This window comes from Lissotriton vulgaris, unplaced genomic scaffold (assembly GCF_964263255.1).
Source record: "Lissotriton vulgaris unplaced genomic scaffold, aLisVul1.2 SCAFFOLD_764, whole genome shotgun sequence".
NCBI lineage: Eukaryota > Metazoa > Chordata > Amphibia > Caudata > Salamandridae > Lissotriton > Lissotriton vulgaris.
Window position 1 is genome coordinate 712,267 of NW_028241255.1, and position 144,179 is coordinate 856,445.

General features: G+C 46.8%; 2 protein-coding genes across 3 annotated transcripts; both read left to right on the top strand.

Annotated features, from left to right (window-relative positions):
* Positions 1-45,268: 45,268 nt before the first annotated feature.
* On the top strand, positions 45,269-111,615 carry LOC147672005 (nmrA-like family domain-containing protein 1). Of its 2 annotated transcripts, none has more exons than XM_086948063.1 (5): positions 45,269-45,393; positions 71,929-72,167; positions 72,415-72,664; positions 73,057-73,247; positions 111,242-111,615. In XM_086948063.1, exons 1-5 carry the CDS (start codon positions 45,357-45,359, stop codon positions 111,419-111,421), a joined length of 897 nt encoding a protein of 298 aa, XP_086804189.1. In that variant the 5' UTR covers positions 45,269-45,356; the 3' UTR covers positions 111,422-111,615. The 2 variants fall into 2 exon arrangements, with proteins under 2 accessions (XP_086804189.1, XP_086804190.1); XM_086948064.1 differs by lacking the exon at positions 45,269-45,393 and adding an exon at positions 57,277-57,740.
* Positions 111,616-137,565: 25,950 nt separating this feature from the next.
* Positions 137,566-142,204, top strand: LOC147672006 (nmrA-like family domain-containing protein 1; the record flags this gene model as incomplete). Its single annotated transcript, XM_086948059.1, has 3 exons — positions 137,566-137,626; positions 141,476-141,717; positions 141,955-142,204. Coding segments are annotated over exons 1-3 (553 nt in total), but the record flags the coding sequence as incomplete, so codon positions are not given.
* Positions 142,205-144,179: the final 1,975 nt, after the last annotated feature.

A 144,179-nucleotide genomic window follows, 5' to 3' on the forward strand; every position in this document is an offset into this window, starting at 1 on the left:
TTCCATTCTTTAAGAAGGAAGACTGTAACCTACAAGAAAATGATTGCCAGATCGCTCTTCTTGATGCAGTGAGTAAGGTCTTTGCTAAATGCCTGTTGTGCCAGATTAGTGAATGGGCAAAAGTCCATAAAATTATACCTGTGGCGCAAACTGGTTTCAGGATGAAGCATGATATGATTGATAACATGACTGCCTTTCAGGTAAAAAATAAAAAATACATTAAAGTTAGAGGGGGAATGTCATACACAGATTTTTGGTTCAGAAGTTTTTATTGGTTGTTTTCCAACAATGAATACACGGAACATACATAATATAATGTAAGGCACACTACTACTAATACACTACACAAATTGGGCACATCAATCTAAAATATACAAATTAGGCACATTCATCTAAACTATATAGTAAAGCAAAATAAAAATGCACATCTAACAACCCTGCAGGAAGACTTCTACTTAGTTATTGCAATGACATAGTACATATGGTTCCCTGAGGAAGGAAATAGATAGCAGTCATGTGTCGGTACGGCTATGAAGCGCCCCTGAGTCTCCCTTCCTTCAAGGGTTTCAGCTCACGGTGGTTTGTGCGATTCAAAATATGTATCAAGGCTATCCCACATGTGCCTGAAGGGGGGTTTCCATGGTGAGTTTTGAAGGGCGATTGTATCAGCGCCCCTAAGGTTGGAGACCCAATTCAACCAGTTTGTAAGACTTTTTATTTGTGTCCTTCCAGTTATTTAGGATGACTTTAGCTGCTGTCATCAAAAGAAGATCCAGAAGGGCCCTGTCATTATCACTCAGGGATTGGAAGCTGAGGAAGCCAAATACCAACATAGAGGCTTCTCTCTTAAGGGAGTATGAAAATAGTTTAGAGGCAAAATTTAAAATCCTATCCCAGAATGTTGTTACGCACTTGCAGTAAATCAACAAATGTGCAAGGTCCCCTGTTTTCTCTCCACAATTCCAGCAAGTGGAATCCTCCCTGATCTTATGTAGATGTAGGCGAGCTGGTGTCCAGTATACCTTGTGAAGTAGCCAGAATTTTTTCTGCGATAGGGCTGGCAAAATGTTATCCCTAGTGACTGAGTTCTAAGTTTTAGACCAGATCTCTTTGGGAATCGGAGAGGAGGAAAGCAATTCCCAGTAGTCTGTGACCATCTTGTTTTAAAAAAATATATATTTTCAAAATACAAACATAAGAAGAAGACAATACAATGAAAGACAATACAAAACGGTAGAGTTGGTAACTGGACCGGATGCCAACACTACATTGTTGTGGAATGCACCTTAGGATATTACAGGCCAGAAAACAAGTGGAGAGTGTCCAAAGCAGAGTATTACCAAGGGAAAAAAATCCAAATACAAATTATACATACATACTGATTGAACCAAAGAAGAAGGATGTAACTCGCGGCCTAATAGGTGGTGTGGACTGAGCACAATAACCTACCCAGAGCAATAGTCCAATACCAGTATGGGCGCCATTGGCATGCATGTTGTAATCATTCCAGAGCCACCGGGGGCTCAACCAAGAGAGGCAGCAATATGTGGGGCATAGCTGGAGGGCCAACCACTGCCCGCTCAGTCTGTGGGGCAGTCCGATGAATAAGGAGCGGCCTGTGAAGTATGCAGTGTCTGTTGTAGAAATGTGCGGTATATGCACCAGATGTCACAAGGTCTGGAGGATGGAGGCTGGAGCGAGGCGTAAATCTCAGATTGGACATTACAATACGCCATGCTCCTAAGCCAAGCCACCTTGGCTGGACGAACCCTGGCTCCCCAGAGAGAGGCCATCTCGCGCTTCACAAGTAATAGGGCAATTGCTGTAAAGCGTCTATAGCATAATTTGAGGCTATGGACCACCCCCAGCAGTCCCAATTCAGGAGAAGGAGCCAAGGACGTTTCCATTACTTGAGATATCACACCAAATATCTCCTCCCAGTAGAGGAGGACATAGGTGCAGGACCAGGACATGTGGGCGAAGTCAGCGTCCAGGGCGTTGCACTTGGGGCAATTTGTAGGTTTAGAAAGGTCAAATTTGGCCTGTTGGGCAGGAGTGAGGTAAATTCTGTGGATGAATTTAAAATGGAGTAACTTGTGCCTATGGTTGGGGGATACCTTGTGTGTTTGCTCCAAGCATTAAGCCCATTCTTTGTCTGTTAAGGGACGTCCAAGATCAGATTCCCATCTTTGATGTGCCCCACTGGCCCGCCCCGGTCAGAGGGCCATACATGCTTTGTATAATTTTGTGACCAAGTTCGTTCCGGTAATATCAGCTACAAGGAGGGTGAGCAGGGGGAAGTCGTCGGAGGGGCAGGGTAGGTAGAAAATGCGGCACGAAGTGTCCCATGGAGTCGAGCCACGTTGAGTGTATCCACCCCAGTGAGTCTAGGAAGTTGTGTCAATTCGGACAACCTACGTGCCAGACCGTCCGGGAACAAGGACCCAAAGGTTTCGAGTCCCAGTTTGGCAAAAGTTATCAACAGCCCTCTATCAGTTGTTAATGGCAAAAAGGGGTTATTGGCTAGCGGAAGTGCAGGCGAGTAGAGGGGACCAGACCCGTATAGCCGATACAGCTTACGCCAAGCCCAGCACGTGGTGGCCAGAGGCTGGGTGTCATGGGCATCAAGGGGAATTCCCTTGGGGAGCAGGGATGCTAAAGGCTTTGGGGCAGCTAGCTCCTTGTCTGTGTTTGTGTAGGGTATTCTGACATCTGCGGTGACCTTCTTGTTAAGACCAGATTGCTTGGGGTGAAGGGCTTTGTATTTCCAGGAGACCTGGTGGCCCAATTTATTGATTTTCTCTATGGATTGTGGTAGAGATGTGGAAAGGTGTTGTAGGTTTGCTTTTGTAATTGCAACCTTTATTTTTAAGAAGTTATAGAACTCCAGATGGTCTAGGTTGAATTCAGTATGTAGGTCCTTGAAGGTAAAGGGGGATGTTGTGTCTACAAATTGGTGAGGGAAGAAGATACCTTTGACGATCCATGTACTGAAGTAAATAGACCTTCCCTTGTAACGGATCCTGTTGTTGTCCCACAATGACTCCATGCTCGAATGCTTTATGCTAACCTCTAATTCTTAGGTCTTGGGCCTAGTGTTGCAGTGTGCAGCATTGCTCGTGCAGTGAGAGACCTCATGTAGGGGGTTTGAAGATGGACCTAGGAATCGCACACGCTTGTGCGTGTGTTTTTCCTTTTGGCCCATGCAATTGGCCTTTGCGTGCATCTTTTTATGAAAGACAGCATATAATTGGCCAAAGGCGGGCGCATTGCTCCGCCCATGGCCTATTGAGATCTATTACGCGCAAAGCTGCCATGTGGTTTCCATTATCGTGCCCAGACACGGGCGCGATAATTGAAACCAAATGTCTCGCTGTGGAGCACGCACTACTCGTGGGCTTGATCTTTTTTTTGGGATCCATTTCACAGGGAAGCAACTAAATGAAAGAAGGATGACTTCCTATTTCAGCCTCTCTTTTGCGAAGGGTCAGAGAAGGGGGCTGCAGAAAGAGCCCCACAGCGGCAGACCGGGCAGCTTCCTATTTCAGCCTCTCTTTTGTGAAGGGTCAGAGATGGGGGCTGCGGCGTGTGAGGCTCTCTGTCCGTTTTAAGGCCAGGTGGGTGGTTTTTACTATTGTTTTCCCCAACATTGCCAATTTTTTGAACTATATGCTTCGCTAATGTTGTGTTACGCCTATTGTTTGCCCCAGTCCGACCTTGACCACACGCACAATCAGTGGAGGTTCCATGCACATTTTTCTCAGCCTGGCCTTCTCGTTAATAAAAGTAACGTGCCAGGGCTCCCCACCGAAAAGTGAGAGCCCTCTTGCGCAGCAGGAACCTAGCTAAGGCCCCACAGAAAGGTTCCAGGGTGTTACTGGTATTACGATTCAGATTTCAGTGTTCCTTAATGGTGCGGTTTCTTGTGGGGAAATGGTTATCGATTTCAGGGTGGACAGGCAATGATCCTTGTCAGCACCATTGATCATAACATGGTACAAAAACATAACTCACATTTCACTTCAGTATGAAAATCAGAGCTAGCAACACACATCTGAAAGTAATTCACATATACGGAGAACCGGGTAATATAGCAAGGTGGGTTAATGCATCTGGCGATACACGTCTGTGCAAACTAATTCACAGAAACAAGCATCAGGGTGTTTTATCCTTACGAGGTCAGTAAACAAATAAAAGCTATTTGGTAATACTTTCATATTTGGTTTACTCTCTAGCAGGGCTACAGGCATGCAGAACATCTAAAAGTATTATTGCCTGCTGATCTGCAAAACTGCAGGAGCCACCAAAGATTGTTGTGTGATTGAAAAGTCACACCAGTAGGTTTATCTTCAGCGCATCTATGCATTCCGACCCAAAAGTACAGGCTCTTGAACTGGACGACAACCCAGACAACAGATACCGCTACAAGACATTATTTATATCAGACTGGGGAAATTCCATACGAAACGCAGAATACGAGTGCATTTTAAGGACAAGGAAACCACTTTCAAGAAAGTTCATGCACCAAAACATCCAGAGAAACCCCCTAATCAACTAAAATAAGTTAGGCCATCACTGCAACCACAGAAACCCGTCAGCAATTCCAGGGAGTCAGTATCTGGGAAAGATATCCACCTGTGTCACTCCAATAGAAATGGTCAAGATGTTCATCAATGACAGACACGTTTCATCTGCTTTATTAGTTGAAAACCCTGAGAGCTGTTCGCCCTTTGAATTTCTGACCTGCTGTATAGGTGGAGAAGCCTGGCCAATATTAAAGGGGCCTGTAAGTAAATGGTGGGGATATGGCAATTTAGCTTACATTTCTAAAGCTATGTCCACGAGGCTGATGTGGCAGCGATTGGTAGAAGATGTTCTCAGTCAGATGTGGTACTGAAGGTGCTAGGTGCACGGACTTGGCCCCTTACAGTGCGAGTAGGAATAGAGGTGCCCTAGCAGAGGTATCTGTGCTGAGTGACCCTTGCAATGGAAGTGCATGGAGTGCTTCCTACCAGACCAGAGTTACCTTAAAAGAGTGGCACGTGGCTGTGGAGGAGTTGTGGTCGACATTGCAAGTCGGTATAATTGAGGTACATCGGCCGAGCTTCCAATGCCTGGAGCACTCTTTGCTGAGTATGGGCAGGTTTTTTAAAGCAGGTTAGAGACGCAATCACAGGTGTTTAAGTGGGGTCATGCACTGAATTCTTAGGGTTAGTCTGGCACAGCTACTCATAGGGCGAGCGACCCCTGCAGATGGGGCTGAAGAGCAGGATTCAAGCTGTACATGTGTGGATGGAGGTGCATCGGCTGAGCTGTTTCGCTTCCCAGCAAGAGCAGATGTGGTGGGAATACTCGAGGCCACCACAGAAAGGCAGTGGGAATACCCTGCGTGCTGTTCAGACCTCCACATCTATGGAGGTCACCGCTTTTTACTGGGCAGGTTCCTTCAATGCACATCTAGGCCTCTCACCCACCAGCGCTGCCCCCGCCACCCCTGCCAAGTCTGCATGCAGCTCCAGGTGCACCACGACAGACACTGGGCTCCAGACATGATGTCTGAGCCCCGACACAAGAAAGATGGGCGAGAGCGGGCGAGGACGGAGCTGGCGGCCGCCAGGGTAAGTTAGAGCTGTTGGCGTTAAAAATTACAATGCTTTTACTTTCACTATTTTATACCAATGGCAATAAAGCTATGCATATGTAAATACTCCACTGCAAATAAAAAAACACAAGTAAAAAACATTTTCATTTTCAACTCCAACAGCTCTAACTTTAACAAATGCGAGACCTATTGCATTGCAAATGCTTGTTTATCTAGTGTCAGTAGAGCATGTTTTGTGTATTTGAATATAGATTTTTTGCAGCGAATGTTTGTGAGTTTGGAGGTAGGTCAGGCAGCTGAGGCCAGGTTGCTGAGTAGCGCTTTTTCAATTTCTAGCCAGACTGGAGTGTATCCCACTGGAGGAACGAACAAATAGGAGCCCTGTTTGGCTAAGAACGCTGTTTGGTAGAGTTTAAAGTCTGTCAGGTTTACTCCTCCAAGGGATTTATCCAGCCTGAGTTTTTTCAGGCTTATTCTGGCCTTTTTGCCTTGCAATATGAACTTGGAAATGAGGATGTCCATCTTCCTATGGAACTCCTCTATCAATGTGAGGGGGAGCATGGTTATTAGGTATTTCACAAGAGGTGTGACCATCATCTTGATGGTTTCAATTCTACCCCACCAGGTTATAAATCTGGGGACCACGCGTCTAAAAGTTTTAACATTTTCTCTAAGGTGATGGCTTTGTTCCTTTGTAAGGATTCTAGCAAATTACTGCCAAATTCTATCCCTAGATACTTAATAAAGCCCGGTTGCCAGGCGAGGCCAGAGTCTTCTATTATCTCTCTAGCACAGTAGATATTAAGGGGCTTGACTTCTGACTTGTCTCTATTCAGCTTATAGACAGACTGGGATGAGTAGGTTTCTATGGTTTGCATCAAGGCTGTAACAGAGGAGCATGGGTCCTCGGTGACAATGAGAATGTCGTCCACGTAGGCGGCCAGTTTCACCTGAACGTCTTTAAAGGGTACTCCCTTTATGTCAGGGTTCTGTCTAATATCTTGGAGTAGTGGTTCGAGCTCTAGGAGAAAGAGAGAAGGGGATAAGGGGCATCCTTGTCTAGTACCTTGCTCTAGAGTAAAGGCATCTGATAGGGATCCATTATTCGCGATACACGCGGTGGGTTCTGAGTACATTGCCATGGCCATATTAGTGAATGAGCTTTCAAGGTTAAAAGTCAACATGCACTGTCATAGAAATGACCATGAAACTCTGTTGAATGCCTTTTTGGCGTCTAAGGTAATGTCAATCGACGGGACAGTTTTCTGCTTTGCTTGTTCCAAAATATGGCTAAGCAAGTGGGTGTTGTCGTTAGACATTCTACTTTTAAGGAAGCCAACTTGGGAATTGCTAATATTTTTAGGGAGGACCATATTCAATCGTGTTGCTAATATTTTGGCGTAGATCTTGCAATCCACCTTAATTAGTGAAATTGGCCTATAGTTCTTGGGTAAGAGTGAGTCTTTCCCCTCCTTTGGTATGACAATGATCGTGGCTTCTTTCATTGATTTGGGTGTATGTCCTACCCTGGCTTTGGAGTTCAAAACTTTCAGCAGGGTTGGTTGTAGAGAGTCGCTAAAGGATTTGTAAAAGGTTGCCGAGGAGCCAAACGGACCCGGAGCCTTATTGTGTTTCAGGGCTCCAATAAAATTAGCTAATTCTGTTTCTGAGAAGGGTTTACCCAGAGAATCACCACCCGCCTTTGATAGGCGTGGGAGATTTAGAGTTTCTAGGTTCTGGTGCACTCTTCCGAGTCGATTGCTTGTTTATTTTTATAAAGATCCTCATAAAAAAGGTTTGAAAGCACTCAGAATCTCCTTTTGTTTAGTGTGGGTAGTGTTAGTAGAGTCTTTTATCAAGGGGATAGTAAATTGTCCCTGCTTGTGCTTATGGTAGGAGGCTAGCAGCTTCCCTGCACTGTTTCCATCGTATAGTTTTAAAGCCTTACATTTTTTTACCACACCCCCGCTCTTTTACTTATAATCTTGTTATATAGATATTTTTTCTTTACGAGTTGGTCAAATATATCTTTATTGTCTATTGCATTGGCATGTTCTGATTCCAGGGCTTTAATCTCTTTTTCTAAGGTGGTGAGTTCTGAGTTTAATTTCTTATTAATTCTTGCTTTAATTCCAATGAGTACCTCCCTGATGGTTGCCTTAAGGGCATCCCACAGTGTGAAAAGATCTGTATCTGTAAGGTCATTGTGAATAATGTAGTCATGGATCGCGGTCTCTATCTGGTTTTTGTCGGTTGGATCAGAAAGTACCTCCTCATTAAAATGCCGGCGTTTGGGTGGGAGAGTGGGGTGTGTACCTGCCAGTTTTATACTAATACAGGAGTGGTCCAAGACCAGTATAGGAGCAATGTCGGTTTGGTCAATGAGGTGGGTAAAGGAGGCTGGTATTAAAATATGATCGATCCTAGTGTAGGAGTTGTGTTGGGGTGAGTAGAATGTATATTCGCACGTGTCTGGATGTTGGAGCCGCCAGGTATCCTTGAGGTTGAATTTTGAACAGATTTTGCTAAGGGCCTCATAGGAACGGGTAGATTGGTACTTACATTTTGATTGTCAGTCGATTATGGAGTCTAGAGGTAGATTGAAATCACCTCCTACAATGACAAGCTCGTCTTGGGGCATGGTGTCTATCATATCTGACACCTTTTCCCAGAAGCTAGGTTCATGCGCGTTAGGGCCATAAATATTGATGACGTGTATGTTATCCTCCCCTTTTTTTAGATGAGTGATTAGCAGTCTCCCTTCATCATCATGTGTGCGCGAAATATTGGAGATATTGGATTTTCTGGCTATAAGAGTGATTGCCCCATTTTTCTTATGTAAAGCAGGTGAACAGAAAGTATGGGAGGTCCAATTGTGTTTAATAATGCTAAAAACCTCCTCTGAGAGTTTTGTTTCCTGGAGGAGGAGGATAATGTCTCCTTTTGTATTGGCTATGTAGTCGAAGATTTTCCTGCGTTTGACAGGGTGATTGAGCCCCTTTACTTTTAGTGATGCTATTTTGATGTCTTCAATTATGTTTCTGTTTTGAGCCATCTTTTTGTCTTTTGTTGGCTGTTAGGATGAGCATATGAATTAACATATCCTTAAGGCTAAAGTACGCCCCCATCGGTGGAAACCGCAATATTTCACCAATCCTATTATTAGTATGAGTAGATACACATTGGTAACAACTGGTTGTGTGGGCCATAAGGATCTTTGCCAAGGCTTCACTTGTCATTGCAACGTGTTTAAAAGTAAAAGGTAATGAGAAAAATACATGAAATACATAAAATACACAAAATACAAAAATTACATGGAAGACAACCACATTTACCCCCCTTAAACCTGTCCCTCCTCCCCCACCCCCTCCCCCTTCTCCCCCATCCCCCTCCCTCCCCTCCTACCTGGAACACTCGAAAGTAGGAGCTGCGACGGCAGGTCCGTCAACTTGCAGTTAGGAGGATATAAACTAGGTGTAGTCGATCTGGATGAGCCCTAACTAAGGGCTTTCTGGCTTTTACTAACTGCTCATTAAAAGATGAGTTGAAATTAACATGGCGAACTACGTTTATTGCCCGGGTTACTTGATTATCCCAAACTAACCCTAATCATATATCTAACTTGTAACCAAACCATTTTAGTACTATTTGGCTCTATTGAGTGGAGCAACCTTTATATCACTGAGAAGTTACCCGCTACCCGTTACTCAATCGTTTGTGTCTCATGACCAATAGGGCTGAGCGGAGCTTCTAGGGAGCATGTCCTCTTCTAGTGACCTCTATTTGGGGCTCGTGCGTACAATGGTATTAACAAAGCATAACGTGGATAACCCATGTTGTAGAAACTCCAAGAGCCCAGTATTATTAACCTTAACTTATACTTATGGCAGAGGCATAATAATAATATATCTGCGAATGACATTAAGACCTAATGGAATCAAAGAACAAACAGCAAGATATCATATATCTGAGTTTCATGGCTTCCGTTTGTTTGAATGCCCAGCAGCGGTTTCCATATCTTGTACCAGTGGTGTCTCCAGATGTATTACTAGATCCCTGGGATTTGTGAAGTAGTGAGTCTTGCCATACTCGAAGATTCTAAACTTTGCTGGGCCAGCGAAGGAGAATTGGATGTTTTTGTCTCCCAGTTTGTCTCTGAGGTGAAGAAACCCCTTTCTCGTGTCCACCGTCTGCTTTGAGTAATCTTACGAGAAATTTATCTGGTGGCCTTCCCAGGTAACTTTGTGGTTCTTCCTTACAAAGTTCAGGATTAGCTCTGTATGTTGGAAGCGTAAGGGTTTGCAAATTATTGGCCGAGACACTTTCCTGTTCAGTGAGGTAAACGTCGGAATTCTGTGTGCCCTGTCCATTTCCAAAGATTGAGGGAATTTAATGCATGTTATCATGGGTATCCAGGATTCTAGAAATGCTCCGCATGATTCTGCACCATCTTCTGAGCCCTCTGGTTTAGCGAAAATGCATATATTTCCCCTTCAGTTGCGGTCTTCCAATTCAGCTGTGTGCATTTTAAGCTCGGATGTGGTGGCTCTGAGATCATGTATTTCTTTACTGGTCTGGGAGGTGATATTCTCCACGTCGCTTATTCTCTGCTCTGCGTCTGTGAGTTTAGAGTTTATCGTATGCATGTCTGCTCTGATGGCAGTGAGCTCCAATTGCAGAGTCAGTGTTTTGCTTAGTGGACTTTGCCAGGTCATGGACATCCGCTAGCTTCCTGAGGATCATGTCCATAGTGCTGTGTATATCCGCTTTAGCTTTGACTGGAGAGTCTGAGATCGCCGGGTCAGCTTTTGATTTTTTGTTCAGGCCTCTGGGTTCATAGCCTGCCATTTTGCATCTGGAACTGGGTTCCGTGAATGCATGTATTGGCGTGGAGCTTGTGGAGATCTGTTGCTCCTTCAGGCAGATGAATAGGATTAGGTGTAGTAGACTGTTAGCGAGAGGAAAGTGCTGGGTAGCCCTGGTAGCCCTGGATATCTCCAAACACGCTTGCTTACATAGGCTCAGTCAGGCAGACGAGGTTGGCCTGTATCTAAATAGGTCAGGATAGGGCAGAGTGGCCCCCACAGAGCAGCAGGCAGCAATGTAAACCTTCAGTAGAGTCCCCGTCAGTATCGGCAATGTCAGGCAATTTCACGTAGCCGCAGAGTGCTGAGCTGTGGCGCTGTACTGACCTTATTCAGCCGCCATGTCTCGGACAACAGGTATCGTGCAGACTGTACAGACAATATATTGGGCTAAATCGTCAGTTTTTTGTTGGCTCTATATTGGCAATATGAGGATATTTCCTTTGTAGAGTTGGCTATGCATGTGTAGGTGTATTTAGAGTCGTAGTTAGAGATGGCAGCAGGATGTGAGGGCTGAGCTAGGTATGTTCCCCTTTACACGTGGAGAACGGCCAACTGCAGCATATGAGGCACTGACATTGGGCTGACCTTGAGGTGTAAAATGTAGGTCTTCTTTGTAGCCAGGGATTTAGGGCATTACAGCCTCAGCTTCAGCCCAGCGTCATATGGGATTTCTTCTATCAGACTCTGTAATGTTGGCCGATACGGGCCGATTCGGTAATTAGGCGCCATTTTGAGGTCATGCTCCGTCTTATAAGCCAACTAATTTATGCTTAGAGACAGTTATTTAGTAAGTATTTGCCACACACAATGCAGCGCTTGAGCAGAATCCGCTTCCGGATTCAGGGGGTGCCGCCATACAGATGGGATTGATGGCACAAATTGTGAAAGTTAACTCAAGCGGCTTGAGTTAGTAGTAAGCGCCATTACTGGGCCAGGCATAGCACGGTTGATCGCAGCGGGGGCGATACACAGCTTCAATACGATCCTCAGCGCATCACCTTCTTGTGCACCCACCTTCGGTATGTCATGAGATAAGAGATTGTCACAGCACCACTGTGTAACTGACCGTTATCTCGCTGCCTCGTTTCCTTTGTAACTGCTCGTTACTCAGACGTCGCCATTTTGAACTCCACACATCAGTTAAGTGCAGCAGCTTCTGTTAGGGAATTGTGGCACAAGGTATCAAAGACCACTGATCTTGTGATGGCCACACACTCCCCCCTCGTTCCGGTGTCAGGATCTGGTCACCGCAGCCAAATCCGAGCAGTTTAACTCCAGATCCGCGTATGAACACGCTCCTCCGTGCTCCGTGCGACAAGATCAGGCAGCCATCCCCACTGCCGTCCAAGCCACGCCCCCATACACAGCTTTTATCGACTTCTCCACAGCATTTGATAAAGTAGATTTTTTTTTCGGTGGAGTAAGCTTTTAAATTTGGGTATGCCGGATACCCTTTTAGAGTTAGTTTGCGCCCTTCATACTGATACTTGGTGTAGTGTTTCATTGGGTCGGGATAGGGGTTAATCACAAGCTATACCTATCCCACACAGGCTACAACAAGGGTTCTTGCTCCCTTGCTCTACTCCCTATATATGTCAGACCTGCCCGATAATTTGGCACTAAGTGAGGGTATTGCCCCAATAGTTGGGGAAGGCCTATTGTGTGCCCAACAATATGGCAATGATACACAACTCTCCTTGTAAGTCTTCTTTGCTGCAGACATCCAATGCTTCAGACTTTCTGCCTGCGCATCATCCAGACCTGGCTGTCCAACACCTAACTTAAGGTTAACCCAACCAAGACTGAATTTCTGCTATTTGCTAAGAAAAACAAACCAGAAACATTACAAACTGGCTCAATTGCATAAACTTTGAAATCTTCAAACCCCAACATTCAGTGAAAGGCAAGTCACTTAGCTTCACCCTGGACACCAACCTCACACTGAAGGAAAACATTGCTATTAAACCAAAGATGACAGCATTGGCTCGCTCTTAAAAAAAGTGAAATTGTTTCTTCCAGAAAATACTGTTCAAACTCTCATACTCATGAATTAGGATGGTGGTAACGCTTAGGCATGGGCGGAAAATCCGTTACGCTCGCGGATTTTGCGGATTTTTGGTAAATTCGCAATCCGCTAGATTCGCGAATTTCCCGCAAAATCCGCAAATCTGCGCGCTGCGGATTTTTTGCTTGTGTTCGCACTGCTCGCGGCCCGCGGCGCGGGCAGCAACAATCTCACACTCGCGAAATTACAAAAATTACAATTGGGAAGGGGTGAAGGAAGTGGCCCAGTCTCCAACTTCCTGTTCCTGTCCAGCAAGCTCCTCCCATTGCTTAGTCCATTTCCTGGCCACTTTGAATTCGATCTTGACTGGGAAGGATTACTTTTTGTGGATGCTGCTGGATATTTGGATTTGAGGCCTTTTGGATTACTTTTGCATTCGAAATGTGATTTCACAAGTAAGTTGATGTTGTTTGTTTGTGGTGATTTTTGTGTGTGTTTTTCGACTTTTTGGGGGGAAAATCTGCAAGTTCGCGAGCTGCGGATTTTTTTGCTTGTGTTCGCACTGCTCGCGTCCCGCGCAGCAACAATCTCGCACTCGCGAAATTGCAAAAATTACAATTCTGCACATGAATTGAAAACCACCAGCAGGCACCATAATTAATTGCAAGGAGTCCATTTTGTGGGGGTGGGTGCCCACCCCCACGAAATGGGGTGCCATAGGCCTGCACCCAGTGTGCTCTGATTTCATTCATTATGCCCAGGGGGCCCAGAATCGGTCTGTTTGCGGATTTTGCGGGTTTTTCGCCACGTTCGCGTCGTGAAGCAACAATCTCGCACTCGCGAAATTGCAAAAATTGCAATTCTGCACCAGAAAACCACCAGCAGGCAGCATAAACCTTCTGAAACTTGATGGATGGCATTGGATATTGGATTGTGGTGATTTGTGTTGTGTTTTTTGACTTTTTGGAGTAGGGGTTGGGGGCTGGCTATGTTGGTGGGGGCCATTTTGAGGCATGGTCATGGCCATGTGGATGGGGGTCAAGCGGCCATTTTGAAGGCAGGCAGTGAGCTTTGAGACATAGGCCTGCACCCATTTTGCCTTGCTTTCACCCATTGTGCCCAGGCGGAGTCAGTGGTCATCAACTGCTCCTTCAACTCCGCCACCTTCCCGGAAAGCTGGAAACACGCTGAACTCACCGCCCTTCTGAAAAAACCCACAGCGGACCCCACCGAACTCAAAAATTACCGCCCCATTTTGCTCCTTCCATTCCCGGCCAAAGTCATCGAAAAAGCTGTCAACAACCAGCTCGCCGCCTTCCTCGAAGCCAACAAATCCCTCGACTCCTCACAATCTGGCTTCCGAGCAAAACACAGCACTGAGACCGCCCTCATCGCAGCAACAGACGACATTCGAACTCTACTGGACAATGGAGACACAGTCGCCCTCATCCTCCTCGACCTCTCTGCAGCCTTCGACACAGTCTGCCACAGCACCCTTTTACAACGCCTCAGAAACATCGGAATACAAGGAAAAGCACTTGAATGGATCACCTCGTTCCTCACCGGAAGAACCCAGAGAGTCCGCCTTCCACCATTCAAGTCCGAGGCCACTGAAGTCATCTGTGGCGTACCACAAGGATCCTCACTCAGTCCCACCCTCTTCAACGTATACATGAGCCCCCTCGCGACCATCGCCCGCCAACACAACCTCAACATCATCTCTTACGCGGATGACACTCAACTGATCCTTTCTCTCACCAATGACCCCAGCACCGCCAAAACTAACCTACACGAAGGAATGAAAGAAGTTGCCGAATGGATGAAACACAGCCGTCTGAAACTGAACTCAGATAAAACAGAAGTCCTCATCTTAGGTACTTCCCCCTCTGCATGGGACAACTCTTGGTGGCCGGAAGCCCTTGGAAAAGCACCCATCCCGACAGACCACGCACGGAACCTAGGCGTTATCCTGGATTCTTCACTCTCAATGAACAGACAAGTCAGCGCCGTATCCTCATCCTGCTTCAACATTCTTCGCATGCTCAAAAAAACATTTCGCTGGATCCCCACCGAAACCAGAAAAACAGTCACCCATGCTCTGGTCACGAGCCGACTGGACTACGGAAACACCCTCTACGCAGGCACTACCGCTAAACTCCAGAAGAAACTCCAACGAATCCAAAACGCCTTAGCCAGGATCGTATTAGACATCCCGCGCAACGAACACATCTCTGGTCACCTGAAAGACCTCCACTGGCTACCCGTCAACAAGAGGATCACTTTCCGACTGCTAACCCACGCACACAAATCACTCTACGACATCGGACCAGAATGCCTCAACTCACGACTGTCCTTCTACACCCCCTCCCGCCAACTACGTTCTTCCAGCCAAGACCTCGCAACTGTACCTCGCATCAACAAGACCACCATGGGAGGCAGATCCTTCTCATACCTGGCTGCTAAAACATGGAACTCACTCCCCACTTACCTTCACCTTACCCAGAACCACCTAGCATTCAGAAAGCAACTTAAAACGTGGATATTTGACAAGTAATCCTCCCCCCTCCCTAAGCGCCTTGAGACCCTCTGGGTATGTAGTGCGCTATATAAATTCTTTGACTTGACTTGACTTGACTTGGTACATGAAACTACAACCCTCTCTGTGGGCTCTCTTGGATCAATGTTAAATTCCTGTTTCCCAAAAATGTAGCAATTCTTATTTTTGATATTTCCATATTGTGGTGTGCACGTGTGTATTCATAAATGCCTACTTGCAAACTATTAATTGAAGCGCTACATATGCAACATATATTTAACTGATGTTCCTCTGTCTTCGTTTGCTTTTAGGTGCACAAAGTCAAGAACTCCGCATCATCGTTGAGCATCAGTGCCAGGAAGAAGTCCTGCTGCGGCCTGCTGTTCCGACATCTGAAGAAGATGGGTCCAAAAAGAGGTGGCCGTAGCTCCTCTTGCAAGAAAGATGTCTCTACTAAGGAGAAGAAGAAGCAAGTGGCACCACTTACCAAGGAGACTGGTGCCTCGACCACTAAATTTTTGTGGAAAAAAGAAAAGTCCACCATGAGTGCTGCACAGGTAGCCTGTTTAGTGGTTGAATCACCAACGACCAGTGATGTTGGCTCATCGCAAGAAAGTAGCAGCACACAATCAACACAGGTTGTAACTCATCTCACAAGTACTATTCAACAACCAAAGCCGCAACAACAACTGCATGGGCTACTAGTAGAAGCACAAGTACATGCGCAAGGAGCTGTCCGAGAAGGAGCTGGCCGAGAAGGAGCTGGCCGAGAAGGAGAAGGCCGAGAAGGAGCTGGCCGAGAAGGAGAAGGCCGAGAAGGAGAAGGCCGAGAAGGAGAAAGCCGAGAAGGAGCTGGCCGAGAAGGAGAAGGCCGAGAAGGAGCTGTCCGAGAAGGAGCTGTCCGAGAAGGAGAAGGCCGAGAAGGAGAAGGCTGAGAAGGAGAGGTCCATGGAGAGTTGCAAGTAGAGGTCAGTGAAGAGGCCCATGTAGCGGCGCATGGAACGGTGCAAGTGGCCACAATGGTTGTTCTTCCAGAAGTAGGGGCACAGGAGGAAATTGACTTTGGAGCCGGGGTATCATGTCAGGAAGACGAAGCCACTCCTCCTGATGATTCATTTTCTCCCAGCTCCCCAGCAAGGAAAAGATCAAGGAGGGTGTGAAGAAGTTCCTCTTCAAGCGCCGCTCCATCAGATGATCTGGATCTAGAATGGCAACCATCTCCGACGTCTGAGAGGGAGGCACACCATGAGCTGAGAAAGGTATCAAATGTTAAAAGGAAGGGCACCGGAAAGCTCATACTTATGGATCCGAACGTCGGACTTGATGAAGTGGTGCATTCTGATGTTGATGAACAGGATGACAGCAATGACCTAGTCATCACACACGTCATTCCAGCCACACCGGCCATGCAGCAGACAGACATTTATACCCTATCCCGACTTCATGCTGAGCGTGACCCTGACGACGTGGCACTGGTAGCACCACCAACGCAGTCAAGTAGTACAACAAGTTCAACAAAACCTACAGCTCCCGTATTTTCTCCCCAGAGGGGAACTCCATCCAGCTCGACTCCCTCAAGTAGGGTTGCTGCAATAATTGCACAACCCAGTAGATGTCTGCAAGGCTCATCCACCACTGCTTCATCTGGCATTGGCAGTATCATCTCGTGCGGCAAAACCAGAAGTTTCCAGTCCCCAGTTTGGAACTTTTTTAGTGTCCATGCAAAGCATGATTATATAGCCGTTTGTTCCATTTGTAAGACTAGAGTTAGCCGTGGTAAGACTAATACCAACTATGGAACCGGAGGCCAGATAGGTCATCTTAAAAGAAGGCACGCTGTCGAATGGTTTGCGCACCTAGCAAACATCAAGGGAAAGCAATCCCAAAGGGCAAGTGGCCAAAATATACCCTTACTAGGTGTTTCATCTGAAGATGACGGGGAGGTAGAAGAAGCGTCAGACATTTGTCCGGTTGCACCCAGTACCCCTGGCAGCACCACACCCTCCGGAATACATAGGAGGCACACTGAGAGTCTGGGAGACACACCAATGCGGAAAATGTCAACACTGAGCAGAAGTGGGTCGAAGAAGGCATCAGCATCATCCAGTAAATTTGTCCAGCGCACCATTACAGACATGTTCTCCTCAGATGCGCCATTTCAACGCAACCACCCAATTGTGCGCCTGTATAACACTAAGCTGGCTAAAATGCTAGCGGTGGACCTTCTCCCTTTTTCGTTTGTCGAAGGTGTGGGTTTTCTTGAACTCGTGGCAACACTGGCCCCTAAATGGAAGGTTCCTAGCCGGTTCTATTTTGCCAGGGTTGCTGTTCCAGCACTACATAAAGAGGTGTTTGAGTTGGTTGGGGCAACATTGCAGAAGAGTGCTGTTCACACTATACACCTGACAACAGACATGTGGACCAGTTGCCAAGCCCTTGATTACATGTGCATCACTGCACACTGGGTCTCTTTTTCAGGGGTTGCAAAACAGATAAATGCAGGTGGTGACTTGGTTGAGATTTTTAAGGGTGCTCGTAAACATGCAACATTAGCCATGTTTGGCATGGAGAAAACTCATACTGCAGACAACATTTTGGATGACTTTAACAAAAAGGTCTCGCAATGGCTGCCCCCAAGAAATTGCAAGGTTGGTTATGTTTCTACTGATAATGGCAGCAATGTAGTTAAGGCCATGGAGGACGGTGACTATTTCAGAGTGCCGTGTTTGGCGCACTGTATAAACCTGGTCGTGCAAACGTTCTTGAAAAAAGAACTTGCAGTCGAGAAAATACTGACCATCTGCAGAAGAATATGCACACATTTCAACCATTCTTTTAAGGCCCGGAAGGAGCTGAGGCGCCAGCAAAATGTACGTAGAATGCCAGTGAAAGCACTTATCCAGGAGGTGGCAACACGTTGGAACTCAACCTTCTACATGCTTGAGCGTCTGCATGAGCTGTTTCCAATAGTCAATGAGTATTTCTACAACCTGGGTGGTGATACGACAGAAATGATGCTAGCGGTGGAGCAATGGCAGCTAGTTAAAAGCCTGACAGACATGCTTCGTCCTTTTGAGGTCTTCACGCGTGAAGTCAGCAGGGAGGACTGTTCTTTGAGCAAAGCTATCCCATTGTTGCTGAAGCTCGAGCACCAAGTCAAGGTGGTGTCTTCAAAATGAAAGGATGCTGGAAAGAATGAAGCATATGAGTTGGCGCAGAGATTATTACAATGCCTAGTTAGCAATGAACGGCTTGTAAATATCAAGAAACAACAGCTCTACATTTGTGCTACTATTCTGGATCCACGTTACAAAAAGCCATTGTTTGGCAAAGTATTAATTCCTTTTGAAACATCAGATGTTACAGAGTACAAAGGTTGGCTAGCTCAGTCAGCCATTCGTTTTGAAAGAGAGCGGAAGGAAACTGTAGGAGAAGACAGTACTAGTGAATCAGCAGGCCATCAGGCGTCCCAAAAAAGCACTCCTGCATCTGTGCCTGTGGCAGAAGTGAGTGTCTTTTCCTCTGAGCCGTTAACCACACCAGCAACCGTATCATCTGCACCAGGCCCAGGCGATATGTCTGAAGAGGATTGGCTAAGTCAGCTAGGGTTTCCTTGTCCCAGAAAGGACACAGAAGTGCAAAGTACAGGAATCCGGGAGAACATTGTTTCAATGGTGCAGGCCTACCTGGATGACTCAACAGCGGTCAATATTACTGAGGACCCATTGGCGTATTGGCATGGGAAAAGAAACATATGGCGAGAGCTCACCAACCTGGCTATTCATTACTTGTCTTGCCCACTCACAAGCGTGTCTTCAGAACGAGTTTTTAGTTCTGCTGGTGGCATTGTGACTTCCAAAAGGTCCTGCCTCTTGCCCGCAAATGTGGAGCGGCTCACCATGATAAAGATGAACCAGCACTTCATACCACCAGATTACAAAGTACGAGAATGCACGCAGGAAGAAGAGGACACCGACCTACCTGAGGAAAGTTCTCCTCAGTTACCAGAAGTACTACCGACTGAATTTGCAGAGTATGAGGACGAGTTCTGCTTCCCTGACAGCGAGTTCTGAAAATGAGTCAATGAATCATTATCTTTATTTTTCGTCCTTATTCACTTTTATTCCTGTGTGTCTGTCTTTCTTTGTTTAGCAAGTGCTTGATCACATTCACAACAAAACTGTAATCACCCAATCAAACAACAAGCCCATCAGCAGAACTGTCTTGATTTTGATGCCGCAGCATTCCTCAGGTTCACAAGTTAGTTGCCAAGAACTCAGTCTGGTCGTCTATCCTCCTCCTCCAGACTCACCCTATCCATTTCCCGTAATGCTGATGCCTGGATTCCGCACAATGAAGAAACTTACGTTGACGAGTCCCCTAAAGAGGGACTGGAAGTAGTGAGTCCTCATTTAAATTTAAATACATTTTGCTAAGTGTGGCTTTTTTCCCGGATTTGCTTTTTGGCTGTTTGGGGGGTGTCAAACTTGTTTGCGCTTGGGTTTACGGGTCTTGGCTGGGCCATTGCTGGCAAGGTCTATTAAGGGATGAAATTGGTTAGGAGGAAATGGGAGGTGAAAACGTTTAGGCGTTATTGCTCGCTTGCCTGTCATAGGGTTGCTGTCTGTGGGGCTTCTAGGGTTTTGGGGTCTGTGAGCACCGCTGCCACATTTCTAATGTTGATTGCTTTTGTTTTGCAGAAAATCCACGCCGGGAAACTCCAGTTGGGGCCCTGCTGCAGAACGCTTTAGGACACTGTGAATTCCAGGTGGAGCCAGCCCTCAAACACAAATTACAGGTAAGATAAGCGTTTGGATGGGAGGTAGTATAATGGAGTATTAGGAGAGGCGAGAGAGTGACAGTGGTACTAGTAAAGTCCTAGGACTCTTGAATTAACTTACTCTGTGACAGGCATTTACTTTGGAAAACATTTGGCCAATTACACGTGAACCAACACGATGACAATGTTCAGTTAAACAAACTTACTGCAAAACCACCACCCACCAGGCTCAAAAGTAGTAAAAAACAGGTATGCTCAGATAAAGTTTGAAAAAGTATATTTTTATATCCCTAACAAAATAATCTCCCGCTCGACCCTCCCTAACCCCAACAAATAAATAGTCCTTCAAAAGTCCCCAAAAAACCCAACTCCCAATTCCCACCCCCCAAAAGTCTCTAAAAAAGGGGCAAGGGACACTCTAGGGATGCATGCTGTGGACTTTGGCCTCCAGGGCATCATGTCTTAGGGCCAGGGCATCGTACTGCTCCCAGAGGATGGCGTGGTCTAAGCGGAGGCCCTCCAACAAATTTTGATATTCTTTCAACTTGCGGACCTCCGCCTCCAGGTCGGACACTCTGTGGATTGCACGGCGCAAGCGAGCCTTTAGAGTACTGTGAGGGGCAGCCTTTGCTGCTCGGCGGTGGCGTCTGCCAGCCCGGCTCCGTACCGCTGGAGCACTGCGCTGACCGGCAGAACGTGGGGTCACGGAGGAGGATGCAGGTGTCCCATTAGATGTACTGGACTGCGTGTCCTCCCCCTCCAGTTCCACCAGCCGCCGATATTGGGCAACAGTAGCATCCAGCCTCCGTTGCCGGGCCAGTACAGCCTGCATACTCCTTGATGGTTTGGATGTTTTAGTACGACCAACTATATGAAGAAAGAAAGACATAATCTGTAACCAATGCTCTTTAAGAATATGATTAACACAAAATGATTCAGCAGAAAGTTGTGTCACAGTACAACTAGCAACTAGCCAGCGCAGTACAAAACTATTGAGGCCAGTATCATGGGCGTCCGTCTGGAGGGGTAAGGGGGGCGCTTGCCCCCCCCTGGATCGCAGGTCCATCCAGTGCTGGCCCAGTGACAATATGGTAATTACAGCAGGCTGGGACCGACAGACAGATAGAGGCAGAGACAGGGACAGAGAGATAGAGAGGGAGATGGCGAGGGAGAGAGAGAGGGATTGAGACTGAGGGTGACGGAGGGAGACAGACAGAGAGGGAGACAGAGAGACGGAGACAGAGGGAGACAGAGAGACGGAGACGGAGGGAGACAGAGAGAGAGGGAGACGGACAGAGTGAGTGAGACAGAGGGAGAGAGAGAGAGGGGGAGAGAGAGCAAGAGAGGGAGACAGGCAGAGAGGGAGGGAGACAGAGAGAGAGAGGGAGGGAGGGAGACAGAGACAGACAGAGAGACACAGACAGAGACAGATGGAGGCAGAGACAGGGAAAGGGGCAGACAGGCAGAGACAGACAGAGAGACAGAGAGGGAGACAGAGGGAGGGAAACGGAGACGGATAGCGACAGGGACAGACTGACAGATAGGGGCAGAGACAGGGACAGACAGAGAGGAAGACAGAAGGAGAGAGAGAGAGGGAGGGAGCCAGAGGGTGACAGAGGAAGGGTGAGGGAGGGAGACAGAGAGAGAGAGACAGCGAGGTAGAGGGAGACACAGGGAGACAGAAAGAGGGAGACAGAGAGAGAGAGAGAGGGAAACAGAGAGGGAGGGAGACAGAGAGAGGGAGGGAGACAGAGAGAGAGGGAGGGAGAGATACAGAGAGAGAGACAGAGAGAGAGAGAAAGAAAGATGTGTGTAATGTGTATGCCAGGTCTGGTGGCTCAGTGGACGAAGGCATCCGCTGCAGGGGCATGAGTTCAACCTCATGGTCATAGTTTTTTTTGCTCTAGATCCACCCCCCTCCCCCACTGAGCCTGCCCCCATCGGTACGGCCCTTGGCCACAAACCACACTGTCAATTTGGCCCCGAGAGAAAGTTTGTGAGGACCCATGCTCTATAACCACATCCTCCTGATTTAGATTGAATTGTTTTTTTCTGCCATTTTTTGTTTTTCCCTCTGTTTTAATGTAGTTGCCAGGTCGTCTGCTGTGGTGCCGCACAAGATTTTTCTCTTCCCCCTATGGGGTTCTTTGTTTATTTAAGCTCTATGTCGTGTTAGATTTTAAAAAAATGTATTTAATACTTGTGCTTAATCATGTCAGGAGATGGTGATGATGTTGCCCCCCCCCCCCCTGGAAACATTTCATAGTATTTTCGGAGTTCATCCAGTGACCGTCTACTCTCTGTAGATACACATCATATGCTATCTAAGAGTCAGATAGTACCATGAGGATCCAGCTTACCTCTACCCGCCACCACCACTGTCTGTTTCCTCACAGTCTCTTCTTTGGCCACTTGCGCCGCCTCCTCCCCAGAGTTGTCCTCAGAGTCGACCACCACCACCACATCCGAGCTGGCCCCTCCACCAGATGTTCCACCTACAAAGTAGATTTAAGAATGTTAGATTACACCACTCACTAGTATTTGGTCTAGGAATGAAGAAATGTGAAAACAACAGAAAAAGTAATTGACTGTCTACTCTAGTCTAAAGTAAAAATGTCCCTCCTTCCAGGGAAGGCTGTTGTCTTGCTGCACTTTTTTGTCACAATTGATGAATGCTTGCTTAATTTTAACACACACCATTTTTCTCTGAACAGACAGAAGCTGGACTTCTAAGGACAAGAGCAACATCAACTTCAAACCAGGTGAAAGCTCGGCTCGACCACAAGAAATGTGTTCCATTACTCATCAACTCAGCACCAAGCACTTTTCCATTTCCAGCTAACTTAATTTTAATATATGTGTTTACTTTTACTTTTAATAAAGCTTTTAAACTTGAATAGACTCTGTGGTTTTTGGTCCTCCAGACTAGAGTGACTGAGCGAAAGGTTTTGCAAATTTTGGCAAGGAGGAGTCCGTGCCGCTGACACTACCAGGTTTATACAGAGTGCCAAACACGCCACTCTGAAATATTATTACTCTGGTGTTTAGTGTCCATAGTTCGGTTTGTGGAGAATTGTCCCTGCAACAGTAGTATTATGGATTGTGCTCCTATCTAAACACTATTTCGAAAAAATTAAATTAGGAACGCTTGGACAACAATAGGTCCTCTATTTTTAAATGAAAACTTACTGGGGCCAGCAAAGGAGCACTCGCCGCCCTGGCCTGCATCCTCCTCCTCTGGAGCCACAGCATCCTCCTGTTCCGTCCACTTCCCCCTGGGGGGACCTGACGTACAACATGAAAGAAAGAACAGAAAACATTGATGATTGCTGCTTGTCGATGTCCTTGTCAACCAAATCAAACATTTAGAAAGAACAAGAACCAACTATTTCAGCCAAAAAGAGAGCTACAAAGGAAGGACTGCACCTGAGCCTCTACTCTAGGGGCAGATTTACAAGCCCCTTGCAGCTTTTTTGCTCCGTTCTTGCGTCACTTTTGTGACGCAGCGCCACAACAAGAGAGGCGCCATGGTGTGGCGTATATTAACAACGTGACGCATATGGGAGATGCATCCCATTCTAAAGCCCTGCGCCATAAGGGAGTGTTCCAGCGCAAGGGAGGGCGTTCCTGCGCAGGAACGCATGCTAAAAGTGGCTATGGGGAATATATAAAATTTCAATCAGTCATTTAGGACAATGATGCGTCACTCAAACCCTGCGCCTGCATGAAGCAGACGTACGGCTTGACGCAGCATTGCTGGAGCTGCGCCATCGTTGCGACGCAACTCCATCAATGAGCCTGGCGCAAGGGTAGGCAGATGCGTGACGCATCTCGTGACGAAAGAGGGGCGCATCTCTAGAGTCACGTCACAGGCGCGATGCAACTCTAGCAATGCTCAGGGCTGCCCAATACTCAACATACCACATCAGTCCTTACGCCTGCTTCAAGCAAGCAGGCATAAAGAATTGACGTAGCAGCGTTGCGGAAGTGCCTGCGTTAAATCTTGTAGATTTCGCGCAGGCACTTTTGCGAGGCGCAAAGCTGCCTGACCGCCCCCCCACCCCTGCGTGGGAACGCACCCATTGTGGCGCAGGCCCAGGCCTTAACGTGGCGCATGTCCCTAGATGCATCACGTTGTACATGACTCACAGGGATGCGCCACGTTTACGTCGCTGTTGCGTCAGGTAAGGCAGCGTAAACGTGGCGCAAGGGGTTTGTAAATCTGCCCCTTTGTGTCTAGCATTACGCAGTTCTGTAAAGAACACTCATACATTACTCAGCCCAATTAAATGAAAACAAAATAGAAAACAAATAAGCAGTGGCACCGCCACAGAGAAGGAGAGCAGTGCACCTGAAATGCACAGAAGATTTTGAAATATTAATTTACGTCTACTATCAATGTAATCGGCAGTATTATTTGCCCTTTGTAAAAAAGTTAAAACAAACATTTGCAATATAACACACAGAGCAGGAGAAAAAACAGAGTAGTGAGTGATGAAAAAATTGCTACTACTACTCACCAAGCCCGGGGACCTCCACTCCCAGCAGGTCGAGCAGGTCGCGCTCCCGGTCCAGGATATCCGTCCAGCGGTGGGTCACCTGGTTGTAGGTGCGCTGGACCCCCGAGATGTCAAACAGGGCCCGGCACACCTGCTCCCACCGCTTCCGTCGCTCGTGGCGGTTGGTGTAGCCAGCAGCGATCCTGCCGCCTGCCGCAATGGTCCTGGGGAGGCGGCGCTGTACATAGAAAACCAGTGCGCCCACCTCCTCAGGGCTGAAGATGTCCCTGGGCACCACCATTTCCGCCCTTAAACGGCCACACGGGAGCCGGGCACGGGCTGCGGGGCCCGTCTTGGGCCGCTTCACTGCTGGCTTCACCATGGTCTGGGCAGGTGGTAGCAACAAGGAGAAAAAATGAAAAAGAATAAGACTAGGGAAGAAGAAAATAAAAGTTTAAAAAAGTAGTTGAAAAGTAAACAAAAGTAGCCTAAAACACAAAAATATAAAGCTAGAAAACTAGAGGGATAGATAATAATTTAAATAGATTCAAAAAATATTATAACAAGCAAAGGATGGCAGAGATATAGAGAGGATTAGAAACACCATGCCAAGACACATAGGAATGAATGAAAACAAGATGGCGGCCCGATCACGTGCGCGCAAGTAAGTTCGCACGCGATTTCTCTCGCGAACTCGTGCGAACTTGTATTCGCAAGGCGCTCATTCCGCGAGATTACACTTCACGGGCGGAAACGGAAATACGTCACGCAAACAAAATGGCGGCGCCCATACTCGACCTTGGGGTAATTCGCACGAGTTCGCGGCTTCCACGGTCGATTTCGCACGACGCCGCGCCTCGCGAATAGCGCAAAATTACAGAAAAACGATTTTTGCAAAAGCAATGAGCAGGTGCAAAAGTTCAACCTCATCATTTGTAACCATTCCCTGTAGTGCTTCCTGAAGGGGCCCTCCAGAATTCGGTTCGGTTCCTGTTAAAAAAAATTTACATTGCAACAAACAGGAAAAGGAAAGGAAAGGGAGCAGGCAAGCAGGTGCCAGCCTTAATTAATGTCAGTTGGGGCAGGGCAGGTGTTGTTGTAATCTAATTTTGCAAAACTTAAAGCACTTAGCAGGTGTGCTTTGCTTTGCCACAATAATGTACACTCACTGGTCAACCAGAGGGTGCTGTGATGACACCGAGGGTGGCATGGGTGTACCAGCCAGAGAGTGGCATGGGTGAACCAGAGTGCCAGTGTTGACAGAGGATGGCAGTGCTTTGCTTTGCCCCAATAATGTACACTGGTGAACCAGAGGGTGCTGTGATGACACAGAGGGTGGCATGGGTGAGCCAGAGGGTGGCATGGGTGAACAAAGAGAGTTCCAGTGGTGACAGAGGGTGGCAGTGATGAAGAAAGGCTTGCAAACAGGCTGGGCACGTGGAAACAACAAGTTCGCAAAACTGGCGACCTGACAAGTAAGTTCGCAATTTGCGAAATTGTACAAAACCCTTGCGAACTTGCAGAAACCCGTGCGAACACAAAAAAAATCCGCAAAATCCGCGAGAATTCGCGGATTTTGCGGATTTTCGCAATCCGCAAATTTGCGGATTGCGAATCCGCAAAATCTGCCCACCCCTAGTAACGCTGTACTATTTGGACTTCCGGACACCACTCTGGCAGCCCTTAGAGACAAATAAGGATGGATCACTTGTCCTGCTTTAACCTGGGTATGCAGGTAGCGTATGTCCCAATTAAAAAACCCTCATGCACGTGTCAGATCTAGGGTGGGAGCGGTATATCTTGATTCTCCGCTTCTTAGGCACGTGTGTTCATAATCATCAGTTTAGGGGTTATGCATCCTCCAGCCAGAGGGTTGCCCCTGGTTAACGCAGTAGTGATCAGTGATGGGTTGGGTATGTCAAGGTGATTAAAATAGGCTCGTACAACCAGATAAATGTATTTTAATGAGTCTGGGTTTGAGTTTTCTTTAAAAAAAAATAGAGGCGTGTGTACTGAGATGAATTAAGTATCTCACACACTGGTGATCATTATTTAAAAAAAGAGGTCGACATGTTTCAGCCCTTGTACGCCTGGTAGGGTCGGATGTGCTTTCTTCAGGACCAAGTGAAGTGAGTGTAGAGACCAAGGGCATCTCTGTGCATGTGAATTCCTTCGAATAGGACTGTGTGTTCGTGTGAAGTAATGAGAGAATGAATATATTAACCCTTCTCTTAGATAGGTCTTGTAGGTACCTGTAATACATAAATAACAAACCTACATAGGGGCGGGGTAGTGGGGTGATAATTGTAGGACAAACATATACATTCAGCTTTTTGTGCTGATATACACAGTTCTGTATAGCAACTGAAAAATGGAAATACTTTTTTGAACACACACCACCATCAAATAGGAGACCTACAATGGTTAGTCCAAGAAACTCTAACTAAAAAAGGCCACAATGCTGAAAAAATACTGTTTGAAAAAGAGCAAAGGTGGGTCCAAAGACTAAAAACAGACAGTGAGGGGTTAATCAACAACATTCCCTGGCTCAAACTGAATATTTAAACATCGGATTACTGAAATGTTTGTTTGGACTAAATCACTGGCCCTTTGCAGGACATTTTTAAGGGACCACTCATACACATTTGTAACTAGCCATTTAGGGACCAAACTGGGGAATCAAACTTTAGCCTATGACTCTATGATAATCCCTTGACCCAACGACAGTAGGGCAAGTAGGCTCATGCCCTATGAGGGAGGCCCAAAACGAGAGCATATAATCCATATGATTCTGCACGACTATTTTTTACCTCCATTTTTACCTCTACTTTTCACCACTGTAACAGAACTGAGCAAGCTAAAAATATCCGCCCTGTTATTGGCCATAATCAAGATGTACATGAGGATTCCTAAATTTGTGAATATGAATTAAGGCGCAATGACTAAAACAGGAATGGTCACTCCCGCCATTTTTTAATTAGTGAAAACCTCTAGAACGCGAATAAAACAAAATATTTGAGCGTTTCAAAATACATTCTCTCCTTGCCATAATCGTATGTTTTAGAGACAAGACTGAACACAGACAGTCTGTCTTCCATTTCACACACACGCGTCTTAACAGAATCCGGAAGAACCTCCCCATTTCCGGGCCCCATTGGCAGTGTCAGCACAAGCAGTGACTCACGAAAGGACCGCAGGTAGCGAGAATCAAACGCTGCTCACTGCGACGAAACCGTAATGTATCACCTACCTTTACTTAAACACTGTAAATATTATTTCAGTAGGCTCCTAGAACTAATGAGGGCACCGATGATACACGATTTCAGAAAAACGAAGGTATGTGTTATTCATCATTGGGTATGTGGCGCGGCCATCTGGTAATTATACTCTAGTGTTATTTTAGTTGAACGGGCAACCAGGGACATTTCCTGAGCCATTTTGGCATAATTAAAGTTGAAGCCTTTACTACACCCTGTACCATCTAAACGCGCAAGAATTAGGAGGGGCATACTAGCACAATATGGAGCGTGATGAAATGCTCACAATCATCCCGTCACACCTAATCCATACTACCAGAAACTATTTGGGGGGCACATAACCGCATGAGTGAGCAAGAAAGCGAAAAACCCACCTGACAGAAAATTAAGACACATATTGTTAGATACTTGACCACAGCAATATGAATAGAGTTTAAATGACCCTGAAAATGAATCATAGGCGCATCATAACAGAACAAATAACTAAAATGTACCTCTGAATGAGTGAAACATTTTTTGCCAATGAGAGAAGATACATAACTCGCACTGCTGATAGAAGGATTAACACATGGAATGAGTGAGTTTACCTTTCATGATGGTGGTGTGTGTTCAAAAAAGTATTGCCATTTTTCAGTTGCTATACAGAACTGTGTATCTCAGCACAAGAAGCTGAATGTATATGTTTGTCCTACAATTATCACCCCACTACCCCGCCCCCATGTATGTTTGTTATTTATGTATTACAGGTACCTACGAGACCTAGCTAAGAGAAGGGTTAATATATTCATTCTCTCATTCCTTCACACGAACACACAGTCCTGTGCGAAGGAATTCACATGCACAGAGATGCCCTTGGTCTCTACACTCACTTCACTTGGTCCTGAAAAAAGCCCATCCGACCCTACCAGGCGTACAAAGACTGAAACATGTCGACCTCTTTTTTTAAATAATGATCATCAGTGTGTGAGATACTTAATTCATCTCAGTACACACGCCTCTATTTTTTTAAAGAAGACTCGAACCCAGACTCATTAAAATACACTTATCTGGTTGTACGAGCGTATTTTAATCACCTTGACATACCCAACCCATCACTGATCACTACTGCGGTAACCAGGGTGTGACGGGCGGGTACCCTGGTAGAGGAACAAACACCGGAACTGGACTGGTGGTCCGCCACCCCACTTTTACCAACTTCCATTCCCTCCCTACAGCAGCCTGACTCATACCCACAGGAGGAGTGGGCGGTAAGAGACCCCGAACACTGGTGGCTAGACGAGGAGGTGGAGGATCCCTTTAAGAGGGAGTACACAACAGACGAGACCCCGCCCCTACAGAGCGTCACGGCGTCAAAAGGGGGGAAAAACCAGGAAGCGACGGACGGCGTTTCCCCGGAGGAGAGAGGAGAATACCGAAGCGGAGAGCAGAGTGAGTAAGAGACCATCTCGGAACCGACCCTGAAGTCTGGAGCAGGACCGGAGAAGCCAGGAGGCCACCGTTTCCACGTGCCGCCCGCCACGCTCCCACAGGCGGAGCGCAGCTCCAACAGGTACGGGGCAGGTTGGCGGACTGGGTGGGACGTCGGGTCCAACCTACGGAGTAGCCTGTAAATTTGTATAGCCCCGTGTATAGCCTGCTGACCCTCTCCGCTATTCTCTCACCAGCACTCCTACACTTCGGCTGTATAGTATCACCAGAGCACTCGGTTACCCTCACTCCCGGTCCGTGTTTTTTTTCCTAGTCCCAAACCCTCCACTAATTCGTCCCTATCTCTCTCCTTTCCTTACGACGGCGGCAACTGGACATCTGGGGGAGGAGCTGCCACCTGACCTCATCGTAAGCTGGAGCCCCTACGGAAACCTGCCCTTGACCCGGCCGCCTTTGCCCGAGAGAGAATCACCAGCCGAAGAAGAATGTCTTACATCAAAATAAAGCCTTCCCTTAAAACCTTCTTCAAGGTCTCAGACTCAGTTTCTACTTCCCTTACCCCTCCTGCCTCTCCATCCCACACCAACCCAGGCCACAGGGGTAACCCTCCGGCTGGAGCATACATAACCACTGACGTGATGATTATGCACACACGTGCCTAAGAAGCGGAGAATCAAGATATACCGCTCCCACCCTAGATCTGACACGTGAATGAGGGTTTTTTAATTGGGACATATCAGTACGCTACCTGCATACCCAGGTTAAAGCAGGACAAGTGATCCATCCTCATTTTGATTATTTGATTCTGATAACAAGGAAGCTGAATGGATCACGTTTTCCTTCTCCCTCTACGATTATCTGTAGCCCTTAGAGACATCCTACTCACAGCAGCATGTCTCATCCAGGGCCTGAAGAAAGGTGATGAAATCACTCCTATCCTGATAGAACTCCATTGGCGTCTCTTGCCAGCTCATACCATCATGTAAAAAGCCTTCACAGCCAGCATCTGCACTTATCTTGCAGGCAAGCTCCCCATCTCTGGTGGTTCTTGGCTCACTTGCTGCCAGGATGCCATCAGACTACAGACTAAGAAGTGTAAAAAAGAAAAACAACAAAGCAGCAGATTACATTCAGTACACTGCCGCAAATGGATTAACACTCTGTAAATCTCAGAAGCAAGTCTTTAAGTGTGATGACAAAGTTTAGGGGTCTCTAAAAGGTGTGAGACCAAAGTAGTGTAACAGGAAATTGTTTGCAATAAAAGTGACCTATGTAATATGCGCATGCCCTAAAGCATGTGAATTGGACTTATATGTTTGGGCCTCGTTTTTTTTCTGTTAGGGCCTCCAGATACATCACACAACAAGACAGGCCTATTGGTTGTATCCAGGCGCGTCCCATTCTTCTTCTCCATGCTTTCTTCCACAACCTCACTCTATACATTAATTACCAGTAGCAGCCCGTGCAGGTAAGATCTGTGGGGCAGGGTGTGGGGGGGGGGAGAGGGACGTCATCAGTCGCTGACGAGGTAAAATAAAATGTAAAAATAGAAACACACTTACCTTGTGCTCATGACTGCAAGGTAAGTGGTTTTCTTTTTTTAAATTTAATTTTCCATGCCTTCGAGGTTTGGTGGATTCAAACCTCCCAATGTATAAGGGAGAGTGAGAATGTCCCATTACACCTGCACCTGCTTACCAGCCCATGCCAGGGCCACCAGCAGGGCATGCAGAGTCCAGAAAACCATACTGAGCAGTAGCATAGGAATTTTGGCAAAAAAAACAGGAAATGAGGCAGCATCACCATCTTTATGATGGTGATACAACCACAGAGGGACAGGGGCAGGTAGATCAACTGATCTATTGCCTCTGTTAGGTGCTGTACTGCTGTCCCATAGTTTTCTTACATCACTAGCTCCGAGGCCATGTGGACGTGTATGCGCAAATATCTCACCAAATCTGTTGTCCACTAATGGATACTCCAGTTGTACTTGGCGTCGTGGTCACAGTTAGGGGAAATACAAGAGATTTATTCCAAGTGATTTGCAACCCAAAATGGCCACCAAATAGGAAGTCCTCTCTGAGAACCAGGTGGAGGTTATGTTCCAGGTTCTGGACATACAAAAGTGTATTGTCCACATAGGCAAACCAGTGGTCGAAGTGGGCGGGATCGTCAGGGCATGGAGTGCCCCTAATTGTTTAATTTAATAGATTCCGTTCCCCTATTTTTTGTATTTTAAACAAACGTCCCAGGACGGCAGCAATAGCCAAGGCCTATATATAAGGCTCAGAGATAATGGCCGTTTGGGTACGGGCGAGACGGGCAGAGAAGAAAAAGGACTCTGTCTTTTCCTTCTTGCCCAGAGAAGACAAGGACCGCCTGCACTTCTCCTACTATGCCGCTGGCAGCTGCCTCCCCCCTTCTTTCTTACTCTTCCTCCCTCTCTTTCTATGTCGCTCCTACTCACTTATTGAAAACCATGACTTCAAGAAACGGTTATTACTCCCTCTTTCCTCTGCTTTCGTTTGTGTTCCTCCATGAATGGGATCCCCTAAGAAAAAAAAACTTTTGGTGGACATGTCGTCTTTTTCTGACATTTTTCTATTCCAAAGTGCAGCCTTGGGATGGAGAGAAATAAAAGGCTCAAAATGTAAAAAAGAACTAAATAAAGCAAGATAGAGTGGTCGCAGAGTGGCCAGATTGATTTTATTCACTCCTAAACAAATTAGCGCCAATTTACAGAGTTTGCTAGTGAGGCGCTACTTTTTTCTTGTCTTTCTTTAACCCTTTACTTGCTGCCGTCGGCCAATGGCCGTCGCAAGCCCTACCTTGGTAGTGCTGCGCACGTCTGTTGGCCGATGCGGCCCGCCCACATAATGGAACGCCATGCACTGTGGCTAAATTACCACCGCTGTAAACGGGTTAAAAACATTTGTTTTTACCTGGGCGGGGAAATGCACCATTCCTGGAAAAATTGTACAATACATGCTTGACGGGTGGATTGGAAAGCAAATTGTGTGCAGCAGCTCAGTGTTCAGGGATGTGGTCTTTTTAAACCATGCTACTTACGTTTTGTAAGAATATAAGCAATGGACATTAAAACGGGTCCCTTCTGGGCCCTTTAGTCATGTCTTTAACTTTTCAGGCAAAGCACTCACTGAGTGAGTGAGTGGATGGATGGATGAGTGAGTGAGCAACGGTGGATGTATAGATGTATGAATGGATGGATGGATGAGTGAATGGATGGATGGATGGATGAGTAGATGGATAGATGGGTGAAAGAGGGTGAATGATTGGATCAAAGGGCGGATTAAGGGTGGATAAGTAAAGGATTGGATGGATGAATGAAAGGGAGGATGGATGAAAGGGTGGATGATGGATGCGTGAAGGAGGGATTAAATGAAAGGGTGGATAGAATAAAAGAGTTAAAGGGTTGATGGATAGATGAGTTAAAAGATTAATGAATGAGCAAAATGGTGGAAAAAGAGATGGATGAGTGAAAGGCTGGATGGATAGGTTTGGAGATGGATGGATGGATAGGTTTGGATATGAAAGGAGGACAGACGGAATGGTGAAAAACTGAATGATGGATGAAAGACTGAATAGACGTCAGAATGTAAAGGTTAAATGGTGGACATCAGCAGGTAAATGTTAGGATGAAATGATGAATGAATGGATAGATCGATGGAAGAGACAACAGATATCCTCTGGGGAGGGTCATGATGATTTGCTTCATTTGCTTCGTGCTATAAGAGCTTTGGTTCAAAGTGGGGGTATTTTCTGTTTCCTCCTACTCACGTGCTCAAAAATATATAGTATTGTGCCAAACAACAGCAATAACAGTATGGCATTAAGAAGGTGCAACTATTGCAAAAAAAGGAAATGTTAACATATTAATGCATTTCTCTTTAATATTGTGTAATGAGTAACCAGCTTTGTTTATATAAGCATATTTATCATGTGTTTTAGTACGTGCTGCATCTAATATAGGAGTCGCTAAGTATCATCATGTCTTGCCCTTAGCCCCGCCCCCTCACTACACCTCTAGCTCATTTTAATGAGTTATTGAGTACCTGCACTTATTTTTTTCCCATTTAAAGCACTGGCCCCCACTCAACTGGATTGATTTATTTTTCGGCGGCCTGAAAGGCTGCTGTAGCCCGCACGTCAATACGGGACGGCATGCCACAGAGGGTCCAAAGATTGTATATAAGAGACCACCCAGGTATTAAGTCAGCCTACTCGGGAAGGGACCAAGAAGCTTCCCTAACAAGATATATCGTACAAAGCTTTGGCTCTAAATCCCTAGGTGTCATTCTTGACAAAAGACTCAACCTAATCTCCCACATCAACTCTATTGCCAAGAACGCACAATACCAGTTGTGCCTCCTGTGGGGGATCCGTCGGTACTTCCAGGAGAAAGACTTTAAAACTTTGGTACAATCGCTGGTTCTCTCAAGACTGGATTATAGCAATTCTCTCCTGACAGGCCTACCTAAATCCCACCTCTCCCCTCTCAAATCCATCCTCCATTCAGCAGCTCGCTTCATTTCAGGGTCTAAACGAAGTGACCACGTCACCCCTATCCTTTCCGCTCTTCGATGGCTTCCGATTGAGGCAAGATCCATTTACAAAACTGCCTGCATCACTCATAAAGCCTTACACACGTCCTCCCCTCATTACCTGGCAAACAAATTGAAATTGTCCGGAAGCTCTCGACCCTCTCGCAATTCGGAAAAGCTTCTGCTAGAGTCCCCCTTCTTCAAAAGGGAAAGATCGATGGCACAATCCTTCTCAGGCAATGCGGTGAGAATCTGGAACTCACTTCCTCCATTGCTCCGTGCCACCTCCTCTACCCGGATCTTTAAAGCTCATCTCAAATCTCTCCTCTTCCAAAGACACTTTGAGAACTAATTTTTTCATTCTCATGCCCGTAATGGTGATGTATTTATATTTGTATTGAATATGTAATGTTAATGTAATGTTAATGATTCCTGTGTTGCGCAACTTGGAATGTATTCCGTTGCAGAATGTTGTCCTTTGAATGTTTGGAGTCTTCTTCTGTCTGGTGTTTGATGGGTTTCAGCAGTTGCCTGTTGGACGCCGGACTGAAGAGGTACTCCTCCTGTGGGTGAATCACCTGTTAAATAAAACTACTTAATTCAACTATATTTGGACTATTGAAGTGATCTTCTACATATTGGCGACGATCGGAATATTTTTGCAGTGTTTCACCCACCGACCCATGCAAAGCTGTAGATTTTTGTCTGATTTCAATGGTTTTGCCTCCATCTGGCTACTTCATTATGGCGTTGTAGGAACATTTTGGAGGATCTTTGTCTGTATTGTACACATTCAGACTCACTACGACAACAGTGTCACTTCAACCATCTCTCAGTGGGAATGTTCCGAGGTGGTTGTGATTGAGGCACGAAGTCTAGTGTTGATCTACCTGCATTCGGAAGGGACTTTGCCATCTGCAGTATTTTTTTTATTGTTTGGAAGATTGGAAAATGGTTTGTCACTGAGGATCGTAGCGGTTGTCGTTTGGTGACTGATGTGCTATGATTACTATCGTACCCATCTTGTTTTGATTTAAAACAGGCACCTTACCTGACTCGCGACCCTCTGGATCTTTGGCGAACTTTCCATTAAATGGAAGACGCTTGAATTCGAGGAAACTGTGGACGCTGGGGTTCTTGGAATGCTCATCACGTCTTCTACGTGATGGTTGTCAGCGTCATCACGCAAGATTGGACTCATTCGTCATCGGACGACGGAACATCTTCTACGTCATTGTTGTCAACGTCATCACGCTTGGTCTTATTCGTCATCGGACGACGGACTACAGACTATCTCTGGTCGAATTCAGAAACATGCTTTTTCACACCGAATTCCATCCGGATAAGCGTAAATGCGTGACTCCATTTTGTTTTTTTGATTTCCGATTTTCTTTATCTCTAGTCAGTCTGCTTGGTTCAACCTTCGTGTGTTACATCCTTTGCTTTATCGGATGATCGATTTGAGATTTATATTATTTAGTCTTTAAAATTTCAAGTAAGACTTCTTGGGTTTAATTCCTATTTTAAATTTAAACAGTTGAATACACATTACAAAGCTGAACTCGAGTTCTATTGGACACATTTAAGGGAAACTATTTAACGCCCATCTGTATGTGAGTGAAATCATATTGAACTCGATGAACTCAAGTACTTCTAGGTTTATTTAAAGGAAACAATTTATGATGCATTTATCTTTTCAGGATGTGTTTCATAGATCTCTTTAAGGGCATTACAATTGAAGGTACTTGTTTTAAAATTAACAGTAATAGGGATTTTCTTCTTCTCTTTTATATCATAATGTCCTCTGTACGACAAGTTACCCAACCACCCCCCTTTTTGGAAAAACCAGGTAAACCTGTGATGCTATGGGCAAAATGGGTTGGTTTATTTGAAAATCACATTGTAGCTATAGATGCTGCGGAATATTCTCCTCCTCTTAAATTCCCATTATTATTTTGTAGCTTAGGTTTGGCCGCTCAACGCATTTTTAATAGTCTTACACCTATTCCTCCTCCTGCTGGTCAATCTGGGGACAGACAGTGGAAAGTTTATCTGGAAGCTATCGCCAGATTGAAGAAACAATTTGAAGAATCTCCCAACAGTATGTTAGAAAGACATACATTTTATAAAAGGAAACAGAAAGAGGATGAGAAAGTAGAGTAGTATATTTCTGCGTTAAGGGTCTTGGCAATTTCATGTGATTTTGGTCCTCTGTTAAACAATTATATCAGAGATCAATTTGTTTTCAATTGTGCTTCACCAAAAATTTAAAAAAGGATTCTCAGTTATAAAAATCCTTCTTTATCCGAAGTTAGAGATTTGTGTTCAAGTATAGAAAGATCTATAATTTCTACTAAGGTAATGATGGCAGATTCTGCTCCCAAAGTCAACATGGTTTCTGAGGAAAATGAGGACGAAGGATTATATGCGTTGGGTTGAAAGGATAAGCATGATAAATCCTTGAAGACAACTCAATCCAAAAGTCAAAGTCAAAATTACTGTTATAGGTGTGGCTCTAAATTTCACATTGGGAATTTTAAGGGGTGCCAGCTTTGAGTAAACGTTGCACCATGTGTAAAAGAATTGGTCATTTCCAGAAAGTTTGTAGGTTTCAAAAGAAGCCAGTAAAGGTTAATTGCGTTGATATGGATGAGTGTTCTGAATCTTTTGACAATCTCTTATTGACTCTAGATTCTGAAAAGGATCCAATTTTAATTAAGGGTCCTTTATGTGACGCTACTATTAATGGCACAGAAATTCAAGTGATGGCAGACTCAGGATCTCCCATCACCATTCTCCAAGACACAACATTTTATGAAAAATGGGGCAAAGAAGTTGAATTGTTTCAAACGGATGTGAACCCTAAGGCTTTGGGAGAGAGAGATATCGACATGGTAGGATTCTTCATGGGAAATTTACAAGTACTAAAGAGATCAATTTATACTAAGATTAACGTAGCAATAAAAGGGAAAAATATCGTAGGTTGGAAGGACTTCGCGAAAATGGGTTTGTATCTAGTACCTGGGGATGACAATCCTATTAAAGTAAGAGAATTTCCTATTTGTTATGTGGAAGATGCAAAAGTTGATCTTTCAGATCTTTTAAATGATTTTTTTTTTAACATACATTTTTATTGAGATCATTGCAGAGTCAAAATCCAAGTACATTCGACATGGTCAAACAAAGTCAAGATACATTTACAACATAGAAAAATCATTGCACAATTCTATCCAGTAGTCTAGTCCGGTTCATGGTCAGTTCCACCGTGGGGGATTTACAAATTTCCCCCCGGTAGATGTTCCAGTGGCTTAAAAATGTTTTTGATAAAGAGATTAGACTGGTGAAAGGCGTAGAACACAGGATTAGATTGATTCCTGGTGCAATGCCTGTGGCACACAAAGTTTGCCCGGTACCTTTGAGTGTGAGAACAGAGTTAAAACATTTTTTAGATGATTTATGTGACCAAAAAATTATTCAAGCTACTGAATCTTCTCAATGGGTCGCCCCCATTGTCGTTGCTCGAAAAAAAAATAACGAGATTAGGTTGTGTGCGGACCTTAGAGGTCTTAATAAGAACATTAAAGTTGACTGCCATCCCTTCCCCAGGATACATGAGATGTTGGCGAATTTAGGTGTGGCTAAATGGTTTTTATTTAATAGAATTGAAGTCTGCTTACCATCAAATTCCCTTGTCTAAAGAATTCCAAGAACTGACTACCTTTATTACCCAGTTTGATGCTTTTACATTTCTGAGACTCCCTTTCGGGTTAGCATCGGCAGCCAGTGTCTTTCAAAGACCTTGTTCAAAGACCTTATTGGAGTTCAGGCTTACTTGGATGATATTTTGATTTTTGTGAAAAACCTAGATGAACATAATATTGTTTTGAGAAAAGTTCTGTCTATTTTAGGGGAAAGAGGTATGACAGTAGGAGAGGATAAGTGCAAATTTGGTGTTTTCTGAATTAGAGTACTTGGGACACACAATTTCTGTAGCAGGGATTAAACCAAAATTCTCTGTGGTTAGGGCACTGAAAGAAGCTAAACCTCCTGGTGACAAAGACACTTTACGTTTGTTCTTTGGCCTAGCTGAGTACTATCCCAGGTTTGTTGTGAACTATGCTTAAGTGGTGGAACCACTTCGCATGTTACTCAAAAAGGGTAAAAAATGTGTTTGGTCTAAGGAGATGGAAGAATCGTTTCACAAGGTGAAAGAGCTGATTATATCCGCTCAGGCACTTCATGCTTTTAGAGATAATTGCATTTCTACTATTTATGTGGATGCAAGCATGAATGGTTTAGGGGCAGTGCTAAGTCAAGAAGTGGATGGCAAAGAACAGACAGTGGCTTTTGCGTCTAGGTCACTTAAGCAATTTGAAAAACATTATAGTACTATTGAGCGGGAGGCGTTGGCCTGTGTTTGGGCGGCTCAAAAATGTTAAATGTATATTTGGGGAAGGAAATTTGTGATTTTTTCAGATCATAAGCCTCTCTCCTTTATTTTTAGCAAAGTTGCTGGGAATAACAGTCTCTCTCCAAGGTTAACTAGACTTGTGTCTAAACTTCAGGAGTACAATTTTGAATTGAAACATATTGTGGGAGGGAAAAATTTCCGTGCAGACTGTTTATCCAGAATGTTAATGAACAAGGATGATGAAGATGATTTGGTGGAAGAGGATGTGACATGTGTGACTATAATTGACGCTATTGAGGAACTGAGTTCAGTGATCTCAGAAATGGAGTGGAGAGAAGCATGTTTGAGAGATCCCATTTTAACTAAAGCGGTGGAATTTTCATCGAAGGTTTGGCCTGATGTTAGAGACTTATCTGGGGAATTGAGAAATTTTGCACAAGTTGGTGACAAACTTTCAGTTAAGGATAATATTCTGTTGAAGGGTGATAAATGTGTACCCCCAAATGATCTAAGGTATACCATTGTGAAAATAACTCACAAGGGTCATTTGGGAGTAAGCAAAACAGTGATGAGAATCAAATTACATTACTGGTGGCCAGGTTTAGACGCTCAGGTCAGGTCAATGGTGAACAATTGCGAAGAATGTTTGGTATCAGACAAACATTGGAAAACTCATTATTCTCCTTTGCAGCCTACCCTATTCCCTGGTTCAGCTTGGGAAAAAGTAGGGATGATTTTTCTGGCCCCTATAGCGTGTTACCAGAAAACATGAGATACTTAATTTTGGCAATTGATTATTTTTCTAAATGGATGTATTACAAATTTGTGGATGCTCCAAACTCTGATAGTACTATTTCATTTTTGAAAAGGGTGTTTTTATTGGAAGGGGCTCCACAAACGCTAGTAACAGACAATGGTACACATTTCGTCTCGGATAAAATGCGTACATTTCTGGATATACAGGACATTAAACAACTTAGTTGCGCTCTACTCCCCAACTTCTAATGGATTGGTGGAAAGCGGTAAAAAAATTATGAAAGAAGGTATTCAAAAGGCTATTGCTTCTGGGTTGGATGTGGGAAAGTTTTTGGAAGAGAAAATTTGGAATGACAATACTTCCTCACATTGTACAACCTTGGTTACACCTTTTGAATTGTTAAGAGGGAGGAAAGTACATTTAAACATATTCCCTTCCTGGTTGGACAGGAGGAATCCTGGGGATGAAAGGTATGATGCCTTGAATTGTCAAATACAGTTAAGCATAAACAAGAAATGATGAAAAAAAAATTCGATAGAAAAAGCAGTTTGAAAGATGTGCAAATTTCAATTGGAGACTGGGTGATGATTAAAAAACCTTTTAAGTTTTCGAAGGGCAACTCTATTTTTACAAACCCAGTTCAAGTGGTCAAAGTGAGTAAAGGAGCTGTGTTTTTGGGGGAGAAGGGTTGGTGGAATTTCAGACAAGTGGTAAAAATGTCAGATGATCAAGCCAGTTTGGTTAATAAAGTGAAAAACAGGCCTAGTCAGGAAAATTGTGGTTGGACACACTGGTTACAAACTGAAAACAATCCCAATAGTGAAAATTCATGTATGTCTAATTCATCTATTGCTTCTTACAGCCATAGTGGGAGAGCTCGGAGAACTCCTGCGAGATATAATGAATTTATTAGATATTTTTTTTTTTTGGTCCTTTATAAAAAGAGTAAGGTGATGTATTTCTATTTGTATTGAATATGTAATGTTAATGATTCCTGTGTTGTGCAACTTGGAATGTATTCCTGTTGCAGAATGTTGTCCTTTGAATGTTTGGAGTCTTCTTCTGTCTGGTGTTCGATGGGTTTCTGCAGTTGCCTGTTGGACTCCGGACTGAAGAGGTACTCCTCCTGTTGGTGAATCACCTAGTGAATACAACTACTTAATTCAACTATATTTGGACTATTGAAATGATGTTCTACACGGCCCCTCTTGGAAGTTTGCTCCTCATTGTAAAATGTTGTATATTTGCCTGTATATTCCTCTCTCCTGCGTACTTTATCGGAATTTGTGTCTATGTAACCTTAATTTTTAGTCGCAGTGTCGCGCAGGCGAAATCTTTTGATCTCCAGTATGGGGCTTTAACCCGCCTCTCTCTTCCATTGGCTAGCTCCATAAATGGAGGCTAGCCATTGGAAGAGATGTGTGTAAATTACTCTTTTCCCCGGCTTGATGCGATCCGTGGGCGTTTCTGTCTCTTTTTTTAAGTCCCGCCCCCCACACCCACCCTCTCGCTGAGGAGTTACACCCCTCATTGTCTGCGTTTTCCATCCTCCCGCCCTCCTCCCGTTGTCAGCGATCCATTTGTTCCCGCCTCCTCCCTGTTGTCCATGTTGTCTATCCTCCCCTTCCCGTTGTTGTGCCTTGTTTGTACCCTGCACTCCAAGCCGTTGTCCGTGCCTTCTCCCTCCCGCCCGCCCACTGTCCATGCCACCTCTCGGAAATGCCAGGGACCCACTCCACCCCTGCCTCATGCTAGCCATTGCCTCTCAGCACTGAGGTAACACACGCACACATCGTAGGCACAGCAGGCGAGTACCGGTGCATGGAGGGGCTGCGGGGCTGAGCACGCCCTGTGGTCCAAGATGGCTTCCCTGAGCCTCACCTTCTCCCGTAACAAGAGCATTAGCAGGAATGCGACGTAGAGTGGAAGAACCTGATCATAGTGTGCAGGGAAATACCGGGGCAGGGCGAGCTGAGGGGTGGAGGGCCACGTGGGGCGCACAGCTACGGGGAGCAGAGGCTCCTGTCATTGCGGGCAGAAGCGCCGCTCTGTCTGAAGATGACTTCATATTTGCGCCATTGTATCTGTAATGATGAATGTCAACAGTCCTTACCATAACTCGGAGTCTGTGAGGAGCGTTGAGGGGTGATGTCACCCAAGCTTGTTGTTTTTTTTCTGTTCTCAAGTTGTGCCGTAAATTGCCGAAATCTTTTTCACTTTTTAAGAGCGACCCGAACTTAACCGGAAAGAATCGAAAAGACTCAGTAACCGACATGTGCCGGAAATAGACGAAGTGGGCCGAGGTCTCGAAAGTTGCCGAAGTGTGTGTGTGTGGGGGGGGGCAGCCATGTTGGGGAGGCTGGGAGGTGGCCGTGGTACCAACAGGAGCGTGTGCTCGAGCTGCGGGGCAGTGCACGAGCCTGGTCGCGCGCCGGTGGTGGAGGGCGAGCGCGCGGACACCTGTCGGAGCGGCACGCAGAGGCCGGCAGTGATGGCCGCGGTGAGAGGGAGGCGGTGATAGAGCGCGCAGGTCACCCAATCCTTATTCACCAAATATATACGCTAATTGGGCCCATCAATAAATTTTCGTGAATCGGGTAACCTTCACAGCGCTATCAGCAATTCGGGGTTCCGATTTTCTATATATTTTATGTGTACCTGACTTACCAATCCTCGAGAACAGGTACCTCTGACCACAATGGATCAGGAGCTAAAATTAAGCTCTAGGCAGATAACACTAATACCACATATATTTATTTATTTGTATATCTTTATAATAACCACAAACACAGGAAGTTTTAAAGATTTTATCTAAATCATAAAAGGTTTGTATATGCCATGAGAATAAGGTTTACATTAATGAGAACATCTATAACCAAGATCAAAAACACGATGTAACTATGAATCAGGGTGAGAATCATTAATTTTCAGAAGGATACTATGAGAAGGAACATGCTATTTCATCACTGAAGGATGGGTAAGAACAAGGGAACATACTACTAATTGCTAATTGGAATAAGCTGAGAGGTTTTATGTTTCAGAATAAGTGCAACTTCTATAGGAAGGGTAACAGTGGAACATACTAAATATGCAAACAATTCAGTATTTGAGTAAGGGTAGGGGAGAGATAAGGAACATGCTAAAAGAATATTTTCATCAGAGTTTAAAGTCAGAGAAAAATCACAGGCAAGATTGCTTTATTTGGAAAATAGAAGAGAAGGATTTAGAAGGACGAACACCCACATATATTTTATATTTACCTAGGACAGAATGAGGACTAACCCTGGCCACGGGTCAGTTAGGAAAGGTGGGAAAGGACCCTCAAGGACTTGGAATGCCAGTAGGCGAGCAGGTACAGCTCATGGACAGTCAGGACAGGATCACCCCAGGATTGGATCGGGACTGGGCTCACGGAAGGGTACGACCAACACCTGCAGCTTCGGATGCAACGCCTGCGCTACGCTCTCTCTGCAAGGAATCTGCCAATAACCCCGATTGGGTTCTCGAATCTCCCAGCAAAAGTGCTTCACCAGCACTTAAAAGTTCCTCCACCCCAGACTAAGTTTGTGGAAATTACGGACAGAGTGCTCCGCAGCTCTCTGTATCAATCACCTATAGAGTTCGTAGGGTCAGTGACAGGTCGGCTATTCGGACAAGTCAGACAATTTCTCTAGCTAAACTAGACTAGTTATACTGTTTTCGGGTCAGTGGACCACCCACAAATGTTGCAAATGAAAGGATCCCCAACTTTGGATTGGACAAGAGAGGTGGTTAGGTCATTGTCACCACCTAGAATTTGGAGTTCACATAATTAATATGAAATAATTTGAACCCACCCCTTACATTCCAGTTCCCATGGCATAAGAGTGCCGAAACAATAGGGCACACAGACATTTTCAAACATTGTAGCATTTCAGGTACAAGTCAAAGTCTTCTCCTAGAGCAGAGGTTGCTTTCCCAGGAGCATCTGAGCTTCGGCAGCCAGCTGGCTTAGTTCCACTCCTGCGCAATTCGTTTTCTCCCTCAACACGTGGTTAGCGTGATATGGGCTTCAAATATGGAGTGGCACACAGCTCCCAGGCCCCCAAAGTGTGTCACATGAAAAGTAAGCGAAAACAATTTAGAAACACAGAAAAAATGAATATACTGTATACCATGAATAGCTGCACTACACCCCTTACTTTATAATATCTATAGCGTTAGGAGTTAAGCAGAAATAAACAGCTGAGCCAGAGCAGCAGTAGCAAGCGGAGAGCATGTTAAAGACAAAGTGGCCATATTAGCAATACTGCGCATGAGCGAAAAATCCCTCCAGAACTACGAGTGCGTCACATCACATGGGTATGACCGACGCATGCGCAGACTGAAATCCCGCATAGCAGCGACCAAGTCAGTTGCAAGCATGGTTAGGATTAATAAACACATAGGCAAGCGTCTCTGGGACCCCCACGTGTAGTGTAAAAGTGCAAAATTAATAAACGAAACAGATTGATTAATATTTTAAATGTTATGCGAGGCGTTTGAATTCAAGCAAGTCGCGTAACGTGCGAATCCTTGCTCCATCAGCGGCACCGCCATGAGGGACTGAATCAGGGCCCGTATTGCAACCCCAGCACCGGAGACCCGCTCATGGTCCACCGCAAACATGAAGTCTCCTAGGACTCCGCTGGCCACCGTGAGCGAGAAGGATACCCCGAGCAGGTGAGCTGGGAGCGAGATTGACTTCCGGGCAGGAAAGGGTGCACCTTCCGACCTACCCCCTCCCCCTTGTGCTCTCTGCCTCTTTCTGTACCTCAGTCCTGACGAACCTTATGGTTGTTAGTCCCCTTTCAAATCCCGGGCTTTGACCAGTCCTGTATCATAATGTAAATCTTTTATGTTGACGTAGGTTATGGATGCTATTGTCCATTCCACCCACCATTCTGTTTGGTTTTACTTCGCTGCTTACATCCTCATTTGTTAACCTCCATTTACACTATATTTTAAATGCGAAACCTCTTTAACCCCTTCACTGCGGCGGCTATTCCGCTGCAGTGCTAAGGGAGTGGGGGGGCTGCGCGGCGGTCCCGTGCTCGTGACGGAACCGCTCCGTCACGGCACGCGGGTGAGCTGGGCTTGTGACGGAACGGTTCTGTCACGGCCCCACCCGCGCTAGAGAACGTTAGCGCAGGCGCGGAATTCGCGCCATGCAGGCGTGGCGAGAGGGCCGTGACGGAAGCGTTCCGTCACCAGCACAGTCCACCCGAGGCTCGTGACAGCATGGGAAGGGTTAAACATGTTTCTCGTCAGCCAACCTTCATGTATTTTTCCTTTTGAGAACCATCTCGTGTTTCTTTCTCATCAGTCACCACTAGTGGTGTACCTACCTGCCTCTTCAGACCTCCTCCCTTGACAGTGTTGTCACTATTTGCGAATTTTAGGATGGTACAAACTGAATCACAGATAAACAGTGTGTGTGTGGGGGGGGGGGCTCTGTGTGTGGTTGGGCTCTGTGTGTGGGGGGGCTCTGTGTGTGTGTGGGGGGCACTGTGTGTGTGGGGGGGGCTGTGTGTGTGTGGGGGGGGCTGTGTGTGTGGAAGGGGGGCTCTGTGTGTGTGGAAGGGGGGCTCTGTGTGTGTGGGGGCTCTGTGTGTGGGGGGCTGTGTGTGTGGGGGGGGCTCGTGTGTGTGGGGGCTCTGTGTGTGTGGGGGGGGGCTCTGTGTGTATGGGTGCTCTGTGTGTGTGGGGGGCTCTGTGTGTGGGGGGGCTCTATGTGTGTGGGGGCTCTGTGTGTGTGGGGGGGCTCTGTGTGTATGGGGGCTCTGTGTGTGTGGATGGGCTCTGTGTTTGTGTGGGTGGGCTCTGTGTGTGTGTGAAGGGGCTCTGTGTGTGTGGGTGGACTCTGTGTGTGGGGGGCTCTGTGTGTGTGGGGGGCTGTGTGTGTGGGGGGCTCTGTGGGGGGCTCTGTGTGTGGGGGGGCTGTGTGTGTGGGGGGGGCTCTGTGTTTGTGTGGGGGGGGGCTTTGTGTGTGTGGCTCTGTGTGTGTGGCTCTGTGTGTGTGTGTGGGTAAGGGTGCAAATGCAATAGGTCTCGCATTTGCGAGAGATTAAGCTATTGACATTGTAAATGACATTGCCATTTATTTATATGTTTTCAAAACCAACACATAAATAAAAATGTTGTCTTTTACAATGCCAATAGCTCTAACTTTGGCAAAGGCGAGACCGTTGCTTTGTAAATGCTTGTTTTTCTTTGCAATCTATTATTGTGTTCCACGGTTCTTTTGTAATGTAACTGCCCCATTGTAATGCGCTCTGACACCTTCAGGTAATGTCCGCGCTTTATAAAAGTGCACAAACAAATTAAATAAATAAAGTGATCAAATGCATATACTTCCAAACACGTGCCCACGCCTACGGCCGAAGAAAACATCGATCAATCTGACATACACTCCACCATCCAATCAGCAAGAGGCCTTCAAGACGTCAGGGAGTGACATAGGTCCCGCCCCTTCGGCACAATATAGCAGCTGAAGCGCGCACGCGCTTGAGACGCAAGAGCGTGAGTGGGTGAACGCGCAACGCGGAGACTATAAGGCACAGATCCATCAACCCCACCGCTGTATAGTCAGTACGACAGTCCTGCCGGCGAGTATCTACCTGTTCTTCCACCATGTCGAAGCGCATCATTGTCGTGTTTGGAGCCACAGGTGAGACAAAAGTTAGGAAAGACTCTTTCCGAAAGAGAAGTAGACTCCATTTCATTCCCAAGCGAGTGATGCTGTCTAATTACCCGCGGTCCCATGTTAAATGAGACTAAACAGGTTTTTGCATTCTGGACATGTGCGTTCTCTTTTGCTGTTCTACGTTTTGAGCTACCAGGTTCCAGCATGCACTTTGCTGTTGCCAAAAAAGCAAGGACTGGAGGATGCTTATGAAGTTATACGTGGTTTAAACCCAGCGGACGAAACTTTACATGTTCGGTTGAATTAGTGTCACTTAGCTGCGTAGCTGCCCACAAAACCATATTTGGCATTTTATTAAAAAATCCAAATCTCTGCATTTTCTATTCTGACAGTCTTTTGCTTGCTATAATGTGAGAAAGATGGTCGTATCGAGTTTGGTGCGCCAAGTTTATTGACTTTTTTTATTGCAGTTTTATGCAATGCGAACCTGACCCGAAGGTATCGGAGCGCTTCACATAAGCACTAGTAATCTTCCTTTTTTAAGCGCGTGGAGATTTTCATTCGGAATCGCAGGATGTTGACGCCGTGGCTCGAACCTTGAAATGATCACCCCCTTCTCCTCCATTCAGTCCCCACTCCAGCTTCCCACATGTTGGACAGGCCACATGAAGGGCCGCTCTCCCCCGGCTCAACCAGGCCCGAGCCCGGTCCCGCAAGTACCACACACCACCATTGCACGTCTCCGTCCCCTCAGGGACCCCTGCCCCCGAGCACGTTAACCTCGTGGATCCGATCCACTGCCGGCCCACGCGCCCAGCCCGGGCCGCCATCTTGGACACTTCACCACGAGGCCGCCTGGCCCCCGATCGACCTCAACCCTGGGCCTGGCCAGGCCTCAGACATCCCGGCACCACCATCCACCCAGGAGGTGAGCGGGCTACTTGGCAAGTCAATGGGAGAAAGAGGTGTCGATGGCTCTCCCCCGCCAAGTGCCGCTCGCCCATCGCCTCCCCGGACGCTGGCTCCACCCCCCTGCTGGGTGTCTGGACTCCCTCATCCCGGACCTCCCGACCTCCAAGTGCGAGGGTCCGGACATCAAAGCACACCAGCCCTATAACTGGGGCAGCTCCAGAGCAGGAAGCCAGTTGTATCTTGGAGTCGAGAGACGTAAAGGGGAACTCATCCTGGACGGACTACTGGCGCTGCCATAGCTCTGTCCTGTGCACCATCGTCCTGCCTGTTGGCGCTGCCACAGCCGTCGTAACCTTCATCCTTCATCGTCGTCGGGATCTGCTGGCGTGGCCGCGGACCGTTGTAACCGTCATCTTTCACCGGGACCTGCAGGCTCCGCCGCGGACCGTCGTCCTTCCTTCATCCATCTCGGGACCTGCTTGGCTCCTCCACGGCCCGATCATCTAGAACGCCGAGCTCGAGGATTGAGAGCTATTTTGTACTCATTGGTAACTAAAGACTGTCCCGCTACCCCTTTCCTCAACCAAAGACTAGAACCGAGGGGACCCCTGAGTCCAGACCTCCTTGTATCATACCACGTAACCTAAGAATTGCATATAAAGTCTCGTTAACCTTCAATCTTGTGTGGTGTCCGTCTGTGGGGGGGAAGTTACTTGTCTGTACAGTCGTTGGAGACGGCTCTCCCTGGAGACCTCTCCCCGTAATCTCGGCCGACCCTCCCGGTCCGTCTAACATTGGTGGCCAGCGGCGCGATCCGAATCACCGCATAACGTACAGAGAGTAGCTCACCCCACAACGAACCACAATGACAACTAAAGAGAGCGGATCAACTGAGAAGTTCCAAATGGAAAAACTAGAGGAGTACAGCCATCGTGAACTAAAGCAGTTCTGCATCGAACTAGGTATCGCTACCACCGGACTGAGTACCAAGGACGATTTTAAGCATGCCCTAGAATCTTGGGCAGAGACCGGGGCTGCCGGAACCCCTGATCAGAGCACCGCAGAAAAAACGACCACGGCCCCTGAAGGACAAAGAACGGGTCTCTCGCAAGACGAGATCCAGGAAAGAGAAAGAACCCGACTACACGAACTAGAAATGGCCCGACTCAAAATGGACGTTGAACTTAAATTGGCCGAACAAAAAATCAACTTAGAGCACCTGCGTCTCCGAGAAGAAAGAGAGGAGAAACAGAGACAAAGGGAGCTCGAGGAAAAGAAACTAGCGTACGAACACGAACGGAACCTAGCCGAGATCAACCTACGCAAGCAAAATAAAGAAGCAGGGGTGCCCGAGCGACCCCCCACCTCAGGGGCCACAGACAAAAAGGTACACATCCCCAAGGATGTTGTCCGAGAATATTTCAGAGAGGACGACATCCAGCAATGGTTTAAAGCCTATGAAATCGCTATGACTGCACACCGGATCGATAGAAGCGACTGGGGAGCCGGTCTCTGGGGAAGATTCCTCAATGAGGGCCGCGACACCCTGCTACAGCTCCCGGACCACCAGATGACCTCCTACGACCATATGAAAGCGGCACTCCTCACCCGCTATGGTCTCACACCCGAGATGTACCGTCAGAGGTTCCGAGACTGCACCCGCATCCCGGGTACAACTTGGGTGGACTATGTAACATACTTTAGCCGAGCCTTCGAGGGCTGGATCCGGGGAAGCAACGTCACGACCTACGAGCAACTATTTAATCTGATGGTATGGGAGCATCTGTCGAACAATTGCTTCATTGAACTCCGCCAGCACCTCCTTGACAGCAAGTTAACCGATCCCCGGCAGCTCGCAGCCGAAGCTGACCGGTGGGAGATCACCAGAGTGGGCCGGAATGGGTCCTACGAGCAGAACAGGAACCACAATGGTCACCACCGACCCAGAGGAGGAGGAGGGGGCCAAGGACGAGGAAGAGACAACACTCCGGCCGCCCCCGTTACCAGCACCACCCCCCCGGCCAACCGGGGCAGCACCCCGGCGCGACCGGGGTACAGAGCCAATGTCACGTGCCACCGATGCCAACGAGTCGGCCACTATGCAAACGACCCAAGCTGCCCGCAGTATCAGAGTCCAAAACCCCGCCATGTGGCCGCCGCGGCACTAGGGGAAGAACAGATCTCCGAGGAACAAGAAACCGACGAGCAAGAGTATCAAGAGTGGGAGCCAGCCGCCATGACTCTCGCGTGCTTAGGGGGAAGAGACATGGTTCCGCGGGTCCCCCTACCCGCTAACACCCAGAAGTACAGCCAATGGGTGAGCATCAATGGACAACGGGCCGAAGCCCTTCGGGACACCGGGGCCAGTGTGACAGCCGTCCGCTGTCACCTGGTGACCCCAGAACAATATCTACCGAACATTCTCTGCCCTGTGCGATCAGCCGACAACTCGGAAAGTCTGTGTCGGATGGCCTGCGTCCCCTTTGAATGGGGAGGGGTCTCCGGCCTGTTGAAGGTGACGGTCCGAGACGACGCCCCCGTGGACTGCCTCCTCGGAAATGACCTGGAGAGCTCCCCGTGGGCAGCCGTGGAGCGAAAAGAACACTTGGGGATGTTGGGCGTCCCGGACTGGGCGTGCGTCACCACCCGGTCCATGGCCGCCCGTGCCAACCATCACCCGGAAGAACCAGAATGGCCGGCGCCACCACCTCCGGTCGCCCCAGCCGAGACCCCCGACCATGACACCCCCCTCGAACCTGCTCAACCTTCCGACCTCGCTAACCTTGACCAGTGGGCCCAAGAGGGGGGACCCACACAAGAACAATTTCGCCAGGAACAGAAGACCTGTCCCTCCCTCGAGGGACTCCGCCAACAAGCGCTCGCCCAAAGCGCAGGGGATACCTCCGGAACTCATTGGGTCTACTGGGACAATGATCTGTTATACAGCGAGCAACGAATCGCCGAGCTGGGGGCCAACCGAGTACTAGTAGTGCCCCTCCGCTTTAGAGACTTCCTGCTGAACCTGGCCCACGATGTCCCCCTGGCAGGGCACCTGGGTCAAGATAAAACCTACAGTCGCCTAGTGACCCACTTCTTCTGGCCCAAAATGAGAAACGATGTGCACCAGCACTGCCGATCCTGCCCCACGTGCCAAGCCAGTGGGAAGAGCGGCCGCAAACTAAAGGCCCCCTTGCAACCTTTTCCAGTAGTCACGACCCCATTTGAGAGGGTCGGAATCGACATTGTGGGACCCCTGGACCCGCGTACAAAACAAGGCCATCGCTTCATTTTGGTGCTAGTGGACCACGCCACCCGCTACCCTGAGGCTGTTCCTCTCCGGACCGTGACAGCCCCAGTAGTCGGCCGGGCCCTGATGGGGATCTTCTCCCGTGTGGGGTTCCCCCGAGAAGTCGTCAGCGACAGAGGCACGAACTTTATCTCTAAATACATGAGATCCCTCTGGCAACAGTGTGGAGTCACCTACAGATTCACGACTCCCTATCACCCCCAAGGGAACGGACTTGTTGAGCGGTTCAACCGCACGCTAAAAGGGATGATCGGGGGATTGGAAGAGCCCCTCCGTCGCCAGTGGGATGTGCTGCTGCCGTGCCTCCTCTTCGCCTACCGAGAGGTCCCACAGAAATCCCTAGGCTTCAGCCCATTCGAACTGCTATATGGGCACCCAGTGCGGGGGCCGCTCAGCCTGATCAAAGAAGGCTGGGAGATGCCTCCGGCCAAGAGCCCTCCAGATGTCTTCCGGTACCTCCTCACCCTCCGCAACCAGTCCCGGCGGTTCAGAGACCTAGCAAAAGCCAACCTAGAGGCCAGTCAAGAGGACATGAAAAAATGGTATGACCAGAACGCCTCATCCATTGAATTCGAGCCGGGGCAACAGGTATGGGTAATGTCCCCCACGGAGCCATGCGCTCTCCAAGACAAATGGACGGGACCCTTCAAGGTAATCGAGCGCAAGGGTCCTGCCACCTATCTGATCGATACGGAGTCCTCCCGGAATCCACTCCGAGTCCTCCACACCAACAGACTGAAGCCCCACTTTGCACGAACAGAACTCAGCCTGCTGATGGCCACAGACAATGGGGTTGAAGACGACTCCGAGCCTCTCCCTGACCTCCTGCGGACCCAGGAGCAAGACGGCTCCGTGGATGGGGTCCGACTCTCGGAGACCCTCACCAGAGAACAACGCCAAGAGTGCCAAGCCCTCCTGTCACAGTTCGCCAGTCTGTTCTCCCTCACCCCAGGTGTCACTTCCTGGTGTGTGCACGATGTGGACACCGGAGACAGCCCTCCTATCCGCCACCGGGCCTACCGCGTACCTGATCGGGTACGGGCCTGCATCCAGGCGGAAGTGGCTAAGATGCTCACGCTCGGGGTCATCGAGCCATCAGACAGTCCATGGGCCAGCCCGGTCGTACTGGTCCCCAAAGCAGCCGCCCCCGGGACCACCCCAGAACTCCGGTTCTGCGTCGACTACCGGGGCCTGAATGAAGTCACCAGAACGGACGCACATCCCATCCCCCGGGCAGATGAACTGGTCGACCGAATGGGAGCTGCCCGCTACCTCAGCATCTTCGACCTGACAGCAGGTTATTGGCAGATCGGCCTCACACCCCGAGCACAAGAACGTTCTGCCTTCTCCACCCCCGATGGCCACTACCATTTTACGGTCATGCCCTTCGGCATGAAGAATGCCCCAGCAACTTTTCAACGGCTCGTCAATCAGGTCCTGGCGGGGCTCGAAGGGTTCAGCGCCGCCTACCTAGACGACATCGCTGTGTACAGCCACCATTGGACCGAACACCTCCACCACCTCCGAGCCGTACTGCAAGCCCTTCAGCGAGCTGGCCTCACGATCAAGGCCAGCAAGTGTCAAATTGGACAAGGGTCTGTGACCTACCTCGGACACCAGGTGGGAAGCGGCCTAGTGGCCCCTCTACAGCTGAAAATTGCCGCCATCCAGGATTGGCAGCCCCCTATCACCCAAACCGAGGTACGAGCCTTCCTGGGCCTCACGGGCTATTACCGAAGGTTCGTGAAGGACTATGGTACCATAGTGGGGCCTCTCACCGAACTCACATCAAAGAATCAGCCCAAGAAGGTGAACTGGACCCCAGAGTGTCAAGCGGCATTCGAACAGTTGAAGGCCGCCATGTGTTCCGCTCCTGTGCTCCAGGCCCCAGACTACAGCCGGGAGTTCGTCGTCCAGACGGACGCCTCCGACCAGGGCATTGGGGCGGTCCTGTCTCAGGTGAACACCGAAGGCCTTGATCAACCGGTGGCCTTCATCAGCCGGAGACTCCTACCACGGGAGCAACGCTGGAGCACCATAGAGAGGGAAGCCTTCGCTGTGGTATGGGCCCTCAAGAAGCTCCGGCCCTACCTTTTTGGCACCCACTTTCGGGTGCAGACCGACCACCGACCCCTGCAGTGGCTGATGCATATGCGGGGGGAAAACCCAAAGTTGCTACGCTGGTCCATCTCCTTGCAAGGTATGGACTTCACAGTAGAACACCGGCCTGGGTCAGACCACGCCAACGCGGATGGCCTGTCCCGGTTTTTCCGCCTCGACGAGGAGAGTCCCCAAGAGGATGGGTAACTCTCCCCGCCTTCAGCTGGGGGGGACGCATGTTGGACAGGCCACATGAAGGGCCGCTCTCCCCCGGCTCAACCAGGCCCGAGCCCGGTCCCGCAAGTACCACACACCACCATTGCACGTCTCCGTCCCCTCAGGGACCCCTGCCCCCGAGCACGTTAACCTCGTGGATCCGATCCACTGCCGGCCCACGCGCCCAGCCCGGGCCGCCATCTTGGACACTTCACCACGAGGCCGCCTGGCCCCCGATCGACCTCAACCCTGGGCCTGGCCAGGCCTCAGACATCCCGGCACCACCATCCACCCAGGAGGTGAGCGGGCTACTTGGCAAGTCAATGGGAGAAAGAGGTGTCGATGGCTCTCCCCCGCCAAGTGCCGCTCGCCCATCGCCTCCCCGGACGCTGGCTCCACCCCCCTGCTGGGTGTCTGGACTCCCTCATCCCGGACCTCCCGACCTCCAAGTGCGAGGGTCCGGACATCAAAGCACACCAGCCCTATAACTGGGGCAGCTCCAGAGCAGGAAGCCAGTTGTATCTTGGAGTCGAGAGACGTAAAGGGGAACTCATCCTGGACGGACTACTGGCGCTGCCATAGCTCTGTCCTGTGCACCATCGTCCTGCCTGTTGGCGCTGCCACAGCCGTCGTAACCTTCATCCTTCATCGTCGTCGGGATCTGCTGGCGTGGCCGCGGACCGTTGTAACCGTCATCTTTCACCGGGACCTGCAGGCTCCGCCGCGGACCGTCGTCCTTCCTTCATCCATCTCGGGACCTGCTTGGCTCCTCCACGGCCCGATCATCTAGAACGCCGAGCTCGAGGATTGAGAGCTATTTTGTACTCATTGGTAACTAAAGACTGTCCCGCTACCCCTTTCCTCAACCAAAGACTAGAACCGAGGGGACCCCTGAGTCCAGACCTCCTTGTATCATACCACGTAACCTAAGAATTGCATATAAAGTCTCGTTAACCTTCAATCTTGTGTGGTGTCCGTCTGTGGGGGGGAAGTTACTTGTCTGTACAGTCGTTGGAGACGGCTCTCCCTGGAGACCTCTCCCCGTAATCTCGGCCGACCCTCCCGGTCCGTCTAACACCACGCAAAATTCCGTGGCTCGCCGTATCCATTCTACCTCCATCCACGCACGTACATACACTCCATACCACATAGTCGGTTCTCGGAAACGAGCTAATACTGTTTGTTTCGCTGCCTCTAGATCCGCTCTTAGCGTGAGGTGTCACCCAGACTCCGTTAGATAAACCTGTGACTGCTTGTTCTCGTTACATTCGTTAGCTTGTAGGTAGTTTTGTTTTGGCCAGGGATTCGTACATTTAAATAAAATCGGTGCTTTAAATGGGCCGGTAGTGAGCACCGGCACTTCCGATTTTTTTGGGTCGTCAGTACGGGCACTTCTCTGTAGACCAGTAAAGTACCGGTACCCTGATCGACGGCAGGCTCAGGTTAGGCATCTCCTCCAGCTCGGGGCAGGGCTTCCGAGCATTTTGCGCCTAAATGAGCCGTGAAGGAGCCACTCTTTTGCAGAGTTGCTGCTGAAGATTAGCAGCGCCCATTTCAGTCTTCTCAAACTGCAGGGGTTTGAGTGGGCTCTTGTCACGCTGTGATCACTGTCAATCTGGTGTGCCGCGATGATGGTGCTTTAGCGCCCCTACACCCTCCCTCAGGTGTGAAATGAGTTGGGCCTCCAGTCACTAATCCAGCCCCATTTACGCTATGGCATGTACTGGCTGTAGTGAAGTGAGTGGCAGCTCATGATAGTCCTCCACCTTCGGCAAAGTCATGTTTTTTCTTTTCGTGTATTTGCTCAGCACTGTAGCTGCTTCCCTTTGTGTGCCCCTCCAACACTAATCGCTGCATTTGGTAATAGGTTTGAAGTTAGCCCTGACCTTAGGCAGTGGTCGAAGTGAGGAATAAAAAGTAGGGGAACTGTGGGTGGAGAACCAGGGGGCGGGAATAACTGAAGATTGGATCAGTGGGTGGAGTCAGGGGTGTGGCTAGAAATCGCAAAACATAAAGATTTTTTGTGCGTTTAGCATTTCACTGACCAGTTACAGATTATAACGTTATTTAATTCAAACAATGGATAACAAGGTTTATTTAAGTCCCTTTTCCTGCCCGTTACTTTTCCTGCCCCCTTCGCTGCTTTTACCCATTACTTCTCCTTTCCTGTCTCCTCTTTTGCCCCTTCATTGCTCCTGCCCAGTTCACTCTGTGTATAACATTGACAAATTTCACATGGTGGCAAGTTCCCCACCGAACTCTGTATGGGGAAAGCTCCTCCGTAATCACTAACTCCGCATGATATGCTAAAGGCAGAGGCAGGCGCATTGTCATTCGAAAGGGGATAATAAGCCACAATCAGAATGACAATGGGCCTGCCCTCAGTCTGTGAGAGCTCGGGGAGGGGCTGCTGCAGCCTCTGGAGTTCACAGAGAAGTGAGAGCTGCCGCTGAAAGAAAAAGTAATCGTTTTTAAGTTGGACTATTCTTGCTGTCCCCAGCGTCCTGGGATGCTTTTTTGTAAGGAGGGGAACGGACTGAAATGATTTTTAGAAGTAGGGGCACGCTGTGCCCTTCCGATCCCGCCCACTTATACCACTGACCTTAGGGTAATGAATAGCAGGGAACCTGCAGCGCACCAGGAATGAGCTCCCATGACAACTGGTGATGTATTTGGTTTGTTCCACTAAGGTCCTGTTTAGGGATGTGAGGGGGGCGAAGAGATCAATGCTTTACCCGGAATACACTGGGCACAGCTGATGACCAGTTGCCTTAAAGTCTGCATGAAGATTGTGAACCAAGACCTACCTAGAGTCTGTGCTTTTGGCTCCTGGAAGTAGGGAATTTGGATTTGCCCTGCACTCCGTGCCAGAAAGGGATACCTTAAGGCCATGTTTAGGGTGCAGGAACATGGGCTGGACATGGCCGCGGTCCATGCCTAGCAAGCTCTGGGATAAAGGTGGCAGGAATATTGAAGGTATTTGAAGTAAATTATTACAAAACTATCAAAAATACACCCAAAATATTTCATAACGGAATTTGGCTTGTTTCGTAAGACTATCTATGATTATCCTCCAAGATTGATTGATCAGTTAATGTAAAAACAAAAAAAGCTTATGCTGAAGCCCTAGTTAACTGGATGAACACAGAGGAAGATAACATTCAATTGAACATTTTTTAAACCGATCACAAAGATACAGATGGTTACAAATAAAATTCAGTATTCCTTAAGGAAACCCAGATTCGCCTCATTAAGCAGAAATAAACTTTAAAGTCCTCAAGCTAAAGTCCAAAAATAATTTAGGACAGTAGAAATCATCTACTCTGAATTAGGATAGGGATGGAACTAAGCATTGGTCTCTAGAAGGCTCGGGAAAATGAAGGAATGTGTCCACATTGCAGAAACTTCTGTGTATGTTTTCTAAAAGTGAATTTGAGTTGGCATCCATGCTTAATTTGTAAAATATGAAGTCCAGGTGCACACATGTTTGTCGGAGGCCACACCCACGTTTACCAGCTCCACCCACTTACTCTATTGGCTCCACCCACATCCTCCACCCGCACTGCTGAAAACCAGAGGTAATACCCAATCTGAATTTCATCAAGGGAACCTTCCTCAACTAAGGTTTTGATCGGAGGTAGTACCCCTGCTCCGTGAACTTTGAAAAGGATAAAATCAAAAGTGCATTTAAAGCGCATATTTTTAATAAATTAGCTAAAATAACGAATGCATTGAAAGGGGACATGATTCGTGAAGTAAGGACTTAAGACAGTGATCAGGAAAGTCGACGATGACGTTATCTTCTTGCAAAGACTGACTAGTCTGTGTGAATAGGGCTAAAGGGGGATTTAGTTCGTATCTCTGTGCTTCAGTTTCCTGGTCTGCTGATACTCGAAGCACTTCCATACAGACTAACAGTATTTACAATGTCTTCTCTTGCATAATGTGAATGCAGCTCCAGCGTAAGGATTTTCAGAGCCACATCGACTATTACATGTTGCCAAACAAGCCCTAGTTACCCTGGTAACAAGGCACTATAGAACTGTTACGTTTGCTGCCAACTTGTTTGTAGCGGGGCATTAACTTAACAGCTGTAAGATAGCGCCCTTCGGATGTGCAGATTATGTTCGTGAGAGCTATATTAATTACCTCGATCCCCACTTTACTGTCCCTGGTCCAGATTAATGAAGAAAGCAGGTTGCTCTCCAGAGGAGGGAGACGCAGTGGAGATTTTCTGCCCTAGCAGCATTACCACGTGTATCTGGAAAGCTTACGTTTTTTCAAAAACTACAAGAAACCACTACAAAAGCATGGTAGAACCCAGCCCGCCTGCGGGTGGCTGACCCCAGAGAAGAGTCACTAAAACATACAGTACCCGGGATACTGGGCAAAGCAAGTACGAACTCTGCCTATGGTGGAGTGTCATCGTGGGAGGATGTGAGACATGTCTGTCACCAGACTTGCAAATATTGCAAAACCCAGTCCAGGTCCTCTTAAACGTGCATCTTATGAAAGTTTTAACTCTAGCATTAAGTTAAGAATATATAATTGCTCTATTTGTACAACATCTCTTGTGAGGGAGCACAGCAGTGACCTTCCTCACAGAGATCAGTGATGACATGAACTCTTGGTGCACACTTTCATTACTGCACTCAGCCCACATGTGATTACTTTATAGGTTAACGTTTCTGGGAGGACCAACTAACTCTCTGGCCTTTGTGTTTACTTTTACTCAAAAGGTTATGTTTACCGTTTTTTACACTATTCCTATTTTTGCTAATTCACCACAAAAATACCTCTATGCAGTACTGGAATTTTATTGTGAAGTCCAAGAGATGGAGGCAATTTCGCAGTTTTAATTGCACATTGTGTATATTTATGCATGTGTCGGTACCAAAATATTGTGCAATTGCACATTAAATGTTTTAGTTTTTTTTTCTCAATATGAAAAATAGCTTTCCTCACTACATCCCCTACCAAAATACCAAATGCTGGTTCCATTCATAAAACTAGTCATTTCCACAAGTGCAAATTAACAATTGGCCTTGGTGTGTATCCGATTGTGACTACCATCAAATCCATGGTAAAAGAGAAACACCATCCAGTATTAATCTTGCTCCTTTATTTTCAAATATTTACCTGGCCTTCAGCGCTCCTTTTTAGGTCTCGCACTGCGAACCGGATCGCGAAAGCGATCCGTCGCTGCAAGACTTATTGTGATCATTTCATCTTTCAAGGGCTCAAGGGGAACAGACAGCGGACAAGCAATGTGAACGTGCAGCTCCTTGACTGGGATTAGGTCGCGCGCGTCAACTGTGAACAGCAGTTTTACACGCGACCCTCTACAGTTTGTGCTCATGCACTTCTCGCATACACACACACAGCCACAGCTTTTCGCACAAGCACGCACACACACACACACGAGCACACACACAGAGAGACACACGAGCGCACATGCACGCAGACACACACACACACCCGCACACATACCGCCCGCCTGCCTGCCGCCACCCCCACCCGCCCAGGGGTGAGATGTCCCCCCCCCCCCCTTTCCTCACACTCACCGGAGAGGTCGGCGCGGGCCCCGCCGAGCAGCAGGAGGCAGGCGGTGAGCAGCAGCGGCGGCTCCATGGCGCTCGGTCCGTCAGTCTGTCTCACTGACTGCCGGCGCGTGCCCCCTCTCGGCCTCCTATACAGCTGCGAAAGCTCCTACGCACTGAGTGAGCGCGCGCGTGCCCGCCCGCCGCGGAAAGAGAGACCAGGGTCTAATATCAGCTGCGCCTGCGCCCGACCGAGCCCGAGGACAGCGGGCAGACCAGGGCCATGGAAGTACAAGGTACAAGTGCCGCGGGCCCGCCTGCGCTCGTTTGAATCTGTGTTTGGTTACCTTGTTTTAACAATGTAATTAGCAGATTAGTAAAGGCATTGCAAACACTTTTTTTTCTTGCCACTGCTGGATGCGGTCTCTCCTCTGTGCTACTAGTAATGCCAGATGCCGGTTCCTCCCACCCCTTTCCTTTACCTCCCACCTGTTTTTTCTTGCCATTGCTGGATGCGCTCTCTCTTTTGTGATCCTAGTAATGCCCGATGCCTGTTCCTCCCACCCGTGCCTTTACCTCCCAACTCGATGGCTGCTATTCAAGCTCTCAGTTCAATCTCCCCCTGCTACATCACCACTTCCCCCGCTGCTGCAGGCAATTCCCCTCTCACTCTCACCTTTTGCTGTAGGTAATGGACCAGGGTGCCCAGTTGAGCCCCCGTTGCTGAACAGTGAGATGAACTTCCCAGGACAAGTTCTTGAATGTGCTGCTTGCTGAAACCTCTGCAAAAAAAATGATTAAAACCAGACCCCAGAATAGGACGAATGGTCAGCAAGGGGAGCGGGAAGGTGGGCGAGTGAAGCAACAGGAAGTTGGCAATTGTGAGGGGCGGTGGGAAGCTGCACTCTAGGGAGAAGCGCAGAAATGAGAAAGCAACTTAGTGGGAGAAGCACATGAGGGCTAGTGCAACCCAGAGCGTGGCACTGAAGCAGCACCTGGGTGACAAAGCGTAACCTGGAGTATGGCAGAGTGGTAGGGAAGAGAAGTCCACGCGTGAGACAGCTGAAAAACACATGTTTTCACATGGAGTGTTTAATCTAAAAGAAATCTGTAGTTTTCGAAAAGTAAGCAGGGGAAAGTCACAGGTAAAGAATCTAATTTCCAGGGGAGGGACTATCATTGAGAAGAAAGGCAAGCCCACACTAGGCAACAAATAACGAGCATTGGCAAAACCAATAGTTCTCACTTATAGGCGAGCTATTGGCTGTGGCTATTAGGTGGGGGAGGTGATGTGAGAGCGAGTGAGGGTGGTGATTGGGAGGGGGGTGGGTGCAGTGAACGGGACAGCGGGTCGGGCGGTGCATGTAAGTTACTGCTTTGCAAAAGTACAGGCAGATCAGACAGGTGACATTAAAAAAAAACATCAATTTCTGTGATTCCTCTTCTTTGAGTATTTTGCTCAATATTCTACAGATTAACCAAAAAGGCACAATGTGCCCGGTTTGCTTTTCTGCGATTTTTGTTTTACTCAACCCTAGTGAGAAGGGATAGTCATGAGAAGAATGTGGAAGAACAAAAGGAGTAGATAGGGTGCTCTGAGTGGAGCATGGGCAGAGAGAACAAAGGGAGGCAGTGGCGGGCGAGGAGACTACATTTTATGGGGTGTGCATGTCAAGTCTGGTGAGAGATAGACAAAGTGGCAGAGGCAGCCAGGGCAAAGAAATGAATGAGGTTGCAATAGTAAGGTCAAAAGCGAAGCAGGAGGAGAGAAGACTGGCTGGGAGGTGGGGGAGAAAGACGCAAGGGAGAGGTGTGTGCATACGTGGGAACCCGAAGAAGGGAGGAAGGATACTCTTTGCCACTAGGAAATGTTGATCTCACTCCCTGTGACCCGGAAGTAACAGGGAGCAGCGCGCCAGTGACTCACAGATACGAGCTGATGGACCGGCATGTGGCTGACATATGTCCTGATCTGCCGTGCAAACTGATATATACTAAACAAATAAAGTCCTTTTTTAGGTCTTGTGTGCGAATGCAGCGCAGCTGCTTCGCTAGCAAGACTCTATAGTCGTCGCTTTCGTTAGCGAAGGGAGACAGGAGGTGGCACGCATGGACTGGAGATGTGCACTCCCGTTCGCGTGCACATCTCCTGTCCCGGAGGCTGGCAGCGCGCGCATCGCACACTTTCACTTTCCCTCCCCCCGTCGGGTTATTTGCTCAGGGCATTGCTGTGGATGGTTTGAAATGCTGTGGGAGTTTCGAAGGTGGCCCTTGTTTTTCAGCTTTCACAGTTCTTCATTCTGCTGAGTTGAACCAGATGTCTGAGATGCAGCTAATTTCATGACCTCATCTCCAGACAATACCTATTAGGAACATATATACATATATGTAAACACTCACAACGTTTTAAATTATAAATTGGCGGAGTCGGTCGCCGCAGCTGAAACGGTAGGCATTTGATGTTTAAGTTTCTGATCACCGCCCCCCCCCCCCCCCGCCCCAGTGCCCTCGCTTTTCAAATTTTGAGAAATGTGTACTTTTTTAACTGTGCAATGCGATCCCATTCTGCCAAAGGAGGAGCCCTTAGGCTTGCAAATTACTACCAGATTTCAGGGGTGGGTGGGGCGATGATTTGAAGAATGATGCTTTTCATTTGTATAGGATTCTTTGTCTGTTTTGTTTGACTTTTTTTTGCTATGTTGCTTTTGGTACACCCAACACCACACCGACAGTTTAAGCTAATGATGTGCTTTAAAACAAGAAGAATGCATTTATACATAACCTTTCTTGTACTTTTTCTTTGCTCTTTTGGCAACTGTTAATAGGCACAATTGCCACTTACCCTAAACCTTACTGTAATTTTACCTAAAACGTGTTACTGTGTCACATAAGCTCAAAGTTATGAAAATAAATAATTTTGTGTTTGAAGTTATATTTAGTTAGACCATCATTGCTTATTGATTAGAGAAGACCTGTCACTTTCTCAACTTTTAGATCGATTGCAGTGAGTGTATGGCCATTATGGTGACGTGCAGGGCTGTTGATGTAATCAGACTAACACGCTTTAGTGACACATCTCAGCAGAGGCTGCATTAGGGAAGCGGCTAGCCAATCAGAATGCCTACTTCGAGTAAAGAAAGGATACTTGTGCTGCCGGATTTCGTTTGAGAGGTGAATTTCTACTAAGTGTTTTCAAAAGACATGGATGTTTCCCCCCCCTGCACCATTTGTGTAGGTTCCTTTCTTTCATCAGCACTTCTAAACAGTGCAGAAGATGATCGAGCGAAGGAGGGTTATGGAAATGCTTGTTTTTTCTCACATCGCCTGCACTCCATTGTATGTGCCTTCGCACCCCTCCTCCCCCACTCGCACTCCGTTGTCCGTTCCTTTTCACTCCCCCTACCCGTACTCCTGTTGTCCATGCCTTCTCACCCCCTCCCCCAGGCCGCACTCCAGTTGTCCGAGACATTACTACCGTAATTTTGGTTGCAATGTGACACACATTTTGCCTGTTATTACAGACCACCGATGCAGTCATAACGCCATGCCCCTTTCTATTATAGGCAAAATTCCAGTCTCCCAAAACGGGCCGAGCCGTCACTTTCACAAGTGCACTGTGTGAAGAGGTTAGCACTCCAGTGCACTTAGCACTCTCCTGTGCACATTTTTCTTTGACTAATCAGCTGATTCCTTTTAACTTCGCCTCCTGGAATGGTACTAGAGCAGACGCCATCGAGTCGAAATGCAGAATGGTCCACTACTGCAAATTATAGTAGGAGGACACGTCACTAGCTTAAAGTGAGTAATTGCACCAATTTTTACACAAACCTCACCATATCGGAAGTGCAAACCACATAACCAGTGTAATCAAGCATTTGCAATGCCATAGTTCTCTCATTAACGCAAGTTTGAGCTAATGGCATTGTAAATGATAATGCCTTTTATTTATATTTTAAAAACCAAAACATAAATAAAAGGCAATGTCATTTACAATGCCAATAGCTCCAACTTGCGTAAATGCGAGACCTTTTGCATTGCAAATGCTTGTTATTAGGTCTCGCCTATGCAGCATGCATGCGTGGCATAGGAGAGACCTAATGCCATCGGCAGAGCTTTTCCAGCAAAGAAGTGCACGCGGTGCATTGCTTGCAATGCAGACGTGTGCACTTCTGGAGATTTCCTTGCGGGAGCGCACAGCGCCATCTGGTGGCACCATATGGTCGCACACTCCTGCAAGGACATCGCACGTGTCCCCTCTGCTGCTGGGGCGTGCTCGGGCTAGGCAACAAGTTTTTTTTTGTATTTTTTTTTTTTGCTGTCAGTTCCCCCGGGGCACAAGCAGGCATCCACTTCTGTCTTTTTGCTAAAATCAGCTGCCCTGACAGAGGTGGATGCCTGCTTGTGCCCCAGGGGAACTGCAGGACTACTCATCGGTACAGAGTCTCTTGGGTTTTAATCATTGCTTGGAGTCTAAGTTCAGAGGAGGCCTGTGATGGAAGGACTGGCGTGTTGGGCTCCTCTGCTCTTTTGAAAGCCGGCTGCCTCTCTGAAGAGACCCCCCCCTTTTGAAGGACAGCGGGCGAATGTGATGGATTTATCGTCTGAGTTGAGCAAGCATGGGCGAAATCCAGTTAGTCCCAAACTAGAAGATAAGAAGAGGGTAGGAATACCCGGGTGCTTTGCTTCAAATTTATTTTGAAGAGTGCTTCAATTATACTTGTGAAGTAATTGCAATGTGCACCACTTAAGGCCACCGCCGTCTATGCTGGATCGATAGTTCCAAATTGGCAATTTCAAATAATGGGCATTGTGCTGAAACCACGGCCTGCAGTTGTTTGTTTCATTTGTTGATTTTCTAAAGCGCACTTAGTGTCCGAATTGTCTTCGCCGGGCTGTTGGACCAACCAATGGAGAGAATGGGCTGCGCTCTGTCATTCATCTGGTTTGTTACTACCTGGCAGCTGGTTTGTTTGCAATGCACCTTTCTACATTGCCAAGTGTGTTTTCAAGGTCTCCTCTAAAATCTGCATTGCCTCATTAAGTCTGTTTGTTTTTCATTAAGTAAAGCCTTCCGCATAGGTTTTTGATGGTGCTGTAAGGAAGTACGCTGGAAAGGTCCATCCTGACACAGGACAGCACCCGAGGTCCGCTACTGTCATGGCAACAAAGAACAATCTACAGCAACACTTGCTTTAAATCTCAGAATACTTAGTTATAGAAACAATTCTTGGAAAGTTTGAAGTGGGTGGGAACTCCTGTGATTAGTCGTCAGCGGTGCCTGAATAATATAAAATTCATCTGACATTCATTAGTAATATCTTTTTGCAGGTGTACAGATAGAAATTGACATTTCCGCGGAGCTAATGATCACTATTCAAATTGTGCTGCAGTCCCCCTCAAGCAGTGAAATGAAGAAGTTTGAATTTATTGCAGCTGTTCATCTAAATAGAGTAGTCCTTGGGGGACTCTGATGTGCAATGCATGTATCAGATAGCCAGGTAAAATGTTGTCTATTACATGCATTGCACAGTTAACTGTTGTGTTGGAAGCATCATGATTTGATGAGATTGACTATTCACTTACATAGGTTGAAGGGGTGACCTTGGACATTATTGAAAAGTGGGGTTGTACCAAGCAAATTGTCTCTTTTGCTGAAGTGCTAGGTTGAAGGGGTGACCTTGGACATTATTGAAAAGTGGGGTTGTACCAAACAAATTGTCTCTTTTGCTGAAGTGCTATGGTTAAGCACTCGCCCCCTATCACTCGCCCCCTATCACTCGCAGCATCACTCGCCCCCTATCACTCGCAGCATCACTCGCCCCCTATCACTCGCAAAATAACAAAGGAATTGCCAGTACTGATAACAAAACGTGGTTAACATATATTATAACACAGCACCTGAAAATACCATTCAAGACTGGGAGCTCATTAATAGCTTTTATTATTTTGTTTACAGAAAGCAATTAGTTTCATAAAAGGGTTTATTCAAAGGGGTAAACAGCTAATACATGCTGAGGACAGAGTAGAGGTTTGGGGAATCATTCACCATATCAAACATGTCACAGGCATACTACAGTCAACCATTCAAGGGTGGAGGGGGATATAATGACTACAAAAGACTAAAACAAGTGCATAGCGTACAATATTTACAGTGGGAAGACGGGCACAAAAACACGGGAAAATGAGAGAGCCACAGTCTGCTAAGTAATTGGAAACAATATCACTAGGAAGTTGTTCAAGCAAAAAAGTACATTCCTTTATCAAATTCGAATGTTCTCAGTATTTTAGAACTCAAAGGGTAATGTACAGGGGATAGTGATAAGCAACAGAACTTTTTGATGAGCTTATCACCCTTGCAGACTACGGTGTGGCAGGGGCCTACGCGTTTCGAATCCTGCTGATCTTGAGGGATTCTCTTCAGGGCCTTTAATCGTCTCAAATTGCAGATATGCAATCGTGTGATAAGCGTCACAGCATCTTAACTGGAAGGGGTAATCTGTACCTTTTTAATCGACGAGAAGGTTGTACTTGAGTTGGAGTCAGAGCAAAGGGAAGGCAGGCGTTTATCTACTATCACTAGACCTTAGTATCGATGCAATCGGCCGTCGAAGCATAAATGAGGGCAAGAGGTCGGAATAACTGGTGGTCCAATGAGAAATTAACTTGGGCCAACAATTTGACTTGGTTTTAGAGATGATCAAAAAGACATTCGAAGTGCGTGGTCCGCAAGGCGCGACTCGCTAATTAAAAAGATTTCAAAGGGCCATCATAGCGGCGATGCTCGCTGAAGGCATGGCTGGCCAATGCGCATGTGTGAGTGTGCAGTGCCCGTTTAAACGCCGTCGGTCGAAGGTCTGGTCCAGTGAATTCATTTAATTATTTAATTATTTTTCAATATGCCTTCAGCGAGCATCGCCGCTATGATGGCCCTTTGAAATCTTTTTAATTAGCGAGTCGCGCCTTGCGGACCACGCACTTCTCGAATGTCTTTTTGATCATCTCTAAAACCAAGTCAAATTGTTGGCCCAAGTTAATTTCTCATTGGACCACCAGTTATTCCGACCTCTTGCCCTCATTTATGCTTCGGCCGATTGCATCGATACTAAGGTCTAGTGATAGTAGATAAACGCCTGCCTTCCCTTTGCTCTGACTCCAACTCAAGTACAACCTTCTCGTCGATTAAAAAGGTACAGATTACCCCTTCCAGTTAAGATGCTGTGACGCTTATCACACGATTGCATATCTGCAATTTGAGACGATTAAAGGCCCTGAAGAGAATCCCTCAAGATCAGCAGGATTCGAAACGCGTAGGCCCCTGCCACACCGTAGTCTGCAAGGGTGATAAGCTCATCAAAAAGTTCTCTGTTGCTTATCACTATCCCCTGTACATTACCCTTTGAGTTCTAAAATTCTGAGAACATTCGAATTTGATAAAGGAATGTACTTTTTTGCTTGAACAACTTCCTAGTGATATTTTTTCCAATTACTTAGACTGTGGCTCTCTCATTTTCCCGTGTTTTTGTGCCCGTCTTCCCACTGTAAATATTGTACGCTATGCACTTGTTTTAGTCTTTTGTAGTCATTATATCCCCCTCCACCCTTGAATGGTTGACTGTAGTATGCCTGTGACATGTTTGATATGGTGAATGATTCCCCAAACCTCTACTCTGTCCTCAGCATGTATTAGCTGTTTACCCCTTTGAATAAACCCTTTTATGAAACTAATTGCTTTCTGTAAACAAAATAATAAAAGCTATTAATGAGCTCCCAGTCTTGAATGGTATTTTCAGGTGCTGTTATAATATATGTTAACCACGTTTTGTTATCAGTACTGGCAATTCCTTTCTGTTATTTTGTATATCGGCTCAGCCATACTGATTAGAGCCAACCCTTAGCTGCTTTTCGGCTCCCCTATCACTCGCAGCATCACTCGATCTGTGCAACCATTCAACAACTGGTTCAAATATGTTCTCTCAATGTTTCAAGCTTTATTACAAATGTCACAAAAAGATGGTAATATTTCACTTCTGTTTTTGGATTTTCGTCACAATAAAATACACTGAATATAATCTTCACAAAAAATAAAGTACAAAACTTTAAGCTATCACCATTATAAATTACAATAACTTTTATTTAAGTATTAATTATTTTAAAAAAATTAAGCCATTGTTGTTTGTAATATCAATACATCTAAGTCACTTAAATACAAAACATGTTGCATTACAAATGCTATAGGTGTCACATTTGCAAAATATAAAAGTAATGGCATTGTAAATGACAAAGCTATTAATTTCGCTATTTTCAAAACCAACACATAAAAAATGTCATTTACAAGACTAATAGCTAAAACTTTCCTAATGCGAGAACTATTGCATTGCAAATGCTTGTTTAAAAATGTTGTAATGCAGAAGCAATATGCATGGACAGAAACAGATATATTTTTCTATGATTTCCTCATGCATGCAAAAAATATATGTTGCCATAAATGTCTCCGTTCTACAGATCACCGTTCATTCAGAAAATGCGAGGTTTCGTTTTTGCATGTTTAAATTGCAGCTTTAATGATGCTCCATGTCCTCCCTTTCACCTTTGCTGCTGGCTCTGGCAGTCACCTACCGTATGGTAATCAGAGACACGCTTTAATAAATGGATTCCAGTCTCTCCTATATTATCAACGCCCTTTTAATGTTATACTAATGTTGGACAAAATGAGCATGCACATTAAAATCCACCCCCCCCCCCCCCCCCCGAAATCTGCTAATCATAAAGTGCAGGTTCTGAAATGCGGCCGGTGAGTTATTATTTAACATTAAATGTGCTCGTGAAAATGCTGCCTGATGGGATCGGAAAGCCGACCCTGTCACCAAGCTAGCTCCAAGTAGAACCACTGACCTTTTGCAGGAATACTCACTTCTTTGTAGGGTACTGCAGTGGGTCTACATTAGCCAGTGCACAGAGGGTGCACAACTCCAGCCAATGGTGAGTGGGGTTGCGTTACGGCTGGCAGGCTGAGGTACTTCAATGTGTATGAGAGAATCTATTTGCGTACCTAAACCCCAATTTTGTGGGTTATAGACGTGGCTGAACGCTAGTCAAAAAGGTTACTTTGCTTGTAAGCTGAATTTTTTTAATTATTTTTTTTTTTTTAAGTTTTTGAAAACCTTTATTGTGCATAGTAAGCATACAAATACGGGCCTACAACCATACAGGCCGGCCTCGAATGCAGTCCGTAGCACAAAAAGTAAGAATAGACAATCTCAGCGGTCCCTAAGAAAACCCAAACAATAAGTGTCCAAGGCATGAGAAATAAACAGGACCGCTAGGCTGAGGAGAAGTAAGGTTAATTTTTAAAAGTTTTGTAGGTAAGAAGGATCAGATGCATTCAATCCACCGAGAGCAATTGGCAGGCGACGAACCTGCGAGTTAGCAACAAAACGAGGAAAAGACATGATATGCGCCGAAGAAGAATAATAATCATCAGAATAGTTGCACAATAAACAGTACATATTGGCCCTCGCCCGCCCACGGACTCAGTACACCCAAATCCACTAAAATGACAGTATCAACAGCGGATAGAATAGGTATCACTACCCCAAGGCACCTGAAAACCCAAAGGAAAAGGAAGAAAGAGGAGATGAGAAAAATAAGGCCCATAGAAACTGAAACTGAAACAAAATCCCTCCCCCCCACCCTGCACGTATGCGGAGGCTACGGCCAACCCCCCCCTAGCAACGTGCCTGTCGCCCACAAACTGAACCCGAAATTTAGAACAGAGAAGGGAAGAAAAGAAAAGCAAGAAAAAAGAGAAAAGAAACGTGTTACACATAAGACCGGAGGAGGGCCATCGGATATTTCCAAGACTACCATCACATATCACTCCGGCCGCCCGATCCCAAACCCCGCGACCAATACAATACCAATATTCACTATCCCCGGCAGTCCATCAGTGTCCCAGCAGTGCAAGCAAAAACAGTCCGAGCATATGGAGAGACAACCTCATCCCTGCCCCCTGCGATGCGAAGCAGCGACACAGTCCAGCCTCACGGTAGACATCTTGGAGGAGGCGAGCGAGCAAAGTGACCACATCCGAGCGGGGGGGTGTCCATCAAAGTCCATCCAACACACAGCCGTGTTGATAACAGTACAGGAGGATGTAGCGCCCTTTAGTGAACCTCCAGGATCGGCAGGCCAAGTCAGTAGGAACCATTCCAGGATAGATGAGCAAGTCGTGTCAATAACCCCGCGAGGAGTCGCCAAACGTGGCACCCGGGCATTGTTCCCCAGCCACATCGCATCTCCAGAGATTTCAAACCTCCTCGAAGAAGTAACAGCTGGCACTCCAGCAGCAGTAGGGTCTCGCACCCCCAGTGTGTCAGTAGCAACCGGAGAGGAGGGAAAGAGGGTAGAAGCCGGGTGTGGCATAGTGTCCTGCTCCCAGAGGCATTCAAGCATGGGTGTCGTCGATAGAATCCCATCTAGCCGATCCCCCAATTCGCGGCCAGCAATACTAAAAGCCGCTCTTAAGGTACATAGGGCTACCAAGATGTCACCAGGCAGTACAGGTTTATCAGGGAGAAAGGACACAGTATTTCCACTGGGCAAATGGTCGCAGTACTGTCCCGGGATACGGCCGCCATCCCCCTCCACAGTCAGCTGGTCCCTTCGCCGATATACACCATGGCACCGCCCAGCCGAGGGGACAGGGGAGGCAGACTCCATGGTCACTCAGTGCCGATGCAGTGTGGGCAGACGTCCGCGTTTTCAGAAGCAGCCTGGGAGCCGCCGTCACGGGAGAGAAAGGCAAGCTGCAAAAATGGCGATCGGCACTACTCACCAAGAAACAAAGTAGCAAGGAAGCCGTCCCCGGGCTAAGGATTGAGTACAATGTTGCCTCCGCAGCGGCGGCGCCCAAAGCCCGCAAAGCGATAGAGCAGGATCCAGGGGCAAGACGCGCTTGCCACGCGTAGTCGGTCGATTCCGATCTGCCAGGAATGGCGGCCGTCGTTGTGGACAGGGCCGGTCAGCGAGAGAACAAAGACCCGGCACAGCCGCGCAGCGTCAGGAGGAGGCAGAGGCGTCTCAGCACTCTCACAGCCGGGATCGAGCAGAGAAGCACATCGGCAGGTCCGGGTTCGCCTCCCGTTTCCGCTACCGCCACTCGTGTGCAGGATGAAGTACAGGATGAGGCGGAAAACGGGAGAAAGGCAAGAGGGTCGGCGGAGCCGAGAGATCAGGCGGCCATCATGGTTTCGAGCTACGCTCCTCCCCCCCGTAAGCTGAATTTTTAAATGCTAAAACATCCTTAAGCATCAGATTAGGCAAGCACTAGTTAACGAACTGGTGGTTGAGTATAATGCAAAAATACCCAAGGGCAACAACAGTACTCTCTCGCTCCAACAGATGTTTCAACAACTGCTCTTATTTTTCGGGAGTCAGGTTCAGAGCTTCATCACTGCGAACAGCTCTCCCCACGAAGTGAAGAGGAATGAATTGTAATTACACCAAACTCAAAGGGCGAGCTGTCCCCATAGACAGCCATCCATCACACCGGCGATTCCCCCAGGGACACAGGTCAAACATTGGTCACGGGCCTTACTCTGTCCCAGGTGGGACAGTGGCACCACATTACTGAAAATGCTGAAATAGCATTAGGCAGGGTCGGCTTAAGCGTTAGGAGCCTCCCACTGCGAGAGCCTTTGTTGCCCCCTTCCTGCCTTCTCGAAGGATGTCTTCACTATTTCCTTTCAGTGCTTCCCCTCATTTCTTTATAGCTACCCTCTCGCAATGAACTGTTATTATTGCGATGCCCATTCTAATGTAGGGTCACAGAGCGCTTTACATAAAACGCACATTATTCAGAGTCAATGAATCCTACAAGAGAGTAAATCCTTCTCCCTCCCTCTGTCTGCCTCCCTTTCTCTCCCCCCTCCCTCTGCCTCCTCACCCTCGCTGTGTGTGCCCAGACTGTGACAGCTTCCAGGCGCAGGCCCACACACAGCCGCACCCGAGCTCTTGAAAGATCTTTAATGGACCATTGGATTGTTAATGAGGCCTTGATCACCTCTCAGCGCCCCTGCAGCCCCACTCGGACTATGGCGGGATCGCCCGGCCCCCACAGAGCATCAGTTGCAGTGGCGCTCTGGTTGCAGACACACTTTAAAAAAAAAAATAAAACTCTGGTATATCTGCTGCAAGGTCCGTCAGGGAAGGCTTGCCGGGCCGCACTATGAGTACCCCTAGTGTAACTGATTTCTCACCACCTTAACCCTTGATTCAGTGCCCAGGATCTCAAACAGGCATCACTGTTGACCTCATATCGCATTTTATTGGTATCACAGAAGTTGCAAGCTGGCCCCTTATTATTATTTTATTTTTTTGCACCGGTTTGATAGCCTTGGCAGTGCAGGATTGTTCTGTATGTGCTCATTGTGGTTAATTCAGTATGTTAAACAATGTACTGCTAGCAAGTTTATTAGCAGTATTTTGGAATTTGTTGCATTCTCTTGACAATTCAAATGGTAATGTAATAAGTGGTCCTCAAAGATCTCTTGGTGACGTTGTGAACTGTGCAATATGAAAGTTAAGATGACATAGCTCCCAAAAGGGTGTGTGAAGGAAAAACCTAGTTTGGATCTATCCATCTTAAAAGGATTTTGGTCAGCCTAAGCTAGGACTGAGTGAAAAGGGCTGTTGGGTACCTTTTTTTAGGTCGAGCTATTATAGCTCTGAACTATTGTAGTTGAAACAACCCTCTTGAACAAGCGGATTTCTCCCAATGCATGTTGTCTACTGAAGCGCGAAGCTTCGCCAGGCGCGCGCTATGCTCATTCCCTCCCACTCGCTTGCTCCCCTGCTCCCCCGCCCTCCCACCCGACTTGAAAGGAAGCCTTGCACACCAACATGTCTCTCACACCACCAGACATCAAAGGCTGCTGCTCCCCCACCCACCCCCCACAGCAATGACCATATGCTCTTGCCTCCTGTCTCTCCCCCTCTCGCTCTCTTCTTCCTTCCTATTATTTACTCTCCCTCACACACTCGCTTATGTTTACTCTCCCTCCAAGTCTGTGGCCTCTCATTAATGCCCACTTATCTTCCCTTGGCCTGCTGCTTCTTAATAGAGTGCGCTTAATTTACCTCTGATTTTTCTCACTCGCCCTTTCTCTCTCTCCCTCTTCACAGCCCTCTCATTAATCTTCCGCTGTCTCTCAGTCTTGTTAATAAGACATGCTGCTGTTTTCTTTCTACCCTCCTTTTCTCTTCTCTCATTTTTGTCTCCCTTTCTATGTTTTCTCTCCCTCGCTAGTCCCGACGCCCTTCACCACCTTTCTTTATTTTCCTTTATCTCATCTTTCATTCTCTCTCGTTATCTTTCCCTCGTCTCTTTCCTTCCCCTTCCATTTGTGTAATTTCCTCCGGTTTCTTTCGGTCTTGTTTGGTTTTTTTGTTTTTTTGTTTTTTTTAGACACGGATGCAAGAGCAGAATCTACTACAGATTAGACAGGGACTCTTTCACTTGGCTATGATTTCTGTCGCTCGCTTTCCATTTTTTTTCTCCCATGCAATACAATTTGAGAATGCTTTTTTTGACCATGCCTGAGCATTTAAAATTCACAAATAAGGTTATACTTCACATCCGATTTTAACACCCCTTTTATGGTGCTTCAAACTGGAAGGTATTTCACCTCTTCCTGCCTCCCTTGAGTTCTTATCAAAAAGTAGACTGCTTTGGATTTACGAAAGTGAAGGTTGGTGTCCCCGTTCTGCTTGTACTCAGACAGGATGTTGAGACGCCTTCCGGGATGCCTGGCTTCTTACCTTTTCTCTCACTCTCTCTATCATTCAACAACACTGGTTCAAATATGTTCTCTCAATGTTTCAAGATTTATTACAAATGTCACAAAAAGATGTTAATATTTCACTTCTGTTCTTGGATTTTCATCACAATAAAATACGCTGAACATAATCTTCCCAAAAGTTATTTACAAAAGTGTACACTATTGCCATTATAAATTACAATAACTTTTATTTAAGTATTCATTATTAAAATAAAAGCCATTGTTATTTGTAATATTAATACATCTAAGTCATGTAAGTACAACACATATTGCATTAGAAATGGTATAGGTGTCACGTTTGCAAAAGTTTACACTATTGGCATTGTAAATGACAAAGCTATTAATTTATCTATTTTCAAAACCAACACATAAATAAAATATGTCATTTACAATACCTCAAACTTGCCTAATGCCAGACCTATTGCATTGCAAATGCTTGTTTGATTTGGTGTTTAAAATGGGGTAGTATATAGTGCTCCACCCCTTCAGAATAGCTCTATTCCCCCCCCAAAGACCATTTTCTGGGTAAGAGTAAACGCTGTTTGGTTCGGCCGGGCCCTGCGCTCAGACCTACACAACTGTGTGGTTGTAAATTGAGACATGAATCCTCTGTTCTAAATCTTCTTCTCTTTGGATTTTTCCCAAGGGGCCCAGGGTGGCTCAGTAGCCCGAGCTCTAATCAGTGATGGCACCTTTGCTGTGAGGGCTGTGACTCGAGACCCCAATAAGAGTGCATCCCAGGAGCTGAAGAAACTTGGTGCTGAGCTATTCAAAGGAGACCTGGATCACATCGAGACTTTAAAGCATGCCCTGACTGGTGCCTATGGAGCCTTCTTTGTTACCAACTACTGGGAGCATTGCAGTAAAGAGAAGGAGGTTGCACAGGTGAGACCTACCACTCTTATCAGGGGTGAGTGCATGGAGCTGCCCAGCCATCGGGGGTAGCCCTCTCCCTCTCCCTCAACCCCACCTTGTTATGGGCTGGGCATGGAAGCACTGTACATAGCAGAGAGCATCTAATATTGGATTGATGTCAGATTTTGTGACAAACCATGAATCCTACATGGTAGGATCTTGAGTTTCAACACCTGTATTTGCTAAATAGATCCTGGTTTTGGTGTTTGTCTTATAGGGTAAGGCTCTGGCTGACCTGTCCAAGGACACCGGCTTAAAACACGTGGTGTTCAGTGGTCTGGAAAATGTGAAGAAGCTGACGGAAGGCAAGCTGGAGGTACAACACTTTGACGGCAAGGGTGAGGTGGAAGAGTATTTCAGAGACATCAACTTCCCTATGACCAGCATCCGGTTGCCTTGTTATTTCGACAACTTTCTTACCTTCTTCCGACCTCAGAAGGCCCCAGATGGCGATGGCTACTTGCTTGGTAAGAGGAGGAGTGTGGTTATGTTAATTCAAGCTGTGTAGCTGGTTGTGTCGTAGGTGTTGACCTTGCTTCTGGAAAACCATATACAAAATGCTTTTATGTAATTTATGTATTCCAAATGAAACAGCGAATCACTCGAATTGCTTTAATTGTTATGTTTATTTGTATCCTGTCAAGAAAAACAATAAAAATATATTTTAAACAAAACATTGTATCAAAAATGAAAGCATATCAGTGCCCATCATTGGCTTTATTCACAGTGAGCCAGATTACTTTGGGTATATCAACTTTCAAATGCTAAATGCCTAATATAAACCCATGACCTCCAGAGATTTTATTGCTACCATAGCTGTCAGGCTTAGTTTATTTTGTGTCCCATCCTGTTTTTTTAGCTGTACCAATGGGAGACATTCCAATGGATGGGCTAGCTGTAGATGATCTTGGTCCTGTAGTAGTCGGTGTCCTGAAGGCCCCAGAACAGTTCATTGGGAGGGACATCGGACTCAGCTCGGAGAAACTGACTACTGAACAGTATGCAGCCATCATGACTAAATTCACCGGGAAGAAAATCAAGGATGCTAAGGTGAGACTTGCACCTTTTTCCATTGTTCATAACTTCCCTAGCAACACTTGTTTGTACTTTTTCATTTATGTATACAGCAAGGGGCTTGCAGCCCACCCATTGCATAACATATGTTTGCTTCATTGTCACTTTCATTTGCTTGCTTCTGATTGGCCATCACATGCTGGCTTCCATTCCTTTTTTTTTTCGGTTGGAGCATAGACCAAGTACTGATTGCTTCAGCTTGATTGCTGTCCTTCCGCATATCACGCTTTGATTGAGGCACTACTTTATTTGTATTCCACTTTCTTGTTATCCTTGAAGAACAGTCACAATTTGCAGCTATGTTTTACTATGCTACACACACTTCAGAGAAGCCCTTTTCTCCTTTGAACTGGATGTTTATCGTGGCAAAAGATGTTATCTGCTTCCAAAAGTATTATTATTAATGCATCAACATGGGTGCAATTGCTTTCTTTTGGTAGGATTTTTTGCCAGATGTCGTCTATTTAAAAAAAATTTAATGCATGGGGAGAATAGCCGATTTGCTCAGGATCATAGCGGTGTTCTGCCAGACTTAGCAAGCATTGGTATAGTCCATGGGTATCACCATTGAGATTATTGGCCCTGCCATTGTCCTTTGATGCATCCAGCACTAATGCACTTTAAAAAACCTCATTATTACTGTCTGTGTCATAGCACTTTTAAAAATAGTTTTTAGCCACACTGCAAAGCATCCACGCTGCTGCACAGCATGGCTACAAAACTTTGCCAAAAGCCAATTGCGCTCGTTTGCAAGACCTGTTGGATTTGCCAATGTTTAAGTGTGGTGCTTTCTGGATCTGCTGCTGCTTGCCCCGGTCTACCCCGCTTCCCCCACCTCAACTAGGTTTTGAGTCTGTCTAGATCTGCATCTGTCATTGAATTTGCACACATTTTTGACCATATGTGATTACCATTCTGTTTCTTGGTTTTGAGCTCTCTGGTTTGCATTCTTGGAATACTAGGTTTGGTGGCTCATTTGCAACTCCTGTTTACTACGTCACTGTTTTTTACATTAAATTGCTTGTAGTACAAGTGTTAGTTGCTACTTAACCGTTGAGTATACTATTGGGCAAGAGGCTACAGCCTAGTTTTTGTTACAACCTTTTATAGTTTTACTTTTAATTGTTTGCATGTTTTGATGAGCGATTCCCAAGGGTGTTGTTTTTCTTCACACAAGGTAGATTTATGATTGTCTAATCCACCTGTAAAATGCGCAGCACTTCAAAGTCTAACTCACTCTTTATGTAGAGGGTTCTTTTAATTTTCCTTGGAAGTTCAGCAGTGCACTCAAGCCTTATTACCATCTGTGGTTAATGCTGTATTATGCGGCTCCCCAAGGGGTACACACCGGTCTGTGAATGCGCGAGCCGCCACCGGTCTGTGAATGCGCGAGCCGCCACCGGTCTGTGAATGCGCGAGCCGCCACCGGTCTGTGAATGCGCGAGCCGCCACCACGCTCCTGTCCTCCCTCATCTCTTCCAAGGCGCGCTCCAGGCCGACTTGTTTTTGTAAGCATTGGCTGAGCGCACACACAACTCCCGCTTCTCCTGACCTCGCGCGCAGCCAATGCTTGTTTCAAATGTTGACATGTATGCGTAATTGCTATATTATACACTCTGTGTAGGCCTGGATCAGTGACCGGCCTCAGTGCCGTGTTTGCCTGCCGCCTGCAGTGTTGGATTGTGTTTGCGCTCTTCGTTTTCATTGTCTCTCTTAATGGCTCCGTGACAATCACCTGGAAATTCATGGCGACCGGAAGGTAAACAAGCTACTTGTGCCAGGGAGTGTGTGTAAGGCCCATATAAAAGGCGATCGTATAATCATCCGATCCCTAAACTCGTCCATCGAGGAATGCTGCACTGCAATTCCAAAACAGAGACCCCTTAAAAGGGGACCCCCTTTCCCAGACCCGCGTTCCGATCTATTACAAACTCTTGGCGCTGCATCCAATCATCCTAATCGTAACCTCCACGACCTCAGCCAAACTAAGCCCTGGCCGCGGCAGCTCACTCCGTGTCTAGCATCTGCCCTCTGTTATTCAGGGATCGCTGCCCTTTGCCTTCTCCAGTGCCATGTTTCAAATGCCACGGCGCCCGCGATTCTTCATTATCCCTCCCTGAGGTCACCTGCGGGTTAGAATCACCCTTGTAACCAAGAGCTAGCGGCAAGACAACATGTAGAATCAGTTTATTGTAGAGCCGATTACCGAGCCTCACGTGCAACCTATCAACCTCAGTTATAAGAATGAATGTATGTGGCACAAAACTGGTCTCAATGGCTGGCAAGGCAGAGAAGCCACTGTACTATTCTTGAAACTGTCTCCCTGTTGAAATGTGGAGTCCTGGAATGTTACTGCAGCCCATGAGGCGCTCCAGAGGATTAGATCTGTAAACCTGGGAATAGTCTCTCTGAAGTAAAGTAAGTGGGCATGCACTAAATGTCCTTGCCAGTGTAGCGAGATGGGTCTTCTGTTAGTACATGTCGCATGCTCCATTCCTCGTACTTTATTTTATTTATTAAATTTATATAGCGCAACAGCTACCCGTAAGGGTTTCCCGGCGCTGAAAGACAATTGCAGCAATCCAAGGGGAAAATTATTGGACAAAAAGCCAGGTCTTTACGGCTCTACGGAAGAGAATGACAGTTCTCCATCAGCAAGTCCAAGGGAAGAGAATTCCAGAGTTTGGGTCCTAAGGTAGCGAAAGAGCGACCGCCCATTCTCGAGAGTCTGAACTTAGGAATACAAAAAAGGTGTTGGGAAGAAGAACAAAGTGAACGAGCAGGAACATAAGGTTTAACGGGGGACTGAAGATCGGAGGGGATGACTCAAATCTTGATCTTGTGCATGAAGCACAGTGCCTTGAATTTTACCCGGTTGTCCAGATTGAGCCAGTGAAGCTCCTTGAGACGGTCAGTGATATGATTACGTTTTCGACAACCACAGAGAAGCCGTGCAGCAGCATTTTGAACCAATTGGAGACGGCGCATGACCGCCCTGGTAGACCCCAGGTAGAGCACGTTCCCGTAGTCTAGTCTGGAGGTCACCAACTCCTTGAGACGGTCAGTGATATGATTACGTTTTTGACAACCACAGAGAAGCCGTGCAGCAGCATTTTGAACCAATTGGAGACGGCGCATGACCGCACTGGTAGACCCCAGGTAGAGCACGTTCCCGTAGTCTAGTCTGGAGGTCACCAACTCCTTGAGACGGTCAGTGATATGATTACGTTTTTGACAACCACAGAGAAGCCGTGCAGCAGCATTTTGAACCAATTGGAGACGGCGCATGACCGCCCTGGTAGACCCCAGGTAGAGCACGTTCCCGTAGTCTAGTCTGGAGGTCACCAAGGCCGTCATTACAGATGTCTGGGTGTTAGAAGGCAAATCCAAAAGGTTTTTCTCAACCACCTTAGGATGGTAAAACAGGTGGCTGCAACTTTGTTAGCCTGATCTTTCATAGATAGATCCTTATCAATAATGACCCCGAGAATACGTAGTCGTTCAGACTTTATTAATTCCAAATAGCTGTTTGAAGCATATTTGTATTGACCCCCTTTAGTGCATACATCCGCTGGCCTTGCTCACATCGGTTTCCAAGGTGGCAGGATGGAAGTGCAGTGATCTGTAAGCCATCAGTTTGAGGTCCGGCAAGACTGATTCCGGGGTCGCTAAACTCAGTAGCATTAAAGTTAGTATTAGTAGCAACCGTCATTTAAAGTGCCGTAAACTGCAGAAGTGCGGTATTAGGCGCTGTATAAAACATGTATGAATCGTCAATTGTGTAAATGCTGGCTGCGATTACCTTCTAGTAAGGAGTTAAATCCTACATTTGAAATAATATAAATAATTAAACCTGTATTGAAGGTGGTCGTTTAAACAAAGATCCGTTTGACCTCTCTCCGTCATACCAACAAAGCTACAAACGCTGCTACAAGCAATCTCCTGAATTTCACCTGCCGTGCCGTCTGATCTGAATTGGATTGCAGTAGCACATCTTTGCATCTCCTGTAGTGAAAAGTTGGGGTTTCCAGGGGTCTGTTCAAGTGATGCATAATAATAATGCACAGCTGAAAGAGAAACTGCGGTAATACCTTAAGAGCATAGCCTATCTGAACTGGCAGTGCACTTAGGCAACCGTTTTCTTCTGTTCCAGAGCCCACATTAGTTCTGCTTCAGAGTTAATCTCAGCCCTACAGTGACTTTTTTTAATGTCTTGCAGTTTGCAGATTTTTTTTTAATTCTTTTTATTAAGAAAAGAACAAACAATAGCATCAGGTGAGCAACATATAACATCATTGCAAGGTTAGAATTGTCATTCATACAGAATCATAACTTACAATATGCAACATTTTTGGGGATCACAGGGATTCCTGTGTTTCAACTTATATTTGTCTCGACGGGGGTGTACACAAATCGCCACGGTGACTATTCCAGGCCCCATAGATCTTCCGCCATTTCGGTCAACCCCATGTCACATAAACAGCCCTCTCCCTAAACATACACCAGTCTAGATCCTGGGCCCACTTGGTATGTTGGGGTGACCGTCTGGCTCCCCACAATTGAGCAATGTTACGCTTTGCCACCATACACCAACGTCACCCACTGTTTCTGATATCCATTCAAATCCGTGGGTTCCAATACATTCAATATACATCTCCGGGCTTCCGGCCGTATTTCCGCTCCCAACACTTCTGTAATCACATCATGTATTTTCATCCAATAATTTTGTATCATCACAGTGCCATAGGATATGCATGAAAGGGCCCAGTTCTCCACAACCTCTCCTACAGTCTCCGCTCGTCGCTCTCCCCATGTGAATCAGTCTAGGCACTGATATATGATCTATGTAAGATCTTAAGTTGTACCAACCTAAGCCTCATCTGAACCACAACCACTATGGGGTAGGAGATAGCCTCCACCCAATCTTCATCATCCAACTCCAATCGGTCCGCTGCCCACTCTGTTCTAATGCTCCCAAGTGGGTCCTCCATATTATTTACAAGCTTCCTATAGATTAGGGAAATGTTTTTTTTCTGAGAGGTGACAGTCAGGCACTCTGTCCTCAAGGGGGGGGGGAGCCTCTGGAAGCTCCGTGCCTCTAGGTATGCGGGCGAGAAGGGCATGCCTGATCTGCTGATACCAAAAGTGTTCATTTTCATGTAGGCTGTATTGTTTTTGGAGAGATTCGAAAGTCTGTACACAGCCCTTTCCCCATACATCTTTAATCTGACTAATTCCGGTAAGGTCCCACTTATCAAACCCCCTAGACTTCCGCAAGCTCCCTAGCCTCTCCGAGCTAAACAGGGGTGTGGCCATTCTCTGTTCCCCATCCCAAACCTCCGGTAGCCACGTACCAGACATGCACCGCATGCGCCGTCTGGCCCGCCAACGTGTATTTTCCCGGTTTGGCATATAAAGCTTTAACAATATCCCCCACCTGGTGCCTGTCCACAGTCCATAGCATAGCCTGGGGGCCATAAATCATGAGATTCACCGCTGCAAAGTGAGAGGCCCAGTAGTATTTCAGTCTGGGAGACCGATGCCCCATCATATCACGGGAGAATCAGCTTGACAAATGCTATGCGGGCCCTGCCATCACAAAGAAGTTGCCGTTGGAGTGTCTCAATCTCCCTGAAGTAAGCAACAGGCACTGGATCCATAGTGTTTTGAAGTATGTATAGGAACCGAGGCAGGGCCATAATCTTGTACACCGCCCTGCCAAGTAATGTCATATAGATAGGCTTTGCCTTTACACTGTGTTAAGTTAGCATGAGCTTTTTAGAAGTTTAAACGCCATTTTACCGCTCTGCTGCTTTTGCACACAGCAAATATTTTTATTAATGCTTTGAGCCTAGTGGAATATTTTGCTACACACAAGAAGGTTTTCCTATAGTATCAGCTTTGCTTAGTATGCTATGTCTGAACAGTGAGTGCTGAGGCCTTCAAGGTTATTTCAACACAGCGGTTGTTCGGTCTGATCAGCGCACGTCTTAGACATTACACATAGGCAGGTGTGGCCAGCTCTGGCTTTTGGCGCGTTTAATAATGTCCTGCGCAGAGCATGCACACGCACTTGATTAACATTCGCATGCAGAGAAGTGGTGTAGATGTGATCCCTTTCTACTAAGACCAGAGGGATGGGGCCGCCCTTCTAAAACCCAAAGAGACCTTCTATAATATACTAGCAAGGGAGGTTAAGACTGAGGTTCTATTTAGACCTTTTCCCTTTAGCATTTTAACATGCTTTCACCCTTTGTATTTTATGGACTAGTAACTATGCTGATAACCTTGGTGCTTATATTATGTTTGCTTGTATTAGCAAAGATACTGCGCTTGAACACTGCATTAGAAATAAATATTTCAAACTTGCACGTGTCCTCATTTACTCCTCGTTCTGGACTGGTATGATAGTATAACGAAAGTGTTCATGTGTTCCACGTGACCTGAGGTGTTCTAAGTTCATGTTCTGGGTTGTCTAATCATTGGTGTGTAAGAACCATTGAGATACTGATTGCTAATTTGGTAGGGGATTTTGGATACGAAGGTGAGTTTTGGCACACCCTACTACACTGAGGTTCCAAGTCTCTATGCACAGTTCTGTGTAGGAGCAGAATCCCTGCGACAGTAATGACGGGGAGAGCCCTCCAACGGAATCCATGCGACAGTAATGACTGGGAGAGCCCTCCAACGTTCCACATATTTTCTGAGCCGACCCAAAGGGGGTTCCAAGTTATTAGCATATCTTGCATACGGGTCTAGTGTTATATACATGCCAAGATACTTAAATCCCACAGTTCGATCTTTATAGGGCATGACCACGGGCGGCACACCCGATATAACAAACATTACCGACTTCATCCAGTTTATTGCAAACCCGGAGTACCTACTAAATGTAGTCAGGACATCCAAGAAATTACTCGGGGATGCCCTGGGGTTAGTGAGATAACAGGATATCGTCCCCATAGAGCTAGATTTTATCTTCCCACTCCGGTGTCCACCGCAAGCCACGTATCGACCGTTCCCATTGGATCCATGCCGCCAGTGGCTCAAACGCCAGTGCGAAAGTAAGAGGGGACAATGGACATCCCTGTCTTGTGCCCCTCCCAAGGGCAAAATCAGCTGATTTACAATTATTTACGATCACACTGGCCAAAGGAGCAACATACAACAATCGAACCCATCCGATAAATTCCGAGCCAAAGCCCATCTTAGTCAAAACCGCAAACAGATGAGCCCATTCAATCCTATCAAATGCCATAGTGGCATCCAAGGACACCAAGACCGCCGGTTCAGTATTTTCCGGGAGCCACCCAAAATCCTGTGGAGTCTCCTCAGGTTCAGGGCTGTTACGACGCGGCATGAAGCCAGATTGATCGGGGTGTATCAGGGTTGTAATGAGCTTGACCAACCTAGTGGCGAGTAACTTCGCCAATATCTTGGGCTCAGCATTGAGGAGTGAGATGGGTCGATATGAGGAAGGGGACGTCCTAGTTTTGCCTGTCTTATGAATAACTACAATATTCGCCACCCGCTGGTCGTATGGGAGTTGTCCCGACTATCCTTTCTAGAAACATGGCACGGATATGCGGAGCTTTTATGGGCATTCAATTTATATAGCTCTATAGGCACTCCAATCGGACCGGTTTCCTTCCCAGACTTTATGCTTCTAATTGCTTGCGCACCTTGATCATCATGATGGATGAGTCTAAATATTTTCGAGTGTCTTCGGAGAGGCTCGGCATAGCTATATCTCGGATCATTTCGCCATTCTCTGTCTCGGTAAAACCATTCGCCGAGGTATATACTTCTTTATAATACTCGTAGAAGGCGTCTGCTACTGCCTGCGGATCCGTGATGCTATCCGATCCCGACCCTTCTAGCTCGGGCACCAAATGAGAGGCCTGCTCTCCACGTTCTAACCAAGCAATTAACTTACCAGCCTTATCCCCATGCTCGTATACTTGACTTTGTATGTCATTGTTATGAGAGACTGCCTTTTCCCTGGAGAGGCCCTTGTATTCATCTTGTTTCAATTTCAACAGATGCAGGTCTCCCTGAGCAGCAGTCTCAGCCACCCATTTCTCAAACTCCACAACTTCTGCCTCTACCCTGGTTACCTCTGCCTGGTGTCTTTTTTTGCCTGCAATCAAGGAGGACCTCACCCCTCAGTACTACTTATATGCCTCCCACAGAGACTGTGCTGAGTTGACTCTGCCCACATTTTCCTGAAAATAGTGTTCCGAAATTTGGCATATCTCCCCTTCTTTGTGGCCGGGTCCTTCAAGTGCCTTGCATTAATCGGAGCCACTCTGCCAACCACTGATTGCCCGATCTCGACCTGTAACCACATCTGGTAATGATCTGAAATACCCCTCCCCAGGTATCTTGCTTCTCTAATTGTGTCTGCCATAGCCCCAGCACCAGTTTGTAGTCTAATCTAGACTTGCTATTATGTGCGGCGGCTATGAGTGAAGTGTCTCTGGGTCGGGTTACGCACTCTCCAGCGATCTACTAACCCCAGTGATTCAAGAAAGTCAGGTAGCCACTTCTGTGATTGCGTATGAAAACGCTCTGGGAACCTATCCACTCCTTCACCAAGCACAGCGTTGAAATCTCCCCCTAGCACCAGGAGACCCATGGGCAGGGTTGGAAAGACCGCACTCAAAACTTTAAAAGTATTGGATTGAAGGCCCAGTGGTAAATATATGGATAGGAAGGTAACCGTCCCACCTGCCCCAAGACTCCCACATATCTGCCTCTCTGGTCCGACCATGTAGCCATTAGATCGAACTGGGAAGGAATTTTTAATGAGGATGCCAACTTCCCTAGACCCGGATGTAAACCTAGAATGTGCTACTAGTTTATATCCCCCCACTATGGAGGGCCATGCACCAATTCCCAACAAGATGTGTCTCCTGTAATAGTGCAACTTCCGGGGAGTGTCTTCTAATTAGCTGATTCACCATCCCTCTCTTGAGCTTGTCACCCAGACCATTGACATTCCAGCTCAACTCTTATCCCCGATCCCTGATTAGTACGAAACATTTACCCCACACCGCTAGCATTGAATAGCAAAACTGTCACCTGATGCGAAAGAAATTCGTACACATAAGAAAAAGAGAAACACCAAGCACCCCACAACTCTAAACCCCCCCCCCCCCCCACCCTACACCCATGCATATAGCTAACGCTCATCCCCAACTAGCAGTGTGCCTGGCACCCCCAATCTACTCTACAATTAAATAAAAGTAGCAAACTGAGGAGGGCCCTCGGACAGACCTGCCACCCCACCCCCTCCCCTGACCCACCATCGCTACCCCTGTGTTGATCAACCCACCAAGATATCTTTCAGAACTCAGCAAGTCTGGATCAGTTACATACCCGCCCCAACCCTCACAACAACTTACTACAATTGAAGCCCATTCAGTCCCCATTATGTACTAAATCATTGTCCATCCGCCTCTTCTCGGTCTTGACTCAGGCATGTGGGTACTGTCTAACCAATCCGCTACCACCTCAGGATTGTGAAAAAAACAGGCTTTCCCGTTAAGTTCCACCTGGAGGCGGTCTGGAAACATGATAGCATATTTTATACCCTTGTCTCTCAATTTCCTTTTCACTGACAAAAAGCCTTGACGTTGCTTTTGTACCGTTTGGGTAAAATCTGGGAAGGAGTCTCATTTTCAAATCTCAGTGGAACCCCAGCTCGAGCTGCCTGGAGGATCACATCTGTCCCGAAAGTTCAGAACCCTTGTAATTATAGGACGGGGGGCGCCCCTGGTCTAGGCCTACCTCCCAGGACTGTGGGCACGTTCAATTGTGAAGTAATTACTGAGACCTTAAGGTTTGAGGTGTTTGGCCTTCTGACTACTCTGGCACCCCCAGTATACGAATGTTGTTGCGCCGTGCCCTTCCTTCATAATCATCCAGTTTGAGATCGGTAAGAACTCTTGAGGCCTTAAGATCACGCACCTCTTGCTGCAACAGGTTCACATCGTCTATTAGGCTGGCTGTCTTGAATTCCAGCGTTTTGACCTTCTCACTTGCCTTTTGGGAGATCCACTCATCAGCCCCATCTCAATTGTGACTGTATCAAGTTTATGGTCTAGGGCCTCCATCTTCTGGCCCCAAGGATGTCTGAACTCCGGTGATATGACCGCCATGAGATCTGTCAGCGTTGGTTCATCCCTGGCAGGAGTGGCATCTCCTCTCCCCCCAACGGAGGCCTTTCGATTCCACCGGAGACCCCTTAGGCAGAGTGTAGCAATCCAATTTGTTAGATTGAATGTTTCTGGCCCCCTTAGAGGACTGGGATAGGGATTTATCCTGGTCGGCTTTTGTCGCCATCTCTCCTTCTGATCCCAAATGTTGCTTCTCCACACCTGCCAACGAGGTCCCAGCTCCGATATTAGACGACGGGCTGTCTCCAATCTCGCCCCACTTGGTTCTACCAGACCGCATCCTGTCGCCCAGACAGTCGCTCCTTGCACACTGCTGAACTCCTGGGGGGTATTTCACGACCCAGGTGTTCCTCGCTGCAGTTAAAATCTTCCCTCCGGTCAAGATATCTTACTGACTACAACGCGGTGGATTTAACCCCCTGGCAGGGTCCTCCTCTTCACGAAGCAGATGTTATGGCCAGCACTTCCTCCGGGATCTCTCCAAAGTTTCAGCCATCGTCCCCAAAACTTTCCTGGGTGGCTCCTTACCACTCTGGGAGATATGCCCAGCAACACCTCACAGCTCTTCCTGGCCGCATCTACCGTCTCAGGCATCTCCCCTACAGGGTGGACTTTGAGGGCACCCCCTGCGACCAATTTCAGCACCTGGCCACCGACAAGACTTTTAAAGGGTCCCCAAACCCCCCCCACCACCCACCCCTGGTCAGCCACGCCAATATTCCCTTCTAAATGGGCTTCCAAACCACCTCTGGTACCTGTGTAACTCCACTGGGTGACTCCACCACCGCAGGCAGGCTGAGCAGGTCATCCTGTGACAATGCCCCTCCTTTACAGTCCAGCCGCTGCATTCATGCTGTGGGGCCCGCTGAATGCCCCGGGCCAATAGCAGCTTTCCTCCAGATCGGGCCGGCCCCACCAGGCCTGCAGCGGCCGATGTTGATGCACTACCAGGCGGACGCGCTGCCACCTGAGGCCCGGCTTCTCGAACTTACCAGGCCCCAATCTTCCAGACGGCGTTTCTTTGCCGCCAGATCTCGGGGGCGGCCCAAAAAAACCGCGAGCGTCTTCAGTTCCCCTGTATGGGTGTGGGGTTGGGGCTCAGGATGAATGGCAGGATGTGGCAGGAAACGGAGGTCGGCGGAGCAGAGTCCCTAAGCGGCCATCTTGGTCTCCGGCTTGACTCCTCCCCCTGCAGTTTGCAGATTGTAATATTTTTTTTAAATATTATAATGTCCAGGCTTTTGTTTTTTCGTACTGAAAGTTGATGTTTGGTGGAGTTCAAGGCATTATAAAGCACTGAATACAGTAGATAATTGTTTTGTACTACAAGAGGTGACAGATTTTTCTTTGTGATGGTCCTAGCAATGTAGTGATTGGTTCTTCTGTAGAATGAATCCAAGTGTAACTTGATGGGATGGAGTTGTAGGCTTGGTGAAGATGAGATTACACCCAGCCGCTCAAATCTTGGTTAATTGATCGAATGTTCTGAATAGAATAGCTCCTCTTTTGGCTGCTATTCTGCAGGCAGCTGGCTTGTATCCATTGAGAGATCAGTTTAGGCCAATATTAATTCTGTGAAAATGTTTTGTTGCTGAACACTTTTGAGCACTAATTATTTATCACCTGCATACAATGAATATTTCAGATGGAACAATAGTTATTTTTTTCAGGCAATGCTTTTAAGCAGCACATGAACCCAACATAGGGCTTTGTATGTTCATTCAGTGTCTGACCAAATAAGTTGCGATTCACAACTTAGGTGACATTACACCACTCAAGAAGGATGAAGATCTGTACAAAGTCTACATCTGCTGATCATGTTCCGTCTAATAACCTTTATGGTATTGACCACTACAAACTCACAAGACCTGTAAAGTCACTTGACCTTTTTCTGCAGCTTCAAACACAATATGCCTCCTTTTTAGAAGTGGAGGGGGTTTATGTTCTCAATTTAGGTTCCAACACTGCCACCCTATCTCTTTTGTCATTCAGATCCGCTAGTCAGGTCATCAAGGAATATTAGCTTGGACAGGTGACCATTTCTTAGCTCTTCTTTAGCACCAGCTTACCTAATTCATTTGGGGTTTCTGATCTGCTGCTCTCCGTAATACTGTGCTTTTGGGGTTTCGGATGATCTGCTGCTCTCCCTAATACCCTGCTTCTGGGGAAGGGCTTAATCGTAAGCATGCATATACCTTTCAATTTGCAGTTCAAGGACAGACTTCACTCAAGTCATCTAGTTCTTTTCCAAAGGAGTTTTTGGCAAGAGGTTTTGAGTAATTGAATGAAGACCACATCATTTATAGGTATGATCCACTTCTGTAGGAGATTAACCAGGAGCCCTCGCCTATAGCAATTGAAAGATGCAGACCTCGATTCTTTGGGCAGATCTTCCAAAATTTTACCCATTTCTTTCCCACGGTCACCACGTCACCTTTGATACCTCTTAAGCTGGTGGGCTTTGGATGCCATTTCGATACTGCTATAGGTCTGTGGCCTGTTATTGCAAGATTCCACAGAACTATTTTCCCATGAAACCTCACCCTCTTGCATGAATCTCCCTCGTCTTACACATTCGTTGTATGCTTTGGTCTGTGACTGTTTGCTGGACTTGACTATTGCTGTAGCCAGAAACCTGCTAAACAGGGCTCAGTCTTGAGTGCTCTGTAACATGGTGCGCCCTTGTCTTCTCTTTGAGGCAGCTCCTCCCGTAGGCTTGCCCTGACTGTCGGTTCACGATTGTCACTGGACATGTCCAAAATGTTTAGAAGCAGCCCATTGAAAAACAGCAGTATTAGTACAGGACAACCAGGCCTATTACTGGAAAATCCTTTTTTGAAAACCTTGGATAATTATACATTTTCATAGTTTGGAAAATGCCACTCGGCTTGGATACAGCACTTGAATTTTGACACCTGCACTGCAAAACCAATCTTATCAAAATAAATACGTCATTTGAGTTGGATATAGAGTTTAGTAACTGATCCTGACACCACAATTATATCCTAAATGTAACTAAGCCCTAAAAGTACAAGTCTGCAGTTCTATTTGAGTTACATACTTTATTTGAATTGCTTTTTAGAATACAGTATTGTCTGATTAACCTTAAGTGACTTATTGAGATTTGTCTTCATGACTGTTATCAGACCTAGTTAGATTAGCTAATAAGTGTGCTTAAATCCACCTTGGCTGCTCAATAATACATTTATTCTATTTTCTATATTTTGAACAAGAGCTTCAGATATGGTTTCTCCTTTCTGGAAATTGATTCTAAATATAAGTGTAAATTCTCATTCTTGGAAAGAAGCATTTCTAAATTATTAGTTCGATTTATTAAATCTCTTGTATTTGCTATTTTACAAGCATTAGTTTTAATTTGAAAATCTAAAAAATGAAAAAATATATTGAATTGCGGTACAATTAAGTGGCAACACCAGTAGAATGGTGCAATTTTGTAGTTTATTACTACCAAGAACACTGAGGGTAATGCAGGTCAGAGATTTGGCAAACTCCTGTGTCCATGATCACTTTTTTCCAGAAGGCGCATTAACTGTAATTCACAAGAAATAAATCAGTGAGTTTCTTTTGTGAGTTGGTTTCTGCAGAAGTTGCTGAAAATCTTTTGATGTAAATTTAGCTAAATTGGGTTAGAGGGTTGAAGGGGTTCCTGGAGCTCCTTAACCAAAAAAGTATTCTTAGCCATTTTGGATATGAGTGTGGCATCTCAGTTTAGGAGCTGCAAAGGCGTGTTAACACCATTATCAAACATAAAACATATAACATATATCCAGTGGCGTTTTGCGCTAGGGGTGTCCGCAGCGTTGGTTGGAATGCAGAAGACCAAGGACTTAATCGGGCACCTGTCTCTCAGACTACTCTAATGGAAGTGAGAAAGGGGGGCGCTAGAGAGCGCGCAAGCAGAATGGCCGCCGACTGGCGAGGCTCCTGCTTCCTGGAATCCTGATCTGACATTTAACCTAACAGACCTGGACTGTTGCTGGTCCAAACATTGCTGAATTGTGGCGTATGGTGACCCCCACCCTCGGCGAAAGTTTGGTGAAAATCGAATGAGGCATTCCCGAGATTTGAGCCAGTGAACACCTTCCTGAGGACGGCACTGGCACTGCCGGTCCCCCCGCAGCGGCTGACTGACTGCAGGAAACACCGAGGCCTGCCATGAGGAGAGTGGGCCATGCTGGGCAAGACTCACTCTGATGCACAGACGCGGCTGTCCCGTGAGGTCGCGGACAGGCTACACTGCCTAAATATATTGAACTTGCGGGGAAAGGCTGGGCAGCCACGGACGAAGGTGCCTTCTTCCAGCGGAAGGTCTGGGCTGGAAATCTCTATTGCCCAGAAGCATAACACCTGCGGCCAGGAGGATGAGCGCCTGGCGTGTGCTGGAAGGGGAACGCGCCGCTCCTTGACCCAGACTGCACCGAAGAGCAGCGGTGTATACCCCTAGGTTGGGAAACTGCTATATCACCGCGACTGTCACGCTTGGTGCACCAAGGATCGCCTGCTTCACTCAGCGACGCCTCACCATCTAGGTTAGTAATCCTAATCTGCAGGGCGGTCATATTGGACTTTGCTGGTTCTCTATCTGAGTGCTACCGGAGATGGGTGTGAGACTGGACGTTAATAGCTAGACACACGGTATTAAAACCAACAACTAGCTGTGTTACTGGATATGGCCAGGCTTGACTGGGAGCCCTCTGGACTGCGTGACACAGGGCCTGAGGCACTATAGATGCGGAGTGGGACCGCCCGACCTTCACACCCGTTACGACTTGTCGAACACCTGTGGCCAGCCCTTGCTGCACCCTGGCCTCAACTGGTGCACACATCTGGATATGGGAACAATGACTATGCCTGGCAAGCCTTGCTGTAAGTAGCGCTTATTGGCACCCAACGGCGTGAAACTCACCACAAACCACGCTCCAACCAATTGCCTGACCGCACCATGGTGGGTTTGTGGGGCTATAGCGAGACACTAAAACGGACACTGGGGAGCCACGCATATTAACCTCACGGATTACGGCATTTGAGTGTATGGTTGACATAGCTGAGGGTGAACTCCCACTAATACAGGCGAACTTATAGAAGTAAGTGACTGCACAATGCCACATCTGGATAACTGATTACAAAAGGGTTCCCCCCCCCACTCCAGCCGTGCCTCAACGGTACAAACTTGAGATACTCCCTAACGCCATCCTAGACCTAGAAGACCACGCGGTCCACGTGCAAAGCCCAGCACTGCCCCGTGATACAGTATTCGACCTATGCCCCTGGACACTATGGGCAAACCGTACACCCGCCAGCCTAAACTCTCCTTTGACCACACGGCAAAAAGAGGCCCTAAGACTAACGCTGCTAGCCGTGCTCCAGAAGACTCTGCTAGACCAAGTACGACAGACTTCAACGGATCTTGATATGCGGCAACTTCTCCAAGAAATGCGGCATGGCTTCGCTACGATAGTTGACAAGGTGGACCGCATGTCTTCCAGAATGGACGCCATGGTTCACAAGGTTGATCAACACGGAAGAGCGGCTAGATGAGACGGAACGACGTATCTCGGATAACAATGATGCCTCTGCTTCCCATGCCACACAACTAGCGAGAATGGATAAACTTCTCTGTGTAATTGCTGCGAAAGACTAAGATTTGGAAGCTCGTAGCAGACCCAACAACATCCGCGTAACGGGCATTCCGGAATCCAGACACAGGGCATATGGAGGACTATGTCGAAAACATGCTCAGACTCCATTGGGGAAGAGGCCTTCTCTACGCAATTTATTGTGGAACGAGCGCACCGCTCCCTCGGGCCGCGACCGAAGCCTGGAACACCACAGAGGCCCATTATCGCACACCTGCTTAATTATCGCGATCGGTATGTGGCCCTCCGGGCGGCACGCACCAAGCAACAGCTTACCTATAAAGGAGTGCAGTTTTCCATATACCCCGATAGTACAAGAAGAGCGCCGCAAGTTCATTGAAGTTAAAAAGAAGCTTCGTGCAGAGCTCATTGACTACGCCTTTCTGTACCCGGCACGCCAACGCTTGACACATCAGGGTAAACCGCGCTTCTTCACTGACCCGCACCAAGTAGAGGAATATTTACGTTTCCTTAGTAGACCACGCCGCGGAGGTAATGACCAAAATGAGAATGGGAGAGTAGACATTCCAGCTGAAGACGAGAACTGAACATTGTTCACTTGGACTGCGCTGGAAGACTGGACTAACCGACCAAACCACCTGCCTAGACTCTTAGCGCACAGGGTCTGGGGTTGCTTCTTAAGATGCACGTCAAGAAATCTCCACTTACAGTCCAGTGGTGAAGCATTCCAGGGCCCTATTCTATGCGGAGCCTGGAGGTCGTGTAGGTCCAGAGGCTCGAGGAGAGGACGGCGGTGTTGGGGCCCTCTGGTAGGACCCCCTGTGGGTATTCCCCAATATTGAGTTTTCCTACTTAGGGTATGATTGCTTTGTTGTCTGTGGATAAGTGAGGGGGAAGGGTATGGTCTACAGGCAAGTTGGGGATGCTTCAGTGGGAGGAGGGTGGGATTTGGGGACTTGAAATGTTTGTTACGTGTTTGAGCGGATTGAATATCGAAAAGGTGCCGCACTTTGATACGATTGTGGGGCGGTGGGAGGAGGGGGGGCTGCACACGCAATGCATTTGGTACATTAATGCTTCAGCACACACTACTGCAACAGGTGCACCACAGATTCCGAGACTGCATGGATACCGTTCTCATCTGGAGGAAATGGTCACATGGGGGTAATACATTTAGATTGCTGCACTGGCTGTCTCAACAGGCACACATATGATCCCAGGAACCCAGACTGCTTATGGCGGAAACTGATTTAAATGTTCTTACATGGAATGTGCGAGGACTAGGTGACCCGAGGAAGAGGCGGCAAATACTATCGTACCTAGACCGCCACTCAATACACATAGCTTTCCTCCAGGAAACTCATTTCAAAGCCCAAACTGCTCACACTTTTGCCAGCCGATGGGCAATTCATATTGCCTTTTCTTCCTATTCCACATACGCGAGAGGCACAGCGATACCTGTGAAGAGGGGCACGCATTTCACCATGGGGGGCACCAAGTTAGATGCTCAGGGACGGTATTGTATATGGGGGAGACTGGGACAATTGGCGGTCACTCTGGTGTGCTGCTACGGCCCCAACACAGATGACCCTCAGTTCTTCACAGAGCTGTGGGTGACCATCGTGGGTACAGGCCCACAACATCTCCTTTGGGGAGGAGAATTCAACACTCCGCTAAACCAGTCTGTGGATAGGTCGCACCCGGCCCCCCACCATTACACTAAGGCAAGGACAACCCTACTCGACACTCAAGGATCACAACTTGATGGATACCTGGAGACCTCCTCATACTGACACACAAGAGAGTACACACTTCACGGCACAGGCACGATCATCGGCGAGGCTAGATTACATACTTCTCTCCCCAGTTTTACACCGCGCTCGTAAAAGCGCAACACCTCCCTCGAACCTATTCTGACCATTTGCCTGTAAAAATTACATTGAGGACTACAGACTTAGGCCCTCCAAAAACTGCCTGGCGCTTACAACCTACGATGCTACTAGACAATGCGTTTCAAGAAGCATTACGTGAACAAGCCTTAGATTTTTTTTAAGCGCAATAAGGACTCAATAAAGGAGGTAGAGACTATCTGGGTCGCCTTTAAGGTAACCTTAAGAGGGATTTGTATAGCTAAGGGGTCAGGAATACTAAAGAGTATAATGTCGAGATTGACTAAACTAGACACGGAGCTCAAAATTCTTGAAACATCCCTGGCTGCCTGCTCGGATGATGTGACCCTCTCAAACATACGGGAAAAATTGACTGAATATACAGATGAAGCCGCTAGAGAATCCAAATTTAGGAGTAAACACTGGATAGCTCGCCGATATGGCGAAGGCAAAAGACCAGGTAAGGCCCTTGCTGCGACGATTAAATTAACACGGCGGCCGAACGTTGTCTTGGAACTTGAGGGACCGATGGAGTGGTGTATAGAGACATTACGCAAATTTTTAACGCTTTTGTGACACTATACTACACTTTACACGTCCACTAGGACTGGCAGTCTCCAACTACAGGAATACCTGAACGACGTATCCCCAGGTTGGTTGAGTGATGCAGAGAGCATTCCTAAGCGCCCCTTTCAAACTAGACTTAAGTGCGTGATGCTAGCATGAGTATGCAGTCTGGTAAGGGTACAGGATTGGATGGATCCCAATAGAATTTTATAAAACATACGTTGACTTTATGGCTCCGGTGTTGCGCAAGAGGTCTATGAAGATGGACTGGAGGTTGGCCATCTTCCCCTTCCATGCGCGCTACGCTTATCACCTCGCTCTTGAAACCAGGGAAACCGGCGAATAGTTGTGACTCGTACAGGCCCCTATAATTGCTCAATTGCGATGTGAAAATACTTGCGAAATTAATTGCCACTCATATCAACCTCCTGCTCCCTACACTAATTCTGCCCGATCAATCTGGCTTCGTCCCTGGTAGAGCGACATCACATAACCTACGTACCTTCTTCTCGGTCTTGAATATGGTCCATGAGGACCAGCCAATGGCTGCCATGTTCCTTGATGCCACCAAGGCCTTTAATTCACTGGAGTGGGACTGTGTTTCAGTTGGTGGAACGTATGGGCTTCCCGGCAATCTTTATATCTTGGATTAGACTTTTATATGAATCTCCTGTTGCCAAAGTGGCTATTTATGGTAGACTGTACTCAGAATTTTCCATCACTAGAGGCACAAGGCAGGGATGCCCTCTGTAGTCACTGTATGCTATTGCTACAGAACCTCGGCGCCGAAATAGCGGCAGCAGCACAAGGAAAAAGCGTTAGGATGTTTCCAGAGACAGATATTGATATCAATGTATGCAGATGAGATCACCCTATATGTGCGGGATCACAGCCATAACTTAAACCCCATTCTCAGGGAGTTTATCCGCTTTGGTAGGCTTTCCGGAGTTCAGATAAACTGGGGCAAATCCTGTATCTTCCCTCATGGCGTCCACAGATAAATTTGTGTTAGATTATCCCATTGCTTGGTGTGATGGAGATTTCAGATACTTGGGGATCCACATAGAAAAAGGTAGAGATGAACTATTACGAGCAAACTATGGTGCGACTATGACCCGTATTGTAGATTATATCACAAGATGGATCACCCTCCCCCCTGTCCATGGTGGGCAGAACGTCTTTGATAAAAATGGTAATATTGCCACAGTTTATCTGTTTCTGAACATTCCATTCTACCCGGGCAGGTATTTTTTCCAGCAACTCCGACCGGAGCTCAGTCGCTTGGTTTGGGGTGGGAAATCGCCTCGACTCAAATGGGACACTCAATAGACCATACAATCAAGGCGGATTTGGTGTCCCTGATTTTGAGCTGTATTACTATGCCGCTCAAGCTCACTATGCCTACTTCTGGGTGAGACAGCCTAGGTATATGCCTCAAGTGGCGGCGGAACACTGGCTGGCGCATCCAATCCCAATAGAAGGGGCACTATATGCCCCATCCCAGGGTAGAGAAGAAACCTACAACAGTAATGAGCACGGTAAATGCGTGGGCCCGGCTGTCAGCTATATTAGTCTGACATGCTCTATTCGCCACTAATGCCCTTCGTTTATCATCCGGATATGCCCTTACTACAGGCGGCAGTCTTTCACAAATTGCTTAAGGGCATACATGTCACAACATGGGGTGACCTGTATCATGCTGCAGTGTTCCGATCGATGGACCATTTATATGAAGGCATACAGCCATCCCCACTTGACTGTACATTAGACTGCGTCAAGGATTGAAAGCGCTTACACCTGATTTCCCCAGGAACCTCGGGTTCTTGCACCATTGCAACGCATCCTTCAAGATGACACACCCAAAAAACTGGTCTCCACAATCTATAGAACAGTCCACACATTGGTAGACGCTCCACCGCTAGCGGCCAAAGCAAAATGGGACCAAGAGCTGGGGGCACCACTTACAGACAAACAATGGGGAGTTTTGCCTACAGCAGACTGAACGCGTTTCATCAAGCAGCAGATTTAGAATTATACACTACAAATTCTTACACAGATTATACTACACTCCAGTACGAATGCACAGATTTCAGCTACGCCCCACTGACAACTGTGACAGGTGTCATCCCCCAGGGGCTGACTTTCTACACCTGGCGTGGGAATGTGATGAAGTGCAAATCTACTGGCGTCAGGTGTTTGCAGCATTGTCCAAAATGATTAATACTGGGATGGAGCCCTCCCCAATCCTGGCTCTCCTAGGGTATGTAGAACAAATACAGGTGGTGCACCGCAAATTTACCGCTTTAGCCTTCCTTGTGGCTAAACGAAGAGTTGCGTGCAGATGGGGCAGGGCCCCGAAATTTAAGGATTGGCTACGCGATCTTGCATATTGCCAGGAACAGATAAATACATATTCTGAGTTATTACCGGTCTCCTCACGGCCAACTGATATTTGGGCTCCATTGCAGTGTTACCTACTAAAAGGGAATGACTCCACTGACGCAGAAACACCTCATTTAGCACAAGCTTGAGGGCCCTCTATGATATTTCACTTGACACGCATGCAAGGGCTAGGCCACGAGAGGTTGGAATTAGGATGCTGGATTGTGTGCCAAATATTTGATAATACCTGGAGTGCAAGGCTGCATTGTTGTACTGTCAGGTTCTGGTTGGATTGCCTTCTCGTTACTTAAGTTCTACTGCTCATGATTCAATATGCTGCCCTAATTGGTATTGTAATGGAGGGACTGTTATCAATGCATATATGATGGTACCGCACATTTTGCGATAACGAACGTGGGGCAGCTCTGGCGCGAGACCATCTTATTGTTGCCCTATGATGATGGCATATATTTGTGTATGATTGTTCTCTCTGGCTAAGTAGCTGCACTGTTGACTATAAGATGTAATGTGTACCTAGAAATCCACCTTTTTGATGTATCGTTGCTAAAATTTTACAAATAAAAGTTAAAAAAAGGGGGGGGGGGAAGATTCTAAGGGGGAAGGGGGGGTCCTGCTCTGAGTAGAGGGCAGGAGTTGGGTCCTGCCCCTGGTATTCTGTGCCTTCACCGTGGTTCATACGGGTCTAGGAACCTGTCCAGGGAAGCCCACAGTCCCCTTTTAGCGTTTCTCCATGGTTTTGCGTAGGGCTGTGAAGTCTGCTCCTCTCGAATGTTACCCAATTGAGCCATCCCTTGAATGTGGCTTTGGATGTGTCCTTCCAATTGGTAAGGACTATTTTACCTACTGCAGTTAGTAAGAGGTAAAGGAAGCTTCTGTCATGTTGCGAGTCTAGGTCAGATATTATGTATGCGGTGGTGAGTGAGGAGAACTCTGCTTTAAGGGTGCACCCTAGGGCTTTGTTTATGAAGGAGAACATTTTGCTCCCAAATGTTTTGACCTTTGTGCAGTGGAAAATGAGGTGAGCCAGGTCCCCCTGTTCTGTCGCAGTTCCAGCATCGGTCGTGTTCCCTCAAACCCATAGCCGCTAGGCGAGCCGGGGTCCAGTAGACTTTGTGTAGCAGCCAGAATTGTGTCTGGGCAAGCACAGGAGAGGCCATGTTTTTCGAGGGAGCCGACCAGAGGGGGTGTCTTTCTTTATCGGTCAGGGCGGAGTCTAGTTCTGCCTCCCAGTGGCTGTTTGTTTTGTTAAGCGTGGATGTGTTGGGGCGGAGTAGTTTGTAGATGTGGTAGACTTGATGGCCAATTTTGTTTAGGTTCTCCATATACTGGAAAATTGAGGGAACGTGTTCGGCTATGCTAGATTTGGTTAGGGCAGGTCTCATTTTAAGAAAGTTGTAGAGTTCTATGTCTGGTAGTTGAATTTGTAACATGCTGAAGGTTAGGGGTGCTCCCTCTTCTTCCAGATGGGCTGGGAATGAGATCCCTAGGCATTTCCATGCGTCTATGGTTAGGGGTTTTCCTCTATTTTATTTGTGAGTTTCCCCACAGCGATTTCCATTTAATGCTGTATTTTTGTTTTTGATACCTTAATCAGGGCAAGTCTGGTGTTTTTGAATGAGGCTCATGTTTTGTGATTGTTTGTGGTTTGTAGTGTTAGTGGGTCGAGGTTATTGAGTATGGCCCTCTCCACCGTGAGCCAGAGCAGCGTGTAGCTCTGGTTGGGACAGATCCAATAGATCCCCTGTCTCACAATGAATGCAGTCTGAAAAGTTCTGAAGTCTGCCAGGTTCAGGCCCCCTAGTTTCTTCTCTAATCGTAGTTTCTTCAGGCTTATTCTGTTTTTGTCTTGCCAAAGGAATTTGTTTAGCAATTTGTCAGTCTTGCGGTGGAAGTCATCCAAGTGTAATTTAGATCATTCCGTCCAGGTAGTTGAACGCCGGAGTGGTCATCTTAATTGTCTGCTCTGCCCCACCAGGATAGAAATTTTGGAGACCAGGACTCCAAGAGTTTTTTTTTTTCTCCAAGGGTTAGCTTCTTGTGTTAAAGTGTGGATTTAAGGCTTTCGCCGAAATGGATCCCTAGGTATCTGATAAACCCGGGTTGCCATACAAGACCTGACTTGTCAAGTACCCCTTTGGTGGTAGGGATATTGAGAGGCATGCGTTCCGTTTTGTCTGAGTTTATATCCTGAGTGGGCAGAGTACTTACCGATGTTTTCCATGAGGGCAGGGATGGAGGATTTGGGGTCTTCTGAGACTGAGGATGCCGTCTGCATAGGCTGCTAGTTTGGCTGTGGCCCTGTTTATATTGACCCCTGCCACACCTCTGTTGGTTAGGATATCCCTTATCAGGGGTTCGAGCGCCAGCAAGAAAAGCACAGGGGGCAGCCCGGTCTTGCAGCATGAAAAATGGGACCCCCTCAAAAGGATAATTTGCGACCAAGGAACAGAGGGGAAGAGAAATTTGTTCTAGAAAGTTGTTCCTTCAGTGGTCATATATATCTATAGGCAATATACATCAGATAATTTTGAGAGGTGACAGATTTATATAAACATATTTATTTTGTCATAATTTTTATTTTCATTTGATTAAGTTTTTTTCATTTCAATTTCTCATATATAAATTACATAATTCATCATCAATACATTTTACAAACTCGAATTTTTTTGGTTTTTAGAACACACATTATTAACACACTAGTAATAAAAGAGAATTTTCTATACACAAAAAAATTAATTGATTTTTAAGAAGGCCACCTGATATTTAAATACACAACTCAATTTGCAAACATACACACATGCATACCACAACTACACTACCAAAAGGGGAAAAAAGGGGAGAGAAACTACGTATGGACTGACAAGTTCACAGGTTGTCAGGTTTTAGGGTCTCAGAAGAACTTGAGACCCCCGCACATGATTGGCAGCCCGGTCTTGTCCCTTGCTGTAGGGTGAGTTGTTATGAGACCCCCTGTTAATAGCTGTCTGCACCCTGGGGGTTTGCATATAGTGCCATCACTTTCCGCTTGTATTTTGCTCCCAAGTTTTATGACCTCGTGCATTGTTCTAGGAAGTGCCAGGACACTGTCTAAGACTTTCTCTGCGTCTAGGGTGATTGCCACTGCCTGTTTACTAGATTTGGCTGACTGTTCGAGAACGTGGCACAGGAGTCTTGTGTTATGTGACATGCGTGTCTTCAGGAAGCCTACTTGTGAGTTGCCTATCAGCTGTGGAAGGATTGTGTGGAGTCTTGTGGCTAGGATTTTGGCATTGATTTTGCAGTCTAAGTTGAGCGATATGGGTCTGTAGTTCTGGGGGTGTTGAGTGTCCTTGCTTTCCTTGGGGATAATTATGTTTGCTTCCGCCACAGTATTGGTCACCCTTCCCTCCCCCTCGCAGTGGTTGAAGACCTTTTTCATGGTTGGGAGTAGTTGTGGCCTAAAGCTTTTATAGAAGGACGCTGTGTAGCCGTCCTGGCCTGGGTCCTTTATGTCTTTAAGCGAGTTAATTGCCAACGTAATTTCGGAAGTGCTGATCTCCCTACCTAGTGTGATTGCTTCCTCGCTTGTTATCTTAGGAAGGTTAAGTCTGTTTAGGTATTCATTGACTCGTCATGGTCTAGTGAGTCGTCTTTTATATAGTTCCTGGTAAAATTCACAGAACGTACGTAAAATGTCTTTGTGCTGTGTGTATTGAGTGAGTCAGTGATGGATAAGGTATGTTGCCTCTGTATTTCAGATATGTAGCTAAGGATTTCCCTGGTTCATTGGCCTTGCATAGGTTGATCTGTTTGTATTTGTTAATCCACAGGCCTGCTCTTTCACTCAGAAACCTGTTGTATTCGTATTTTTTTTCGTCAACTTTTAGTGCGGTTGTGTTACTTAGATATGGGTTTCCTCTAGACTTTAGATATCTGTTTCTAACGTGTCTAGATATAATCTAGCTACCCTTTCCGTTTAGCCATGATGTTGATTAGTGTCCCTCTGACTGTCTTTTAGAGCGTCCCACACGATGTTGGGTTCCATATCTCCCATATCGTGTTTAATGTACTCGTTAATGGCCTGCTTTATTTTAGCCTTGTCTTCTTGGTTTGTCAGGACAGCGTTATTAAACCTCTACTTGTGTGTGATGTGTTCGTTGTGTCTGCCCGACAGTTGCAATCTGATGCATGAGCGATCTGAGATGGTCCTAGCAGCTATCTCCGAGTGGTCTATAGGTGGGTGTGAGTGCCTGATATGAGGATGTAGTCTATTCTATTGTAGGAGTTGTGTGGGTTGGCGTAAAGTATAGTCTCTGGTGTCCGGGTGTTGTAGTCGCCATGGATACCTAAGATTGAATCGGTTTCATGTGTTTTTTTAAATGTTATGTGAGGCTGGGGGGAAGGGTGTGTGCTCGTGGTTATCTGTCCAGGGTGTAGTCGAGCTAAGTTGAAGTCACCCGTCAACACGGTCATGTAGTTTTGGGCCCCTTCTAGTCTCTTGGAGAAATCTTCCCAGTATGCGGTGTCATCTGTGTTTGGGGCTTAGATGTTCACAACTAGGATTGTTTCGCTCCCTCTTTTCAACTGTTACTAGTAGTCTACCTGCGTCATCGTGCAGTTGGTCTTCTATGGTGATTCTAGAGTTCTTGTTTGAGTGATCACTCCTCATTTTTTCCCTACCGCTGGTGAGCATGCAGTCTGTCCTATCCATCTCGCCTTAACTCTAGCCGCGTCTTCTAGGGATAATTTGGTTTCTTGTAGAAGTATGACGTCCCCTTTAGTCTTGGCTGAGCCTCCCCAAGCCTCAGATGGAAGCTTGAGGCACCGACAAAGTGCGGGGCCTCCTATACCTGAGCAGAGTCCAGGTGAGGTGAGGTCTATTCCCCTACCATTAAGGAATTCACTGTAGCCAAAGTGAGTCGGAGGGTGAAAGTCCATGGTTACTGCAGGTTGTACCGTATCTAACCAGTTTTTACTTTACTTTATTTCTTTGAAGGTGGTGGTGATGATTCCTTTATCTCACTACTAGGAGTGCAACTATTATAAGAGCAGAGGCCCTGATGAATGCCAAGGGATTCAACACCTGTCAGGCAGAAACATGTTGGCCCTTTTATAGGCAGATATTTGTTACTGTCCTCTTTGCACTCTTCTGGTTTTTTTAATTAGGAGGCGTGTCTTGTCCGTAGAATAAAGTTGTCAGAAGGAAGGCATTCCATCCTATTTTAAGTCACTATTTTTTCTGTTGCACTTGTCTATTCTACCATCAAAAGATCAGTCATCATGGATGTTTTGTTTATGTTGGTGGACCAAATCCCAAAACAGCAATAAGGTGCGGTTTTGTCCCAATGATCAGGGAACCAGCCGTTTAAGCACCAGAGTTTGGCCAAATGATATGACTGATCATTGAGTCTTTTTGATGGAAACCCTATATTAATTGTTTTGGACTGGTTAGCCATTTATGAATATCCTATGATGTATCGGTCTCTTCTATGCATGTAGAGTTCACTTTTCTTTTTGTTTTCAGAAACACTGTCTATGTGATATATACACTCAGATCTTGTGGACTCGGTTTTGACAGTGCAGCTCTAATATTAAGCTGGTAGACACCCTGTGTTTCGTGTGTTGTACATTGAGTAGGAGCTGGGGATAAAACCAGGTGTGGGTCTTTAAACTATATATCCCTTGGACCCTTTTTCTAACTATTGTTGTTTTTGTCGGAGTAGTCTAGTACCTTCTTCCTCTTGACTGGGTGGTTAAGGCCCTTGACATTGAGGGAGACTATCTTCAGATTATTTGCCAGGGAGGAGCTGTTGTGTGACATGTCTTAGATTGTATGCGTGCCCTGCATCCTCCCCGCACCCCATTGTGGGTAGCGTTCCCTGTTTATGGTTTTGTTAGTCAACCTTGTTCCCAGTCGGCATCCCTCCAGGGTCCCTCTCTTTGGTTAGGAGCTTCGCTACGATCAGATCCAATTCCCGAGCATCTGGTTTCCTTTGGGCAAGTGTTGAGCATGATGTAGAAAGGATTGTGTGTAGTAGGAGTTGACAGTAGTCCAGAGACACCGGTAGTTCGGATAAGACCGACAGGACGAACTAGACCACATGGACGAGGCAGACAAAAACAGACATTAACTTTCCACTCACTCTCCCCCTCATCCCTCACCCCTCCCAGCTCCCACCCTCTTCCCCCGCCTCCCCAAAACCCCGTTCCTAGCATTCTGAAAGTGCGACGGCAAGATTCTCGATCCGCCTCCCTGAGATTGACTCGTTTGGCTCCCCATCTGTCTCATGGGTGGTGCCCTTCGTTAGACTTTATTGGTCTCCCATATTGGTAGCACCTGGTTAGGGCTGGCAGATTGTGTTGGACTGTCCTTTTGGAGCAGGTTCATGGCTGATTTGCATATGGTTGGGTCCAAACTGGTGTGGCATGGTGTGCAAAATGATGGTCTGGGATGCGGCTTGAGTAATTACCGGTGATTCTGCATTTTCTGACTGCTTTTCTGCTCTCGTCTGCCCAACAAAGGTGAAATAAACATGTGTACTCCCGGGCATTCCCTGCTGGCCCGCTTACCAAAGAGCTTTTCAGTACCTTTTTTAGTAGAGGCGGGTAGATACATTACTTCCAATAGTTATATTTTCTTAATACATTGTTTTTCTAGCAAGATCTCCTTTCCTTCGTCTTGATTCAGAGTTCTCACTTTTAAATTTCATGTCTTTTAAGATTACCCCACTGCACCTCCCATATTTATGAAGTGGCCATAAATATGTTAATTTATCTAACGATCAACCGAGCCTGACAGGATATGAATATGCGGTATTCATATCCTGTCAGGTAACCAGATTTTTTTTTCTGCTTTAGTCTATCTTTCACTTTCAAGATTACTGCTTTTTAGGTCTCGCCTGTCAATGCGCATTGAGCGGAGCAAGGCTATAGGGGCTTAAACAAGAGTTTAACTAGACTGGCGATTTGATGCAGTGCATTTGCGCCTTTAGCTCAATGCGCAAGTGCAATGAGTTAAAATGCGCGTGCACAGCATCAAATCGCCAGTCTTCGCCATCTGTTACCCAGCTTGGGGATGCCAGCACCTCCCCTCTCTCCCCGCACACAGCCTTGCTTGCATTTCTCCTCCCCCTCCCCAGCCGCCAGCACCTCCCCTCTCCCCGCACACAGCCTTGCTTGCATTTCTCCTCCCCCTCCCCAGCCGCCAGCACCTCCCCTCTCTCCCTGCAGTTTTACAGCCGCCAGGCTCGCATTTCTCCTCCCCCTCCCCAGCCGCCAGCACCTCCCCTCTCTCTCCCTGCAGTTTCACGGCCACCGGGCCGTGTCTCCCTTTATTTGACTTTTCTTGGTATACCGTGCCGTGCTTCCAGACTAGCACGGCGATTAATAAATGCAGTTTGTTTGCTGGACTGTTGCACACATGCTATGTGGGACATGGCCAGTGAGATCTTGGGCGCAGTTTAGGAATACCTTAAGCCCTCTTTGGCCCAGACGATGCATGATGGCCAACATGGCTGAATAAGTTATCTGCGCAGGTCTGGATTGTATGTGGAGAGCAGGGTTTGTCGGCATGCGTGGAGGCATTCCACAGGATTCTCCAGAAACATGCAGGCCCTCAAGGATATGCCTTTGATGGGTCCCCAGCTTGGCGCCTCCGCTCCTGCTCTCTCCTGGCCGCTCCTCATGGCCGGCCGTACCTTCACTTTCACGGCCGGCAGGCCGTGTCTAGTTTTATTTTTATTTTTGCTTGTTTTTCTTGTTTCCCTTATTGTGCTTGTGGCCCGAGACAACCTGACACATTTACAGCCATGTTTATTTCAGTGTGTATAGGAGAGGAAGGAAGCTTTTCCCCAACATTGAGGTGAGCCATAAAAACTTATAAGAAACAGCATTTCAGATGGTACTGTTTAGGGGAAATCTCTTAAAGTGTGTACGGATATTTGAAGACTTTAAGGTGCGAGAGTGGTTGGACAGGAGGGAATGACATAACAAAAGTGTGCTTTCTTCATCCATGTTTAGTTTCTACACCTCCCCCATTCTGAGTTTTGCTTCTTAGCGTTGCTCACGGATTTTGTTTCCAACTTTATGTCCCTTGTTGGCTGTCGTTCGCAGCATGTCTGTGCTGTTTTGTCAGTTGTGCGTGTGCCTGTGGAGAGTGGTTTAAAAACTTAGCCCACCCATGGGGTGGGTGGTTGGGTTTGCAGTGGTTTTACTGCTGTTGTCAACTAGTTCTTTTCTCACCTCCCTTCTCCCCGTGACACCTTCCTGCCTCCCATGGGTGCTTTATTGCTGCTGCTTCTTGTTTAAACGACTTACAGAAACGTTTTGAAGGTTCCACCTTTGATGATCGCATATTTAAAGAAAGAAAATGAGCACTTGTCCTTAAGGCATTCAAAATGATTTTAATTATTGTAATGTATGTGTTGATGATTGTCTGCCGCCTGCATGCTAATTAGTCTCTGCATCACTTGAATGTAATTAGGCACTCCCGTTTTGAGGGAATTATATAGATGGAATAGTCAGTTTTTCACATTGGCTGCCTTCATCGAATGTTCTCCATTCAAATGGCAAACATACGAAGGAACACCCTGGTGTCCAGTAGGGGCATCTCGCCATTGTTTACCATTATTAAACTTTAGTCATTTAATCAGCAAAGTAGGATATAGCCTGTTAACTGCATTTGCCTAATTGGAAATATTAAACAGGTTGGGGAAATGGTGCAGTTTAGCAAATAGGCCATTATTTAATATTTTATGTTTGACGTTTTCCCTTTCCCTCTTTGTTATGAGCTTTCGCCAGTCTGTGACGCACAAAGCTGGCTTCTTGCACAAAGTGTACTCTCTTGCGTGTGCTGTTGCATTCAACAAGATACATTTGCTGATTTGAAAGATTTATGGGAGGAAGTTTTTTTATTGATGTGTCAAACATAGCCTTGCTAAAATACATTAACATTAACATTGACAAAGCCAATAGCTCTTGCATTGGAAGACCGATTGGCTTTGCCAATGATTGTTAGTCTATTTCTAAGCACCAACATTTTTTTCATCTTCCAAACAGGCTGGGAGATTGTGATTTTGTCTCATAAATTTTTCTAGTTTATATTTGTAAAACAGCCTAGGCTTTACTGAACATTGTTGGCCATTTTATATTTAAAAAAATGATGATTTGTATAATAAATACACAGCCACTGTTATTTTGTCTTATTCAAAAAGTCTGAGCGACTGCAGCGTTACCTTGCTACTTGTGTTAAATGTATAAGCTGTCATTTCTGAATGTAAGCCTTCACTTGTTCGATTTTTAATGTGAATTAGGATTCCTCCTCTGGGTAGAATATTCCCAAGTCAATCCGAACTCTGTTCTCAATGAAAAAGCAACTTTCTAGAGTTTCATTTGGCACAAATAAGATATACCCTCTACGATATATCTAAGGTTGTGAAGCTTGTGATGTGTCGCATGGCAGTGCATTTTCACAAAACTAAACGTTTGTATTTACAAGCCTGTTTTTTTTATAGTCATGTAAAATACAACACATTACAAATGCTATAGGTGTCACGTTTGCGAAAAGTTAAAACTATTGGCATTGTAAATGACAAAGCTATTAATTTTGCTATTTTCAAGACCAACATATAAAAAAAATTGTCATTTACAAAACCAATAGCTCTAACTTTTCTAATGCGAGACCTATTGCATTTCCAATGCTTGTTTAACTTGTGGCTGTTCCTACACGTGATAAGTCTCAACTGGTGTCAGTTGAGTTTGCAGTTTGTTTTTGTTTTTCTTTGTGCCTGGCTTGTGTTTGGTAAGCTTCTGAGAATTTATCTTGATCCCAATGCTAATCCCCAGGTTCAAATGAGAAAGGTAAATACTGTTCCAGAGATGTTACTTGAATTTCCAGAAGTGTTTTTTGAAAGTGGGTGGCATTAAAGGTTGTGCATTAAATTCAAGACGGGTGATATCCTTGTTGTGTCTAAGGTTAGGGATATATGGCTTATCCTGAAGGTTGCAGTCAAGATGGAGTTGAATCGATTAGGTGAGGAGGGGATAGTTGCACCTGCAGTAGTTGCCACCCAGAATTATGGTGATCAGACTTTGCAGGGATCTATGGAAGCTCAACAGTGAAGTAGTTGAGGACAGGTTACCCCTACCTAACATTTCTAAGATTGTACGCCTATTGGGGGATGCCAAGTTCTTCACTTTGGCTCTAATCTCTGCTTTTCACGAATTGCTTGGTTGAAGATTCTTAGGATCTAACTGCTGAACAGCATCCAAACGGCATCCTGCTAAAACAGAAAATCCCAACTGGTGTAAAAAGCAGAGTCTGTCAACTCCTGGAGTGGCTAGGACCCCTGCATCGTTCACTCCAGCCCCCTAAATTTCTAACAGTTCCCACCTCAGAAAACCAAATAACTCCCCATGAACTAACTGTGGGCAAGTCTTTTCCCCTGACAAGATCTCCATCAAATGCCCTACATATAAGCGTGACCTTACCCCACACAGGCTAGACCACAGCCACAAAGCTGAATTTAGAATCCTCCTCCTCAATTGTAGGTCCCTGCCCAAACATACGGCAGAGATCTTGATGCTTCTCAGAGACCAAGACCCTAATCTACTTTTCCTTACGGAAACATGGCTCACCCCCTAGCTTAGAGCCATATATTGCGCAAATTCTTCCCCCTGGCTTCGTGCTACAAAGAATTGACCGACTGGTCGAGGTGGTGGGATCGCCATTGCTCATAAACAGCTTACCTGTCGCCTCCCGGGCAACCCGCTCGAAGTCTGCGAGAATGTTCAGTTTTCTATTGAAGTCTCCCCACTTCTCGTCTTCACAGGCATTTTGATTTATCGTCCCCCGGGGCCAGGTGGGGTCATATCATAATTTACTGCTCGAGGCCACGATAAATTTGGCAGCGCAACGGGCAATTTCACGATCCTGGGAGATTTCAACCTCCATTTTGATGAGCCGCAAGTTCTAAATTCATGCGAGCTGTCCAGAGATCTCTCTTAAACTCTCCCAAAAAATGAGTAAGACCACTCACGCTAGAGGACCTCTTCTCGACCAAGTGTTCTCTAGCCTAGCCGACCTTAAGGGAACTGACCCTATTCCATTACCATGGCTGGATCACTTCCTGATAAATCTTGTTTGGTCACCCCAGACAACCAGACCCATGACTCAATCATCCTTGACATTTGGTCGCCCCTGGAACAAGCTCTCCCTAGGGAAATGGTCCCAGGAGCTGGAAAAGACAAAACTTAGCTTAAACCAATGTCCGGTATAAACTAATGAGTATTTCCTCTGCTGGATCAAGGAATCACTCAATGCGGTCCTCCCAAAGATAAGTCGTCAGGGACCCATAATGCCCAATGGTTCACACCGGAATTATGCACCTTTAAAGCAGCAATGTAAAGTGAAGGAAAGACATTGGAGGAGAGTTTCTTCCTTCTAAAGAACAGGACTATAGGCTAGCCATTCTTGCCTACAATGCAGAATTAAGGAAAGCTAAGCATCTTATTATGAGAACAGATTCTTAGCAGCGTCCAACTCGCCCATAAACTTTTAACATTATCAAAAATTGACTTAAAGCCTCTCCCTCCCCCAGATCAGTCCCTGAAACCTCGGGCAAACTGTTATTGAAGTACTCGGCAAGTTTATTGCACAAAGTCCAGCTTATCCTTGAATCCCTCCCACCTAAGATTGAGGAAGACCCTCCTCCCCTCCCTCAGACAGATTTTAAATCCGGGCCCCCTGAATACATCCTTGAGGACTTCCCACCCGTGACTCAGGAAACAATCACCTTGCTGTTGACCAAGGTAAAGAGCGGCTGCCCTACTGACCCAGCCCCTCTGAACATTTTGAAACCGGTCATTCCAATAATAGTCCCTAACTTGATAATCCTGATCAACGCCTCGCTTACCACTGGAATAGTCCCCTCCAAGAGGAAAGATGGAAGCTCTACTAAAAAAGTCCAATCTCGACCCAGTTGAATTGGGCAATTATCGCCTTATTCCGGCCATAAGCAAGGTAACAGAGAAACATGTTAACCTAACTCTCTCTGGGTTTCTTGAAAGCCATAGCCTGTCCACCCCTCCCAAACCAGTTTCCGACCGTGCCAAAGCACCAAAACCGCTCTAGTGACTGTGGTAGAGGAAAGTAGAAAAATCTTGGACTCTGGAGGTTCGGCGGCCATTCTACTCCTGGACCTGATCTCCGCTTTTGATATGGTGAACCACTAGATTCTTATCCGGCGACTCCGGAACATGGGAGTGGATGGTACAGCCCTCCAATGGCTAGCCTCTTTCCTGGAGGGAAGAACCTTTCGGTTTTTGAGAAATATTATTTCTAAGCCCACACACCTCCTGAGCGGGGTGCCTCAGGGCTCCTCACTCAGCCCGACTATTTTTAATGTTTGTCCCCTCTAGCAGCCAGAATAGCTCCACATGGAATCCGGATAATCACCTATGCCGATGACACTCAACTGGTGGTCTGGCTCAATCAAGCCGAACAGTAAAACCATATCCTCTACTCCTGTCTAAACGATATCTCAAACTGGATGGACGACTCCCAGCTTAGGCCTAATGGAGGAAAAAACTGGATTATGATTTTAGGCAACTCTCCGCTTTAATCCAAGTTTGGTGTGGCCCTCTTGCATGGGTCCTGCCCCAATCCCGAAAGCAGAAATTAAGAGTCTTGGTGTATGGCTGGGCCAGGATCTCAGTCTTAGGACCCAAGCCAGGAAAACAGCAGCACTCTGCTACGGCTTACTTAGAATGGCCCAATAGGCCCTGCCCCTCCTTGCCTTTGCGGCTAAGAAAGTACTGGTCCAATCATGAATGCATTCCAGACTGGATTACAGGAACGCCGTGTACCTGGATGCTCCCATCTCCGCAGTCTAAACTTCAATCCTTACAAAACAGTGCTGCAAGACTGTTGATGGGAACCACCAATAGGCTATCAGCCAAACCGGCCCTCCGCTCCCTCCACTGGCTCCCAGTTCAGGAACAGATTAGGTTCAAGGCCTTGTGCTTAGTACATAAGGCAAGGCAGGGACTCTGCCCACCTATGATCTCCATCCTGATTCGTCCATATAAAGCCAATCGTAATCTTAGATCAGATCTGTACTTGGCAGAGATCCCTAGGATCAAGAGGTCTAGGAGTGGTGGTTCGTTTTTTTTTTTTTTCCTGTAATGCTTCCAAACTCTGGAGTTTCTTGCCTCTCCACCTTCGCTCAATCCCTGACCACCTGGCTTTCCGGAAGCAATTAAAGACCATGCTCTTTCCTTAGCTTTTCTGGTCCCCTGTGTCTGTTCATAGCTCTAGGATGCTTCGGGGTAGTCATGTGCTCTATAAATGTCCTTCCATTATGTGTTCTAAGTCTTAAAGATATTCATTTGAAAGTCAACAAATTCAAGTTTTGTCAACCTTAAACAGGTTTATTGGGTCATGCTATCATAGCTGAAGATGTTAAACCCAGAACTGATATTGTCGTAACCATTACAGATTTGCCACATCACTCCAAGGAAGAAGAAATGTATGTTTTTATGGGTATGGCTGAGTTTTGTAGCAAGTTGATTCCTAATTTTGCTTAAACTTCAGTATTTGGCAGTTGCTCAAGAAATGGTCGAGTTGAATTGGGCCAAAAAATTGCAAGAAGAGTTTTCTAATATCAAACTAGTTTAGCTTTCGTGCAGTCTTTTTGAAGAGAGCTTTGTTACTTGTTTGCCTTGTATTCTTGTGACTGATGCAAGTGAGGTTTGGGTGCTGTATTGAGACAGTACTGTGATGGCCGTGACATTACGATTGTACTCTCTGAAAGGAGCAGAGGTTCAGTAACCCAACATAGAGAAGGAGGCTTTAGCAGGGCAGTGAACTGGCCAGTAAGGAAGTTCAAACAAGTTTTATGGGGTGTAAAGTTTGTTGTTGAAACTGATCACAAACCTCTTCAAGAGGCTTTTGGCAAGAAAATGTTTGATCATGTTACTTTTTGCATATATAGATTGTTGGCTGCTTTGCAAGATTATCATTTTTCTGTGTCCTTTATTCCTGGTATTAACAATAAGACAACAGATTGTTTATTGAATTTGATCAGTCTTTAAGTGCTGGGGAAGATACACAGTGGAAAGAAGATGAGGTCAGGGTATGTAAACTTTCTGGTGGAAGTGTGTGAGTGGTTGAGTGAAATTGACCAGGAAGAATTTCCCTCAAAGGTCAGGGAAGCTATCAAGGGTGTTAGTGAGGTTTCAGTTAGCGGAATGGATTTTGTGAAGGTTTGGGTGAGCTTCATGTTGGCGACCTGCTAATAGTCAAATGTGGAGGGTTATTTCCTCCGTGTGGTGTGAACTGCAGTTGGTGCAGCCTGCACACAAAGGTAATCGGGGCTTCTGCAAGACGAAGTAATGATTACAAGATCATTATTAGTGGCTTGGTATGGACATTCAGGTGGAAAATATTGTTATGACTGCCAGGTGAGTGATCAGACGCAGAAAATCAAATCTCCTTTAATTTGGCATGAGATTCCTGGAAGTGAGTGAGGAATTATCGTTGGATATCATGGGATCTTTGAACTTTGGTATGCCTTAGTATTTATTGGTACTAATGGCCATGCATTCAAGGTGTTGAGGTGGCCTGAGGTCAGTGTAGGGCAAGAAATCTCAATCTTTGCTGATCAGGTTTTTCAACAAGGTGTTCTACCTCAAGAGATGAAGTTGCTAAATGAGAGGTATTCTCCACAAGAAGCGTGCCTTGTACCACCCAAACACAAATGGGATGGTGAAATGATGCAATGGAACGCTCAAAGAAAATTCTAATTGCAAAACATGGAGGACATGATTGTTTCCTAGTGATGAAGGATATGATAGTGGAATATAGGTTTACTCCTCCCTGTACAACGGGAATTTCTTTTTTTATTTGCTTAAACAATGCATGCCATGTACTAGGATGTCCGCCCTTGGTAAGCAGGTACAACACTTCACGAGAGGGTTGAGATGAGGAAAGGCTAGTGAACTGTACATGCAATGTGAAAGAAAAAAAACTGTGACCGTCGTAAAGCAGTCCAGTCCATTGGTGTTAAGGTGTGGTGGATATGGTAAAGGTGAAACTAGCAAAGGAATGAGGCAATTCATGTGTTGTAGATTTTATCGAGTGACCAAAGTATTTCATGGGGCTGTAAAGTTGGATGATAGGATTTGGAATTTTATCAATTGTAATCCATAATCCCATCTGAAATGTTTTCATTTTTCTATTCCTTAGGGTTTTTGGTTTGTGTGACGTTTGTTTTTCTTTGGCAGTGGGAAATGTGGTATAGTTAGCAGGTGTATTTATTAGAACACGTATTTGGCATCTCCTGCATGTTTCCCTTTGGCCTGTGTTATAGTAAGTTCTTGTGGAATGTAATGTTTGTACTTGATTGGGGAGTTTTGAAGGCATTCTGACTCCCTCCGCTGCCTCCTATGGCTGGAGTTTCCTTTTCTTGCAATAAGCTTACAGATTACTTTGATGCTGGAATTATTTACTGTCCACTTTTCTGTTTTGTCCACCTTTCATTTTCAGGATTACTATTTTTTCCTCTTGGCTGTTCTCCCTCCATGTAAATGAGTCTTTCAGAAATGGTGTCAGATGAGTTAACCTTTCCTGTTGGTGTGCACCTTCAAAACATACAAAATGATGAGGAAGCTGTACAGTGTCTACTAACAATTGGCAAAGCTCAAAGACGAGACCGATTTGGCTTTGCCAATACATATTTCAGCAGAAAAGATGTCCTCTGTCCTTTATTAATGCTGTGCTTCCACAGTACCTTTTTCAGTTCATGCCCTCGTGACTCATTTTCTTGCAAGGTTGTCTTCTTAAAGCCCTCGGTGTGTTAGTAACACACCAGACTATATGACTTCAGATTCAGACATGGGATTTCTGCGATTCGTTGCGGCTCTGTAATCCCCCATTCCTTGTGTGGTTTAAAGATCCTTAACCTGAACTTCTCTACTTGTCTGATACAAGTCTCATGCTGTTAGGGCAGAGAAAGTGGTGCATAGTATGGATATTAATTGTTGAGATTTCCAAAATACGTGGAAGTAATTCTGTAACTTGTTGCAGATATTCATGTACTCTGATTTAGGATGTTTTATGGCTGTGGAAGGCATGGAATCGCACAATTTCTTGTCGGTAATAATCACATTTCTGGTCCAGATGTGTCTGGTAGAAAAACCTGCTTAACCAAAGGCAAGAGGGGAGGATTTAGATATGAAATTGAGAAATTACTTGTATTAACCAAAGTACTTCAGCTGTTGGTTATTTGTATTAATCTCACGTTTCCATGCTTTATTTGACCCTTGATGGTACTTACTGCTGAATGCAATATTGAACAGTGGGCCCAAGGCTGGACAGGGTAAAGAATGGTAGGCAAGGGAATGGTGCCCATGGACCACAAGGTCGAATGTAAGGCCCTCAATGAAATATTTTGGCTCAATGTAAATCGCAAATAAGGATACAAGGTGGGATTCATCGCAAGTAAACACGAAGACTCCAGTGTCTAAGCGGATACTATTAGGAGATGGATTTCAGCAAAGATAAGATTACACCGTGGTTGAAGTCCTGATGATAATCCCCTGAGGCAGAGAGGGATTGGAAACATTTCGGCATGCTAATATTTTGCATGCGAGGGATCCACATTAATTGAAGCACTAGAGAGGGTGCCACTACATGAAATATACCCCGAGAGCAAATCCCTTCCAGAGAAAGTTGTCCCCGCAGTATACCTGTTTGAAGCGCTCAATGAACTGAACAATACTCTATATCATAGCGCCTACAGGCATGGTTTGAATCACCGACTGGTGTAATTGTTTGAATTAATCGTTAGATTTGAATTTATTGTCCTGTTTAAGTTTTTGAATTGTTCAGTTTTTTATGTGTTAACATTTATTCATGAGGAATGTATAAATTAATGAAATGTGTATTCTTTTCATGCTTCAAAAAAATGAAAGTGTTTGAAATTAAGTTGCATTAATACAACTGTAAAAGTAAAATGCAATGACGTGATGCATTGTCATTCCAAATCTGCAATAGTAACTAGCAGTTCCAAAACTGGTGGCCAGGTAATTGTTTTTGAAAAAATATTGCACGTCCTACCGGGCCCCGGAAACTGACGTAACCCCTATAGTTTAAAAAAAACACATGGACCAACTACAGCATTTAATACACATGAGTGAATGCCTTATCTCAAACCAGCCCTTAGAGGAAAGAGCCTCAACCTCGTGCAGACACTACTTTTATTGTTTGTGTATTATTACATGTGTGTAATGTTTGTCTCTTTATAATGCTGCTGTTTCCTTTTAACTTTATTCAGATGACTCCCGAAGCTTATGAGAAACTGGGCTTCCCTGGTGCTGTAGATTTGGCGAACATGTTCCGTTTCTACGAAATGAAACCGAACCGTGACATACAGCTCACGCTACAGCTTAACCCAAAGGCCAAGAAGTTTGCAGAGTGGATGGAGCTGAAGAAAGATGCCTTCAAAGACCTGTAGTGGCTGGATCATGCACATTGATTGATAAACTGGGACTCTTTCTTGTGCTTTGTTTCAAAGAACAACATTCTCTGAAATGTCTTCATGCAACACATAAAGCTTTCAAAGTTGAACTTTATCTAAAGTGCTGGATACTTCCTTGTGTACCATCGGAAGCTTTGGTTTAGCCCAAGTAAATAAAAGGCATCTTGTCAAACACCGGTTTTGAATCCCAATTTGTAAACACTTTGTTCGTTCAGCTGTGCATAGACGTTATCTCTTAATTACAATTAACCAAACAGTTTTTGTTTCTGAACCTGTTCTACCTTTTGCCCGTGACCAGAAATGTACTTCAGACCAGTCCAAAGATCATGATGGGACAGATCAAGCCTTCGCATGTACCACTTGTTGCTGACCAGTTACGTTTTAGTAGAGGCTTCTCCACCTGTGTTCTTTCGGAATGTGGCTAATATTATAGATTGAAAAGATGTCCAAATGTCTTGGATTAATAAATGTTTCCAGGACTACTTCTGAAGAGCTTGATGTAATCTGCTTTCAAGGCAGTTGTTTGTGAATTCATATTAATATTAACGTTATTAAATAAACCTTTCTTTATGCTTAAATACATAGTGTGCAATTGAAAGTATATTTGCATCAATGTAGTTGCACTTGTTCTTTTCCACAATGGGAAAAGCTTTGCCCTCCAACCCGGCCGTTATTTTCAAGGTTTTCCCTTCCTTTTACCACTATGGGAAGGGGTTTACGCCTGCTCTTGAAGGGAGTAAGATGCATATGTACGTCCATTAAGCGAGTCGCAAATTGCGTAGAATTGACTCACAATTAGGGACTCGCTAAACAAATGTACGGCAGTGTCCCAGACACTGTTTGCGATTCCCAATGGGGTCGCAAATTGCATGACTCATCAATATTCATGAGGCAAGCGCAATTTGCGAGCCCATTGGAATGGCTGGCACTCACGGGGATGGTCTGCTGGGGTCAGCAGACCACCATGTCTGTGACTGCTTTTTCAATAAAGCAGTTAAAAAAAAATGTTTTATTAACCCCTTCGCTGCGGATGACAAAGCCAGCTCGTCATGGGCGTTACCTGCGCTGCGCGGATGACGAGCTGGCTTTGTCACAAACCGCGCGATTTTCAAATTTCAGCGCACAGCGGGAAAACCCGTAGCGCGCATGCGGTTAAATGCAGCCCTTTTTCCTAGAAGTAAAACACGCTGCATTCAAAAAAGAAAAAAATTAACTTTTCAGTTTGATTTTGTTTAAGGGCAGGCAGTGGTCCCGGGGACCACTGCCTGCTCTCAAAAATATGTTCGCGCCCATTCCATCTCATTTGCAAGTGGTTTACCACCTACTTTAAGTAGGTGGTAAACTGCAATTGTTTTGCAGTCTCAAAACAATCATACATTAGTGTTAGATTCGCATTAGTAAGGGACTCCGTTGGCTTGCCCCTTCCTAATACCAAGTCTTAAACCATATTTTGTGCGTTGCGAATACGTTAGCGACTTGAAAAATATGGTTTGTGCATGACCAAGTACATCTGCCCCCATATCTGACTGTCTCAAGCATAGGAATAGGCTGCAAAGTTTAAACTCACTCAGACTATACACCCATATAATGTTACTTGTAATATTAATCCCATTATTGAGTGTTAATTACAAAGTGAATTTGTACCCATAAATCAAGCAATTTGCTTGTTAACTTCCACCTGAAAATGGCGTAAATCGCCCCAAGTTTTCTCTAAAAGCTTTCTTACTGTGTGTTCACAAGCGGAGAAACTAGTGTTGAGGCCTCATTTGACCTTCTTTGTACCACTCTCGTTTAGGTGAAAGTATTTTGTTCAAACTATAGTATGACTCTATGCACATTAGGCTTGAGATCAATGAAGCTTGGTGTGTGGGTGTCTGCTAACAATGCAAGAGTTGGATAGCAGTCAGTAGCTCGCAATTATTTTCACTGATCAGAAGTAACTCACTACAGAAAAAGTTGGAGACCCCTGTTTTAGGCTGAACAGCTTGAGTTCGTACCTCATGCTAAATTTTTGTTAACAGTATTCTTCCACAAACTTGTTTTTCTGTAATAAGCCAGGCTTTAAATCTTGTTCTGATCTGGTCTCGTTTGATGGGTATTCAAAGACCGAGGTTAAATGTCAAGCTGTGTTTTTGTGGGATTCTAGAGTTTATTTTGCTTTCGGATGACTTTAAAGTGAGAGCATTTATAGGAAAGCGGAATGGAGCGTCCTTTCTCCATGGAGCCTGCCTGTGTTATTTTTTTTAAAAACTTTTAGGCATAGCCATGTCGAAAGGTGTCTCGTTCTTCATCTGCACAAAACATTTGCTTGTTTTTTTCAAAATTACTCTTCTGTCAATTTAATTTGGGGCAATTGGCATTTTTAGGTAACAAAGTACAACACTGCATTTTATTCTCCATGTGAGGCTAACCTATTGTGATCTTGGGGGAATTTACACTATTTATGGCCCATTCACTATCAAGCAGAGGAGCATATCTTTTCACAGGAACGAGCCAGCCACATTGTAACACAATTTAACAATGCTTGATTTTTGCACTGATGTGTAATGCATATGCTTTATGTATGACGCCTGTGGCAACTCATTTTGGAGAGTTAGATACATTTAAAGACCATTTCTTCTTTTTTATTTTTTTATTTTTATTTGCAGACTTGTCATAATTTGAATGGTGTAGTAGGTGCAGTGGCTCAGGGCTCAAAATATCTTTGTAACCCACTGAACACTTGTTATATTTTACTACTAAACAAGTAGTCACAAGTGCAATAACCTTGCAGCCACTAGGGTCATATAAATGGTGTAGTAGGTACAGATGCCAAAATGTCTAGGAAGCAAACTGAACACAGATTATTATTGCCATATATTACTATTGAACAAGCAGTCATGAATGCAATTACCATGAAGGCATAGGCCATAATTTGAATGGTGTAGCAGGTGCAATGGCAATGGGGCCAAAAGGTCGAGGAAAGCTGCTGAACAACGATTTCCTGCTATATTCTACCACTGAGCAAGCAGTCGTAAGTGCAAATAGATTGCAGGCACCAGGGCCATGATGGGAATTGTGCTGCAGGTGCGGTGGCACAGGGGCTCAAAGGTCGTAGGAAACCCACTGAACACCGATTGCTGTATTTTACTACTAAGTAAGCAGTTGGGAGTGCTTTTTTGGGTGTTGTGTAATCCTTGCACCCAGAATAACTCCCAGCCTAAAGCATCACTGAAATAAAAGCTGTAACCATTAGACTTTTCTGTCTACCTACAACATATGTTACATTCAGCGCATTTATAGGGCATATTTTCCGTTTTATATGGTCCTAAAATGCTTTTTAATCTGGGCACACTAACCCCTTGGCATGGGCATTCTCCATTGTATAAACATTAGCACTTCAGCCTTTGTAACACTATATAAACTCTTATAACTTGCCATATGGCATTCCATACCAAGCACTGACAAAACGGCATTCCATACCAAGCACTGACAAAACCAATAGCTCTCGCCTATGCGAAATCTGTAGTTTTTATCTAGCAGTGCTAGCTTCAGTGCCGCATAACTGAAAAGAAAAAAAGCACTTTAACAGACAACGCTGCCTGTCATATTTATTTTTCTCATTACTTTCAGCTATTTGCAACATAGCTAAAAAAACATTAGCAAACGCAATAAATGTCACACAGACAAGACCTATTGGCTTTACCAATGCTTGTTAATTACCAGTGCTGAGGTGTGCTAGCACAAATCACCCCCATGTGAAGCCCTACGTATTAAGATACCATTTTTTTAGCTGTTCATTACACAGAAAATTGTACAAGAGCCTTTTTCAGCCAACTGCCTTCCAAGCAATCCCAAGTAGACAGAAAATAAAGTGGGCCATATGGCGCAGTGAACTAGCCATTTTACTATACATTATTCTTTTATCTTTAGATTGGTTTTTCATCCTGCTACAAACGCACCCAAAATGTAAGGTGAATGCTTGCAATAAGTATAACCACTGCCAATTGCTCAGGGTAGCACCCATCCTTTTGCCCACTGTGCTACCTCATCTTGGACCAAGCCAGTGCTTCGTTTGAGCCTGTGGTTTCTGGTGCTCTGCACTGGCCCTTCATTGTCCACACCTGCTCTAGTGAAATTCCAACACATGGTAGCGCGGTCTTTGTAAGTTTTAGATCACAACATGTGTGTTGAATAATTCTAAAAGTAAAAAAAGTTGTCTAAATCGTATAATTTGCAGGAGTCCAATGGTTAGAAGTAGTTGATATTGTAACTGGCAGCGCTGACAGGGGTAATGGGTGGTGCAGACTGCAGTGGCCTCCCCTGATGGGCCCTGGCACTTAATTTTATACAAATTAGGCACAGGTCACCGCCTTATGCAAATTAGTATTGACCCTGCTTCAACCGAAATAATCCAGTCTGATCTGCAAACCAGGTCCTCTCTGAACTGGAAAACAAGCAATCCAAGGCCTGTCTTGCCCTGATTGGGGCTCTTCAGTTTGGTGTAGCTTGGTTCCAGTGGCACAGTGAGCTGTGGATCCATGTCTGGCCATACCTATGGCCACTTAGGGTGTTGCATCAGACACACAAGTTGATTGGAGGTTGCTTGCAAAAAGGTTGATTGTGTTCTGGTTTAGGTAGGACCTAGACTGGCAGTTTGGGCTGGATTGTTCCCATTTGAGCAGGGCCAAGACTGAGCTACACAAGACTGGGTCCAAACTGAGGTGACCTGGTGCTGTTATGTGACCCCGAGTAATTACCAGAGGCTGAGATTAATTCAATCATTCCATGCATCACTTTCTGTATACTTCAATGTGTTGCCCGAAGTGGGACGGGTATGCCCAGAAGTGGATCCTGTGCACACTGTGCCATTGGAACCAAGCTGTACCCAGGTGATGAGCCCTAATCAGGGTGAAACTGGCTGTAGGTTGCTTGTGTTCCACTTTAGGGAGGGCTTGGGCTGGCAATGCGGGCTGCACTGTTACAGCAAGGTCCTGACTGATTCTCACATGTGTGGGTCAAAACTGAGGTCGCTTAGTGTGCAAAACGTCGATGGACTGCGATGCAGCCTGGTTAACCTAATCATTCCATCCATCACTTTTTGTATACTTTGGTGTGTTGCCTTAAGTGGGAGGGTATGTCAAATGTGGTTCTTGTGCACCCTGTGTCACTAGGACCAAGCTGTACCTGGCTGATGGGCCCTAATCAGGGTGAAACTGGTCCTAGGTGGTTTGTGTTCCGGTTCAGGGAGGACCTGGCATGCTCCCATTGGCGCAAGGTCAGCAATGATTTGCATCCGTCTGGGTCCAAACTGAGGTGGCATGGCGTGCAAAATAACCACGGCACGAATCTGGGTACACGTGGGTGGATGGTGTCCACCCACTCTTTTCACAGGGTGGACGCCATCCACCCTGCCAAGAAGTTGAGCCCCACTCTAAAATATGCTGAACCAGTCCCGGTCTAACTTTGAGACACGGACACATTCATTAGCACCTGCTCGTTATCTGCTTTCCTTTCGAACAGCAACATGCAAACTGGGAGAGGGGTTTTGTTATTTGAGACTCCAGCTGGGCCATAACAAAGGCCGAATTTGAGAGCCAATTTGGCCTGCTTTGTGGGGCTTCGTGTAGCCTCACACCTAGATGTAAGCGCAGAGGAACGGAAACAAAAGCAGCAGCTTGTTAACACTTCAAAGGCTCATAAGAGGCACGATTTTAAGACTGTTCGGACCCCCATATATAATAGATTTTCATGTACTGTAAGAATGTCAGATGTGTTACTCTGCCCCATGCAAAATAAGAGGGCGATTGACTGGAACATGGTGTCCCTAATGAGACAGAGGCATCTGGTAGCAGTGTGAGGTGTGTTCCACAAGATCATTATAACAGAAAAAAATGGTAAAGTAAGTCTGCTGGCGGCTCACACCCGACACAGCTCCCACCCAGGTCCTTCAATTCGACAGCCTGCCACAGATTAAACTGAAGTTAACCCTCACCAATTAACTTTGTTGCTCCAGACCCGCCCGCCACCGTGCGAGACCCTCTTCTTTGAAATCACCTCTGGGCGGGCGGCCAGCCAGCACCGCCCCACTTGTCGGCGGTTCCACACCCTCGGCTGCACCCAAGACCTCTGCCGGCTCCACTTCCCTTCTTCGCTCTCACGCCTGGCACATTTCCGCAGTGCCCAATCTCACTTCCACTAATAATAATCTGGAAAGAAGCGAGCTGCTGGAGGCGACGGGCCCACTCCCACCAGAGATTAATGTTCTTTTCTATCTTTTGCTTAACGTCTGTGCTGCCATTTCTCGGCAGGCTCTTTCTCCCGTTGCCTTATCTGCTACTGATTGGATTCCTTGCTTGCTGTGTGACTCTTGCAGGTATGAATCCTGCGACTAGGTCTTCACTGAATGACCGTGATCTTTACAGATCCGGCTACGATTACAGTGAGGCGCAACATGACTGGGACAGGACCTATGAAGGTCGCTATGACCGCTCCTACGGGAACCGCAGGGACCAGCTCCAGACCAGAGCATGCAGCAACTTTGGCCAGCGGGGTCAGAGCTGGGGCAGAGACGGGTGAAAAAGCAGACCCATGCTGGCATTTCCTGGTCGCATGAGTGGACAATGGAATGAGATACAGCCAGTGGGCGGGTGGGGTTCTGGCATCTCCGGTCCCCCCCCCCCAACCCCCTTCCTTTTCTTCCAGAAAGCATACCCTGAGATCAACATGTTCCAGGGAATGAGAGGTTTCACTGGGAATAGGCGCTTTGGGGAGGTGACTGCAAACGTGGCTGAGGAAAAACAGCCAAAGTGTGGGACGGAGACAAAGTAAGTACACTCTGTGCCGTCTCCACGCCAATTTTTATTTTTTTACTTTATGTACCAGATGGGCACTGTTGAACAGCTGCTGCCCATTGCTGTCATATGCTCAAGTCTCTATCTGAAGGTATACAACATATAACTTCTTCCCAGCACAGTGTCCGAGCGCTTCACAATAGGACAGAACTGAAACATGAGAACATTACATCTACTCTTGTTGAACAAATTACAAAAGCAAAAGTTACATTACATGAGGCAAAAGTGACAATCGTGAGCAAACTGCACTACAGGACGATAAAGTGGCAAGTGTGCAGGTTACAAAAGTGAACTAAGTACACGTTGAGGTATAGTACTGCAATAAATGGAGGACACTCAAACACAAGAACAAACGTTACGTAGGCAATGGTGGCACTTGTGCAAGTATCGAAAGCAAACCAAATGTAAGAGGTAGCAAACAGTGTGTTACAAGTTCTCTGTTGTGCTGGCACATGTAGGTCTAGTGTCGCAACAATCGAGGGATGGGTGAGACCGCATCTCGTGGGTTACCGCATCTCATGGGTAGCAACAACTAATATGTCCCACTGAGCCATTTTCAAGAGATTACTTACAACCGATCAGGCTATATTACATGTCACTTCTTGCAACCATAGAACCGATTTAGTAGTAGTAGTGGGGGCAATCATGCATTCCCTGTGACAAAAACAACTGTTGTATGTGGGCAAATCAGGCATCCCCATATGCAATAAGGGAATGTGTTGTGTGTGTGGCTAGCTTTTTTTGTAAGTGGCTCTATGTGTGGGTGGCTCTGTGTAGGGGTGTAGCTATTGGCATTGTAAATGACTGCCATTTATTTATGATTAAAAAAAAGTCATGAGTAGGCTTTCCTGTTTTCAGTTTCTATATTTGGTAAATTCTGGTGGGGTTTTTTCAGTGATTTCAATACCTTAAACAGTTATCAGTGGTTACATATTTGCGTACCACTAAAAACAACAAAAAAAGTGTTTTTCCGGTGTTTATGGAACGTTTTGCTTTTATTATTGCTTGCTTTCTGCACTGATAGAACATGGTATATAGACAGTGTACGCATAGTGTATGAGGTCCAAATAGATTTTTGCAAATTAAAGTTATTGTAGTAAACCTACAATACTTCTTCAGTGAGTCTTTGGTCATGTGTGCTCGCTCTTTCTTTCCCATGTAAACTCTCGTGAAAAGGCCCTCTCAACATTGGCACTTGAGAGGGGCAACGCCAAAACAGCCAGTACACAATTTGTTAACTCTGGCCACTTACATAGCTTTCCATGCCAATACTGGTGCACTTGAACATTTCGATTCTCATGGCAGGTTCTGCAACATTTGCATTGAACTGGCGCTAGTCCCCTTTACCTAAAGGATTTAGAATTTGTACAGAGTACCACAGTTAGATGTAATTGACTTCAAATGCCATTGGTGGTGAAGGGACATTTCTATGCATCATTGCAAGCCTTTTTACATACATTGTAAAATAAACGTTCCTGAATTGCTGTTCAACATTGCTTTGCTTACCAAGTGGCACACACTCTAACATGGAACATGTTGCAGTGCCAAAGTCACTAAAGGTGCCGCCCACCCTACTCTCTAGAAGATGTTTCACATCTACACCAATTATGCTGAACACTTGGCAGACAAGGGTTTTTTCTGACTCTAGTTTTTTATACAGCAGTTATGTTTTCCTTTAAAAATCTAATAATGCACCCGAATGATTACAATGTTGCCCAGACCCGCTGGGTCACCCTGGGCAATATGATAGCCAAAAGAGACATTGCCCAGAAATGGGGTGCAACCGCTCCCCCCACGATCGGCCTGTGGAAAACCAACATGGATTGGTGTATGCTCCGCGAGAACTGTATATGTGACCCGGGGCAAGCCCAGGATGTGGGGGTCGGTGTGGGGAGCGTGGAACTCATAGAGGAGATATCTGTGCACCCCCTGAGGCGGCGACGCCGGAGGCCCGCCTGTCTCCGTAGCGCCCCCTTCCCGTGGTTCCAAACTTGTTATCCTGATCTTTCACTCCCCATCTGTACTGTTGTCACACATCAGGTTGTTTGAATGGTAGGGTGTGCAAACCCCGACCCCTCCCCGCGATATGTGCCCAGAATACGGTGCCTGTCCTCAGCCTAGTTTCTTCTTTTTTGCTTTTTCTTTTCCCACCTCTTTCTTCTCTTTCCTTTCTTTTGCATTTGGTTTATTTATTGTTCTTTGATATTCACTTGAAAATTAAACCTGACTATTCCTGAGTATTGTTCTGTACATGATTCCGAGTACCGATATAATGCTGCCTGGCCTCCGGGATGTATGGCTGAATAGCGGTGTACTTTTTTCGGTAAATAAAGGTTTTCCAAAAAAAAAAAATCTAATAATGCAGTAGTGTACTTTTTTTTATATCACCATCAATATGCGACCAAAGATCCTCACACTTCTTGCCTTTGGCATCATCACTCAGCCAAAATTCTGTAAACGGTTGCCACATGGATAATATAGCATTCATAGCCCTTTGAACTGAGAACAATCAGCTAAAGGAAACAGTTGGGATGACTCTTTGATGCCACACAAAACAAGAAATGATAAATATTTGCGTTTTAGTTCCTGTGCATAAGGAAACTGTTCCAGAATGGACTAAAAAGTAAACCGCATCCCTCATTAACTCTGAAGAATGTAAAGATGCTTTCAGCATACCATCTAACAAGTGGCAAGGATCTCCTACAGGGAATTAGTTCAGCTCGGGTATCAATTTTGGTAGGTCATCACACAACTTTTTCATATACTTAGCTGAATCACTGGAAATACAAACAATATCACTCCAATCTTTGTTGAACTTGGAAAGAACCTTTTTTTGAAGAGCATTCCAAGTGGCACTGCGTTCCATGTTTGCCAAAAGTCTTGTCATGTTTTCACCACTATCCCAGATGCTTGGTGATAGCGCTCTTTATACATATACTTGTCATTATACTTTGCGTTGAGTGTTTAAAGCCTGAGGTGTTGGCAATTCTCCTATCAATACTGATCCACTAGAAACTGTGGGCTGATGTATTAAGGGTTTTTACCCATTCTCTGTGGGTAAATGTGATAACGCATATTAGGAAAGATTCTTATGAAAATGGCCATTTTACATATCCGTGAAAGAATCAAACGCAGCCAAAATATTAAATATGGGTTTGATATTTCCTGATGCTCAACAGTTTATAAATTAATTGAACAAGACCTAAACATGCTTCTAAACCCTGCATCTTTAGACCAAAGACCCCAAAAACGAAAACAAACAAAAGGAAGAAGAAACAATATTTTAGTGGCATCCTTAAACCTCAAACTCAAGCAATATAATGTTAGACAGTCTTTCCTACTACTAGCTTGTATAACAGTTACATTGTATTGGCCCCTTCAGGAAGAAAAAAATGACTTGTTCACTCTTTTTTCCTTTATTTGAATGGCATTTAGTTTGTGGTTGTGCAGGTGTTTTTTCAGTGTTTATATGTTTTCACTGGTGAGGGTTATTTCTCTTTCAGTGGGGTTTTATCAGTTATTATAGGTTTAAACCTAAAACCCCACAGCCTAGTCATGAGCAATGCCAATAGCTCTACCTTTAATGATGCCGAGACCATTGCATTGTAAATGCTTGTTTTAGGACTTGTGCCCTGAAAATAACTAATGGGGCTGCATTCCAGTTCGTTATCAGTGGCTGAGAATTATTCAAACATTCCATTCATCACTTTCTGTATATTTTATCCTTCTAGGGTTGATCAAACAAAACTATATTTCTGTTAGCGCTGAAAAAGGGTGTATCACTTTTCACATAAGCAATCCAAACTTGGAATTGATCACACAGAAGAAATCTCAATGTTTCTCCTTTCAGTGTGGGGACACCCTGCATTCACATGGGCGCACAGGGCGCAGAATCCCGAAACTCCTCAGTTGTCAAACCCATGTAACCAGCCCGAAGATGAACGTTGGAGGGGAGGTTTAGCGCATGCAGGTGCCCTATGGGATACACAGTGCGATAGCAGCCACACGGAAAACAGTAGTCCTTCCATTTGCACGGAAAACAGTAGTCCTTCCATTTGCACTAAGTTTCCCTTTCAAGCTATATCATAAAAAGCTTTAATAATTGAACTCCAGTGCTTCCCAACATCCGCCTGCTAAACTACGCCGAAGAATACAATCGATAATTCTGACACACACCACTATTTAATCAATAAGCTGCCTGCATGGCGTAGGGGAGTGACGTAGTTCCCGACCCATCTGCATATTCTAGAAGCTGAAGAGGCCTGGCGCGTACGCGAGTGAGTAGTGGCACACGGAGACCGTCTGGCTCAGAGCCATCTGCCCACAGCTGTAAAGTCCGTGCGGCACTCCGGGCCTGCTGACTTGGAGCATCTACCTGTCCTGCCAGGATGTTTAAGCACACCCTGGTCGTGTTTGAAGACACAGGTGAGACACAAGTTAGGAAAGGATCAAAGAATAAGATTCCAAGCTAGTGACGCGGACGCGGTCTGGCTGCCCCGTCCCACCCTGCCCCATGCCAAATGACAAAACAGCATTTTGGACATTTGCGTTCACTTTTGCTGTTATACGGTTGAGCTTCCAAGTTCCAGCATGCACGCGGCTGTTGCCAAAAAAGCACGGACTGGAGGTTGATGATATTATGTGTGGCCATGCTTTTCATGTTTAAATATGAATAGTGGTTTTATTTGGTGTTCTCACTGTTGTATTAGTGTCCCTCAGACAGCTGTGTTGCTTCCTATAAAGTATATTTGGCATTTATTAAGAAATCCAAATCTCTGCCTTTTCTATTCAGACAGTCTTGCTATAGTGTGAGAAGATTGGTCGTAATGAGTTTGCTGCTCCAAGTGTAGTGTTTACACTTTTCTTGTACAAGTTTATGTAATGTGGACCTGACCAGATGGTATTGGAGCACTGTACATGAGCACCAGTAATCTTCCTTTTTTTAAGCATGTGCAGATTGTGTTTTGCTCAAACACAAGATAGGGAGCTGATGCTGTGACTTGAACCTTGTTCTAAATGATGTTGATGTCCCCCTCCTTCCAGTCCTCCCTCCAGCTTCCCAAGTTATAACCTACCACTTTCTTTCACATTCCACCATAAGCATTTCACTTGAATCCATTCACCCCAAGGGCATGCACTCCATCGCCCAGCTCCATACCACAGTGTTTTCTGAACTGAGCTAATACTGTTTCTGATTCGCTGCCTCTAGGCCCCGCTCTTAGCAGCGCTCGCCTCATAATCCGAGAAATGTCACTCAGACTCCCCATGTTTAATAATGGTGATTGCTTATTCTTGATCCATTCGTCTGCTTGTAGGGGTAGCGCCCTACCCAGGCTGGGTACTTGTAAATTATTATGCCACACACAGAGCTTAATCTTAAACATCTTTATTGCTGTGTGTGCAACTGCGCAATTAACATTCTAAACATGAACTCTATTCACAATACCCCAACACTTACGTCACAGGTCTATGGAGTCCATCAGGAACCAAAAAGGCCCAGTCATCACTAACTCATGAGTCACATGAACACCAGGGTGGCAGGATTTTCACCTGTTTCTGAATGAGGAGTAGACGGGTAAGCTCGAAGAGCAGCATGGAGAGCTGACTTCAGATCAAGCTTCTCCAATTTATCACACTAGGCAGTCTTAATTGTGCTCATAAAGCGTTCAACAACACCATTTACTTTTGACCCAGGAGGTGTACTTTTACTAATGATGCCCATTGAGATGATCAAGAAAGTCTTTGACTTTTCGACTGTTGAACGGTGGGCCATTGTCAGACTTTAGAATTGAAGCAACACTCCATGTTGCAAAAATGCCTTCTAACCTCTCTGACTCTTTCTTGAGTGATCTTCTACAAATGGAAAACAGGAATGTTCGTTGATAACCACCATCAGGTGATGTCCATTGTCGAGAGGACCAAAGAAATAAACTGCAATTCTCTCCCATACATGTTTTGGTAAATCAGACCTGTTCAAGATATGTTGAGTGGTTTTGGGAGATGAGCAATTGCACAAATGACGGACCTTCAAAGCTCTTGTCAAGACGAGGAAACCAAACTGTCTCGGAGAGCTTGTTTAGTGGCAACAATTCCACAATGTCCTTCATGGGCCACTACAACTACTTGTTGTCACAGGCTTTCAAGTATAACAATTCTCAAACTTCCTAAGACAAAGCCTTCCTGAGTAACGGACAGTTCTGCTTTTTTAATTTATGAACTGAAAATCGCTGACGTGTGACAGGTCGAGTGTGTTTCCAGGATTGATGTGCAATAATGTCTTTTAGTATCAACAGGTCTTTGCTTGTGGCAGTAGTGATTTGTTCTAATGAAATCGCGACAAGGTACTGGACTTTACGACCAAGTTAATGTAGGCTTCAACTAATTTGGAAGGATTATCATGACACTGTACTGGCACTTGTGAAAAGTAGTCAGCAGGGTTTTGATCTTTTCCTGCACGGTGCACAATAGTGTAGTCCCATTCCTGTAGTCGCAAACCCCTACGTTAAATTGTAGGAGGCCTCTTGGTTTTGGCTTCCAAAGATGGTAATTAATGCTTGATGATCTGTTACAAGAGTGAAAGGTTTTCCATATAAGAATCCATGGAAACGTTCACAAGCCCACACCACTGCTAAACTTTATTTCTCAGGTTGTGAATAGGCACTTTCAGTTTGACAAACGTCTGCTACCATATGCCACAATATGCCTTCAAGCATTTGGGTGTCCACTGTGTTGGGCAAGGATTGCGTTCAACCCGACCAGGCTTTCATCAACAACCTCTGTATGCAGCTTTAGATCAAATTAGGCCATTTCAATGGCGTTTCCGATTGCATGCTTGATTTTCTTAAAACTTTGTTCACATTCCTCTGGCCAGTAAAGTTCAGCGTTTCTTATGGCCCCTTAAGGGAGCACTCACTTTGGCAAAGTCACGAATGCATCTGGAACAGTAACTGGCCATGCCAAGGAATGGATGTACCATGGTAACATCTAGTGGAGGACTGGTAAATGACACAGCTTGTACTTTAGCTGGATCCGGCATCGTATATCAGAAAAGAGATGGTCAAAGAATTTGAGATTCATTTTGTGACCTGCATTAGCAAATAAACAACACACTTGTATAAAAACTATATAATGTTCCTTTAGTGTATCTCCAAAATTGATTGTCAACACTGTAATTAAAAGCATTTATGACAGGTTGTATGATACGTTGAATGGCATCTTGAAAAAGTTCTGTAGCTGATGACCCACCGAAACAAAATTGTTTGTATCTGAACAAATCAATATGTGTAGAAAAGGTAGTAATGTACTTGAAATTTTCTTTGAGTTCCAACTGATCATATCCTTTGTTCAGATCAAGGCGAGAGAAGACTTTGGCACCCTTAACTATGTGATCATGTCATCAATGTCTGGACCGGGATGTCCTACTATTTCAATTGCTTTGTTAGCTTGACACATATCAACTCTGATGCGTACAGCTCCTTCACTGTCTTTTTTTAGGAACCACCACTATGGACTCAAACCACTGAGTTGGACCAGTATATCACTCAATGATATCATGCTTTAGTAATGCCTTGAGCTCTTTCTCAATAATAAAAGGTATGGAGCAAACATTTACTTTTAGGGTAAATTTCAGACAATATTTGAATGGCTTTTGCGATAGTACTCGTTGACTTTTCTTTGACTCTTATTTTTCTTTGCATGCAGCCAATCTGGCATGTTTTTCTGAGGTAGACATCAGCATTGCACATCCTTCCTCACTGTCATTTGAAAATCAAACTGAAGAACTTAGACAAAGATTTAGGTGATGATCAACTTCATTTAATGCTGATTTGCCTCACATGACGTTGCCACTTGAGCTTGCGGGAGTGCATAGAACGTTGCTGCTGGAACATTCCGATGTCCATTTTGTTTTCTCATCGTGATGCACTTGGCTTTTCCTTTGCCACACAAACCGTTACAAAATGGTTCTCATTCCTATGGCCTTCGCATACTTGTTTAACTGCAGGACATTTACCTTTGTGTGTCAATGAAAATCTACATCGAAAATACAGTTTCTTTTTCTTTAGAGACATCACTTTGTGTTCTTCAGCTTTGTGTTTCTGCATACTTTTCATGTTCATGACTGACTTATTCTGGGCACCTACAGCCTCTGTCAGCAGCTTGTTGATCAGCATGTTCCTCAGCTCTAGCAGCCGTGAGAACTTGCTCCAGACTAAGGGTTTCTCTCAGCTGACATCTGTCGATAACTCGGACATGTAGCTTCTTCATAATTAAATTCATTAAACTTACACTGATCTACAAGCGTTTCAAGTCTAAACAACTTTGTTGATTGTTTCACCAGATTTCTGTTCCGGACTCAAAATATATCTTTCGTAATAGACATTCGGCATTGGATTGAACTTGAGATTTAATGCATCTTTGGTTTGACAGTATGTGACTTCGTCACTTTAAGGCATTTCTTTATTACCTCTTTCATTCCTTCACTGGCAAGATTTTTGAGGTATTTTACAATCTTTTTCTTATCTATTTCTTCTAGTGATACAATTAAATCATCGAACGTTTTTATCCAGCCGGTTCATCTGTCACAAGTTTTGTGCTTTTTTACGGTATCAAAGGTGCTCGAGCACCTGCTTTATTTTATCTATTAGTGCTTCCTGTTGAAGCTAACTTAGTAACTATTTTAGGATGGCGCTGGCAGCTTGCTGGCGCCATCCTAAAATAGTTACAACTTCAAGCTTGAAGGCTTGAACTTTTGCCCCCCGGATCCGCCGCTCGCGGATTCCCGGATTTTCGGTAAATTCGCGGGAGTTCGTGGATTTACCGAAAATCCGTGAAATCTGCGAGCAGAACGGATTTTCCGCTCACTCATGACCCACAGGGTCCTAGTGTCCTCCTGTTCTATTGTCCTGTCTGTTGGGTCATGACAACTGTGAACTCAAAATTCTAAACATAAACTCTATTCACCACACCCCAGCACCTATGTCACAGTGCTACAGAGTCTATCAGGAACCAAAAGGGTCCCATTGCTAACTCACATGACACTACAGTTGGAAATAGTTTTATTTTTACCAGTTGGGAGGAGTATATTTAATGATCCCAACCTCTCGTCATTTCAACTGTACGAAGGCTAAACAAAATTGTCAGTACAAAACTACACAGTTACTTTGTCCATGTGGGGTTGTCATGAAACTTATGTCTCAGCTGAATTTCAAAGGTTTGAAGATTCACAGCACGTTTTTGCATTGAAACAAACCAATCTGGGACCTCAGTAAATATTTATCTATGCGGTCCTTGATGGCGTATTTCATTTTCAAGTCAAGTCAAAAATGCTTTATTCGAGTTTTTCTCATAAAAGCACATACAATCACAAATATAAAAACACCATTAACAGCACAACAGTTGAGGTTAGACTTGAATAACAATCAGGTAATTTAAAACATAGAAAGCGATGATAAATTATAAATTTACAATTAAGAATCAGCAAATAGAAATATTCAAATATTTAAAATACAGACGATCTTTGAATACAATAAAAGGCGATCAGCTGCCTAGAGACTTCTGTCTGATAGTCCACGCCCATCCTAAAAATTTGGCTGTAGCTGTTGCTAAAGACAGTAAAGTGCTAGAACGTATAATTCTTAAGGCTACAACACTACTGGTAGTACCTAAATTCTTACACACTGGGGATAACCAAATACGCCTGGGTTCTGCATAGAACTTGCAAGCAAATAGGAAATGGCCAGTTGTTTCCCTATGTGCTCCACAAGCTGGACAATTGCTATTGGATGAACCCCCCCAATCTGACTGTTAGAAATCTAAGGGGGAGGGCACCTGCTCTACTTTGAAAAAAGAGCATCCTGTCCCTAGGTATGGTTATGGCGTTGCAATAAGGTTCTAGACCGGGGTACAGTTTTGCTTCTAGAAATCCACCAGCCATAGACGCAGCATTGGTGCCTCTCCAATTACAAGTGGCCACATTCTCCCAATATATTTCTTTTAGGACTTTTTTTTTTTAAGGGAATGAGGCTCCCGTCGGGTTATCCTAGAGCATTTGAAGGCCATTCGATTTTGTGGAACACATCCGCTATGATTATGTCTAAGAACCCCTCAGCGTAGTGAGAGAGCTCGGGTGTAGTCCAGAGCCTGTTCCAATATAGGATAGGACGGAGCCTAGCCAAATCTATTACTGCCTTCCTGCCCAAATCATACCTGAGTGGGACAATGGAGTACATTTAGGAAGGCCAGTGATACTCCTGAGAAACTTATTTTCTGATGCCGGTTTAATTGGTTTAGTCCTAGATTTTCTATGCTCTATACTAAGAGCACCAGCCAATTGTCTATGTCGCAGGACTGCGATATCTATATGCTGGGGCCATCTAAGATCATTTGTTACATCGATACCTAGATACATAAAGGCGTTGACTGTCTCTAGAGGGCGATCATTCATTACGAGCTTAGATCAGAAACTACGATGGGGATTGAAAGCCATAAGCTTAGGTTTGGCCACATTGACTTCTAAGCCGCGCTCCCCACAGAATTGATCGAAAATAGATAATGCACGCTGCAGACCACTAAAATCAAAGTATCATCAGCGAACATTAAAATCGGTGTCTTTGTACCAGCTAAAGAAGGAGCATCCACGTTAACAGATAGCATACGAGCCACAACTCTGTTAATAAACAGGGAAGAGCGTTGGAGCCATCGAGCACCCTTGCCGGACTCCCCGCTCTACCGGTAAGTCTGCTGTAACCACTCCCTGCCCTCCCCACTGGATTTTGGCTAAGTTTGCTTCATGCAGCCGCATTATCATTGACAGTAGTTAATCAGGTAAACCCAAGTTCTTCAGTACTGACCACAGCTTAGACCTGGGAACCAGGTGAAAGGCAGCCCGTAGGCCGACAAAAGCCGCATACAGGCTGCCCTTGCCCACTAATACAGTTCTCCACTGCAGTAGTGTAAATCAGAAAACCTGGTCCAGCGTACTAGTGGATGCTCGAAACCCGCTTGGAATGGAGACAGGGCATTATTCTCCTCAGCCCAGTCTAATAGCCTGTTGACTACCATCCTCCCAACCACCTTTTGAATGGTGTCAATTAAGCTTATGGGCCTATAATTACCTGGTTGAGATCTATCTCCTTTCTTAAATATGGGTATTATAACTGCTCCTTGCCAGGATGTCGGCACAGGAGCCCCCTGTGACACTGCATTAACAAGGAGGGAGATGTACTTAGTCCAGCGCTCCTTATCATTAATAAAGAGATCTGCCGGCACCCCGTCTAAGCCTGGGGCTCTACCACTTGTCACTGTCCTTAGTGCCATCATTACTTCGTTACTACTGAAGGAGTTTTCTTTGTAGTAAACCGGCCTGAAGCCAACCATCTCACTTCCAGGTTGCATTTCAGCATACTGGGGCTTGAAATAGTTAACCCAATCCTCCTCTGCTATATTGTTTTCTGGGGGGGTCGAGTACCCCCCCCACCCCATTTTACGATGTTCCAAAAAAGCCTGGAGTCTTTTTTTCCACTGGCATCCTTGAACTCATTCCAGTGGAGCTCGTCCCAGTTTTTTGACTGTAGATATGCTATTCTTATACTCTTTTCTAGCTGTACGAATAGCCGCCAATTCTCTCCTCTTAATTGTAGTGCCTAGGGCTGAACGGGCACGCCTACACTGGGTATTATACCACTTTGCTGGCTTAACAATTTCCCCTCTAGACTTCCTTACCGGTTTCAAAAAATGATTCCTTATGGTGGAAAAAGAGGTTTCATGGATTTTAGTTACATTGTCCATACCTGATACGGTTATGTTAACTTGCTCCATGGCGTTTATAGCTCTGTCCACCTCAGTATTAATGTTATCCATAGACTGTTGGTTGGACACAACAAATGGCCATTTTAACCTATGCATATCATTAGTAGGGGCAATCAAAGGGGGGCTAACCTTCTCAAAAGTCGGAGTCACGTTGTCGGGTGTCCACCACTTGTGCACTACGCACAGCGGATTGTGATCGCTTTCGATCCTCCACTTGACTTCCATATCACAGACTAGTTTCCAAAGTTCCATGCTACACAAAACATAGTCTATTCTGCTCCTGTGTCGCCCGTTATCGAAGGTGCATGCCCCAGCCTTGTCACTTGTGGTCCTCCCATTTAATGCCCTTAAACCCCTTTCGAAGCAAATAGCATTTAAACATATGATATCCTTGGTCCTACGAGTAACAGGATTCAAATCTAATTTGGGGACCCCCCATTGCCTATCCTCTTCATCCCCTGCAAAATCATCACAGATAGCCAGAGGTTCGAAGGTACGGTTCAAGTCACCAGCTATTCTGATATTATTGTCCAAAGAATTGGTTTCAAGGAGGGAACTCAAAGCTGCATAAACCTCCAACCTCCCACCCTTGCTACCCCTGGCATAGACATTGTAGATATCGAGCCATCCTAGAGGGCCCAAGTCCACTTTAATATATTGGATATCATTACTTCCAACGTCTATCACCTTAACAGCAAGGGACATGCTCTGACGTACCCATATGGTTAAGCCACCCATAGGTCGCCCCTTGAGACCTTTTATTGCTGGAACCGAATAATTCAAATACCCCTGTGCAAAAGATGGTTCACAGAGCCATGTCTCCTGAAAAATGCACACATCATAAGCTTTAACAAAGTTTAACCACTCCTGAGATTCCTGTTTGGTACGCATACCGGCGATGTTCCATGATAATAGCTTTCCCACACCATCCCTAACACGGGCAGATGATCCTAGGGGAATTGCTATAGGGGGAGCGGTAAGAGCGATGGTATTAGTGATAGCTGTGTCCTGATCAATATTTCCATTCCCCCTGTCAGCCAAAAATAAGGGATGGACAGGTAGGGTAATAGGGCCGTCCTACAGATGGCAGCTAGCTGGTTTACCACCCAGTCAATTGCAGTCATGTCATTGAGGTCCGAAAGAGCATTAAATCTGTTTGAGACCTCAACAACTGCGATATCTCCTGGGCCACCTCTCAACCAAGCTCTATTAAACTTCATAGGTACTGTATTCCACCCTCCTGTTTCCCTAGAAAAACAGGTGTTGTTAACAGGCATCCTATTCATATAATTCCTATTACTAGAAGTGATCTGATTCTCTGGTCTATAAAAAAAACCCAAGAGGCAATATTTCGATGCCCTGGCCCCCCAACATTGTACTGCACTCTACCTCCCATAGGATCCTAGCTACTGGTATGGGACTATTAAAGTTTATGACTATGCAGTCACCTTCTCTGGTCTTCCTAGAGTGACCCAACCATGCAACACGACGGGCCATGATAATATTTTGACCTACAGCATAACCACCAACAGTGTTTTGTGAGAGCCAATGGGTGACCTTATTCTTCAGTTGAAAAAAATCCTCTTTCACCTTGCTGTAGAGGAGGGACGTTGGCCAGAACTATCACTAAAGGAGTACTCTGAGGGGGTAAATCTAGAACAGATCGATTACCTATACCCTGGACCGGCTTGTTGGAATGAGTAGGGTCAGACATCCGTATAGCTGACTGTACACCGTCCACCTGATGCAACTGCTGGCCCCCTATAGGATGCTGACTTCCCCTTTTACCCGGGGCTCTACCCCTTGGGTCTATCGATCTATTGTCATTATTAGCCACACGCTCTTTATCTAATTGCGATGCAGGTTCACTTGGGACTAATGTAGGAGGATCGATGTTATCTACCCGTTCAATTGCTTGTGTAGTATCGACTCCCACCTTCTTGTTATCATTTAAGAAGTGTAGTATTTTAGAATTATCGGTAGAGTCTTGTTCCAGCTTGCCTAAATTAGCAGTAATTATTTTCAGTCTCTCTATTATAGGGAGAGTTAGAGATCTAATTATCTGCTCTATCTGCCCTATCAAGGCCTCATCTCCATGAGCGGCAGCTATAGGTTTTAGCATTGGTTGTAGTTGGGCTTTTTTTCGGGTGGAGAGGTATGCATTTATTATTCTGTAACAAAGTGTCAGCCTGTGTGTGGTTTAGAACACCCAGGGATTTGGCCCCTTTGTTCACTAACTTTGGGATTTTTGCTCGTTTACCTTTGTCTTCCAACCCCACGCTTTCTGTTACCTATCAGCATATTATTAGAAGATGGCAAGTCTACTAGGTAACTAGTGGATTTAAACCGGGGGGATGTCGTACATGGGACGGTTTCTACCTGTGCGGCGCCACCTGTCTGTAAAATCAGTGAGCTAATCTCCAGGGAGACATTACTGAGTGAATCGGACTCTATGCTGATCTCAGGCACTCCTAGGTCACTTAACCGTTGACTTATACGGTTCTCCGGGGTTATGCAATGCTGTATTAATCCCAGGGAAGACCGTTTAGAGAATATTTCAGGTGACAGTCTTTTTTCTACATCAACTATCTCTTGGTCCAAGGCGGCTGAGACCCAAGTAATATAGTTGTCAAGTGTACCCATAAGACTCCCACTGATAGATTCAGGTGTTATTTGAACCAATACCCTGATGAGAATGTAGATGGTATGCAATATAATAAAAGTGTGACAGATTACCAAATAGCCTTCAATCGGTGACGAAACTACCAAAACAGGTAAGGGAAAATCCAGTATGATATAAAGGATCTTAGAGGGGGGGCCCGGCCGGCCTCTTCAGGCCTCTCACGGCCACAGACGGCCCGCCCTTTGCCCGGGCTTCGCTTGGCGCGCGCCCGCGCTGCGTAATAGGGGCCCACTAAAATAAAGCAGAGGGCGGGGCTGATGAGGGGAAGAGGACCAGCTGGAGTCAGCAGTAAGGAATGCTGGTCTTCGCAGTCCTCCACAGCCTCGTCCGCCAAGCAGTATCTGGCGAACAGTCCTGCAGAATGTCCAACGTCAGCAGGGACCCACAGGGACACGGCAAGGTCCAAAGAGGTCAGTCTCCCTCCAGTAGCAAATTGTAAAGCTCCAACAGCGAGCGGTCCCGCAAAGCGTAAAATACTGTGAGCAGAGGGCGGGGCTGATTAGGGGAAGAGGACCAGCTGGAGTCAGCAGCAAGGAATGCTGGTCCTCGCAGTCCCCCACAGCCTCGTCTGCCAAGCAGTATCTGGCGAACAGTCCCGCAGAATGTTCAACGTCAGTAGGGACCCACAGGGAAACGGCAAGGTCCAAAGAGTTCAGTCTCCCTCCAGTAGCAAAATGTAAAGCTCTAACAGCGAGCGGTCCCGCGAAGCGGGGGCGGCGAGGTGTAAAATACTGTGAGCAGAGGGCGGGGCTGATTAGGGGAAGAGGACCAGCTGGAGTCAGCAGCAAGGAATGCTGGTCCTGGCAGTCCCCCACAGCCTCGTCCGCCAAGCAGTATCTGGCGAACAGTCCCACAGAATGTCCAACGTCAGCAGGGACCCACAGGGAAACGGCAAGGTCCAAAGAGGTCAGTCTCCCTCCAGTAGCAAAATGTAAAGCTCCAACTGCGAGCGGCACTTCATTTTAGTTTTTTTTACTGGTGGTATCGCAATGAGACTTGTGTGGCAGGCCTGGAAATTTAGGGACTTGTGTCAGTGAAAAGGGAAAACAGTTGCTTCTTAAAGCTCCTGTTTGTGATGCAAAGGTAGAATAATGGCCGCAAGAGGGTTGGTTGATAGAGGCATTGAAATGAGCTCAGCTGTGCTAAGCATGCTTTGGGGTGCAGGGCTTTCGCCAAAGGCAAAAAATGCTTCACCCGGAATACACTGGGCACATCTGATGGTCCGTTGACTGCATGAAGGTTGTGACTTAAAACCTACCCTCGGCCTAGCTTGAGTCGGAGCCCTTGGCTTCTTGAAGTTGGGAACTTGAATTTGCTCTGGAATCCCTGCCAGAAAAGCATGCCCTAAGGCCATGTCTAGTAATAGGGGCCTGGTCTGTGCACAGAATCATCTGGGTATGCCTGAGGTCTATGCCTAGCACAGTCTGGGATAAAGGTACAGGAATATTGAAGGTGCTTGAAGTAAATCGTTACAAAACCATCAAAAATGCGTGAAAAATATTTCATACAGGAATTTTACCTGTTTTCTAAGACTATATATGATTAACCTCTAAGATCAGTCACCAAATAATGAAATAACAGAAAAATGCCTACAAAAAATCATTGAAACTACTTTTTTGGCAATCCCAAATCTGCCAAAATGTGTTAGTCTTGGTGAAAAGTGTAACTGATTTCCCCCACCTTAGTCCTTGATTCATTGCTTGTGATCTCAAACTGGCATCACTGTTGAGATCATAATCACATCTTATTGGTATCACAAAAGCTACAACCCAGTCCCTTTTAAGGTTTTGCCTAGCCAATGCTTACGAAGTAAGCATTCGCTAGAAAAAACTTAATGAGTATAGTATAGGGGTTGGAATCCGCCCCCGTCATCCATTGGTTAGCTCCATAAATGGAGGCTAGCCATTGGAAGACTGGCCTGTCCATCAATGCAGGACCAGATTCGGGGGCGTTCCCGAGAATTTTTGGCTTTTGGCTACGTCATGCTACGTCAGCCAAAAGCCAGGAACGCCCCCGAATCTGGTCCGGCCGTGCTTGCTGCTGTCCTGCCTTCCTCCGTGTCCCCCCTCCCGCCGTCCCCCCTCCGTGTGCCCGTCCCCCCTCCCGCTCTCCGTGAGCCCGGGGCACATTCTTGTTATATATATATGCCCCCACAAGTACATCAGCTGGCTATAGGAAACCGAACACTCAGTTCTTTTGTGACACTATACACGCTTATTTCAGTGTTTCCCTGGTATGAGATTCGAAGCCTGGTACGAAGACTGCACCGAAGGGTCCGCCTGCTGATTGGCTGCTGACCCGGGAAAGCCGCGCACTGATTGGGCCTTGGCGGAGGGCTCGACGAGGAAGTCGCGTCCTGATTGGCCCAGGAAGCGCTGACGTCAGCGGAGGCTCGCCGCAGGGCCGCGCTGGGATTGGCCCAGCCCCCGAAGCAAGACTCCGCTCCTAGGAAGCCGTCGCCGGAGCTCCGAGGCATCTGCCCCTGCCCCCGGTGAGTGTAGGAGCCGACTGGAAGATCGGCCTGCTCCCGGATGAGCGAAGGAGCCTAAAGGAAGGCCTGCAAAGCCAGGACGAGAACGGGGCGACCGGAGCCTGCACCGAGCGTGGCAGTTAGGATTTACAACCGTTTTTGACAGTTCTGCAAGGGTTTCGCTTTGAAACTATATTTCTATAGACTATGAAGATGAGGTTTTGGTAGCTATAACATCTGCAAAAACAATTTGAGGATTCCGTGTCTCGTTGCTGTTGTCTTTGTTTTCCGTCAATGGAATGCTTTCGTCGGCTGTCATGTCCTCTCCATGTTTGCCGTTACTCCGTGGTGTTGTCTTTGTTGCCCTTGTCTCATGTCTTTTTCATGTTTGTTTCACGTGTTTCTGTGAAGGGGTTGAATTTCCGATCTAGGCTGGCACCACTGCCCTCTTTTGCTGTCGCATCCCTATGCCTTGTTGATCTGGTGTGTGGGCGTTCGTTTCCTGCCACGCAGCTTGACTTTGGTGTGTGTCTCCGGCCCCGTTCCCGCCCCCCTCACCTCCCGCTCTCCATGTCTCCGGCCCCGTTCCCGCTCTCCGTGTCTTTGTTTTAAGGATTCTGTGAAGGGGTTGAATTTCCGATCTAGGCTGGCACCACTGCCCTCTTTTGCTGTCGCATCCCTATGCCTTGTTGATCTGGTGTGAGGGCGTTCGTTTCCTGCCACGCAGCTTGACTTTGGTGTGTGTCTCCGGCCCCGTTCCCGCCCCCTCCCGCTCCCCTCCCGCTCTCCATGTCTCCGGCCCCGTTCCCGCCCCCCTCCCGCTCTCCGTGTCTTTGTTTTAAGGATTCTGTGAAGGGGTTGAATTTCCGATCTAGGCTTGCACCACTGCCCTCTTTTGCTGTCGCATCCCTATGCCTTGTTGATCTGGTGTGTGGGCGTTCGTTTCCTGCCACGCAGCTTGACTTTTGTGTTACTTTCTCAGTGCTGTGTGAGATGAAATCATGTGGAGAATTGATTTGTCAAGGCAGGTCTCTTTCTATAGCGGGTTCTTCCCCTATCTCACTTGTTTAACATGTCTGTCCTATGTGCCACTTGCTGGGACTTAACCATATCTGGAGGCAGGGCACTTTTGTACTATCAGCAATGTCCCCCTTGGAGGTGGGGAAAGGGGCGAGGTGGGAGGTGGGAGGAAAGGGGGGCGGGGGTGTTGGCCAGCAGGTCCAAGATGGCGGATGCACCCTAGGCCACAAAGCACCGCACTGCTGCCCCTTATCCGACATTAATCCTGGCAACCAATACACCTCTGAAGCACCTGTGTCCCCGGTTTTGACTTTGGAGTCACCCTGCAGCTGAAGCAGTTACTGCGATGCTGCTTAATGTTGGCAAGCGGACTATTGCAGAGAACCTAATCAAGGCCTGCTGCCACAAGGTGTCTGGCTAGGGACAGCTGGCGGGACCAGGCGAACGTGGCACATCACAGGCCCTAACTTGCTCCCTGCCAGACCACGGAGGACCCTACTGACCAGAGTCTAGGTGCGGAGAGTTGTGAGCACTGTGAAATATATCCCTGCCCACTGCTGTGCCTGAGGCCCGGGACACTCACCATCAATCATTAAATCAATCAGTGACACTTATATAGCGCGCTACCTACCCGTAGGGTCTCAAGGCGCTGGGGGGGGGGGGGGGGTGCCGCTACTGCTCGAACAGTCAGGTCTTCAGCTTCTTCCTGAAGGAGAGGTGGTCTTGGGTCAGGCGCAGGTCGGGAGGGAGGGAGTTCCAGGTCTTGGCGGCCAGGTAGGAGAAGGACCTTCCTCCCGTAGTCGCTCTTCAGATGCGGGGGACAGCGGCGAGGGCGTGGTTGGCTGATCGGAGGTGGCGTTTGGGAGCGTAGAAGTTGATTCGGCTGTTGAGGTAGCTCGGGCTTTTGTTGATGGGGAGCCAGTGAAGGTCTCTCAGATGTCCGGTGATGTGGCTGGTTCGTGGGATGTCGAGGATGAGTCTGGCTCAGGCGTTCTGGATCCGCTGGAGTCTCTTCTGGAGCTTGGCGGTGGTACCGGCGTAGAGGGCGTTGCCGTAGTCCAGTCGGCTGGTGACGAGGGCCTGGGTGACGGTCTTCCTGGTCTCGGTGGGGATCCACCAGAAGATCTTCCGTAGCATGCGTAGGATGTTGAAGCACGCCGAGGAGACGTTGTTGACTTGCCTGGTCATGGAGAGGGAGGAGTCCAGGATGAAGCCCAGGTTGCGTGCATGGTCTGTCGGTTTGGGTGCGGTGCCCAGAGCGGGAGGCCACCAGGAGTCGTCCCAGGGGGAGGGTGAAGAGCCCAGGATGAGGACCTCCGTCTTGTCAGAGTTCAGTTTCAGGCGGCTGGTCGTCATCCACTCGGCTACCTCTTTCATCCCTTCGTGCAGGTTGGCTCTGGCGGAGGCGGGGTCGTTGGTCAGGGAGAGGATCAGCTGGGTGTCGTCGGCGTAGGAGATTATGCTGAGGTTGTGTTTGCGTACGATGGCCGCGAGGGGGCTCATGTAGACGTTGAAGAGGGTGGGGCTCAGAGATGACCCTTGAGGGACGCCGCAGATGACTTCGGAGGCCTCTGACTTGTACGGTGGTAGGCGGACTCTCTGTGTTCTTCCGTCGAGGAAGGAGATGATCCATTCCAGCGCCTTGTCCTGGATTCCGACGTTGCTGAGGCGCTGTACTAGGGTGCGGTGGCAGACAGTGTCGAATGCCGCGGAGAGGTCTAGGAGGATGAGGGCCGCTGTTTCTCCATTGTCCATCAGGGTTCGGATGTCATCGGTGGCGGCGATGAGGGCGGTCTCGGTGCTGTGATTGGCTCGGAAGCCGGACTGTGAGGGGTCGAGGGATCGGTTCGTCTCGAGGAAGGCGGCCATCTGCTTGTTGACTGTCTTCTCGATGACTTTGGCTGGAAACGGGAGGAGCGAGATGGGGCGGTAGTTCTTGAGTTCGGTGGTGTCCGCTGTTGGTTTCTTGAGGAGAGCGCTGAGTTCGGCGTGTTTCCAGCTCTCAGGGAAGGTGGCGGTGTCGAAGGAGGTGTTGATGATGTCCCGCAGGTGGGGTGCGATGACAGCGTCGGCCTTGTTGAAGACGTGGTGAGGGCAGGGGTCGGTCGGTGATCCGGAGTGGATGGAGTTCAATGTGCGGATGGTGTCTTCGGTGCTGATCGGGGTCCAGGCGTGGAGGGTGGTGGTGGGGGGTGGTTGTTCGGTCATGGTGTGCGTTGGTTGGTTGTTGAAGCTGTTGTGTATGTCCGCGATCTTGTTGTGGAAGTATGAAGCGAGGGAGTTGCAGAGGTCTTGCGATGGGGTGATGTTGTTGTTTCCTGCGCTGGGGTTGGAGAGCTCTTTCACGATGTTGAAGAGCTCCTTGCAGTTGTGTGCGTTGTTGTCCAACCGGTCCTTGAATGCTGTTTTCTTGGCGGCGCGGATCAGCTGGTGGTGCTTCCGGGTGGCAAGCTTGAGGGAGGTCCTGTTGTCCGGTGTAGGTTCCCTTCTCCAGACTTTCTCGAGGGCTCGGCAGTTCTTCTTGGAGCTCTTGAGTTCGTCGGTGAACCACGGGGCTTTCTTGCTGCCGGGTCTGCTGGGCGGGGCCCTCAGCGGGGCGAGCTCATCCGCGCAGTTGCTGATCCACTTCGTGAGGTTGTCGGCGGCCTGGCTGGGGTTCGCTGAGCTGGCAGGAGGGTGCTGGCTCAGGGAGGTGGCGAGCTGGTCTGCTGTGATCTTGTTCCAGCTTCTGCGGGCGGCCTGTTGCTGGTGGTGGTGGGTCGTTGTTCTCTTGAAGGTGAAGTGGACGCAGCTGTGGTCCGTCCATTGAAGCTCTGTGGCGTGGCTGAAGTCGATGTCTGGGCTGGAGGAGAAGACTGCGTCCAGTGTGTGTCCGGCGAGGTGGGTGGGGGTGGACACCAGTTGCTTGAGTCCAAGATTGGCGAGGTTGTCGAGCAGGGTGCTGGTGTTGCGGTCGTTGTTGTTCTCCAGATGGAAGTTGAGGTCGCCCAGGAGGATGTAGTCAGCGGAGGGGAGGGCATGCGGGCTGACGAAGTCGGCGATGTCCTCGCGGAATTGTGTGCGTGGTCCAGGGGGTCGGTAGATCAGGGTGCCTCTGAGGGTGGTGTTCGGGCTGGTGTGGATCTGGAAATGCAGGTGTTCGGCGGTGTTCAGGGTGTTGTCGGTGCTGGTCGTGAGACGGATGGTGTTCCTGTGGATGATGGCGATGCCTCCTCCCATCTGGTTGGCGTTGCGGTCCCTCCGGACGATCTTGTAGCCCTCTGGGATAGCGATGGCGATGTCGGGAGCTGAAGAGCCGTTCATCCAGGTCTCCGTGAGGAAGGCAACGTCAGGGGCTGTGGCGTCTAGAAGGTTCCAGAGTTCGATGGCGTGTCTGTGGACGGAGCGGGTGTTGAGCAGGATGCACTTGAGGTGGGTGCTGCTGGCGTTCGACTTGGCGGGTGCTGGTGCGAGGCAGGTCCGGATGCAGGTGAAATTGCAGGCGTGGCAGCTGAAAGGTCCGTGGGTGCGTCGTGGAGTGGCTTGATGGCATTCTGGGAGTCGGCCGGTGTTGAGTGCGATGAGGGTGGTGGCGGAGTACGTCAGGCGGGTCGGTCGGGGTCTTCGGGGGCCAGGGGTCCTGGCGCTGGTCGCGATCCGGTCGCGGACGGGCGCAGACGGGCTTACCTTTGGCGCGCCTTCGGCGCACAATCGGCGCGCCCGCTGCGCGTGACCGCTGCGCGTTCGCACGGTCGCCATTTACACTACTCGAATCAAATGACTATCCAACCGGTGTCCCGGCGGGGACGCAGTACCTACGGCGCTGCTACACCACCGGGCTCCTTTTCTTCTAGCATCTGTTGCGGGGCACCTCGCCCTGGGAGAGGTGGTTCAGGGAGTAGGGGCGGGCGTCCCCAGGTGCAGGTGCGGCTCCTGTAGTCTAGGGGGAGACCCCTACAGCTCTGCTGGGGCCTACCTGCTCTGCTGGCCGTGGGCTGCGTTGCTATCTTGCTCCTAGGCGGCCTTCTCAGACAAAGCGGCCACTGGCTATTTCCGACTGCCCTTCCTGGTGCCTGCTCTGCGCCTTGTTGCCTGCCTACACAGTGGAGACTGTCCGGTCGCTGGATCCCTGGGAGCTGTGCTCAATGGCCCATGACCAGAAATGTACTGCCACTGGACTCTGGCCACGCAGAAAAGCCCCTCCCCACCATCCTTACTTGCCGCACCGCCTGGCCTTCTCCAGTCATTCCTGTGTGGGGGGGGCTCGCAGTGTGTGGGGGGGGGGGCTCGCAGTGTGTGGGGGGGGCTCGCAGTGTGTGGGGGGGGCTCGCAGTGTGTGGGGGGGGCTCGCAGTGTGTGGGGGGGCTCGCAGTGTGTGGGGGGCTCTGTGTGGGTGTGTGTGGGGGGGCTCTGTGTGGGGGGGGCTCTGTGTGGCTGTGTGTGTGGGGGGCTCTGTGTGGGTGTGTGTGTGGAGGGCTCTGTGTGTGTGTGTGGGGGGGCTCTCTGGGGGTGTTTGTGTGTGGCATTTGCGAGAGATTAAGCTATTGGCATTGTAAATGACAATGCCATTTATTTATGTTAAAAAAAACATAAATAAAAATAATGTCAAGAGCAATGCCAATAGCTCTAACTTTAACAAAGGCAAAACCATTGCATTGTAAATGCTTGTTTTTTAACTCACCTGTTTGCCGGCTTTGGTAGTACTGATTTGTTCTGTAAGTGCTCATTGTGGGTAATTCAGTATGTTGACTGTGGTACTGTATGCTTCCAACAATAAAGAACGTACTGCTATTAAGTTTATTAACAGTTTTTTTTCATTTTCTGCATTTTCCTGCAAAAACTGAAATGGTATTGCCATCAGTGGTCCTCTAAGATCTCTCTCTCTCTCTCGGGTGAAGTCATAAGCAGTGTAAAATGAAAGTTAAGGTGATATAGCTCCCAATCGGTGTTTGGGGGTCCCTAAAAAAACTAATTTGGATCAGTCCATCTTAAAAGGACTTGGGTCAGCCTGAGCTAGGACTTAGTCAAAGGGGTTGTAGGGTACCTTTGCGATTTGAAGTTTAAGATAATGAGGTAGTTTCCTGCCCCCCATTTCAAAATAGTTCCATTCCCCCAAACTATTTTCTGGGTAAGAGAAAACATAGTGAAGTCCCTGCACTCAGACCTACCCAAATGTGTGGCTGTAAGTTGAGACTTGAATCCTCCCTTCTAAATGTTCTTCTCTTTTGATTTTTCACCAGGGTCACAGGGTGGTCCAGTTGCCAGGGCTCTCATCAGTGATGGCACCTTTGCTGTGAGGGCTGTGACTCGAGACCCCAATAAGAGTGTATCCCAGGAACTGAAGAAACTTGGTGCTGAGCTATTCAAAGGAGACCTGGATCACATTGAGACTTTAAAGCATGCCCTGACTGGTGCCTATGGAGCCTTCCTTGTTACCAACTACTGGGAGCATTGCAGTAAAGAGAAGGAGGTTGCACAGGTGAGACCTAACACTCTAATCGGGGGTGAGTCCAAGGAGCTGCCCAGCCATCGGGGGTAGCCCTCTCCCTCAACCCCACCTTGTTATGGGCTGGGCAGGGAAGCACTGTACATAGCAGAGAGCATCTAATATTGGATTGATGTCAGATTTTGTGACAAACCATGAATCCTACATGGTAGGATCTTGAGTTTCAACACCTGTATTTGCTAAATCGATCCTGGTTTTGGTGTCTTATAGGGTAAGGCTCTGGCTGACCTGTCCAAGGACACCGGCTTAAAGCACGTGGTGTTCAGTGGTCTGGAGAATGTGAAGAAACTGACGGGAGGCAAGCTGGAGGTACAACACTTTGACGGCAAGGGTGAGGTGGAAGAGTATTTTAGAGATATCCACATCCCTATGACCAGTATACGATTGCTTTATTATTTTGAAGACTTTCTTAACTACTTCCGACCTCAGGAGGCCCCAGATGGCGATGGCTACTTGCTTGGTGAGGGAGGAATAACGTTATATTCATTCAAACTGGGATTGGCTGCTTCTGGGGCTAGTGTTGGGCTTGATTCTGGGATACTGTGTTATTAAAAACATTGCATCAAAAATGAAAGCAGGGGGGCGTGGCCAAGATGGCGGGGTGAGCGGACGCTTCCTCCCATAGCTCCTCCGGCCCGGCTCAGCTCGAGCCCCGATTTCAGCGCTTCTCTCCCCCCGCGGCTGCTTTGCGGGTGAGAGGAATGTGTCGGAGTTCCTGGCGCACCTATTGATACTACTTTGACTCCTATCGCCCCGGGGGAAGTACCCCGAAAGCTTGCTTAAAGTTCGGAGCACGGAGGAGAGCCTGGGAGGCGGAGCGTATTGCAGTGCTGTCCAGGCGCCTCGGCTGGGCCTGGTGCTGAAAGCTGGTGATCCCGAGTGTTCGGTCCCGACGTGCTCCGGAGAATAACAGCACTCCCCGGCCGAAGCCTACGTGACCGGTATCACCGACGCGCAACAGGCCCTGGACCTTAGCTGGCACTTTGGCACTTTGGCCCCTCGCTACCGACAACGGTGCATGGCACGGCGTGGGCCCCGCACCTGGCGGAGAGGGACGGAGGCATCTACACGGCAGCTGTCCTGGGTGAACCCACTGGCGGAACTGTGAGACATTGGCTGTGGACTTTCCTTGCTTATTGTGCCCCGGAGGTCGCCGACGGTCTCGCCAGCACCGGCCGCTCTGTTGGGCCCCGCCCTGCCGCCATCTTCTCCCTGAGGAGCTGGAGCTGGCGACCTCCACCCGTGCCTTTGGCGGGCAGGTACCCACTTTCGCATTGGCTCATGTCATGATCGCCTAAGGGGTGCGCTTCTGAAAGGCCCTAACTTCGGCCCCCCTGATTGCCACCTTGGTCGGTACAACTATTGTCTCGCCCCGGCCAGAGCCGCCATTTTGTCGCTTGTGACGCAGCACCCTTGTCCTCGGCGGGGTCTCACATCTGGTGCCCGCAGGCGACTGAACGCATCTACAGCGGCCGGCCCTGAACCTTGCCCATTGCAGTGGCCACGATGACTGGGATAGGAGGCTCGAGAAGGGGCGATCGTACTCTGCCGGACATGCTCAGCAGGGCCCAGCAGCTGAGGGACAGGACGCAGCCGTCGCCGGGGTCCTCCCGGGCCTCGGCGGACGCAACCGGCGGCGAACCACCGGTCACGAGGTCCTTTATGGAGGACTTATTTAGCTCCCTCAAGGACGACTTCCAAACGCTAAAGAAGGAGGTGGCCAGCGAGGTGCGAGAAGTGCGCAAGGAGGTGGAGGGCCTTGGTGAGCGTGTTGACACGGTGGAAACTGCGGCCCAGCGCCGTGATGAGGAGATAGTCCATCTCCAGCAGGACGTTCTCCGTCTCCGAGAGCAGTGTGTCGAGCTCCAGGCCCACTCTGAAGACCTCGAGAATAGGTCCAGACGGAACAACATCCGGGTGCGGGGTGTCCCGTCAGCGGACGAGGGGACGGACCTGGTGGCCTATCTACAGGACTTGTTCCGGGAGATTCTGGGAGAGGACGCAGAATTCCCGATCCGCATAGACAGAGCGCACAGAGTGGGCCGACAGCGCCAGTCTTCAGCACCCCCACCGGACATCCTGGCGTTCCTGCCTGATTTCCCCTTGAAGGAGCGCATCATGGCGGAGGCCCGCAGGAAGCAGCCTCTCACTTTCAGAGAGCGGCCTGTGGCGCTCTATCAGGACCTGTCCGCCATCACGTTGCAGAAGCGCAGGTCCTTCCGGATTGCTACAGACTTTCTGCGAGAGCACGAGACGCCCTACTCCTGGGGTCACCCCTTCCGCCTCATCTTTCGATGGAACGGAGTACTACACCAGCTGCGCTCCCTCCAGGACATCTGTGGGGTGTTGGGACTCACGGCCACGGAGGAGGACGGAGCGACGCCCACGTGGAGGCGCTCGGAGAGATGGAATCGGAGGAGATCGGCGAGGAGAAG

Excerpts from the sequence above, each read along its gene's own strand:
- LOC147672005 (XM_086948063.1), top strand. The coding sequence starts at position 45,357 with ATGTCGAAGCGCATCATTGTCGTGTTTGGAGCCACAG. Across the intron at positions 45,394-71,928 it reads TGTCGTGTTTGGAGCCACAG|GGGCCCAGGGTGGCTCAGTA; the intron begins GTGAGACAAAAG and ends ATTTTTCCCAAG. Across the intron at positions 72,665-73,056 it reads TGGCGATGGCTACTTGCTTG|CTGTACCAATGGGAGACATT; the intron begins GTAAGAGGAGGA and ends CTGTTTTTTTAG.